We start from the raw sequence: 144,179 nt of genomic DNA on the forward strand, positions 1-144,179 counted from the left end.
ATTCTGGGGAACTCCTAAGAGTGCACTCCTGTGAAGTGTTCTTTCTTAACCTAGCCATGTGAGATATTTCTCTTCAGGACAGGCTTTATATTTCTCATTGTTTTCAAGTTTTCTCTAGAAAATTTCATCTACTGAAGAATTTTGGGGACAAAAAATTCATTTTCTGACTTCTGGAGTCTGTTTTATGGCTCTGGCTGCTATCGCTATTTGTAGACAATTGGTCTTAGCATTTCCAAAAATGCCGTGTTGCTTTCTGAGCTTTGAACCCTTAAAGAAATATTGCTGGTGCTGTGTTTATTGTTGATGTTACTTGGTTTTTGTTTTCATTTTTCCCTGATTTGGCAATATCAGAGATAGACATACCAGAAAAAACATGCATCAACAAAACAATTTATTTGCAATGATAAGTCAAAATGTGCCCTGAAGGAAAGGCAGTTGCAACTCAGTTTGTACTCTCAGAAGCCTTCTGAGTCAGCAAACATTCTCACCCTGTGCTAGAGAATGGGTCCATTAAAGTACCAATCTGGAGGAAACATGGCTTTCTTAGTTCTGTTACTGAAGAACAACTTGTTCTGCAGTGCAAGCTGGAACAGCTTCAAGTTATTAGAAAGAGAAAAGACATAATGTTGAGTTCTTCTTGATGTCATGCTTTAGCTGTTCCCCTGCAGATTTGGAGAAATTTTGTTGAAGGAACTGAATTTGCATAGACATCTTATTTGGCTTGCAGAATCTATGTAAGTGACAATGATACAGAAGGGCAAAAGAATTCAGTTTGCCAGTGACATTTTGGTACAATTTACAGGCCTTTTGGACATACAGAGAATGAATGTTATTTCACCATCTTAAAGTATGTAACTTAATGTATTGTTCTGTTGGAGTTCATTATAAAATGTCCGTGAGACACATTGTGCAACTCCATTATGTTAACAACTGAAACTTAACCTTGAAAGGTTTTGGTAGATATAAGTTGTAGCCTTCGTGCTTAAATTGATGAATGAAAGGAATTATTGTTTACTTGCATTAACATGCAGTAGAGATCAGATATATTGCTTCTGCGTAATTTTTCTGGTTTTGTGTTTGTTTATATTGTTACAGCATGCTATTGTAACTTTTTTTTTAAGGATATGCCTGGAGTTGGGGGTTGACTGAGAAGAGTGTTAATCTATTTAAACAAACTGTGTAGAACCATAGGAGGAGGCCTGCGGGGTTTTTAACGCTTCTTAGCCTGAAAGCACTGCATAACCCTTTTAGGTTGCGTAGCAACGGACTCCTAGCAACAATAATAGACTGAATTTCCAATAGTGACCAGGCCGGATGTAATAATAAAGCAAGAGTACAAACAGTTGTCATGGTTTTCTTTTCATAATAAACCATTCTGAATTTAGGGAGATTCTGTTTCTCAAAGTGGCAAACCTTTTTGCAAAGTCAAGGTACTTTTGAAAAGTTCTGGTACCAAAGCCCTTACAAAGCTGCTTAGAGGGACTGACTTTGAAGTAGTAGTTTGAAACCTAAGAGGAAACAAAGGAACACTGAATGGATTATCAGGTGTAGAGGATACTTAATGCCTGCTTTAAATGGCTTTTAAATCTGAGCATTTTGATATAAATTGATCAGTACAGGAACTTCATAGAAGCCCCTAGCTACTTGGGCAGTTATGTGTTGTGGAAGGAATAGAATGAGTCAGGATTGAATTAATGAAGTTGCAAGGAGGCTTTCCTAACGGAAGTTACACTGTAACTGCCTACTATTTAGATTCTCCCAGTCTGTGTTTGGAGCCTGTGTTATAAGCTACCACTAGAGAGTGGTTGCTAGTCATAGTCGGGCTTTTCTGAAGTTACTATTTGCTGTGTTACCTTTTGATTCAGCTAGCAGAGAGTATGCAGTGGTTCATCTACTTTTTTTTTATTATTATTTATTTTTTTTTCCAGAGATGTATGTATTTAAAAAAAAAAAATTAAGATCTTCCTAGATAAGATGAACAATAAAATATGTTCCTTTGAATCGTTAGAAATCTAACATTATTTATAAAGATTTGGAGATGTTTTGTGAAGATGATATAAAAAGGAATGATGAATAAAACTGTGAGAAACTGACAGTCAAGTTTACTTTATGTCTTTCAGAATATCATGTTTTCAAGGCTTGTGTTGTGTGAGGGGTAAAAATATGAGGGCAAGAAGGAGATTTGGAATGAGAGAGAAATTTTCTCACAAAATAATAGTACATATGTTTCTGGATGGTCACATCTAAGTAAACTTGGCTGAGTTGAATACTGCAATGCTGATTGCTGAGGTGAGATACAGATCTACACTGTACACAAGATAAAAAAAAACTTCATTTCCTGTATCTAATTTAGGGAATGGCTGAACTGCCATTATGAAAAAGTCCAGTTGCTTTAACTGAAAGTCCATGTTAGTTATTTGTTAGCTGTTACATTCCATTAAAATTGAACTCTTTTTTTCCTGAATAACTGAAAGCTGTTCTAAAGATGTAGAGCATCTTCAGCCACTGAAAAAAATAAGTGGCAACAGTCTAGTAACTGCACAGGACAGAATGAGGAAAAAATTAAAGTTTAAACACTGTAATGTTACTGAGTTTTCTTGGGATCTTGTACTGGATTGTGCTATCTCAGTAGATTCCAGTGCTGGTCAAAAGTATTCTTGCTTTTCTCACAAGAATTTCATATATTGAATTCTGAATGGAAAAGCTGGGGTTTATTTGTTTGTTTGTTTGTTTTTGGTGGTGTTAGTGGCAGGTGTTTTTGTTTTTTAAATGGACTTCTTAGATATGACTGTATAGAGTAGCCTTTGACATAACTCTTCATCTCAGAATATTTTTCTTTGATGTCATTTAATACTGGAATTCTCACTGCAAAGGGTATTAATAGAGAGGTATTTTGAGATATATTCAATGAAAAATGATCTCTTGTATGATTGTATTTGATTATATTCAAATACTTAAGTCCCAAATCCAGAAAAATGTGTAAAAAATATTGAGTCATTTATCATTGAACAACTTTCATCTGGTGCTGAATTTAAGTTTTGGGAGTTCTGTTAATTTGAACGTGAGTTAGGTGCAAGTCTCAACAGCATTCCGAGTTAGTACCATGTTTCTAATTTAGAAAATCAATCAATTTAAAGCCTGGCAATGAAATTATAACTAATGTGTATAGAGGGGGGGGAAGAAGAAAAAAAAAAAAAAAAAAAAGAAGCAGAAAACTACCAACGAAAACAAAATAAAACAGGGAACGTATCTTCTGCAATGTTCATAGTCAGAGATAATACTCAATCACTGGTGCTTTTACTTAAATAATAATAAAAAAAGTATTAGTAAAGTGTAGAATTTTTAGAGGTTTGTAGATCAATTTAGGCATTTGTAGACTTTCATCTTCATTAATAAGAGGCAGTATCCACTATGCATTACCATAAATGTGAATTCCCCTAATCATGTGAATTCCTTAATGATACTTCTAGAATTTGTGTAAGTTTCTGTAAGGATGTAAGTTGCTTTCCAGAACTGCAGTCATTTTCTTTGTTCAACTACTCACATGCCTTTTCTCAAGTAGCTAGATTTCTGTATTTTTATATATATTTATTTATTGGTACTTATCTTTGTGCCTAGACCAGAAGGTTTTTCATAGAATCAGTGAGTATGTTATGGCATTACATGATATTCTTACTCGTGATTTTTTTAATCACTGTTGTTGATGTGCAAATTTATTTCCAGAATTTTCTGTCGCGTGTAAGCATATTTTGTTCTCATGTTGATTCAGTGTAAAAATGCTTGAGTTGAAGTTGAAAGTGTTATGTTTTTGTTTAATGTCTGTTTATTGAAAAGCACAGGATAAAATAATCAGCTGGACATCCATTCTGACAACATCTTAGTCTCCATGAAATTTAATTCATGCACTGGAATAGTTCTTATTTCAGTATACTAACCAGAACAGAAATAATAAACAATAATGCTGTTTATGTAGTGCCACTGAAGTGAATTTTAGGATTACAAGGTATTTAAGGGTTAAATTTATTTTAGGAGTAAAGAGTTTCCAGTAGTGAATGTTTTCAAGTGAAAACCAATATTGGTGTTAAATTTACTTGTTTTGTGAATGACTGCAGGATGTAATTAATTTTCTGGGAACCAGCTGCTATTTATGCGCTGCTAGAGCATGTATAGTAGCATTCTTGAATGAATTTGCCCATATACAATTTTCGCTGTGGGATCGTATACTGTATTTATGGCACAATTATCTTCCAAGAAGAGTGAAGAACATAAATGAGCTGTTTTTCTGCTTAATTAAATACTTAAAACCCAAGTTAATGAGCCTAAATCGCATAAACATAGCATTTAATGGGATATAAGTACAGAATGTTCTTTGAACATTGATGCTATATTTGTGTATGTTAGTGTTTCTCTTCCTCAAGTGCCCATAAAGATTTTAAAATTGAAGTGACCTGTGTGGAAAATTTAGGTGTACAGAGGCTACAGTGCAGTTTCTGTGAATCAGTCTTGCTTTTATCTGCACAGGATAAAAGTATACAAAAATAATCTTTACTGTTGACCCGTTGAATTAATGGAGGGAATTGTGAAGTTGATAGATTAATGTCTATTAGTTCAAAAATGATAGATAATGATATACACTATTACAGGAAATGGTCTAGATTAAAATGAATTTCCTTGTTCTTTAGATTCCTCACAAAATTTTCAGAATGCCATTCGAGATTTGTGCTACTAAAAAAAAAAGAAAAATTATTTGTGAAATTATTTTAATTTTATTTTTTAAGTTATAAACAAGAAAGCACATATAAAGTGTGTTCCCGTTCTCTGGAAAACAGTATTTTCAGCTTCTCAATTGCTAAAAAGTGACCACATATTCCAAAGGTTAATGGAGACAAAAAGTTCTGTTGTGTTATGATACTCATAAAAAAAAACTAGCTTAAAGTATAATGTGAATTATGTATTTACCACACTAACCTCAGACGGGGAAAAGAGTTTTCTATGTCACCTCTATATTATCTGAAAAAGGAGCACCATTTATAGCAGTGATTTCATATTTCATTGTGTGCTTCATGGTGTGAGCACCTTGAAGACTCATATCCCAAAGACGTGCTTTTGTTTGGCTTTCCTTTATGCTTGGGAATAATTGTTCAGCTGTCAGTAGCTGTCTCAAAGTTCAGTTGTGAATTCTATTTATTCAGACATTAGAACACATTTTGAAAATAGTGTTAGGTGTATATATTATATATATATATATATATATATATATATATAAAAGCTGTTGAGGATGGGACTGTTATGAATTACTTTGTAAGATATATAGGTGTACAGGAAACAAAACAAAAAAAACCCACTTCTTAATTAAATTAATCGCTACATTTTTCCTGGTCATCAAAAATTGTATGATTCACAGCGCAATATCTTATTGGATGTGCTAACTTTCTTGATGTGCATAGCAGTAGAAGGAAGAAGTTGTACTGGTTTTTGTCATTTAAAGTCCTTGTTTTGGTCGTTAGCAAACAAACAAGAATACCTGCTATAAACCAGTAATTGCTATCTTAACCCATTTCCTTGATTTTTATGCTGAGGAGGGGTATCTGTTTTTATGTACGTGCTTGTTTGTGATTCTTTTTTTCATGCTTTCCCTTCACACGTCCTTCAGGTACGTCTGAGTGCTGCCCTCTATCTACTGCTTATATAATATTCTTGTTGTCTGCTTTTTCTTTCCTTTTCCTTAATTTACTTTCTTTGAAAGGCATAATATTATTCCAATCTGGAAAACAGTTATTTAGAATGTGCTTGTTTTATTTTCATTTTTGAAGTTTTCAATGCTGAAAAAATCTATAATGCGCAACCTATGTAGATTTTCTTTGGGTTTAGAGATTCCTTTATTTCTGGCAGTTGATAATCTCAAGTTTCTTAAGACTTCAGAAAGGAAAATGCTAAGTAAGTTTGGAAACCAAATTGCAAAAGAATACAAACAGTTTTTGCGACTACCTATTTTGTATCAGTTTATGATTGACTGATGAGGAAGTTGTCACTAGGGAGTTCTTTTTAAAGAATTCTCCAGATATTGTGTGTTAGGTGCTGTCTTTCTGAATTTGATTGTGAGGCATACAAGAACGAGAAGATCTGTGTTTAGAACTCGGGTAGTTCTTAGGTCTTTTTAGAGGTAGATTTCCTGTAGTAATGATTAAAGGTGCATACTTCTGTGGCAAATTTTATTCTCATTTTCCCTTAGTTAATCATGAAATGTAAGTACCAAGCCAAAATCAGGATCAGTAGCTCAAGATTATTCATGCCTTCAGAAAATATGGTATGTCGCTGTGTTTGTGAATAGCAGTGATACCACCTTAATGTTACTTACTTAGTTGAAATAGAATGAATTTAACTTGCAATTTTTAGAAGATATTGTATTTAATAGGAATACAAGTAATAAGGACCGTTCTTTCCTTTTCTGTTCAGTGCACGTGTTTTGAACTTGAAGGTTGTGTTATCATGACTAATAATACACTGCAGTCGGTGCAGTTCCTTTCAATAAGTAAATGGGTATCCAGTTCTTAAATAAAAAGCAATGAGCATGAGAAAGTATGTGATGTTATTTAAAAATAATATTAATACCAAAACACATATAAAATAAATGCAGTAATGTAAACTACCCAGCTGAGTTATTAAGTCAAAATTTATTAACATGCAAATTGTGACATCTTTCTGTGGTGTTTATTTTTTTTTCTTTCCCAAGAGGTTCAAGTACTGTTTCAGATTTCTTTGTTATTGCTTGCTTTAATGCCAGAAATGAAACAACTATAGAGTTGAAAAAGTATCTTATACTAGGTAATAATGCCCTAAATGTTAAGCATTTTGTTCCCAAATTGTACTTAGTCACTCTTGTCTTCATGCTGCCATTCTTTTGTATGCTTGTCAGTTTAGTTCTTTTTCTCTACTTAAATTGAATTGTTTAGGTTTGAGCTATATAAGCAAAGTATCACTTGCACTGTAACTGTATGACTGAAACATTCATTATTTCACAAATCTACACACTCCACAATGGCTTTGATCATAAGCAAATAACACATTCTTATGTGGAGTAAGTTACCTTGAGCATACTCTTAAAGAACTGTTTAAATATTTGAAATATGTGGAAAAGAGGGAATGAAATGTTCAGGCAGTAATTGAATATAAGTTCTATGAGTACATTCTGAGAAAGTAGGTCTGGTGGTAAAGAACATGAAGAAACTCAATACATTCTTCACCTTGATATTTTTTTGTGTGTCCTGGTCACAAGAATCAAGAGTGAGTCTAGTGAGACAGCCTGGAGTGAAAAAGACTTGTGGATGAGGATCAGGTTATGACTGTTTACTGATGGACCGTATGAAGGTTGTGATTATACTGTGATGCAATTCAGAACCATCAAATAGACTATGTGTCCCTCAAAGCAATGTTGAAAGGATTAGGATCACAGATGGTGGTGTCCTGTACCTTCCTAGTCAGAAGAAGAGATTCAAAGAGGAGGAGAAGGAGTAAATGCATAGCCAGTGCGATAATTGAGGTTTTATGATCATAGATCTACCTTTGAAAAGCTAGAACTTTTAGGAACTGATGGAATTCATTTGATCAAGTTGGTCAAGAGCATCTTTGACAACTAGTTGGCCAGACATAAAAGAGCTTTTGACTAGATGTAGCAGCTGAATGGAATGGAGTTTCAAGCATAAGAGAAAAGTGAAGAGCTGCTGATGGTACCAACAAGACAATAAGTGTGAAATGCAATGGTGGGCTTGATCCTCTGAAAAGATGACATATTTACTAGTACAATTGGAGTGCTTCTATATCAAAGCACGTATCATTTGTAACAAGCATGAGGAGTTGGAGTGAACTATCTGATCACTGTCACTGAAACTTGGTGGGATGAATCATATGACTGGAGCAAATATTAAAGGAAATGCTGTGTTTTGGCACATCTGGAGAAATAATTACATTCATCAGCATTTGCTGCAGTGACATGCTGGAAAAATGTTTTGCTAAAAATGACTAGAGGTAATTGAATGGGTGTTGTAAGGAATCCCTGGAGATCAACTTGTTAACCCCCCTGCCAAAGTAGTTTCCCTAAAGTAGACGGCATAGAAAAGAGTCCAGGCAAGTTTTGAATCAGAAGAGGGTTGCCAGCAGGAACAGAGAGGTGATTGTTCTCCCTCTATTCTGCTCTTGAGAGGCCCCATCTGGAGTACTGTGTCCAGGTCTGGAGCACCGCGCACATAAAAGACAGAGAGCTGTTGGAGAGGGTCCAGAGGAGAGCCACAAAGATGATCAGGGGGCTGGAACACCTCCCCTACGAAGACAGGCTGAAGAAACTGGGCTTGTTCAGCCTGGAGAAAAGAAGGTTGCGGGGTGACCTCATTGCAGCCTTTCAGTACCTAAAGGGAGCCTACAAACAGGAGGACAATGAATTATTTGGAACGGTAGATAACAGCGGGACAAGGGGAAATGGTTTTAAGCTGAGGGAGGGTAGATTTAGGTTGGATGTCAGGGGGAAGTTCTTTACTATGAGAGTAGTGAGGTGCTGGAACACCTGGATGCTGGATGCCTCATCCCTGGAGGTGTTCAAGGCCAGATTGGATGAGGCCCTGGGCAGCCTGGACTAGTATTAAATGTGGAGGTTGGTGGCCCTGCACGTGGCAGGAAGGGTTGGAGATTCGTGATCCTTGAGGTCCCTTTCAACTCAGGCATTCTGTGATTCTGTGTGACTTAACAACCTCTCTGAGAAGCCTGTTCCAGTGTTCTGTCACCTTCAAAGTAGAAAATTTTTCCTCATGCTTGTATGGAACTTCCTGTGTTCCAGTTTGTGCTCATTGCCCCTTGACGTGTCACTGGGCACCACTGAAAACAGCCTGGACTCATTTACTTAATATCTGCCCTTTAGAAGAGTGGATGAGATCATCTCCAAATCTCCTCCAGGCTGAACTCCAGATCTCCCAGCCCTTAACTTTTCCTCATAAGGGAGGTGCTCCAGGCCCCTGGCCACCTTCTTGGCATTTCGCTGGACTCTCTCTGGAAATTCTCTTTCTTTCTTGAACAGAGGAGTCCAGGCCTGAACACAATATTCTAGATATGGCCTCAACAGGACAGAAATATCAGAACATACATAACCTTGAGCAAGGTATGTTTGTGTTCTTTTGAAAATAAATCATTTCTGCAGCTAGTTCTTTGTCATATAATGCTAAAAGAAGGAGGGTTTTTTTTGTTGTTTGTTTCTGTTTTAGAATAGGAAACTTTAGAAGATTTTTAGTCCTTAATGTGCAGAAAGGTGTTATTATGTGTGCATAGGTAATACATATGTATGCATGTGTATACGTCTGACGTCACTTGTCTTAAAAATATTTTCATTTCTTCAGTTTCCTTCCTTTGAAAGTCTACTAGACTCTCTAAATCCTCCATCGTTTGGCAAATAGTAATGATCCTTGATCCTGCAAAACTGGCAGCACTTCTTGTTGCTTCACTGAATAGAAGAGAGAGTGGAATGTTTTAGCATTTTTCTCTTTCTCAATAAGTGGAGAAGAGAAAAATGTTTTTTTCTAGAACCCTCAAGTTTTTTAGTAAGGTTTCCTGAAAGTAATAGGAATATTAATAGTTTCAGGAACAAACAATTTGTAATAGAAATGCTAATATACTCACGGAAATTTTGTTGAAATCATTGTTGTACAGTGCAGAGCCTGTTGAATGAGCAAAATCATTGTTGAGTTACATGACCCAGAGAGACGTCGTGCTGCCAATCTATGCCATACCAGATTGTCTTTCAATAGTAAAATTTTGTATTAGCTTTTTGACATTTCCATACTGGCCCAGACCTTTTAGAGATGTAATATTAAATGTTTTTACTACTGTTTTTAGTGGTTTTCTTTGCTGGATGTCAGAAATTATTGCATTACAGTTATTGTTTGTAGCCGTAATTTCTTCAAACTACTTCTTGGAGATGAATTTGTGTACTACTGTGAGGCAAATACATTCTTTCAGAGCTGAATTTTTCTGACACTTTTGAAGATAAATTGTTGTGGTTCAGCCCGGGTAGGCAGCTAATTACCATGCACCTGCTTGCTTATCCTCCCCAGGTAGAACGGAGGGGAGGATCGTAAAGGTAAAAGCACGAGAGCACATGGGCTGAGATAAAGACAGTTTAACAGCTAAAGTAAAAGCCGCACCTGCAAGCAAAGCAAAATAAAGAATTCATTCACGACTTCCCATTGCCAGGAAGATACACATCTACTCCAGAACAGCAGAGCTCATCATGCGTAAAAATCTCTTGGGAATATGTCATCATTCCCAGTATATCCGCATTCCTTCTTCTTTAGCTCAGCTGAGCAGGAAATATGATACTGAATATTGCTTTGATCACTTTGCTCCAGCAATCTTGTCTGTATCCCCTTCCAACTTGTACAACCCCAACTGGCAAGGCAGCGTGAGAAGCAGAAAAGTTCACCTTTGTGCAAGCACTGATCTGCAGCTATTACAGACAATGTAATTATAATCAGTGTTAACACACTATTATTAACACACTACTATTTTCATCAGAAGTGCAAAACACAACATCATACAAAAATCTGAAGAAAATGAATGTTGTCTCAACCAGAACCATGACTTACACATTGTACTGAAGAGAAGAGTCAGAAGGAAAACATGTTCTCCTTTGAACATTTCATTTTAGATTTGGTTGAATATTATAATACTGTGTTTCCAGAAGCTTTGGAGGCCTCTTGGAAGTTTAGTAGTCTGAGAGTTGTAAAGAGCTGTTGCTTACCTTTCAGGCTGTTCATAAATATTACTCTGTAGACAACATTCTAAAACAGATTCCATGGATTCCACGTTCCAATTTGAACTGATTCTGTTGAAAACAGGAGCTAAATATTGATTTTTCAGTAGGGACACTTCTGAGGTTTCTGAATGAGTAAATTACATGCAGTTATTTGAAGTAAAAAACTATTAGTTTTACAGTAATTTGTTCTTAGAAATGTTTTGTCTACATCAATTCCAGTGTATCATTCTGCCGAATTGCCTTAAAGTACTTAAATTTTAGTTGGCAAAAAGACTGAAGCAATTTCTCTGCATGAAGTTGTTCATGAGGGCATTTATAGCAATCAAAAATATTATTTAAGTATCTCTTGCATACAACACATTGTCTTGAAAGGTCAGGTTTTTGAGATGGAAGTACAAAGTAGCTCTTGCATTTCTGTTACGGTTTATCCATTGCTAGTAGAGGGCTGATTTAAATAAACAAAGCTGTAGCATTGTCTGCAGTATGTTGATTGTTAAGAATTTGGTAGGTTTTAAAATCTGTTGAGCTAAATCTGGTTAAATGGCTGATCTTTAAAACAGAGCACAGTGGTTGTCAGTATAGAAGTTGTGTGGAATGCTTCCTTGCTTTTCATTTGTACTGTTTTGATGGGGTGAAAAACAAGAAACATACAAAAAAAAAAAAAAAAAAACCAACCAAACAACATCAACTTTTCAACATACTTAAGGCTCTATCATTAGATGTCTTACTAAGCAATCTGCTGTTCAGAAATGAGTCTATTCCTTTTGCTGATTAGACTTTAAAATGGATATTCAAGTGTTAAAGATTATATAATTGTCTGTTTTATCTTTCTAGGAATATTTGAATTTAAATAACATGGTACTTGAGAATTGATTTATCAATCCACAGCATTAACCAAAGCATATTTCAGTAGAAATCTGAGAACAGTCTATTTCATGTTCTGTATACTGTCTTCTTATATTACTGTTATTCTAGAATCTCACCGTATTTCTTCAGACACGTCTCTGAAAGAATTATACTTGTCTTCATTTCAGAGATGAGAAAGTAGAAACACAGGCAGACTAAGTAACATGCTCAAAGTTGTGAAAGGAAGAACATGGAAGATCAGGAGGCTGATTTTAAAGATCCCAAGTCTTCTGGAAGAACCAATGCTCTTGGATTATCTAGTCCAGAGATAACGCAGGGAATGAAATATGCTAGGTACTGGGTGTATTTTTAATTCCCTTTCTGTCTTTAAACCAGTGACATGCATAATGTTACATATTCCATTAAATGACTTATGAAAATAAATACTGGTTGTTATTGTGTATATTATTAAGAATCTAGAGCTGAAAAGTGAAGACTGCCTCCTGATATTAGTTCAGAGCTCAGCACCCAGAAGTGAATATAGTCTCTTCTGTATCATCTACTAGAGAGCTGAATTCTAAACTTTCTGTTACCTAACTTTCTAGAAAGTGATCAGATAAACAAGTTGGTCAGCAGATGAATTGTATTTTAGCTAAGTTGATTAAAATAACCGATATCTTTCTTCATGATTTAGATATTTACTTTTATTATGCTGCAAGTGCACCCATTTTTAAATTATTTTACAGTTCTCTAAATAAGGAATGCTGTTGTAACAGGAAGTAAGCAACCTAAATTGAAGTCAGTAAGCAGACAAAACACAATTTCCAAGGACTAGAACTTCCAGGATTATCTACAGCATGATAGCTTCTTAGTGTATGTCTGTTTAATTCACATGCTGATAAAAGAATTTCAAAAGCGAACATTATTAATGAAATGGTTGAAATTTATATTTGCCTGTGATCCTAACATGTTACAAGAAGAGCTAAATCAATTCACAGTCTTCAGTGATACCGCTGGGGTTGACCTGCTGACATCTTCATTAGAATTGTCAGAAATAACTTTCCCGTGCTTAGCCCTGTGGGTGAGCATGGAGTGTAATATTTTTTCTTGATGGGTAGATAATCAATTTAGCAGTGTGATCAAGTCTTGAGTGAGTTACCTACTCGAAAGCATTTGAAATAAAATTTGAATATGAAAGAGAAACAAGTTTTTTTTAAAGACTAATCTTTAAGCACGTTTTATTATGGAAAACCTGTTCCATGTATTTTAAGTAACTTCTACATGCTGCCACAAGTGAAATCAACAAAACAATACAAATTAAATAAGTATTTGTCATATGATTCCTTGTTCTGTGTAGGTACAAATCTGTGTTTATTAGTAATTATTAGAAGGTGAGAAAGTAGTGAAATGTTGAATAGATTTCATGCAGAATACAGCTGAAACTATTAAAGTGCTAGGTGGATTAAGTGCTTCTAAAAGATGATAGTGTTAGAAACAAGGGGTTTCTAATCTAACCACTTGAGTGTAGGGGAGCCTGTGCAGAGCCTGTTTTCGAGTGAAATCTCTCTATTTAGTCTGTTATATTTTTCGGCACTTCATGTTATGCTTTATGGGAGCATTAAGTTTTCTATCCTTTCTCACCACAATTAGATTATAGATGCTTGTTTGAATAACTGTGCTTCTTCTGTACTTAGATTACTTAGATACTATGAGGATATTGAGTTAATGTGAAGTTTTATGTTAATTCTTGTTTTTTTTCTATCTTCTTTGAAAACAATTAGACTCCAGTCCTGATGATTTTTTGAGGCTGAACTAAATACACTACTGCTGCTACACTAGTACTAGTACTAGAAGTACTAGCACTAGTACTAAATCTATAGAGCTCTCATTGTTTGTAATGAAAAGTATCACAAACTCTAGAGTTTAGGAGTGAGTGCCTTTATTGTAAATGCATCACAAAACACACTTCTTCTAGCAGGTGTACTTACTAAACTACATGTCTGGCTTTCTACTCTGTGCAGAAACTGTACAGGAAGAATTCTTGTATTGTGTTAGTACAATGTATTTCCTAACAATTTTTCCTACGTAAATAATTTGGTACTTTCATTTTTTTTCCCCTCATTTTCCTCTTTTTCAATCTACTACATTAAATGTTACTGAAGCTAGACTTTTTTTTCCTGCAGATATGATTCAGGATTTCTTGGGACTTTTTTCTGTCTCTTTTCTGCCACCCTGTGGACTGATTTTACTTGTAGAATGAGTTCTTTGTTTCTTGAAATAGAAAAAATTATGGTTTGCTGTTGTTTTTTTCTCACACATGGATTGTTCTGCAGTATTTTCTAAACCTATTTTCTGGACTGAGATGTAACAAAACTGCTCCTGGCATTTTAGATCTTGGTTAAGCTTTCCTGCAAAACTGATCAATCCGACTTCATCTGACTTCATCTCAGTTCTTTTGTTTTTGAATTTCTCTAAGCTGATCATCAGGTGGAATAGATACATCTACATCTATTGCTTTTAAAATACACACATCAAGATAGTATAATGTATTCAGTTTAATTAATTTACAATAATAACCTTTAAAATGTTTATTCAGCCTCTACTTTTATAGCAAACCAAACTGAAATCTTTAAATAAGTTAAACAGATTTTACCAGAGTAAAATCTAGATGTAACACAGGAGTTAGTCTGAACTTAGTACTGAAAATATTCAATAGTCATGAAATCATTGCATAAGAAGGAAAACTTTTAATTTGCTGGTTATATTTGACTCTCTTTCGTCCACTGTCAAATGAAAAGTTTTAGTTTATGTCCCTCTTGGTTTCACTGAAAACTAAGTGTTCCAGCAAGAATTAATTTTATCATTTTAAAGTATGTATGTAAACTTAGAAGGTGAAAAAACATGACATTTTAGTCATGCTAGCATCAAGATATTGTCCTGCAGAAGTATTGAAGTCTTATTTCAGCGTAAGATCTAGTTGATCTCCAGACTGTTACATTTGCATTTGATACAAGTTAATCTGTTCCTTATCTGCCAGTGTAGACTAATCTAAATCATATTTAAAAATCACATGGTTGTTAATTTTATGTCTCCCTGATATTCTTTCTCCTCTAGACACATCAGGATTTTAATTAACTTTCTCCATTAATGAAATTCAGCTTAAGAACTTTTCACATACTTGATGTATAAAATAGCTCTGAATTTTGTGTGTAAATGTGCACACCATCAGAAGAGCAGCTGGGAGGTTTGGACTGTTGCTGATGAGATGGCTGAAAAAATACATAGAAATAAATGATGACTATTTTGGCAAATCTGTCAAACAGAAGACCTTGATATGACACTCCTTGACATGAGTACTAGAGAAGCACTCTTTAAAAAGAGGAACTTTACTGCATTTTTAATCGTCTGCTCCATCAGAAATGAAAGTATTGATGGAATTTTAAATAATTTCTGTAGTTTTTTTTTCTTTTCTTTTTTTTCTTAGCTAACATTGTAGCAAATACTGTCAAATTAGAAACAAAATTTAAAAAATAGCAGGAAATTAACTGACAAACTGGCCTATTCATTTGTAATACTGTACTTTGATAGAATCCTGTATTGATCAATATGACAGGGTTTTGATAAGGGAAGATTCTTGTTAGAAAGATGACTTTTGTACAGAGGAATCAATGATGGTGTGTGGAAGCAGTGGTCACAAGGGAAGTTGAAGTCAGTTGGTCAGACCTTAAATACAGCATAGAGAATTGAGAAAGAATATTTGTTGAACTATGTGTTATAGATGAAAGTGGAAAAGGAAAGGGTAATAGGGTCGAGAAATTCCAGATAATGATACTAGAGTGAAAGTTTGAGCACTGACTGTTATAGCTTAGATGGATCCTTACAAAATACAGTCATGTTTTGTTTTTGACAAAAAGTAGGAAAAATTAATGAGGTTTCTCTGGAGCTCTAAATGTGACAATTTCTGTAGCTTAACTTGTTAGAAAAATGAGAAAGAATTAATATAAAATATTGCCCTTTCCCTATTACTTTGTTGGGGTTTTTTTGTTTGTTTCTTATACTTCACTGGGGAAGGGATTTTGATAGAAAAAGACAGTGAAGTACAAAGTCTTAAAAGCTCACATATTGCATGAGTGACCTCAAAACTTTGTAAAAGAAACATTCTACATACATTTTATAGTTAGCAAGACTTCAGGATTTCTTTGAACCTTTGAGGTTTGAATTCAAGTAAAGATTTTAGTATTTTCTATTTTTGTGAGATTCATGGCCTTTCTGATTTAAATATTGAACTGTACCATGTAAAGTATAATTTTGGAAGAAGAACTATTTATGTGACTTTAGTTAATATTTTTACACAGAGGTTCTTTGACAGTTGTAAAATCCTAGGCAAGATAATGGAAAAAGTAAGTATTCTCTTTCAGTGTGCCACATACATCTTTAAAATAACATAGGGAATTATATTTGAAAAACAAATCCTTACAGTTTTTACATTTGATGTACCTCTATTCACTCCTCTATATAAACATATTGTTTAAAAATAAAATCTTACTTTCCAGGAAGGGGAAAAAAAGGAATTCAAATGTGATAAATATTTTAGCTTGTCCAAGGCTAATGTTGATTTAAATAGGTCTAGGTCTTCATGGTTGACAGCTGCAGATAATTAGCTTTTTCTTCCTTAACAAAGAAAACAAATGGAGCTGCAAGTCATTTGTTGCCTTTTATGTCATCATAATAATAATGTATGTATTTAAATTCAGCAGTTTCTTAAATTGATTTAGCGCTAAGCTGCCTACATTACGTGTAATGGGAGTGACAAGTAAAAGCTGCAAAGAATATTTGTATTGCAAGAGAAGGAATGATTGACATTAGCAGTTCCTCTTCACAAGAAAAAGCAATGTTGCAGAGCCTAAAAAATTGTCCAAAATATATAATCCCTAACATTTCAGACTGCAAAACTTAATTTTGAAAAATGATTACCACTTTAGTTGCTTTTAGTATGGGAACAACAATGGCCGGAGTATTTTTTGATAAGTAGTTCCTTTTAGAAATTTGTTAGCATTATCAGTAATGGAAATTACAGATAATAGTGTATGTATTTTTACATTCTAAGATAATATTTTAACCTAATTTGAAAGAAATCAAATAACAATGTCACAACTAATCAAAATATATATCCTGGAATGCAAAAACTGGCATATTAAATTGGCATATTAAAGACATACCATTTTGATAGGAAACAACTTCAGATTTGTGGTTCTATATTGTGAAAGATTGTTAAAATTTACAAATGTAAGTTATAAATTGGATGCTTATTCCTAGTGTGCAATTTTTAGCTGGAAAGATTCAGAAATAAATGTGTTAATCTAGAGATTTAGTCTGTTCTGTGTTGTTGATTGGTGTTGTCCAGGGCAAGCTAGTTAGATTAATCCTTAATTAGATTTTTCAAGTGTTAGTTTAATTATTTGTCTCAAGAGTATGTTTTTGTTGTTGTTTCTGAAGTTTGTCAATGCACTTACATAAATTCATATTTTGATTTAGCCTCCCAGGAATGTTCTTGCATTTGAAAGGAAATAACTAGGAGTTAAGAGAAGTGAGTCTCACTGTCTTCTTCCATCAGTACTTACGCCATGTTATTATTTTTTTTATTAAACTGGAGAAATAATATACTAGTACAAAATTGAGAGCAGCTTAGTTAATAAAGAATAGTTTTAAAATATTTAGCTTAGAATAATGTACAAGAAATATTTTGGAACTCAAACATCTTTATCTAATCCATTTATTTTGCAAACATTGTCCTTTTTGTTAGTCAATACAAGAAAGTAAAAATTCAAAACTCACTCAAAAAGCATATCAGTCTTATCGCATGACTTTCAACTTACCATCTGTAATTCACTTCTACCAGTCTTGTATCAGCTTCAAGATTGCTGAAGGGGCACTCTGTCCTGCTATCTGGGTCATTAATGAAGACATTAAACAATAATGAACCTAGTTTTCAATCCCTGCAAGTACTCAACTGGTAACCAGCCCATGGTTGGACTTTGAGGCACTGGTGACAACCATCTGTTGGTAAAATCTACTCAGCTATTCTCTTAAGGGATGTGTACCAGCAGTTGTGTTATCTTACAAATGTTTCTCAACTACAACTCAGAATTTAGTTTCTTCTTACCATGGGCTTCTTCAGTAACATATCTGTCTAAAATTATTCAGAGATTCTTAGATCTATGCATTCTAGATCTTAATCTGTCTTGCTCTTGATCCAAACAAATTTTTTTAAACTACTCAAGACATTTAGTGAAACGGCATTACAATATTAATTTCAACAAATCTTGTATTTAAACACTTTTTTTTTTTTTTTTTTTAAGTAATGACAGACAGCTGTGCTACTGTATTCCTGATCACAAATAGCAAATTTCAGATGTTGCACTAAAAAGTTTGACTGTGGGGCAGGAAGTGAAAAAGAGGTCCTAAATCTTTGTGAGTTTTTTTGTTGTTGCACAAGACTGATATTATCCAAATCCATTTCCTAACTAGATTAGATGTGTTCCTTTCATTAACTTTCCCTTTCCTTACTTATGTTCTCATCTGCAGTAGTATTCGCACCTTTGCTCTTTGATGTTTTATTTATCTATTAGCTGTTTTTCTTCTTACGTATTTACAAACAAGAAATCTGTCCAAGCATTCTTTCCTCTTTTCTTATTTTGAAGCTCTTACTACCTCACATTAGAGTGAATCACAGCCTCAGGTAGAGTCTAATTTTTGAGAAGTGCCTAGACTCCGTGAATTGCTAGTATTGATAGCACATAATAGAAACTTGATAGAACCATCTACTGTATTTTATTGTACTTTTCTTCTTCCTTTCCAAGCTGGAAGAATCTGAGTAAAATGTGCTTCTCATTGTTTAGAGAAGAAAACAAACTTCAAATGATACAGTTGTGTTGCAAGACAGAGGCATTGCTGTCTGCAGAAGTGGAAATTGTGTACAGAATGCCAACTTTAGAAGAACATGTTAAGGGCTGAGGACAATAAGGAAAAGACTCAGTGGAAATTCTAAAAAAAGATGATGCAAAAACAAAGAACCATCTGATGGGCCTATAAATCAGAAACTTATTTCAGGAAAGTTCCACAGCAAAAGGGCAAGTCCAAATGGGAGCTCCCTTTGCCCACTGTTTTGGGGGAGTCTTACAACTCCTTCTAACACCAGGAAGAAGCATAGGCTTGTGTTACATGTGTTAACTTACCCTTAGGTCAGTGTCATTGTTGAGCCTTTTAAAAAGTTGCAGCTGTCTGACTGAGGAGACAGAAGTCAGATTTGTTCCTATCCAGGACTGCAACAGTGATATAGTGAGCAAAGAGAGGACACTGGCTTTTAAAAAGTAACCTGCATACCTCACCTCCATCATAATCAATTAATGAAGTTTCTTTGTTCAAGAATTAAACCATGTCTGAATGTTCAATTTCTCATATATTTGTAATATCATGTCAGTAGATATTTCCATGCCTCCACATCTGTTCACTTTTCCTTTGCTCGTTAAGAGATGGGAGGTTTTAGGGGTAAAAGTCCAATTTTATTTGACTGTTGATACGGATTAAAGCCAAGGGACAGCTTGGCTTGCTAACTAGAACACCTGGAGTTTATTTAAGCTGCCAAGGAAGTATTTTGAAAGGAACAAGGTAGTTGTGTTGGAAGAGATTCATGCTCAGTATCAACAGACACAGTGCATGTGCGTGATAGCTTTCCAAGTATGACAGTGGTGTTAATTACACTTAAAGTATAGTGATAGGCACATTTTCCAAGCATGCTTCCACCATTAATCTAAAAGGAAAATGGATTTTCAATAGCTGGGATTTTTAAAGGAATTATTTAGCAGAGGTTGTACATGCCAAAAATTACAGACTGATTGGGAAACAAATTTTTAAACCAACCTTTGAAGAAGCTGTTAGAGAAGCATAATGAACAGCATCTACTTATTTGTAAAGAACTAAAAGCTTTCGCTACAAAGTGTTTTAATGGGATGCTTACATTGAGAAATGGAGATATTTTGGTGTGCAGCAGTTCTCACTGAACTTGTGTATTATCAGAGTTTAACCATAGTTTTAGCTGCAGAGCTATCAGTGCCGTGCCTGTGAATATGATCCCTTTAAGCTCTATGAGGTTTGAGAAATCCTGGGACTCATTTAAAGTTAAAGATTATGCACTTTATTCAAAATGGGACAGCATATCACAACGTATATGACAAAAGTCTTTTGACAGAGGTCATCAGCAGCTGTTCATGGATGAGTTTCATACTAACTGAAACTGTGGGAACAGGTACCCATGCACATATGAATTTTAATGAGATATGGTCATGAAACAAGAAGACACTCTACAGGACATTAAAAAGTGAATCTCAGTGAGGACAATCTACAAAATGATTGCTGTGAAAGTTATAAGAAAGAAAAGTAGCCCAAGTCCAGGACATGTAGTTATTAGAGTTCAAGTAGGGTGAAAATAAAGCTGGCAGATGCTACCTCATGCTACCCAGCAAGGCCAGCACCTTTCCCAACAGCATCTGCTTAATCTTCACCATAGACTTGGTGAGGATCCAGGAATCTCTTTGAAATAAATGGTGACACTGCCAAAAATTCAATACCTGCACAGCAGGAATAACATCAGTGAAGACATCACATTTGAAGTAGCAAGGTAGAACATGGCAGGGTAACAGTATAGTTTGAATAAAATGTATGATTACAATTCCTTGTTGTGTTGGTGAAATATAGGAACTGTTTTACTCATGATAGAGTTTCAGCCACTGACTTTCTAACCACAGACCTTGCTTATGTGCCTGACAAAAGGTAAAATGGATAAAAATTCTCACTTTCTTATAATGATTTTCATAAATGTGTAAAAAAAAAAAACAAACATAAAAAACTTGGAATCCATCTGAAAGGTTGTTCGTGTTTTTTACTAGCCCACTATTTATTAATTTTTAAATTTAGTCTTTAGGTATTCTCAATCTTAAAATGCCATGCATCTGAAAGAAAATTCAGACTGAACTGAATAAACTATCTCCTTGATGAAATCTTCTTTGTATACAAATACTGAGGAAGAAATATGGTTTTTTTTCCTGGTTTATGAAGGAGTGCTTATACATTCGTTCTATACCATTGGATGTACATTATTTGACTTCTTAAAGAATGGTGTTAGGGGCCTCCAGAGCCAGGTAGCTTTATCACTTTTGTCTTGTTTTGCTCTAGAAGAGTGAGTTATTTTCCCCTTTCTGATTGTTCTGTTGGCATTTAACATGTGTTTTTGTGGAGCAGCATTAAGCACTTCAGGTTTTTTTATGATACCTGTCTGTTATTTTCTTTAAAATATCTGAGAATGTATTTCATTTTATCATCCAGAGAGTGAGCCACAGAAGCCCTAATGCCTTCCCCAGATAATTGTGGCATCCTACCGTTAATAGTTACATTTGTATTTTGATCAGGGTAAGTAGCCCAGTGAAACCACAGCAGTCCATTTTGGCACCCCGTGTGGCACTGAAAGGATTGAGATGACAGAATATCTGACTAGTGCAAGTTAAAACAAAATTGCTGTAAGTGCTGAATTGTTTTAATAGCTTAATAGTTGTCTTTCACAATGTTGTTTTTTTCCTCATTTGCAGAGGTCTTTTGGAGTTTTTTCATGGAACCATATTATTTAGTTGCTATATGCATTCTTAGTTGTCCTGTTTACAATCTCCAGGGGCTGGATTAAGATTATCATTTTCCTGTGCATTATAACACCAGTCGGAAAACTAATGTGGTATTTATTTTTGACATTGCAGTCATTTTCATACTCATACTCTTTACTTTGTCTCCTTGGGGAGCCAGACTATGGGAGAAATGTCAAACCAATATGTTCCTATTGCTATGTTCCTGAATGTTTTTCAGGTTTATTTTAAAGTTAAACAACTATTTAGGAACATCTCCCAGAGATCTGCTCTGGGCAGGATAGGTATGAGTGGCAGGGAGTGTGGAATAGTGTAGGCAAGTACCTAGAACAGTGAGAAACCCACTGTTTTGGAACTTCACTCTGAAAAAACTTCAGAATTCTGGAAAACTAGTAAAATATTTGGAATATTTCTTTTGCCCTGGCAATTGTAGAGAGACACAAATCGCTGTAATGAGCTGAGGTCTAGCCTACGCCTACCAAGCCCTGTACAAAACTATACAGTATCCTAAAGGGAAAGAGATCTCAGGATCTGACGACAATACAGCAAGCCCTCCAGCTCCTGTGAAGGTCCCTGTGGTTGCTGCAGCCCCTGCAGTACCCTGCTGCTGCTTCAGTCCCTGTGACAGGCCTCGCAGTTTAACCAGTTCAACAGCTGTGTGTGGCTGAGCTGCCTGCCGAGTTGAACAAAAGCAAGAAGCTGTCTAACAGTTAAGTAGCCATCCTGGCCTTCGATATTAGGTGCTAGGAAGGTGTAGTCCTGAAATTTTAGGTCTGTAAACAACCGAATAAACACTGAAAAATGTATGTCCCATTCAGTCTCCTGTTCTCCTTCAGTTTACGTTTCCGTCCCTTCCTCTTCTTCATATGCAAACTGGTGCTACCTTTACAATAAAAGCGTGATATGGGATTTGTGTCCAGCTTCCCTGTCTGCAATTCATATCATAAAAATTATAGCGTTGCCCTTCTTCTGGATCATGAGCATGAAGTATTAGTTTATGTTACAGATTTCTTTGTAACACATTCTGTACTTTAAAACCAGCATTTACACTTACGTTGCTTTCCCATAGAAAAACAATTCACTTTTTTATAGCTGGGGTCTTGTGCTTCTGTAAATATTTTCTACAGCTATCTGCATGGGTACCTTAATCTTTTGCCTGCATTAACTGCACTGTTGGACATAAAATTCACAAATGTGGATATTATTATAAAATGTAGGGTAAGGCTCACAGACATTTGTTGCCCCTATGATGCCTTCCTAATGTCCTTTACATCATAATCGTATTTATCATTTAAAATTAGAAGGCAGGTGTATAGATATCTGAGGCTGTTGTTTGGCTTTTATGCCTTCCAACATTGTTTTCTTCTCAAATAGGAGGATAATGCATATATGTGTGAACATATAAGAGATTCTCAAAGGGCATCCTAGCATTGTCTTTGTGTACACACAAAGTTTCTTTTGTACCCACAATTTCTTTTGTAGCTTTTCCAGCCCTTCATACATCTCTATCTGTCACCTGTAAGTGGTCTCTAAGACTTGCAGCAAAAGAGATGAAAGTCACTGTTGTTTAGGTTGGTTAAATTGTGCAGCTGTTTGTCTATAATTTTAGAATGATAGACTGTGTACCCAACACCCAGTATCTTCTATTAATAATGTTAACCAACTGGAAAGTCTCATAGAAACACAGCTTTTACTTTCTGAAGAGAGTCCTAATGCAGTCTAAAATTTTCTCCGACTGCGTATAACTTATAGTAATACTGTGAAAATACAGTGTTCAGCTTGCTGACAAATTGAAGATGGAGCCAGGCATAATCACAGGGCTCAAGCAAATAACATGAATGGCCAGAAATTTCCTCTGGACTCCAGACAAAAGCTTCATGAATGTCATGTGGTGGTAGCTGATCTCAAATAACAAATTTTTGTTCTTCTGCAAAGCTCCAAGTCCTAGATTTCTGAATCAGAAAAGCTACATGTGGCTTGTATAAGATACTCTGTCCGTCTTTCTACTGTGCTACATCTGAGGACGAGGGGAAAGCTGGACTTCCCAAGGACCTGTTTCTGGGGGATTTGGGGGATTCAAAGAGCTGCCCGTCTCCTCCTGGAGGCATCTGCAGCCATCCTAGATTTGTAGACACAACTTCTTGCTCTGCGGTGGGCTGAAATACAACTAGTAAGTTTCTTTGGGGATCTAGCATAAGACATTCTGCTACTGAATCATTAAGAAAAGAAATGCAGCTTTCATCTATGGGACATTATAATTTCTGTTATTCCTTGCTGACATATATCTGTAGTGATACAAAATTAACTCAGTTTTCCTAATTAATGGTCTTCTTGTAACAAATCAGCCCATTTATAATGGTCTTCTTGTAACAAATCAGCCCATTTATGAGTTCTCCTTCTTACTTGTCTCTCTACAGCACTTGAAAATGGGCATGCTTTTTAGGCTCTGCAGCACCTCCTTGCTGTTTCTGCAGTCGGTGTCATATCTTACATGCATGGGTCTACTGGCTACATTTCAAATGCAACAGCCTAGGTCTTCCTGCTTTCACTGTGACTGTGGTCTAACCAAGACAGTCTTCATCCTCTTATTTTGTATTAATGGTAAGGAAACATATGGTGCCTCTTCATAGTGTTAGAAGGAGCTGTAAGACTCCCCCAAAACAGTGGGGAAAGGGAGCTCCCATTTGGACTTGCCCTTTTGCTATGAAGCTTATCTGGAAGAAGTTTCTGATTCACAGGCCCATCAGATGGTTCTTTGTGTCGTTTTCATTAGGATTCCCACTGTTCCCACTCCCTCAGCACATTCTTCTAAAGTGGGCATTTTGTTCAGGATTTCCACTTCTGCAGACAGCAATGCCTGTGTCTTGAAGCACAGCACAAAGCCCCGAAGCTGTCTCAGCAATAATACATGGCCATCCTAGAAAGCAGTTTGGTGCTGCAATTGGGGATATCTTTTTCCAGGATTGGGCTCTTTGCATGTGGCTACAGATGCACAGGGACCCTGTGTTGAACTGACTCCTAGGATAGGTCCATAGCCCTGAAATGTGTTCCCACTAGGTTGTCTCTGACCTTCTCACAAAACTCCCTGTCATCTGACCCTTCTCTCCTTCACGTATTCACAAGGACTTGTTCATCAGAATTGTGCAAAAGGGGCCAAACCTAATATATCTTCCTATTTGATTACTTTGGATTCAGTTTTAAACCTTAATTGATTAATTTCCCTAGATTATTGTAATGAATGTTTTTGAGCATTTTCTGTTTTTAAGGCTAGAGAAAGATTTAATATATGTAGCTTTACACTATATATGTTTTCTGTATATAGCTTTATACAATCTATAGAGCTATACATATATATGCACATAAAAGTATATAAAAGTATAAATAAAACATATTTCTATGATTTGCTAAGAGATTTACATCAAGATTTCATATGAATACTGAACTGGTATTCATATGGCTGGCCATTCCCACCAACGCTAAATCTGGGAGTTCTCCCAAAGGTGCAGGATGTTGTTTCAAATGTAGTTAATTGTATGTTTTGCCATTATGAGACTTCGTGGATCTAGCAGTAGCTGATTTCACTAATAAAATTGTATATTTGCAAACTTACTTGAATTTTCTTTGTTGCATTCTCCTCATTCAAAGAAGTAAAGTTGGTAGAGCATATAGAACTTGCAGTATACTTGATCTGAACAGGTTACTGTACTATGAGTGTGAGCACTGTTGTCTATGTTGATTTTGTTTTTCATGACTCATTATAAAAGGTGCAATTACACTGCATCATTTTTTTGCAGTCAATCTCTCCTGGCATAATAAACAAAATTTTTGGAATGGTTTATGTTGTGCAAATCCAACTGTTCTCTTTTGAGCTCAGAATAAAACTAGCACACAACTCCCCTTCAGCTTAGTGTTTTCATTTACAGCGTTTTTCCTGATATGTGTGGTCCTAACATTGAAACTGCTTCCATATCTTTGTAAATCTACTATGGAATTAAGAATAGGAATCAATGTCGTATGGTCTTTTTGGTGTTGTAAGTCATTTATTAATAAAATTTTACAGCATAATTGTTCACATCTTTGAGTAAAAATACTGAATAAAATCTCATAGCTGTAGTTTGTGGAATTTCACTGTCTATACTTACTGAATTTTCTTTGTTCTTTTTGGTATTTTATTTTCCTGTTGACCAAAACACCTAGCTTATTGTAGCTACATTTTTCCCTAAAATAGTGATAGAAAGAGGATGGGAAAGAAGAAAGTGCTGACTGTGGTAGGAAATCACAGAGCTACGAGAAGTGTGCTATTGTGACTTTGTCATTTTTGGGAAAAACGTAGTGTTTCTCTTAGTAAATAATTTGAAAGTAAGGAAGAAAAGGTCATTTGTATTTTACAGTGTGTTTTCTTGCAGAGTGTTAAAGCATACAGCTCATTCTAGTGTTCTACATTTGTATAATTTGGACTTCATAAAGAAATTTTGTTTTGCCCGAAGTGCTTAAATACAGTAATTGAAGTGGCAAGTATGACTGGCTGCACCAATTAGCAGCTCTGATATTTCAGTTGTGAAGAAGCCATTTAGACTTGGCTCATCTGTAAACATGTTCATTATGGATATAAAATGGGTGCAACAGAAACCAGAGTATGAATATGTCCATTTTTTAAACTCTTTTAAGTATTCTCATTCTCAACAGTAGTCACTGTTCTACACATCAGTTGATATCACATACTAAGACATAAATACCATATCTGGATTGATATATACACTAGAAGAAGTAACTCTTCAGTAGGCTTTTTTAAAACACATCATTCTGCGGAGTCTGGCTGTTAGGTCAGTTTTCTTTTGCAGTAAAAAAAAATTCTCCATATTGTGGTTGAGTTTTTGCATGTTTGTGTTGAAACTTGGCAGAACTACCTGTAGTATTTATCCATATATGCTAAATGAGTGAGTAGCTGAGAGCACTTGGTGTTTTTAGCAATGGTCAGTTGATTTCCAAGTTCCACTTGCTCTCCAAAAATTGTGATATAAACTTCACATTGATCTGTGTTACAGGCAAAGTAAGAGCTACTTGCTATTTCTAGAAAAGGTAAGTAGTTGGCTCTATGAAATAGTGGTGGAATTGCGTATTTAGTAAGTTAGTTCTGTAAGAATTAAACTGACTTCTGTACTGAGAGTCTGTGCATATTCCTTTATGTCACTTAAGTCAGTTCTAAATGGTGACAGCAGTGTGTTTGCTCTTTCTGTATGAAGAGAAAGTGTAGTATAATTAGTGTCATTTCTACAATTTAAAGAAGACTAAAATTAGTTGTGAAACGTTCTTACAGAACAAAAGCTACAAGACGAAGTCTGTAGAAATCAAAAAGGACAGGAAGGACAGCAGTCATGCTAGTGTAACCGTGCTAGATTCTTAGCAGTGAAAGAACAAGTAATTCCCCGTCTGTTTGCTGGAGATAATAAGGTATCATGATGTAATCCAGTCGTGGTGAATGAACAAGACTGTGGGTTTTGAAATTCATTATTAATAAGGCGAAATTACGTGAAGTGTACTGAGTATGTTATTTCGTACCTCCTACCTTTTTTGAACTAGTTCTCATTATTTCCACCTGTCAGGTGGTGGATAAATTTGAGACATCTTTCTGGTTTTCTCCAAGAGTGTTCTTTTCATCTTTTATTTGTTAAGACAGTGTACAGATCCAAACTGTCTTTTTTCTTCTATCTTCTTCACTGGAAATATTTGTACCTTAAAAACTCACATCTTTGTTTCTGAAGTTTTGTTTCAAACTTAATCTTCAATTCTACTCCCATTATTCTTTTGCATTTATCACACAACATGGTGTATCAAATGCAGAGGAACAGTTTTCACTCTCAGCATCACAGTGGTCAGTACCTTCTTTGTGTTTGATTTTGAATATGTGCTCTCCTTACCCAAACTTGTCATCTGCTGCAGTTCATTAGTATGGTTCTTCACTTTCTCTGTACAGACTCCTCAAACATAAGTAAAGCTTAAGGAAGGAACTTGAACATTCCAGATTTTCTGATGAAGTCGCCTCCCTTTTGATGCCTAGGAAATAGCAATAACTAAGAAGCAAAATGGCTAGTTAACCCAAATGCAGATTAATGTAAACATTGGTTCGGTATGTTTGTCTCCATCCAAGATGTCAGATGAGTTAAGAACACGTATATGAGATATGGAAAGAATACTGACAGAATTTTTTAGGTTGACATACTTTTCTAAATGAAAGTTTATGTTGTTTTAGACCCACAGTGCTGGTGTTTTTTGAGAATTCGAGTAACTGTGCTTCAGGATAAACATCATCTCTACCATTTAGAAGACGTGTCCCTTTAAAGCAAAACCAAAAAACAATAGGATGACAAAGTGAAGGTCTTCTCATGGTTTTATTAATTAGTAATTTTGAATTATGGCATACTGGCTAGCTATGAAATGTGTTAACACAGTTCTTAATCTGTGTTTTAACACCTCTACCCTATCATATCAAGAAATGTATGAAGAAATAGGAAATATTTTAATGCAGTTAATTTTCTTTGGAATGGACTGTGCATGGGATTTTTCTGCCTCTTTGAATCGTAGTGTTGTAAGACTTCTAGAAGGACAGGAAGTTGACTGGAGTGCCATGTAACTTAGAAAAGTCTTGCCTTTCTTCAGTTTCTGAAGGGGGAGAAGACTTGGACAAGCAAGTGTTTCTCCAGTATTATTTACAACTACGTGTAGACAATTTTACAGCTGTCAAGTAGAAAATGCTACTTCTGATTGCTGAGTTTGTGAGAAGTCTGTTCCATAACAAGAAACTCCAGTAACTAGAAAATAATCTTGATTATCACCAGAAGTACTTTGATGCACTTTTTCTGAAGTTATCAAGGTATATCATGGCATTTAGGAGGGAAGTAATTTACCTGTGCGTCTTCTATTCAGGAGGCTGTGTACTTAGTTCAGAGATGGACATGTTAACCTGAGAAATTGAGGGAAAATGTTTAACCCTAGAATTACAAAAGAATGAGAGTTTAGAAAAGGCTAAGATGGTCTAAATGATCTTTAAGCAGGCTAATTTTGTAAACTGACATATCTCCAATCCAATAGCGCTGGAGGCTCTGAAAACCTATAAAGGTCTAAATAACATCAGTTTTTATGTATTTTATATTGCTCAACGTTGCTTTTTATTTCAAAATTAAATTCAATAAAAATGTATTTTAACACTTCTACTCTATTTCTACTACTGGACTACAGTTCTTAGAAATTACATCACAGAATAATGTGGGCTGGATTGGACCTTGGGGACCATCTAGTCAGGCTAAAAGTAGGATTATATAGATCAGATTGGTCAAGACATGTCCAGTTCATTTTTCAGTACTTCCAAGAGTAGGGATGTCAGTTATATCGCCAGCATTGCTTCACTACTTTTCTGGCTAATTTGTTCTTTCCTTGGATAACAGTAAAATTTTTCTGTACACTTCTCAAGTCCAAAGAAATCCATTTTGATTGATGCCTCCACCCTTCCCCCCCCTTCAAATCAGATTTCTCTAGTATCTACAGAGTTACCATACAAATTCTACTCTATTGTTAGCAAAAGCTTGAATGTAAGGAACAATCTTAGGTGAAAAGGACAGAGATGCTCTCTGTGGATCCTTTAGAAATATCAGATTATGGCATAAAAACATACAAAACAGATAGGTAAGAGATACTAAACTCTTGATATCTGTTTGTTTATAATAGATTTATTGAAAATATGGTTTAAAAAAAAATCTCATGTAGATTCCATGCTTTTGGGTCCCATACCTTTTATACCTTTTCAGCTTGGTCAACTTGGTCAGCTGTTTTCATCAGAATATTTTAGTTTTTTTGAAGTAGTTAAACTGTGTTTCAGCTATGGCAGTTCAGAAAATCCATCAATGTGATGTGCTTCAAATAGCACCCTGTAACTGAATCATAGAATGGCTTGGGTTGGAAGGGACATCAGAAATCTAGTTTCATCCTCCCTCCTGCTGGCAGGGTTGCTAGCCACTAAACCAGGCACTAGATCAAGTTTGAAAAGTAGGCCAACGAGAAACTAATGGGGTTCAATAAAGCCAAATGCAAGGTGTTACAAGGCAATCCCAAGATGTAAGTACGGAGTGGGAGAACACACTGAAAGCAGGCATGTCAATTAGGACTTAGGGGTTCAGGTAGATGATAAACTTAATAGGAGCCAACAGTGTGTGCTTGCAGCCCAGAAGGACAACAGTATCCTGGACAGGATCGAAAGAGGGACAGGGAGATGACTGTCCACCTTTGCTCTGCCCTTGTGAGGCCCCGTCTGGAGTACTGCATCCAGGTCTGAGGCTCTCAGCACAAGAAAGATGTGGAAATTTTGGAGTGGGTCCGGAGAAGGCCACGAAAATGATCAAAGGGCTGGAGCACCTTTCCTATGAAGCTTGCAGAGCTTGGCTTGTTGTTGGCTTGTTCAGCCTGAAGAAGAGAAAGCTCAAAGGAACCTTCCAAGAGAGCTATTGCAGCCCTCCTGTGTTTAAAGGGATCTTATAAGCAGGAGGGAAATGTACTTTTTACATGAGTAGATAGTGATAGAATGAGAGAGAACGGTTTTCAACTAAATGAGGAGAGATTTAGATTGGCTATTAAGGTGAAATTTTTCACTTCATGGAAGGTGAGGCATTGCAAAAGATTGCCCTGAGAAGCTGTTCAAGGCCAGGCTGGATGGGAACCTGGGCAGCCTGATCTTGTGGGTGGCAACCTTGCCCATGGCGTGAGCCTGGGACAAGATAATCATTGTTTTCTTCCAACCTAAGCTTCTTAATGTTGCTGTGTTTCCATAAGGTAATCAGTAACTCATCTGCTGTCCTGCTAGACATACATTGTCTCCCAGACTGGGGGAAATGAGCGAGATTTTATCCAATATATTCAACCTGGAATAGTTTGCATAGATTACATAGAATTTTCCTTGTAATAACCTTATAAATAGTACAATATAAAAAAACTGTGTTTTTAACTGAGATTCATAAATTTCAGAGCCGTACTCTATATCCTGGGAAGTCAGGGGGGGCGGGGGGGTTGTGAAAGAGTGATAGAAATGGAGATTAATCACTGGACATAAAGTCTCCAAAGTCTCCAAAAGCTGGAACAGTACTGTCATGATGTGTCCTACTTTTTTTTCTTTAAATGCACTTATAGCTGTCACTGACTTAGTCGGCTGTCATAGTTTTGTCGGCTGCTGCTAACTACTAAAACACCTATTTTCTAGCATATAAAATTTGTATTTACTGTAGTGCAGTTTTTTCAACTAATATGGTAAAGATGAAATATGCATTTCAGTTACTTTCAAGATATTTTATACAAAGGTGACATCACATAGTTATGTACGTAATTATATTCCAAGCACTTCAATTAAATACTGAATGGATTTGAATTATAATATGAAAAAAACCAAGATCAGTGCTGTCTGCTTGAAAATCTTTTGAGCTGTGTGTGAGCCTGTAATATCAGCTCTAATGTTTCCAACTACTTTGACTTCTCAAAAATTTAAACAAAGCATTAGCCATTTCGAATATGTTCTTATGATGTATAGACTTTGAAGCAATCTTTGTGTAGTTCAGAACTAAGGTAAAGGTGCCCCTATTCCTTTTCTTTTCCCATTATACATAAAATTAATTATTAGAACTGGTGTTCTCTAATTTGACATAGAGTAGCAGTAGCATGATGGTTTGTTTTGCTTTCAGCTGTTTAATTTTGTACATATTCCTAAATTTAAAGGGAGTCTTCTAATATTTTTGTCTATTGAATGCTCTTAAAAATACTCATGAAGAGCTCTTATGGCTTTAATTGTTATTTAATCCCTCTAACCTCTCTTTACTATCCAGCGATTTACTATCCACATTCTGAGTTGGCAAGGAAAAGAAGAAAGTTAATAAAGTAATCAGGGTAATAATCCAGGGATGTGAGGTGTTTCGTACTGAAGAAATGGCTAAGTGGAGCATTTGGAAATTATCATAGTTATTATCATTATTATCATTATTATTATTATTATCATTATTATCATTAATAACTTTTAATCCCAAAGTGTTAGGTGGCCTGTAGGGGTAATCACAAAATAAGTAATCATTAATAATAATGGCAGTTTATTTAATAACAGTCACAGTGTATCACAGGTTATTTATGTATGGCCTGAAGCTTATCTGAATCTTTTCAGTGGTGTCCAGTGACAGGACAAGAGGCAAAGACAAGAGTGGGAACTAACTGGAACACAGAATGCTCAGTGTGAACAGTAGGAAGCACTTCTGTGCTGTGTGGGTGACTGGGCATTGGACAGACTGTGGAGTCTCCTCTGTGAAAATGTTCAGAAGGCATCTGAGCGTGCTCCTAGTCAACCTGCTGTAGGTGCCCCTGCTTGACACTTGGACCGGGAGGCCTCCAGAAGTCCCTTCCAGCTTTAATCCTTTCGTGAAAATAACACAGGAAGCATCATGAATGTATACCAAAAAAAAAATGTGTAGCATGGACATAATGCATAGAGAAAAGAAACAATTTCCTGTAAATACTGCTTACTCTGTTAATCTAAGTGACTGTCTCCAGTGACTATAATACTTTAACTTTTCATTTGATATTTTGATCTATTGAGTGATGAAAGAAATGGTGTTCCCCAGAGGTCAATGTTGAGGTCACTCTACTTTAGTATTGTCATTGTTGATCTGGACGAGAGGATTGAATCCACCCTCAGTAAGTTTTGAGATGACACAAGAATGGGAGGAAGTGTTGATATGCTGGTAGGTAAGAAAGCTCTACAGAGAGGTCTGGGTAGGCTGAATCAGTAGGTTGAGATCAATTGTATGAAGTTCAGAAAAAGCAAGTGCTAGGTCCTGCACTTCAGTCACAACCCCATGCATCACTAAAGGCTTAGGGCAGAGTGGCTGGAGAGCTGTGTGGAGAAAAAGGATCTGGGGGTTTTAGTTGACACCAGTCTGAACATGAGCCTGCAGTATGTCCAGGGGGCCCAGAAGGCCAGCAGGATCCTTGCATCAGAAATGGAGTATCCAACAGGACCAAGGAGGTGATTGTCCCTCTGAACTTGGCACTGGTAAGGGTGCAGCTCAAGTACTGTGTTCAGTTTTGAAGACTGAAGTACAAGAAAGACATTGAGGTCCTGGAGCATATCCAAAGAAGGGCAGTGAAGTTGGTAAAGGGTCTGGAGCACAAGTCTTACTAGGAACAGCTGAGAGAACTGGGATTGTTGAGTCTAGAGAAGAGGAGGCTTAGGGGAGACCTTACTGCCCTCTACAACTACCTGAAAGGAGGTGGTACTGAGATGGGGGTTGACATCTTCTTCCACCTAACTAGCCATAGGAGAAGGGGCAATGGCCTCAATAGCCAGGAGCAGTTCAGATTAGATATTAGGAAACATTACTTCTCAGAAAAAGTGGTGCATTGTAACAGGCAGCCCAGGAAACTGGTGGAGTCACTGTCCCTGGAGGTGCTCAAGAATCATGAAGATGTGGCTCTGATGGACATGGTTTATTGGGCACGGTGATGATGGGTTAACAGTTGGTCTAGATGATTTTAGTGATCTTTTCCAACCTTAATGATTCTATTATTCTGTGAAAACAAACAACACTTCTATTTTTATGTGTTGTTTTCCTCTCTTTTGTTAATGTCGGTTTTCACATGCACGCTTTAGACAAAAGAACTGCAATACAGTATCTCATTAGAAAAAATAACAGAACTGACCTTGGAAGCTAAGTCTGAATTTACTTTCAGTACCATATTTGCAGTGCACAATTGAGATAATTTTTTTTTTTTTTTTTTTTTCCAGGTGTTGCACTGCACTTATGCTCTTTCTCAGAAAGCATTAGCTGCTAGGCAAAGTGCCTTGAGTAGTGGTTACCACTGCTTGAAGTATTAGGTTATGTTCACTCTCCAACATACATTTTGTTAAGCATTTTCGAAACTATGAAGAAGTAGTGATAAACTTTATAATTAATTTGACAGTATCGTTGGTGCATCAGAACAGGATCTTGGATCAAGCTAGGAATTCTATCTGATACTAAAGCAGTCATGCTGAATAGAGGTACTTAGCCTAGACTTACCAGTTTTTATTTTCAACACTTTTTTCAGGAGCTATTAATCTTAACAAAAATATCCAATTGCAATTTTTTAACTAAAGCAGTGACTATGTCCTTTGAGAAATGCAAGAACTGAAAAAGAAGCACCATACAAAGAATTCTGTATACTTTGCAATACTGATGATGGCCCTGGAAATGCACACAGATGTCTAGCTTCTGTTCACTGTTTCTCATGCTCTGTGCCTTTGTGTACAACCACTTCAGAGAAGCAGCCTAGCCCAGAAGGGGTGTAGGTGGTTTATCTATACTGATGACTTGTAGGACTTTCTTGTTTACATGTAAATACTTCGGGTCCCACCACTTAAGCCCTTTTTTGTAGATTACATGTTGCCTTTCATTCATCTCACCCCAGGCCCTTTGTTCTGTCCACTATCCCCTTACAAAACTGCTGGTAACTGGACCCACAGCCCAGCTGCTCCTGGTTTAAATCCCTCATTATAAAGTGAGCTTTCCTGATGGCAAAGATAGTTTTAGCCCCACTTAATGAAATGGATGCAATCTCTAGTAAGCAGACAATGATCTTTGGAGTCCAGTTGTCATAGAACCCAGTGTCCTGTTGTCAGCACCAGTTCTATAACCTACTGCTGACACATGGTATCAGCACCTTACTCCTCATACTTTTTCACATTGTTGGCAGGATCATGGAGAACATCACCTGGACTTTTCCACTTACAGAATCTCTGGTTGAAAAATTAGTGTCTGGTAATAGAATTAAAGTAATTGATGAGTTGCTAGATTTGTTTTCTGTAACTGTTGTACTTGCTAATATCATTTCAGTAGAACATCTCTTCAAAAGTTTGTTCTGTTCTGTTGTTTGTGAAGGTAATCTTGTTGTTCGTGTATATTGATTTCTAGGCTGGATGTGTAATATTGATGTATTGCCTACCAAGGGCAAATGCAATTTTGAGGTGTTTGCAGATAAAATTAGTAGGTTGATGAAAATGAAAGGATTATGACATTCATTCAGCTTGAGTGTCAATGTGCTTGTTCTCTGTGACTTTCTGGAAATATGGAATTTCATTATGACAATCTTTGATTAGTATTTCTCTTAGATGCTTAGTAATATGATTGTCCTAACATTTTTTTTTATTTTTATTATTGTGTTTTTGGAGTTGGTAACAGTAACCACTTCCATTGGTCCCTTCCAGCTGTGTATATCTGTGTTTCCTCTTGCTATCACTCTGCTATTGTAGCATTATGCTAATGTAAATTATATGTGAACACACAGTATCACTTTATATACTTTATTCTGTGCCATTCAGTTAATCACTGCTCATCCCATAGATCCTTAAAAAGATTAAAAGATTAATGAAATCCATGTTGTTAACTGAAGTATTAGCAACCCATCCTTATAGCAGCAGTGTTCATCCACTTGCTTTGGTGTAATAATCTTAAGGCAAGCAAGTAATCTGTATTTAGTAAGAAACTGGTGTTAAAACATGGAAATATGTTAATATTCTACAAGTACTTATAATATTACCCTTTGTCACTGTGAATGGCGTGTATAAACTTCCTTCTTTACTGCTAATAACTACAGTTGGCTCCTTGTATTCATTCAGCATTTCTTGTTTGAAGACTGTTATTCATAAAATGTTTATTTACACAAATATTAAAAAGGAATGCTTACCTGAAACTCTAGGGTATTATTAATACTTGTTTCAATATATACTACTGGCCAAGAAACAAGTGTTCTGGATTACCTGTTGAAAGTTAATGTTCTAAGAAGCTTTCCTTTACTGTGATGTGAAAACACACTGCATAGCTAGAAATTCTTCGTAAGTGTACTGATGACTCATCATTATAAATTCTTAATACGTGAAGATTAGCTTTTTATTCTGACCCTTAGAAGCATATTGTTACTGCATGTTATTACAAGATCTTGTTCACTTTACCTTCTGGTTCATTTAATTTAGCCTTCAAGAGAAGAAAAAAGAAATTTCGTACACACTTAAAAGTAAATAACACATTTCTATTTTCTGCCTTGATGAATTATTTTGTGTAGATAATAAAGCATATGTAGCTGATCAAAACTTTTGAAAACTCTAGCAGTTAAAAAAAAGTAAATAAGTTCAGCATAAAATAGTCCAGCAGCAAAATAAACAGTAATCATTAATATGACACATTTTAACAATCTTGTTTGATTAGTAATTGATAAGAGTTAGACTCCTTAACCATTTAGTCTAGATATTTCAAGTCTAAAAAACAGAATGAGGACCTATTGAGTCTGTGTATAAAGAAATTGCTAGGGAACTTAACAGACAACGTGAAATTTTACAGAAGAGTTTTGCTTTAAAGAGCTTTGCTTGTATTCTGTCTGCTAGACTGAAGAACTACTAATCTCACATTCAGCAGCTGGGCTTGGGCAGTATATTTTTCCCACTTGGAGAGGTTAATTAGCTTTCTTTCAAAATGTGCCCTTTGTAGCTTCCATACATGTGATACAGCAGGCTCTAGCTATACAAAGCAAGATCATTAACAGGTGGGTGTGCCCAACTCCTTAATTAGACAGAATGAAAAGAATCTTTATCAAACAAGCATCTGTTACTTGTGATACACCTGACTGCCATTAGGCTAAGATGGTATCTTTTCTGATGAAATATACAGTACTGTTGCTTATATGTAGCAGAAGTGAGAAATGCAGAGACATAATCTAGATAATCAAAATCTGTTCAAGGAACACTGATGCAATGTAAAACAAATATGTTGGCTGACTCAGGAACATAATGTTAGAAAAACTAATAGTGAATAGGAAGACAATAAAAGTTTACTTCCATACTTTCTGTGAGGTACCTGCAAGAGTAAGTCTGTGATGTATAATATGCCACTGTGAAGAACTGCATTTAGGATAAAGACTTAGAGCGGAAAGATGAAAAAAATATGTTTCAATAAATGAATATTAAGTTGTTAGGTATATTTCTGCTTAAGAAAAACTGACAGCAAAGTTTATATTCCCCAGCCATGCAGTAGCCATCCTGGCCTACCTTCTGATAAATCAGTCTATAGAGCTACTAATTAAGCTATCAGATTATTAGTCATAGAATCATAGAATTATTTGAGTTGGAAGGAAGCCTTAGAGGTCATGTCGTCTAAATCCCCCAAATGAACAGGGACACCTGCAGCTAGATCAGGTTGCTCAGAGCCTTGTCGAGCCTGGTCTTGAACATCTCCAAGGACAGGGCTCCCACCATATCTCTGGGCAATCTGTTACGATGCCTCACCACCCTCACTTGTAGGAGACTTTTTCAGGAAAATTCTACTCAAACTAAATCTCCCCTTTTTAAGTTTGAAACCACTTCTCCTTGTCCTATCACAGCAGACTCTGTGAAAGTCTGTCCTCTTCTTTCCTGTAGCTCCTCTTCAGATACTGAAAGGCTGTTATCAGGTCTCCCTAGAGTCTTCTCCAGGCTGCCTAGCTCTCTCAGCCTGTCCTCATAGGGGAGGGGTTCCATCCCTTGAATCATTTTTGTGGCCCTCTTCTGGGTTTGTTCCAACAGGTCTTTGTCTCTCATGGACTGATGATTCCATACCTGGATGCAGGTCTCCAGGTGTGATCTCTCTAGTGCAGAGTAGAGGTGCAGGATCACTACCCTTGCCCTGCTGGCCACACTTCTTTTAGTGTAGCTCAGGATACATTTGGCTTTCTGGGGGGTGAGGGCACACTACTGGCTACTGTCCAGCTTGCCGTCTGCCAGTGCTTCCAGGCCCTTTTTGGTGGGGCTGTGCTCAATCTTTTTGTCTCACTCCAGTTTAAAGGAAAGAGAGGAGGTTCTTTTAATATATGTATACCTGACGGCAAGATTAAGACACAACAGGTCATATGTTAGCTAGACCAGTTTATTACAAATCCTAATTGCTTAAGGATATGGGGAAGGGAAGATGGGAGATAGAAAGGAGATAAGAACAAGGAGTTTTTGCAGAGAGCAAGAGAGAGAGAAGATAGTCACCGTCTTGAGTCCAGCTTGGTTTGTAGTTGTTTGTGGATCTCAGGAACTCATCCAGTCACCGCGGGGGATGAGAGAGAGCCAAGAAGCTTTGCAGCAGGCAGGCCCTGGGGGATCTCTTCTAAACAGGTTTCTCCCCTCTTTGCCAGTTCTTCTTCAAAGTCCTTAGTTTAGTGATAGCCTTTTACCCCCCATTTCTCAGTTACTCAGTTACTCTCTGTTAGTGTGACAGACCTGGCCAAACAGATAAGCCAGCAGGGAGCTGTGCCTTCATTGCCATGCACAAGCATTATCGCCTTTTGCACTGGTCAGATCCTTCAAGCCACAACCCCGAAAAAGACTGCCCCACTTCTGCTTATCTTTATAATCAGAAGTACTGTGGCACAGTGATACCCATCACTCACCCCCCTCTAGATAATCTGAAAGAGTCAGTTAGACTCTTATCACCTTTTCATTCCCCAGTAGAAGTGTACAGTGACTCTGAGGTAGAGCAGCACATCACACTGTATGGGCTTAATGCTTAAATGCATTGCTGGCACCAAACTGGCAGCCAGATGTGAAGATTAAATGAACTCAGTCACCAGTGCACTATGGTCACCACCCCTGGCTCAACTTGAGGCCATTACCTCTTCTCCTATGGCTAGTTAGGTGGAAGAAGATGTCAACCCAGTTCTCTCAGCTGTTCCTAGTAAGACTTGTGCTCCAGACCCTTTACCAACTTCACTGCCCTTCTTTGGATATGCTCCAGAACCTCAATGTCTTTCTTATACTTCAGTCTTCAAAACTGAACACAGTACTTGAGGTGCACCCTTACCAGTGCCAAGTACAGATTGATGAGATGACAAAATTTGAAGTTTGTCAGGTCAGTGTAGCAATGCTGGCTGTACTGTTGTCCGAGGACAGGCCATGGGATTCCCAGAGGTATCTTTCAGTTCTCTGTTGGAGTTCTCTCCCACAAAGATCTGGATTTACTCTCGTGTCCCTTTAATGTCTTATGTATTATTATGTGGACACTGCCACTTGTAGGACTGGGTTCAAAGTACCTGATTCTTGACTACTCCAGCATCCTTCAGCATCCTTCAGTACCTAACAACAGACTGTCATCTAGCACTGACACTTGTGATCTCCCGTCTCACTGCTTCTCCACAGTAATTGATGACTGACTTACAATCAGGGTATCCTCTGTTCTTGTCACAAAGCTGTTATCTTTTTCTGCACTAATGTCAACTAGACACTCTCACTGACAAGTGCTGCAAAGACAGGAATGTATGATATTCACTCTTAGATTGAAGAACTCCAATCTGATATTTCAAGCATCTTGAATTACAGTTGTAGTGATCAAGTACTGTGTCTGAGATGTGGCATGGTAACTAACGTAGATGTGGCAATATGGAACAGATTCTTACAGTCAAAATGATATCTTGCTATAGTCAGCACTCTTCCTCCCTTCCAGTGATTGACATGTTTGTACACTCTAACTGGGAAAACAGCGTGTAATTACATGTAAAGCTAAAGGATGGTAGGAAATAATGCATTTTAGTTCTTTTTGATTGTTCACTTTTTCTTCCTAATGGAGAGGCAAAATAGTATTTTTTTTCTAAATAATTTCAATCAAAAAAAAAAAAAGTTTTTGCTAATAGTCACTTTGCTTTCTATGTAGTAAGAATATTTCTTTACAAAAATCTTTGGCTTTAGGATTTGGAAGATCATCTGCAAGGGGATTAAATGCAACCTGAAACTCATGGTTTCCTGTAACAGCCAGTTTCATTGCTTTCCTTCTTCTAAAAATTTCAAACTCACCCAGTTTTTTATCTTATTCGCAGTGGCTTGATGCTGAGCAAGAACTGAGAAAAACTTGAATTGTTCAATTTAGAAAATGGTTACATTGTATAAGTAAAAGTTCAGCAAAATGTTAAAGCTAAAATGCTCATTCAATTGGGAATGTTGTTATGACATTTTTTTTTGTTTTGTTAACCCCCAAAAACACTCACTATCCCATTGTGCTGTGCTGTGACTCTCTTCAAAAGATATGAAGATCACTGCCATATATGTTATTTCCATAGATAATTGTAAGCATATTTATATAAAATATAAATTCCCTTTTTGCCTTTATTTGCAAAAATAGTTTTCTAACTCTCTAACTCGGTTTATTTACAATGTGGAGAAATTTAGTTTTGTGCACCTACAAGTCACTTTAAAAAATGATTGCATGGGAAAACAGATTTTTTTTCCTGGTCTGTATTACTGGAAGTTGACTGTTCTTGTTAATATTGTTCAGTTAAAATAGACTGATATGTGAATTGTGATGTTGTTCTTCAAATTAAATAATTCTATTTTGGATTTTATGTTGCATTTTCTATAAATGTGCACAAAAAAGGAATGGAATTTGCTCTTTCACAGTAAATGCATTTATCCTGAGAACACTCATTTTTAATCAGGATTTTAAGCTCTTATTTAATTAGGACTTCTAACATTTCAGTAGTCATCTGTGAAGTCTGGTTTCTTTCTGCATTTAACTTTTGCCAGGTGTGCTGTACAGAAGTATAGAGGTCAGACATCATAATAACTTTGAGAGCTTATTGAGTTACTTAAGACAAGTTTGGTCATTAGTTTTCAGTCAGAATATTTCAAAAGCAGTACAGTCTCCGATGTACTATAGGCATGGGTCACAAAGTTTAAGCCAATGTTGTTCGCAGCTGGCAAGGTCCTATCTCAGCTTGTCCCTTACCCATGCCAAATTTATATGCCTATTTCCTGCTCAAATTAATTTGCATGCACAGTCAGGAGGAGGGACTGCAGAAACCTGGCTTTAAATCAGGTTAAACTACTTTGGAACACAGCCTTGAAAGGAAGGTCTGTTATTGCAGCTGGTTCAGTAGTCAAGCAAGGAGAATATTGAAGTTTCTAATGAGCTTTTTAGGTTTAGTTGTGCAATAACAAGTTCTTCCTCCTATGAATTAGTATGCCCGCGAGTCATTACATTTTCAGTAATGGCTTTGTTTCAGAAAGTGTTGTAGGTCTTTTTTTTTTTTTTTTTTTTTTTTTGGCGGGGGTTCTTTGTTTGGAGGAGATTAAATGATACTTTCTTCCCAGCTACCCATCTGTACTTATACAGTTAAGCTAAAAAAAATCACATATTGGTATTCTGAATATTTGCAGACTTTTCATAGGAACTTATTTTAGTGTGGATTATAATACTACTGATCTTTAGTGATACTGGTCCTCAATTTGACAAAATATGCTGGTACTAATATAGATGAATAGGGATTAAGACAAGTCAGATTTTTGGATAGCATTTAGGTTAGAGACTACTATTGTGTTCACTGTAATCCTTCACAGAAGTACACAGGCTTCTGTTTTGAAAGTAGTATGCAATGAAGTAACTGCCTCATCTGGTTCTTATTTATACTGATTAATAACCCACTGCAGTTATTATTATTTTTTTAATCTACCTCCTAATTTTCATTTAATGTTGATTTGCCTTCCAGTCGATTGTATTACTACTTCTGCCACGCAAAATTGAGAAATCCTGTAGTTCCCTGTATATTCCCTGTAGAGCAAAAGTCTTCCTCAGTTGTCTTTTTGATAATGTTTTCTTTTTAGGGCATTTTCTTTGTCTCTCTTAACTTTTTTATGTTGAATCCAGATTCCAGTTGTTCCTTTTCAAATGTCAGTGTCAAAATTCTTGCTGCTCTTCTACTACTTACCTACTTCTGTATGGTTTTGTTGGCAATGAGTTCCTTCTTCTCATAGTTACAACTACACAGGTTGATGTAATGCTTTCTACTGAAGGTTATTTGAGTTCTTTTTCGCTGTGACTCTTTACGTGCTTTTTAGAGTCTTTCCAGATTATATCCCTTCATTCTGTAGTCTGTTGGTTTAACTTTGAATTTCATATAGACTTTTTAATAAAATTTAGGAAGACAGAAAAGGAAAAGATTTGAATGTTGACCGGTTATCTACAAGTGTGGGGAAGACAATGCTTACTGCTGAGTTGTCCCCAAAGTGACAAAATTCAGATACCTAAGTGAGATGTTTTTATGTATGTAAATAAAAGAATGTAAGATTATACTAAGATAAAAAAAAACTAGCATTTGCAGTATGCTAGTATGAGAAAAGCCTTTTAGCGAACACCAACGTTGATACTAGCTGATTTTATGGTCCAAATAGGGTAACAAAACCCCCAAATTGCTGTGCTATAATAAGTGCCAAAATAATCAAATAAACAGATGCACTAATCTTACAATTTTGCTTTTAATTTTACTCAGAGATCACGATGCAGACATCAGAAGCTGGGTCGGATACAGGTTCAACTGTGACTTTACAGACATCTGTGGCTGGCCAGGCAGCAGTGCCCACGCAGGTAGTACAGCAAGTACCAGTTCAGCAACAGGTAGGTGGCTGTGAGCTTTGGGAAGATTGAAAAAAAATCAGGAGGGGTAGTTCTTCACAGTGTAGTGTAGAACATGATATTGTAGGCTGCTAAATGAACTGTTTTGCTCCACTTTAATGATTTTATTTTGCTGAAATTAAAATAGCTACCTAGGAAGGCAAGCTGTTTTCTGAGTCTGTTCTTTATGCTAATGCATCCAAAAAGCACTAGTAATACTCCATGTGATTCTGGCAGTAGATTATTGTATACTTCATGGAGTAACTCACAGAAATTAAATTTATATTACTGAATATTTACACTTATGTCTTTACATAATATATTTATGATACTGCTTCTTGTATGATTTCTTCTTTAATTCTCAGTTCCAAGCAAGTGCAATATAAATGTAAAAAATGCATCTCTAGGCTTGATTCACTGCAGATCTTTACACACTGTTCATACCTCACACCTTGTATCATAAAAAACTGTTTTCTTCTATCCGACCTAAGTCTCCCCTTTTTCAATTTGAAACCATTTCTCTTTGTCTTATCACAACAGACCTTGCAAAAGAATCTGTCCTCCTCTTTCTTGTTGCTCCCCATAGATACTGAAGGGCTATTACCAAGTCTACCTGGAGCCTTCTCCAGGCTGAACAGCCCCAGCTCTCTCAGCCCTGTCCTCTTAGGGTAGGGGTTCCATCCCTTGAATCATTTTTGTGGCCCTCTTCTGGGTGTGTTCCAACAGGTCTTTGTCGCTCATGGACTGATGATTCCACACCTGGATGCAGATCTCCAGGTGTGATCTCACCAGCACAGAATAGAGATAAAGGATCACCTCCCTTGCCCTGCTGGCCATGCTTCTTTTAGTGTAGCTCAAGACACATTTGGCTTTCTGGGGTGTGAGGGCACATTGCTGGCTGGTGTCCAGCATGCCATTCACCAGTGCCCCCAGGCCCTTTTTGGTGGGGCTGTGGTCCATCCTTACATCCCCCAGCTTGTACTGATAGTGGGAGTTGCTGCAACCCAGGTTCAAGACCCTGCACATTGTTGAGCCTCATAAGCTTCACCGGGGCCCACTGCTAAAGCCTATCTAGGTCTGGATGGCATCCCATCTGTCAGACATGTCAACCACACCACACAGTTTGGTATCATCTGCAAACTTGCTGAAGGTACAGTCAATCCCCCTGTCGATGTAATTGATGAATTTAATAAAGGGAATTGGTACTGACTCCTGAGGACACCGCTCTTCAAATAACGCTATATATATCTGTGCTGTTTTAGCAAATATAAAATTGTGGCTCAGAATAAGAGGCAACTGCATAAGGATGGAATAAGAGCATTTCCCCTCTACAGCTGTATTTAAGCCTCATGTCTTTCGAGCAAAAGAGTACCTCCTGATATTTTCAGCTAAAACAAATCCCTAATTTTCATATAGCTAGTACAAATATGGATCTCATAAAACTCTACTATGGAACTCCAAAACAGAAAAAAATACAAATTCAGTTACTGAAAATCTCAGATCTCAGATTTTACTCAATACTGCAGTGGTGGTAGTTGGTTTTGTGCAGCACAGAAACAGTCACTGTTGAAGTATGATGGAGGAGATTGGTGGCAGGACAAAAATGTATACATGGAAGCAAACAGCATCAAGAGAAGACCAAACTGTTGAGAGTGTAATTGAATTGTCTTAATAGTTGGAGGAATTTTCTCAGTTTGCTTCCTCAAATATGGAGATTTTCATTAACATATCACTGCTTTTTCAACACGCACTTCAGCACAGAGCAGCAAACTTCTAAAGATTAAAAGTTAACTGCACTTTGTATTTTATGCCATGAAAAGTAAAAGGAATGGAGAAATAAAACAAAAATTCATATAATCAGTTTTATAAAAGTATATCAATGCATCTAAAGTTGAACAAAGCAGTTATTGTAGTCAACATTCACTGTGGCCATCACCTCATGAAGTAATTGTTTCATTAAACTGGAGATGCAGACTTGTGCTAATCAAAATTAGTCTTAAAGCAAAATCATGCTCAGCATAAAAGAAACATAATCATAGGCTCACATTAAGCATTACATACCTATGAATGTGCTTAGAATATTACAGCATATGCTATTTATATTTTGTTTGCCAAAAGAATTCCAGACTAATGAGAGTACAAAAATTATTTTTATAGCTAAGGATAGAAAATAATGCATATGTAAGTATTTGCACAGGCACTGTGAATATGGTCTCTTTAAAATGAGGTTTAAAATTCTTCACATATTTCACTCTGATTTTCTACTCTCTGTTTACTAGTGCTTTGAACATCTGCACTTTATCAAAATTCTCTCTTGAATTTCCTTTACTCTTAAAAGTATTTTCTGCATTTCAGTATGCTTTTATTCACTTTCATTTGTTGTCAAATTCTTGTCAAATTTGTTGTCAAATGTAGATATTACATAGTCACTCATTTGTTCCTTTCACAGTTAAGAATATAATTTATTTTTCTGCAACTAGTGATTATAATTGCACGTGCATATTGTAATAAGTTTTCTTTTTTTTTCTTTTTTTGTTCTCTTGGACCATTTCAGCTGCTCACTTCTAATCCCATTCCAGTCATTTCAGGCTAGAATCACTGAAGCAAGGGGAATGAAAGATCTGCTGTTTGACCTTATTTAACCCATTATTTCCTATGTCAGGCAGTTAATATTCTCTTCTCTAGCTGGACAGTAACATCAATTCCCATGAGTAGATCACTAGTCTAACCCAAGAACATACAATTATTAAAGTTGCGTATGATACTTGGTAATAAATATTTCACAACTCTTTCATTGTTTTGAATCGCTCTGTCATTCTTGTTTTCTGCACTTAATAAAATGTGCAAGAAAAATGATAAATAGAATTATTTGTTTGTTTATTTATGTATTTAATTATTGCAGTTTATATAAACAGTGATGGTTTTTTTCCTGTGGTGTTTTGTTTCCCCTAGGTCAATTCTTCTAAAATACTTTTATACCCATGGAGAATATATGCATATATATATATATATATATATATATATATATATACAAATATATATATATATACAAATATATATGTATGCACTTGATTTCTTCCCTCCTCAAAGATGAAAGAAAAAATAATAATAATCCAAAGGCAGTTAAATTAATTTAACTTTCCTGGAAACTTTTTTTCTCAAAATGAAGTAAAATAGGAAATAAAAATGGAATTTAAATTATTGTATAACAATGATTTTCAGCTCCATAGAACTTCCATACACAAATTTATTCTAAAGATGACTTACTTGTCGTTCCTTGTCAGAAAAAGTATTTTAAAACCTTAAAAAGGTAGAGAAAGTCATAGGTATATACTCTGCAAAACAGTGTGGTCACTAAAGCTTCCTTTGGCATCAGAGTCAATCCGCTTGAGCAGTACTGAGTTTCAGAGAAACTGAAGCATCCAAGAGTATTACATTCGTATAACAAGAATATAGTAGCTTGTACAGAATGGGAATATGACCTACATTTGCTGACAGGAAGTATGCAGGTTATGGGGAGGAAATAAATTCCTTTTATTAATAAAACACAGTAGTGTTGTGTTGGTTTTTTTCATAGGGAGTAAGCCACTTTCAGTGCTTTATGAGCAGGGAGTGAAGTGCTTTTTGGGAGAGGTTGAATGGAAACATTTTAATAATGGCATAATTTCACGTTTCCCCAGCTTTACTACTGGGACAGAAAATGGAACAAATCCATTACATAACAGGTGACAAATTACTGGCTCTATGAACAAAGCCTGCTTAAAGATATTTTCTCCATATATGGGTTAGGAAGATCAGTTCAGTGCCCTGATCACTCTTCCATTAATTACAGGCTATTGTAGAACTAGAGATACTTTTAGAGTTAGGCTTTGAAACCACTGTGATCTGTGGCACGTATGTTTCGCAGTGAAGCACATAAACATTTTGCCTTAGTATTTAAAAATATTCTTACAGCCCTCTTTTTGAAGTGGAGAATTTGTATTTCATGTTTATATATATGCCAATTATGTAATTATGTAATTATATAATTATATAATGATTTATGTGACAAATCAGAAAGCTGTAACTGCAAATAGATAATTTAAGTATCACACAGTGTGTCAACATTTCTATCATGCTGGTAAAGTTGGTTTCAAAACACTGTTAATTTTCTGAATTCGTATTTTAATACTGAACTAAGAAAAACTTCCTGTGAAAATTTAGGTTTTCCTTTCACAATCTGAGTCAATACTGTAATAGGCTATGAAATTTATGATTATTTTAAAACTCTTTAGATTATTGTGGAGTTAAGATATTAAAATGAAGATATTCTTAATGAGCTTTGGGAGATGATCCATCAAGTGTTTGAGACTCAAATACGTCTGATTATTGCAATTCTCAGGAGCAACTGGGTCATGAAGAAGATGCTACCTAGCAAAACATCTGAGAAAATCAGCAGTCATTTAGTTTACGCTAAATCTAATGCATAAACATGCACACTGTCTCTTGCTTTATTCAGTTCTTACTGCAAGGTTTGCTCGTCTATGAAGTCTTTCAGTCATTTTACTTTCTTTAGATTCTGGACTGCACCTGAGCTAAAATACAGCTTATCTCAATAACAGCTCATGTAAAATATGGATTTCTTAATCTCTGCTATAGCAGAAGACAAAAAATTAAGACTGGACAGGAAATATGCATAACCTGAAGCTGCTTTACATAGCATATGAGTCCAAGGAATTGTCCAATGGTATGTTTTAACAAGGCAGACATGCTATCTTAGCAATATAGATGAAAATAATAATATCTTATTACTTCTTTTTGTTTATCTCATTAACATTAGAAACAGCTTACCTTGGAATGTGTTGTAGCTGCTGATATTCTGGAAGAAGAGTTACTCAGAATGAGGTTTTTGATTCATTGGCGTACCTTTAAGTCAAAACATTAATCGAAAAAGCCTTTTACCACTGTAATTTAACTCCAATTAAACAGATGCGAAAATGTTTTGATCTAAACCTTTATTTCTGAATTTAGTGCAGCACACCATAGCTGTGTGTTTTTGCACGTTAAGCTGTATATTAAAATTTGTATTGTTCAGATTTAAATGGAATAAGGAAAAGCATATGTGTGGACAAAGGATACTTTTTAGTAAATATAATTCCTTGTTGCAAAGCATAATTATGCTTCATTTTATCCTTTTATGTTTTTTAGTTAGTTCTGTCTTTAGCAGTGAAGTATGCGTGTTGCATGAACGTACATTTTCAATGTTAAGATTTTTCTTACTAGATTTAAAATATAAGTATTTTGTAAAAACAATATTCTTCTGCATTATTACTATGTCACCAGCGTTATAATTTCGAGAACAGTGACGTCCCATATTGTTTAGAAGCCAGGAAATTGAGGCTTTGTTCCTTCCTTTGTTCCTTCCTTTTATCACAGTATCTTTATTTCATGATGCTCTTGTTTTCAGGTGCAGCAAGTGCAAACTGTACAGCAAGTACAGCATGTCTACCCAACCCAGGTTCAGTATGTGGAAGGAAGCGACACAGTCTACACTAATGGAGCTATGTAAGTTGGCAAATGATTAGCATTTGAATGTTTACTAAAATGTAAAGTTAAATATATATTGTCAGTGAGATTCTTTCAACATCTGTATTTTAAGCTGGAAAGAAAAATGATTGAGTCAAAATTATCATTATTTGAAAGCTAAATTCAGTTTATTAAGATATAAGTGTTGTGTTTTAGTCGGTCTTAAATGAAATTACCTATCCAGCATGGTGCTGTTTGAAGAAGCACCTTTTAGGTCTATGAGTAAGTTTTGCTATTAACTTTATTATAGCATTACCATCTTCGTAAAAAAAAAGATCTCTTCCCACAGGCTTTCTGTCTTCTTGGGTGCAGTTCTAGTGGTAAATACATAAAATCCTGCAATGGCTGGATTTTTATTAGCAGAAGTAGTAATGTAATTTAATCCCTTTATTTAATAAAACAATAAAAATATTTTTTCCAGAGGAATAGGAGAGGCAGAGGAAGGAGGGTAACACTATTTCGTTTTGCTGATTCTTAAGCCTTTTTTCTGGCTATTACTGTATGTTTCCTTTTCACCTAAACATGCTTTTCCACCATCAAGTTATTTTCACCAACATGCAAGTTCAGATACATAGAATGAATAATCTGTGGGACCATTGGAGGTCATCTAATTTCATCCCTGGCTTGAAGCAGGACAACATGAGACAGCAGTGTGTGCTTGAAGCCCAGAAGGTTAATTTTATCCTGGGTTGCACTGAAAAAGGGGAGGCCAGCAGGATGAGGGAGGTCATTGTCTCCCTCTTCTCTGCCCCATCTGGAGTACTGCACTCAGGCCTGGGGCCTCCAACACAGAAATGATGTGGAGCTGTTTTAATGGTCCAGATAAGGCCCATGAGGATGATCAGAGGGCTGGAGCTCCTCTCCTCGGAAGGAAAGTTGAAGGAAATGGGCTTGTTTAGCATAAAGGAGGCTCAGGGAAGATCTCATTGCTGCCTTCCAGTTCTTAAGAGATGATAATCAGAATCTGACTTTTTACACATTGTGACAGTGATAGAATAAGGAGGAATGGTTTTAAAGAGGAAAGATAAACATCAGTTGTTAAGAAGAAATTTTTCACCCAGTGAATGGTGAGAGATTGGAACAGGTTACCCAAAGAAGCTATAGATGTTCCATCCCTTTAGGTGTTTAAGGCCAGATTGGATGGGACCTGGGCAGCCTGATCTGGTGGGTGGCAAACCTGCTCATGTCAAGGGAGTTAGAACTGGATGATCTTTAAGGTCTCCTCCCACCTAAGCCATTCAAACACATATCTAAGAAAAATACAAGATGAGTTGGTAGCTGGGAAAAATAAGTCTTACAAACTATGAATGGATGAACAGCCCTAACATACTGTTTGCATACAGGAGGCTATATATTTATATTGATGATTCTGATACAGCTGCTAACCATTTCTTCTCTAAACTGTGCTTCAAAAATAGGTAGAAATAGGAATTTGATTCTATAACGTAGCTGCTTATACTTCTTTAGTGAGTGAATTATTTTTAAGTGATGATTGTCATGTTTCTGAAAGTGTTACCATTTGTTTTCCATGAATTAGAGATAGATATTTTCCAACACTAGCAACCTTTCATTAAGTTAATATTTAATGTGGAAAAAGTTTTCTGAAAAAAGAATTGATGCCAACATTTCCTCTTTCCTAGATGACGAAGGGTAATTTGAAAACTAATTATCAATATTATATGGTGAACCCTTTTATGTTATGCTGAATGTCATTGCTTCAGTAAGCATCTTCCCCTGAAATTAATAAACCCTCAGAGGATGAAGTAATTATGGTCCTTCATGAGAATTTTTATAAAGAATGAATCCTCTACATTGTTGTTCCTGTTTAAACAGAAGAGTTCAAACTTCTAGAATATCCAATTCTGGATTTGAAGTAGTCCATGGTCTCCAGCTTGTCCCAGATATAGCACATAGGGGTTGTCAGCATTTGTTGTTCTGTGTGTAGTCTGTAGCTTTCCATTTGCAACTAGTACATGCAAGCTTCTCTTGTCATTTAGCCCTTGTAAGTTCTCACGTGAGCTGATAGCAAGCGCACTTCTCGCAATGTGAGTTGGGTACTACGTGACTGCTTACAGTCCTTAATAAAAAGAGAACCAAATATTACTTGTTACTGTTAGAATAAATCTACAGTAATCCATGGTTTTTTTGTGTTTCTGTATGTGAAAATATTTGTTAGTTTCTGTAGAACCAGTTAATGGGATATAGCACTTAGCTAGTGATCACTTAACAAGTGAGCCTAATCCAGATTGTCTTTTCCTCATATAGAAGGAGAATTTACCAATGATAAAATTTATTTTTCAAAATTTTTAGGAACATTAACCTTTCTGGAGATTTGTTTTTCCATTGAGAATGTAACTGATCTTTGTTTTTACTCAGAATTTATAAAGGCTGTCTTGTGAAATTAATTTTCCTTTATAATTCCATACTTCAGATTAAGAATGGCAAAATTCTTATAGAAAATTGGTTTTCTATTTGCCATCTTTATGATTACCTAAGTTACATGGTTTAAAAAATATATACTTTTTTCTTGTTTTGCCACTGAATTTGTATGTTTAGAGCTACATCAATGTGGGATTGATATTTTAAAACTTCTGAAAGTGAACCAAAATCTCACAACATCCCTAAACAAAGCTGACACAGCTGTGTTAAGTTCTGCTGTGACAGAAAACACAGAGGCCAACCTCTCATGCTAAAAATATTTAGGCAAATGTTTAGACTGCAGTACATCTTTTTCTATCCATCCTACTGAAATGTGTGAACAATAAGCTTTTTGGATTCTGACAAATTCATATAACTATGTTAAAGCCAATTTGTCAACCTACTCCTACTCTGAAATGTCTGTTGCACTTTAAGCAAACAGTTAGGTTTGTAGATGATGTGATTGACAGGAGTGATCACTACTTTGTCTTTTGGGTTGTTTTTCTATGATTATATATTTGATTTATTTTATGACTATGCTAAATCAAAATCTGAATTGTAACTCAAATCAGACAAAGGATATATTGCATAATCTACTCTAGTAATGAAGCTTATGATCTGCAACTCATAGTTAAGGTGAAAACATTAATTAAGTGTACAGTTTTACTGGAATAAAAGTTCCAGTATGTCTGATAAGTTTCCCTTTGTTACAAAATAAAGTACGTATAAACTAGCATGAACCCATATACAGTAGCAACAAAGGATGCACTTTAAATATTTAGGAAGAATGCCTGAATCAGTTACCTGATTCTTTATTCTAATGGAAGGAAGTTTGTTGGGTTTCACTTAACGTTATTTGGTTTTACTGTATTTGTGGGGATAATGATGTTGCAAGGGTTGTACTGTGAAGCTTATCACATACTTGAGAATATTTGATGTTATCTACAGTTGTTTATGGTTAATAACACATTTGCTTGTCATGCACATCACCTTACCTTGAAGCTAAAATGAATTGTTGCATTAATATGTGCAGGTTTGTCTGAGTAGATACGGATAAAAAATACTGTGGTTGCGCCTGTATTAAGAAGCCAAGCAAGGCCCCTGATCTAGACAAGAACTTTTTCTTACTTAAACTGTAGTGTTTAATAATGTACGTAATGTGATTAGTCTCAAAATTGATATTTTTTCTACTAATTCTTGTGTAACAAACTGAGTTTAGTTGTTGAGATTGCCTAAGAATTGATGCTGTTGAATCCAAACTGTAGCCTTTATTCCTCACATTATTCACTAATTTATGGTACTACAATTTGTATAGCTAATGTGGACCAAACACACCTTTGATGCAAAACCACCAATTTACTGTTTCTCTAGTTGAAGTCTTTTATCTGTCTGATAGAAGGGTTATTATGAGTACAATTCAAATTGTTATGTTCCTGGAATCTTTCCAGTACTTGCTAGCATCTTTTCCTTTTTCTCTGATGTTATGCTTACCATTCGACTAACCCTATGCATACTCATGTCAATGGCTTCCATGTAAGGAAAAATTATAGCAAGTTATCACTGTCACAGTTCTATGCCTAGAGAGGTATGATCAATGATGGAGTTTTTCTACTTATACTAGATACTCTTGCAGCAATTCTGTATGTGTTTTCTACAGGAAAGACAGTCATTCTTCTGTGGTTTCCATTTCTGGTTTGCATCTTAATTTACCAGATATTATGTGTTTTACATTTGCTGAATACAGTCATCTCATACACATAGTGCTCATTGCTATATTTTGATTCTACAGTCATGGATTGTTTATTCTACACAGAACAGCTATTTTATGTTACTGCCTATTATTTAGAGAAATGCATCAGTGCTGGCATAACAATAGTTTCTATACCGCATGTTTACTAAGCTAAAATAAAAATGAAATAGGTTACATAGTGTTTCCCAGATTATAAATGTTACAGCTAAGTTAGAACAAAGGTCTAGGCCAGCATAGATACGTCCAGACAGAAGATGTCTGACAAGCCAAAGTCCTGAGTCTAGTAGATTTAGTACAAACCCTGTTCCTAACATTGGCAACACCATATTTCTTGGATTCTAGGACAGTTGTACTTCACCACCAGAACTTTTAGATGACTGCAACTAACAGCCCTTATCTTTCTAAATTACTGATCATGAGAATACCACTTGCAAGAATTCTCCAATGTTTTCACTTACTTCATTCTCTGGTTTATAGATTTTCCTACAGTTGTGCATTGTGTGCACTTTTATGATTTTATTTTCATGCGGAAAAAGATCTTGGACTGACTGTGGTTGATCTCAATAATTGGTAATCAGCGTCTGTCAGTAACATATTTACATTTTGATTGTGACTGCAAAACTATCAGTGAGTAAGAACTAATGTGAAGTTCCTTATGTTGAATAATACAGCTCTATTTTAAGTAAATTTTATAAAGCTGAATCTATCTGATATATTTTAAATTTCCAAATACATAAAAAATATATGTGAAAAGAAAATCAAGTTTTTATCTTTATGGAGCAAATTGCATACTTTAAATTTTTGTTCTCTGGTTACAGATATGATACTTAGAGTTTCACAATCAGTGTTGGTTTTGATGCTTGTAACAGGGAGATTGGTGGAAATAAACTGTACATTTTTAATCAGTACTTCCACCTCTGGCTGTCTTTAGACCCATTGAGGAAGTTTCTGTGGAAGAAGTTTACTACATCATTGCATTTGATCTGTTGTGAAAAACCCTGAATTAATAGTCTGGTTACAGGAGTGTCTTTTTTTGTGAGGAAGCAGAAGGCAGAGTGAAATTGATGACTTAGCCTTCCCCATTATCATTTGATTTCTGTATCATGTTCTGTTGTATAAGGTATTAGGGTGTACAGCACTTTTCCTTCTTCACATGGCATATGGCACATAGCCTTCAGAAGTTGCAGCAATCCATTGGCTTCGTTGAGGCCTTCTCTCTTCTGTTCTCTGTAGTTTTCATGAAACTCACTATCAGCTTTGGGACCACAGGAATATGCTAAAAAGTTAAAGAAAATTCAGGATATTTTTCTCATGGGAAATTGACTTTCTTAGGTTTTGTGCACATTTCTGCTATATTGCTATACCAAAGCACTGATTGTGAGCATTAGCTACTCTGCATTTAAGTAGCAATGTTATGTTTATCTGCTATACAGCTAAAACATTTGAAATCTTAGTTCTCATCTATACTGTTTTTCATATTTAATATATAAGTAAATAATCCCATATTTAACTAAATACCACTAAAGGCTAATATTCGTTACAGAACTGATATAAATGAAATACTTAAATGTCTACCTGCTGCAATGGTTTGGGCAATCCATCCCAAAACTCAACTGAGTACTTCAGAGTTTATTACTAGATTAATAAAACTATTATTATAACATTCATTTATTTAAGGTAGAATTAGGGAAAAATCAAACATTTGACACTGACAGGTTGTACAGCTTCTGTGGAGGCTGCTAACATTTCAAATTGTACAGTATAAAGGTATACATCTTCAGCTAAAAAAGTACATTTTATCCAGTGTTTTTTTGTTTTGTTTTGTTTTGCCAGTTGATGTCTATAGTTGATAATAAGAGAGCACTTCCTAATTACTTATTTTGCAAAACACAAAAGTTACTGGTATACATCAAATTGAAAACTAATTTAATATGCTAAGTATACATGAGTTAACTTATATTCTAACCAAATCCTGGGAAAAGAAATAAGTGTTTGTTGTTTTTGTTTTGTCTTTGTTTTTGTTTTTTTTACTAAGATGAAGAGTAATGGAAAAAAAAATCCTTCAGCAAGGTAGACATTTCTAAGACATAAACTGGCATAATATTATAGGTGATGCTTTCTAAGCAAAAATGTGAAAGGTCTCATCAATTATTTGCTCAAAGAAAAAGTGAAGCTGTGATCAATTCATGTGAATACAGAGACATAATGGGATGTCAGGAGCACAGATTTATAGTAGTAAGGAGATCATAGTCTTGACATATACATAGAATCAAGTAATAGATGCAGCTTGGAAGAAATTTTTTCCCATGTACACATGTACTCTGAAAACTGATAGAGAAGATAGCTAGATTTACTCCTTCACTGTTGTTTTTAATTTCTTTTTTTTTCAAAGTAACAGAATTTCTGAAGGGACAGAATTGTCCTTAAAAGCTAAATTTTATAGTAATATGTCTGTGTCTGAACTAAAATGCAGAACACTTATTTCTAAGGTCAGTGCAGAGACACAATGGATTTAGAAATCAGTCTGCTTTCGTGTCAAAAATACACTTTTAATAACAACATTTTAACACAGCTCCATGTGTTTTATTTCTAGCATTACGTTTTGCAAGTCATGTTAAAGAGGGAGGCCCTCTGCTCTCATGAGACTGCACCTGGAGTACTGCATCCAGTTCTGGGGCCTCCAGCAGAAGAACGACATTGAGCTGTTAGAGCAGGTCCAGAGAAGGCCCACAGAGAGGACCAGAGGGCTGGAGCACCACCCCTGCAGGGGCTGGCAGTGAGAGATAGGGCTTTTCTGCCTGGAGGAGGGAAAGCTCGAGGGGGCTCATATAGCAGCCTTCTAGTACCAGAAAGGGGCCTACAGGAAAGGGGGGGAGGGACTTTTTATAAGGGCATGTAGCAACAGTATGAGGGCAGATTTAGACTGGACAGTAGGAAGAAATTCTTTACTGTGAGAGTGATGAGACTGGAACAGGTTGCCCAGTGAGGTTGTGAATGCCCCCTCCCTGGAGGTGCTTAAGGCCAGACTGGATGGGGCTTTGAGCAGCCTGGTCTAGAAGGAGGTGTCCCTGCCTATAGCCGGGGAGTTGGAACTACGTGATCTTAAAGGTTCCTTCCAACCCAAACCAATCTATGATGCTATAATAAAATCTAAGAAATAATGTATAACAGGTGAATTATAATACCTTGCAATCCTAGTGCAGCTCATGCTAGTCTCAATAACTTCCAGTGTGGAATCTTGACTTTGTGCGACATGCTCTCCAGTTAAACACTGTCTGGGTTGCACAACCTTTTGGAAGCTAGGACATTGTAGCCTAATGTATTTGGAACTCTGATGAACTTTCTAATGCCACATTCTAACAAATACTGAATTCCACAATCTTCCTGTAGGAGTAACTGTTAGATTCTGTTTCCTAATGTATCTCAAGCCATGGTGTATCACCAAAGTAATCCTCATAAACATTCAGAAGATTTTACATCTGCTGAGGTCAAATATGCAACTGTACAGAAAAATAAGAGATGGTGCTGTGACAACATTTGCAATGGGCAAGAAATGACTATATGCCAGACTACTTGAGGATGTATTATATATCCGTGCTGCAAGTGCTGTGGAGAAATAGGATATAACTTCCTTATTTCAGGTTATCCTTTGTGTATATCTAAAGAGTATAACATCATATTTTTCTCTTTGCACAGTTTTGTGTTGAAAGCTCACATTGTATTCAGTGACGTTAAAACCTATGAGTTACTGGTTTCCATAGCATCACCTCATCCGGTTGGTATAGCCTGCATCTTTTGGTTTCCAGATTAATTTGTTTTTATTATAGTTAGTTTAAAAGCTCTTTGCTGAGTTGCAATTATCGTTGCATGTAATAATAACACTTTTATCTCACTTTTAATTACATAATTGATCTCTGTTGCTGAAGGTTTGTTTTATCATCTCCAATAATCAGATGTACATGAAGAACCTGATGTAAACCTGGTTGTTGGAACAAATATGTTTATCTCGAAGTCCAACCCATCTATCTATCCCAAAGATCGCTCTTTGTGCAGTCATAAGAAGTAGTTACAAGCAGATTTAGGTGTTGCAATACAATCAGTCCTTATTTAGGGACTGTACATGATTTGTAGATCAGAACAAGGTAAAAGCAAACAGATATTTCCTTTTCCCTATCCTTTCCACACAGAGTGACTTACTTTTCTTCTGAAACATTGAGCACTTTCTAGACTTTGCATTTGTACAAAGTACTACTTCTTTAATTTCATTTCTACAAGTGTGGTATGTATTGCTTATGTCCTTTGTGGACAGTCTGTTTCTTTTAGCTGTATCTGTTTTTACCATCAACACCTTTGGCCTTTCATTCATTGCCATATTGTACTGGTACCTCATAGGATATTTCTCTTTTGGGAGAAATTACAGTGCTTACTTTCTTCACAAGCATTTTGCTGAACTGTTTATTCTGCACTTCCACTACTACTTTTTCCTAAACTGACCCTTACTGCACTGGGGTAAATTCTGTAAATTCAATAAATTGTATGTTTCCAAGGCAGATGTAACACCATCTCTGCTAGCAGTTGTCTTTTACATCACAAGGGAAGCAATATTTCAATGCTATCACAAGGTTTGACAGTGATACCTTGGCTTGATCAAACAGGTGAATCAGGACTGCATGATGCTTAAATATATGCAAAGGCTATTGCAATGCAAAGAAGAACTGATTTTACTTTTCCAAATAAATAATAGATTAGCTGCCTACTTTAGTGCTGTTTCCCAAATGAACTATTTTGCTTTGTTTTCAGGAGTCTGCAAGGCATTTCTTGTAGATTAACTTCCAAGTTTCGTACTGCTGATTTTGAAGCTTTTGCAATACCCAAAATAAAAAAGAATTTGATTAACTTAAAGAGGGTTGAGAGGAAATAATATAGTGTGAGCTTTGTAAAACTTTCAGGATTTGAAACCTAAAGTTTTGAAATTTCTCTAAGTCTCTGAAGTCTGTGGCGATAGTAAAAATTCTGACTTTGATTGTTGATAAGGTGCCATATGTTCTTCACTTCTCTTAAAAGTAATGATTCTGAAGCAAAAGATCATTATCTCTGAGTCTATTGTTTACTAAGCTTTCATAATTTAAAAAGAAAAACAGAACAACAAGCTGTAATTTTCTACCTTTCTCTGTTTTAATAAGGAACTAATCCTTGTGTAGATAAATGGAAAAAAACACTGACTTCTAAGCCTTGGACAGATGTACTAATGATCTACCAACTGTATAAATACTGAATGCTGCCTCCTCTTGTAATCTTGGATAGAAATGTCAGAAATTTTTTGTCATATTTAGTTGCATGGATTTGCATGATTTTGTGGTTTCTATGATTATAATAAACTGTAGGCTTATGCAGAAATTTGGCAACTCTTGTCTTTTCTCAAAATCCTACTAGATTTAAATTGTATTTATTTGGACAGACTGTATTTCAACATAAGCAAATCCAAGTTAATGAGTGTTGTCACTTGATTACAGGCAACATTACAGATTTTTATGCTTAAGGAATAAAGTTAATGGTTAAATAAACTGATTATTTTCTTTTCTTTGACATTTCTATTGTCCTACTTGCTAAAATACAAAACTTAGCCACTGTGAAACAAGGTGAAATTTTCAGGCAGATTTTTCAAAAATAAGGAATTTTGCTTTGAAGTAATGAATACTATACGGTTAATAATTTTAAAATGTGTTTTGGTGAAGAAAGCTAGTACATATTCAATAATTGGTGAACGAAGGAGTGAGTACTTATTCAATAATTATGAATAGATTATAACCCATACAAGGTAATGATTTAATATGAGTGATTAAGAATTTGAAACATGATAAAAAGTTTCAGACTGAATAAAGAGTATACTCATTAATGGGCCATAAATATTTCATGCTCAAAAATAATTTTTAAAACGTTTTTGCTGCATACGTTCTTTAATCTTTGTAAGCTTTTTACAAATATCATAATTCTCGTTTGGTTTTATTTCTTCAGTGCAGTTTTTCATCATAGTACAAATTCATGTTCAATTTTAAATTCACCCTGTAAAAATAAACATGTTAAAATACCACTAAGTTCTGAATTTCAAGCTTTAACTGAGAGGTATAAAAACATTTAAAATCAATAGTTAACATGGAATTCTTGAACACTGAGCTTTCTTGGCTGAGATTTACATAATTTGTTTGCAATTTTGCATCTTAGTATGGAAAGTACATAGCGTATGATTGAAATTCTGTATTTTATGGTAGGATTGTAAAAAGTTGAAATGGGTGGAGCTTTACAATTTTTGCTCTATATTAATTATTGTATGAACTCTTCCTGTCCATCTTCTTAATTGTTGTCATACTTCCTTTCTTTGATCCTCTTCAGGTAAGGCTGACAAACTCTTCTGCAAGGCTTGGTGAATACTTGTTTTAATATTTTTACTGGATTAGTTACTTGGTACATTTATTTGCAGAAATGTTATTCTCTGAGAAGGGATTGTTTGCCAATCTTTTTTAATTTGGCTATAGCAATTGCAGATATGTACTAGAAATATAACATTTCCCTCAGCTCAATGAACAATACAAATAATTTATTTTCCTTTTGTTTTCTTTTCTTGAAGCCGATCAACAACTTATCCTTACACAGAAACCCAGATGTACAGCCAAAACACTGGGGGAAATTATTTTGATACTCAAGGAAGTTCTGCGCAGGTGACAACAGTGGTCTCCTCTCATAGCATGGTGGGCACTGGAGGGATTCAGATGGGTGTCACAGGAGGACAACTCATTAGCAGCTCAGGAGGGACCTATTTGATTGGCAATTCAATGGAAAATTCTGGTCATTCAGTGACTCATACAACACGGACTTCCCCAGCTACAGTAAGTATTTCAGACTGATGTGAATCTTTGGGACTGAGTCATTAAGATGTTCTTTCTGACTGATACGATGTTTGTTTAAGAAAGTACAACAAAATTATGCTAGTAAAGTACTACACAGTACTTTCTCGTGACACAAGAAATTAATATGTAACAAAAAAAAACAAGACACAAGCATGAAACTTAAAAAAAAAACAACACTATTTCCCAAGATGGGTTGCAAATATTTACATTTTATATTTTTGCACACATGTAATACCTGTGAATATTTTGAGAATGCTTACATGATAGTCTGTCTGAGCTTAATATATTTCTACAAGAACTCAAAAAGCTTTTTTTTTTTTTTTAATTAAAAAAATATTGTTGAGAATATTCATGTTAATAGATGTATATATCAAATAATCTAGCTTGTAAGTAGTTGGTTATAACTTCCTGCATTCTTTATCTTTTGTTTTACTTTAGTGTATGTGTGGTAGCATACTTCAAAATACTCTTGTATTTTCAGAATTTTGGCATATTTTTTCCTTTTAACATTTGTGCTTACTCATACATGGTACTTTTCAAAACCCTGTTGAGGAGGTATCTTATAATGCTGTGGGAAGGTTCATGCTGTTAGAATTATGATAAATACTGTTTTGGACATTTAAGTATGAGCATCAACTCTTCTTTTAAGCACTTACTCAAATTTTCTTATTCCCATTAAGAAAATTGGCTTATACATAGTCTAGCTTTACTGCATGGCCATAATGAATGCAACTTTATTTTTGGGAACCAGTGTAACAAGTAAAATCTAGTATTCTTTTAAATTTTATTTGGAATGATGATGAACATTTACATTAGCACTTAAGTGATTCAGTGATTCAATAAAATATCTTGATATTGATTCTTAAGGTAGTTTTATATATATATATTGTGTATATAATGTATATATATATACATTTGTACAATGTAGATTGTAGAATCATAGAATCACCAAGGTTGGAAAAGACCTAAAAGATCATCCAGTCCAACCGTTCGCCTATTACCAATAGCTCCCACTAAACCATGTCCCTATGTATTATTTCATACAAACTTTCAGACTACCTTAACTGTGTAGTATTATTTTGTGAGAATAAAAATTGCAGAGACTCATTGTGAATGAATTGCATACGTATCAGTAGCATAGCAGGAGCCTTCAGCTGGCAATAGAATATTGTATTTATATTTAACGGTTAAATAAAAAAGAGTGTTTGGTAACATTTACATGTGTTTTAAATAATTTTCATAAGAAAAAAACATGTCTGAATTTTAATTTAAATAAAATCAATACTTTTATTTTTTCTTTAAAATATTAATTATTTGAAAGATATTTCTTGCAGTTTTTGCACATGATTTGTAACTACCAAGCAAGGTAGGACAAGAGTATTATGTGGTCACAAGTAAGAAGCAGATCAAGATCAAATTAATTTTGAAAAGTGATATTACTTAAATATTTAGGTACCAATGATATTTGTATGTTTTTATAGTTGTTTTAAACGCATTGTTCTTTTTTAAAATTTTTAATTTAATTGTATTTAAATGCACTTAAATACAAATATTACCTATTTCATGCTAGTTTTCTCCTTATTCATTTAAGAACGTATGAAGTTTAGTGTTTTGCGTATCATAAGTTCGGTTTTTTGCTATAACAGCAAAAGTCAGTCATAAAATGTTTATTTGAATTTGAAATCAAATGAAATTTAAATATGTCCAGTAAAAGCTGAATATCCTGAAATTACTTGAACAAAACAAAAATCTGTGGTATATTTAACAAATTAAAACAATTCAGTTCTTTTGTGTCAAATTTACAAAATTTAACAAAATCTGAGGTTTGTTCTTTAAGCAACAACTTTGTCTTGCTTCATGTATAAAAAAACCAGCCTCTTTTAGATTGAGTACCTTCTGTACTTCAATATTAACTTACTTTTACGAATATTAAAAATAATGCTAATCGAATCACAATGATTAAATTGCATTTTTAACACTAAAATATTTTCTTCTGTTTGTTTATTCATTTTTTTTAAGGTACTGTTTATTTTGTATAGTTCTATTGTGCAAGACATAAGAATACATCAGAAGTGATTTCTTGCTGTTTTGGTGGGCCACAGGTTTTAGGTTTTATCATTTTAGGATCTGGATACTTATAGTGACCTGAAATTTTCATGGATCAGTTGAAACATAAAAGATTCAGTTTAGACTGCAATATTAAAACATCAGGTCTGTTTGAAATTCACTGTGCAAAATAGACCAATGCAATACTTCATTTGGATTGCCCTTTAGAAAACTGGATCTCATTTCTCTCATGATCCTTATTTGATCCTCACCATTATTCCATTTTTCATTCTTATATAGAGCATTTATTGGAGACATTAAAATAGCATGTATCTAGTCTGGTTTGCTATTAAACATTTTCAGCAAATATTTCCTAATATTGAATTAACTAGGAGAATTTTCACCTAGAGAGAAAGAATATACAAATAAGGGAAGCATTACTTATTGCGGCATATGGCCATCATTAGCTTTGTTTACTCTTGTCACTGAGGTAATAGTTTTGTAACTGCATACAAGAGGGAGCTTCATTTGTTTTGTTGTTATTCACCATCACTGATGAAGTCATTATCTTTTTATAGTAAGTTATGTTAGATTTTTCTAATGTATTTGGCTGCAGTTAAAAAAAAAAAAAAAAGTTTTAAGTTAAAAGTCCAATGTGTGAAATTGGTATGTGTTGTTAACTATGTATTGGATGAATGAAACGTAAAAATTCAATTTTCTTTTGACCACTTAAAAAAAAATTCTTCTATATACTAAGCAAACAAAATACACCTAGTGAGCATGAAGAAAATTTGTAACATTTTCTTCAGTTGTTTTATTTCCACTGATTTACTTGTTTCTTCCCGTGGTGTCCTTGCCTTGTGCATCAAATTAGTCCTCTACTTCCTCAAAATGAATTTTTTTCTCCCAGAGTAGAAAGGCCTTCAGACTATAAGACGTACCTATGTCAGATTTTAGGGAGATAAATAACTAAGCAATTTTGGACAGACAAACAATATAAACAACACATTTGGATGTGAATTTATGTAGAATGAGATTATGTTGAACAAGAGGTGATTCAACTTAGCTGGTTTTCTATCTGAAATTAATTTAGATGTTGCAACTTGATGAAAAGATGAATCCCCTTGCTTTACTGGTAGTTATCATGAATGAATGCAGCTATGGTTAGGAGTCTGACTAGAAAATTGAATTGCATTATTAATAGTGAAATGTAAATCATCTTTCAATCTTTGTTTTTTCTATATATGTCTACAGATCGTTATTGTGATTAAACGGAATGATCTAAACAACATATTGCATACTATCTTAAGTTAATAAAGTTTTTAGTAGTAAAGATATCGTTATGCTTGTCAGCCAGTGAGAGGCTCCTGTTTGTTAGTGCTGATTTCTGTAATATGCTTTAGTACTGACCTGTAATTACAGCTGTCACTTATCAGTCATCACCAGCTATGGGAGGTCTCCACTTACGCTGTTGCAGAAGTTTATCCTCTTTCAGGGCATGTGTAAATATAAAATAAAAGCAGAATTAGTATTGATTGTTTGTATTTGGACAAATTATTACTTCTCTTAGTAAGTACAGCATGCAAAATATGCTAACTTCACAGCAAGAGTGATATCTACACCCAAAATGTGCAATTAATTAAGATAGAAGAATAATAACAGATGAAGTTAGGAAGCCTATTGTAAATGTTGTATCTTGATTGTATAATTTTAGTACAGAGCTATTTTAATTATTTTAAAAACAATAAACAACAAATATTCTAAGCTGACAGGGTTATAATTATGTTAAACCTCACCTGGTTTCTTACTGAGAGCTGGGCAGTAAGAAACCAGATGAGGTTTAACAAAAGCAAGTGAAGAGTCTTGCATCTAGGGAGGAATAATTGCATGCACCGATTCAGGTTGGGGGGATGACCTGCTGGAGGGGAGCTCTGCAGAGAGGGTGTCTTGGTTGGGTGTCCTGGTGGACGACAGGTTGGCCATGAGCCAGCAGTGTGCCCTCGTGGCCAAAAAGGCCAATGGCATCCTGGGGTGTATTAGAAAGAGCGTGGCCAGCAGGTCAAGGGAGGTGATCCTCCCCCTCTACTCTGCCCTGGTGAGGCCTCATCTGGAGTACTGCGTCCAGTTCTGGGCTCCCCAGTACAAAAAAAGACAGGGATCTCTTGGAAGATGTCACGGAGTTCACTAGATCAATTTATGCCCATGACAGCGGGGCAGTAGGCCCCAGCTGTTCCCCCCCCCCACCCCAGCCACACAAAATGGGAAGGAAGGAAGGAAGGAAGGAAGGAAGGAAGGAAGGAAGGAAGGAAGGAAGGAAGGAAGGAAGGAAGGAAGGAAGGAAGGAAGGAAGGAAGGAAGGAAGGAAGGAAGGAAGGAAGAAGGAAGGAAGGAAGGAAGGAAGGAAGGAAGGAAGGAAGGAAGGAAGGAAGGAAGGAAGGAAGGAAGGAAGGAAGGAAGGAAGGAAGGAAGGAAGGAAGGAAGGAAGGAAGGAAGGAAGGAAGGAAGGAAGGAAGGGAGGAAGGGAGGAAGGGAGGAAGGGAGGAAGGGAGGAAGGGAGGAAGGGAGGAAGGGAGGAAGGGAGGAAGGGAGGAAGGGAAGGACGGAGAAGGAAGGAAGGAAGGAAGGAAGGAAGGAAGGAAGGAAGGGAGGAAGGGAGGAAGGGAGGAAGGGAGGAAGGGAGGAAGGGAGGAAGGGAGGAAGGGAGGAAGGGAGGAAGGGAGGAAGGGAGGAAGGGAGGAAGGGAGGGAGGGAGGGAGGGAGGGAAGGGAGGGAGGGAGGAAGGAAGGAAGGGAGGAAGGAAGGGAGGAAGGAAGGGAGGAAGGAAGGGAGGAAGGGAAAGAACAGTGGCAACAATCTATGGAGGAAAACTTATTTTACTATGTTACCGGAATAGAAGATAACACAATATAATACAATTTAATTGAAATTGAGACTAATAACTCGGACAAGATGGGAGAGAGAGAGTTCCTGGGACCGAGTCAAACCTGAAAAGCTTGGAGAGGCTAGGAAAGCACCCTCCAGCACCCACTGCAAGGCAGTAAGAGAGCGCCCCCACCCAGAAAGGTCAGATCCCATGACTTCTGTAATGTACAGGGATAGGTACCTGGAATTGGGGCAGTAACACTTTAATGCCCAGTGCACTACATGATGTTTTGATGTGGAATAGTGAAACACGAAGAAACAAAAACATAAACAACCATGACAAAAAAGCAGAGGGCCACAAAAATGGTGAAGGGCCTGGAACATCTGCCCTATGAAAAAAGGCTGAGTGAACTGGGTCTGTTTAGCCTTCAGAAAAGACAACTGAGAGGGGACCTGATGCAGGTCTATAAATATCTAAGGTGTGGGGTGCAGAGTGGCGAGGCCAGACTCTTTTCAGCAATGTAGACAAGAGGAAACGGCCAGAAACTGCAGCATAGGAAGTTCCACACAAATGTGAGCAAGAACTTCTTTACAGTGAGGTGACGGAGCACTGGAACAGGCTGCCCAGGGAGGTGGTGGAGTCTCCTTCTCTGGAGATGTTCAAGACCTGCTTGGATGCCGACCTGTGCGACCTGCTGTAGGGAACCTGCTGTGGCAGAGGGGGTTGCATTCGATCTCTGGAGGTCCCTTCCAACCCCTACAGTTCTGTGATTCTGTAATAATTTGGAAAATAGTTGAGATTGTATTAATTAATCTCTTTCCCAGTAGAGAAACTCCTTCCAACTCCATTCCTCACTTTTTTCTGATAATCTGTTGCAGAATTTTTTGTTAGCTAGGTCCGCTTTATATTTTTCAGCATAAAACAAACAATTTCTGATAAAATTAAAGATGCATAGACATTTACGCTGCAGAGAAATATTGGATCAAGCAGTCTGACTTCTTGCACTGTAACATGTCTTTTGTGGAAAAAGAAGCATCCATTTCTAGATAGGAGGAGGCAGATAAATTTCTTCTTTTTTCTTCTTTTAAATTAATTGTATTAATGGGTAATCACTACAATTGATAAAGAAATTTAAAAAGTGTAAGTGGTGTGAATTAGTTCGTGGGGAAGAAAATTAGATTTGATGACCTTGTGCCTTTATGAACTCCCTTCTCTAAGACTTTTCTTCTTTGATTTCTCCTTGAGAACTCTGGAGCATCATCACTCTCTTCCAGAACAAGAGCTAGGTTTCAGTGATGTAGTGTGACCATAATAATTGTTATTTCTCTACCGCGTGAGTCCTTTGCTGCTCTGTGGTATTTCTTGAATTGATGCTGTGTCCCTTCTACAAGATCAGGCTAAGGGAGAATGACCTCACAAACCTGTCCTGCATCTGCTTCACCTTGTTTCTTTTCTGAGTCAGTTTAGCTTCAATCTTCAGTCATTGGCTCTTGTGTTTTCTGTCTGAAAAGCCTTGAAGCACCTCATGGTTTGTTTCCACCAGATATTCTGATATTTTTATATTAAAATTGAAGATGGAGTGTTGCTTGAAACAAAATTTTGGCAAGTGTAGCATTCCAATTATTAATTAAAAAAAAAAAAAAAAAAAAAAAAAAAAAAAAAAAAAAAAGGACTGCATAAAATACAACTTTTTATTATTAAATATTTAAAATAGATATCTTTGAATCCATGAAAATAATTTCTATTAATTCATTTTATTTTACTAAAAATGCTTAAACTGGATGGAAGATGACTTGTCAGTGATGTTATTTTAACAGTCATTATCGCTGGAGTTCAGGCATCACCTTTCTGCAGGAGTAGGTTTTTCTGATTTTAATTAAATACTTGTTTGTTCTAAAATAGCCTATATACCTCTCTCTGGCTCTGTCTTGTCATAAATGCTTTCAAATTTGATGTTAATAATAATTGTAATCTGAACTCGATTTTTCTTTTAGCTTCTCACTTTTTTTTTTCTTATGTGAGAAATGCAACAAATATATATGTGACATTTCCAGATATTTTTTAGAGTTAAGTGGAGGACTTTTTTTGTTTTTCATGAGGGCATTTGTATCAAATATGGGGGAAACTGCCAGAAAGAAAACCAGCTTAGAATATATTTGAAGTTATAAATATTTGAGATCATAGATACAAGGAACTGGATGATTCTGGGGAAAGAAAGTGGAATTGGTCAATCATTCTGACCATATATTTGAGAACCATGAGCAGAGAAGATGGATAGCTTTTTTTCATTTGCAGCTTTAGGAAGGAAAATGTCATCTGACCCGAAACCCAAACATTTTGGATTTTCGCTAGCCTGTGGCTGTTCTGAGTGATTTTTCAGATCGGTCAGGTCAGGTCTTAAACTTCTGCTAATTGTCTTCTTTATGTCCTCACCATCTCAGAACAACTTACTGTAAATACTTTGTGTTAATTAGTTGAATCGTGAAAAAGTGCTGCTACTTTTGCCATTGGCTCTTAGAAATTTATTATACATATCTGAAACTATTATGTAAATTATGTTTGTCTATTAACATGTTAATGAAAACTAAGGCATAAACTTAACAAGGATATTTAATAACTTCTGAATCAGTAGATCACATAAAGACTGAACAATGTGGATTTCCAGATGCTTGTATTGGGATCAAAGTATTGAATTTATTATCTCAAGGGAGACACCTTTAATCATTAACAACTGTGTCCAAACAATGTAAGGCAAACAATGTAAGTTAAGGGAGATGTCTCGAATCACAGTTTTCTTGACTATCATGCTTTAATTTATTCCATTCATTCTCCTCTCCCCACCCCCCCACCCCCCATTGCTTATGTTACTATAAAAGGTGATTGTCATGCAATATGTAACATGGTTATATTCAAGTTATTGTGGGAGTGATAGAATTACAGTGTATATCTCAGTTATCAGTCAAAACACTTTAATAAGGAATGTTTTTAGTCTTTTTAAGAGAAGAAAAGGAGAAATCTATGACTGATCACACATTCAAATAAATGAATGTGTAATTCCTTTCTTTCATTAAGCATTTCAAGTGCAAATATTGTTAGCTGTGCCTGGACTCTCTCAATATACATTGCTAGAAACACATAGATATTAGTTTTTTATTTGTATTTATGCAAAAAAAAAGTTGATATTATTTTCATATTCTAAATAATATAACAGTAAAAATGACTACATTACCCATGTAATCAATGTTCATGTATGTTTGAATGCAGTTTTGAATAGAGATGAGAATGATTTAGTGTCTTAAAAATCTTCCTTCAAATTGAAGTAATTTTATGTTCAAAGCTACTGAAGATGTGATTGTATTGCCTACATAAGAAGAAGGTTTCTTTTATTAGAGAGATATCTGTCAGATAAAACTAGAAGTTCGCCTTATGAAAATTTAGACTAGAAATAATGAAAATAATTGGTAGCTAGAACAATTTGTGTTGTGAAACTTGATTCCTTAGAGATAATGATGACTTATTTTAGATATGGAACTGGTATCTTTCTGAGCTTGATGAATTAATTAACATTTTAGAGGTAACATTTTTAGTGGTGACTGTTTGGCTTAGGTTATGCAGAAAAAGTGGACTAGATGATCCTAACACTGTAAAAATCTTGTTTTAAACCTGGGGATCTGCAAAGACAGAGTCATTGTCCTCAGTGGCAATACTGGTGAAAGCTACTTTAAAGAATAAACCTCAGCTACGAATTTTCCCAAATGACCAAAAAGAAGGGCTGTCTTTGGTTAATTGCACTGCATCGCAAGACATTGAAGGAACATAGCAGTGAGAAATGAGTGACATCTGCAATGCCTCTTTTCTTTGTAAGAGCAATTATTGCTACTTTTAACCAACTGATTATCTGAGCAAACAGGACTACACATTGCAGCAGCATAATGGAAGTAATGCAATAGAAGGAATGAGGTGTAACCTTAGTGTTGTAGTACTGTTGTAAAGCAAGCATTGTTGAACAAGTGACTTAAGATTAAGAGTTAGGACGTATATATGTATGTATACTTTGGTTGTGGAATTATGAAGGGAAATTTTTACCATATGTAGCAAATTGATCTTGCTATAATAATGTTTAAACTTGTACTTTTTATCATTCTATGTGCCTTTAAAATTTGAATTTTTCTATGTGATTGAGTACTCTAACCTCATAGTTTCTTCTACTGAAGCAAGAAGAAATCAGATTAAAGAAAGTTGTCGTCGTGTCAGAGTTCATTTTCTTACACAGTAATCATATACTCAATACACTTCTTTGATAGTTTTATGTACCTGATATTAAGCAGTTACAGGAAAGAAAGAAGGAATTACTTATCTCAATTATTGGAATAAAAATACTGACCAGTCATACTATAAAGAAGGGAGAAGCTAATTTATTTTGTGCTATAAATTTTAATATAAACTATTTTTCGGTTTCTGGTATTCAAAGAATGAAGTAGTCTAACACTGATAAATTATAACACTAAAATCTTTTAATAGTACTGTGATATAAGTAGAATGGGGAAGGATAATTTTAAATGGTCTACAGGGAAAATGAAAAGTAGTTTTAAAAATCTAAGTGCATTTCCATTGCATTTTCCATTGCTTTTGTTGTGGCCATTTAATGTAGTTAATTATATGCCTTTTCTTACTGCACATCCCGTTGTCTCTGTCATTTTCAGTGTTGTTCTTGCTTGGCTAAACTACAGTCAGGTTCCAATTTTACTCTTTAATGTTGTTATAGAGCATGAAAAGATCCACTGATATTCAAAGGAAAAGATTGGGAACAAATGTGTGAGTGTTCATACATTTGCACTTCGAAAATGCTGTGTATTTAATAGCTGTGTGTTGTTCTAAAATACAAAGTTAAAATTCTGTTTTAAGTTGTGAAAAGATAAGCTATTTTTCTGAAGGCTGGATCCTGCTGTCTCTGTGACTCCTGACTTTCTATTTACTTTGGCAGCTGGGGATACTTTGATGGTGCTGCAGCAGTCAGTGATGTCTTGTGCCACTGAAACTAATGTCAGAAAACCTATTAAATTATTTGGGATTGAGATTTGCTTGTTATTGCAGAAAGAGGAAGTTTTGTGTCTAACTCAATTGTTTTTTCAGTATGGAAACAGCTCTTCCTGTTATAGTTGAAGGGAGAATGTATGGATGCCTGTCTTAAAATTCTGCTTGGGATAATTTTCTTGGTCATAAGTGATACTTTTATTCAGTCAGGCATTGTTGTCTTTATTTAGGATTATTTTGTTGTGGTTTTTTTTATGTTTCAGTGTAGCTCTTCAGCAAATCTGGAGAGCTCTCATTTCCTGAGCAAGGAGAAAGGTAAATTGAATTGAGAGGCTGTGATCCTGCAGTATGTATGCAAGCAAAATGCTTTCCGATCTCAGTGGAGAGGTTTGTGTTCACTGAGATCCAGAATGACAACATTTAATAGAATATATGTCCTAGCCAGGAAAACAAACTAGGCATTTCTATTGATCTGTAAGTACCTTTCAAAACTTCTCTGATCAGACTTTTTTACTATCTTGTCTTGAGTCCTTTTTTTAATGCCATCTATTATCAGATTGAAATGGCGATTGAGACACTGCAAAAGTCTGATGGTCTGTCCACTCACAGAAGCTCTCTTCTCAACAGTCATGTAAGTTGTCTCTACTTCACATACACTCTCTTTTGCTTGTTCTGCATGCTTAGCCTGCCTCTGAATGTTTGTTTTATTTTATTACTACTTTGTGCTCTTAATCTTTCCATCTTAGTTGCTTGTAATTTTTTATTGCATCTCTCATGGCTTTATTTTGTCAGATTGAATGTCTAGATGGTATCTTGCAGGGTATTATTTGTTTCTGAGGTTTTAAACCTGTGTTAACACAAGTTGACACATCTGTTTGTTTTGCAAACTATAGTGCAAATGGTGAAGTATTGTTCAAAATTATGCTTAATTAGCTGGCTTTCGACATTTTCAGTAAAATTGCCTACGAAGAACAGTCTGTGTACCATATATTAACGTACAAGTATATGAAAAGGAAAAGGCAAACAGCATAACTAAATAATGTCTTCAGATTATTTTTAGATGTTTTTTCATTTATTCTGAGTAGTGAGCTGATTATGAAATAACTTGGGGATCTTAAAGATTCGTATTGCACCGTGGAAAGAAATAGAATATTAGACTAAAATACACATATATATTTCTTAATTAACTATCTTACTTTTTGTTCACATTCTGCAAATCTTAACAGTTAAGAATTTTCCACACAGGAAGCTTGAAGACATGTGTAAGAACATGATCTCCAGATATAGTGATAAAAGCAATAAACATATCTGTGAGATGAAAGGAAAAGGGCACAAAGTTAATTTGAAACTTATTATTTATAAATAATCATATTACTTTGTTTATTTCTAGACCTTCTTGAAATGATTTTTTTTCTGTTGATGTTAGTCGTTTTATATTTGATATTTTTTCCATGTTGATTAGGTTCTATTCACCTTGTCTCTTTATTTTTTTTCAGCTTTACTAAGCTTTACTTATAGGTAGTTACATGCAAATTCTTTTATTGTTTTACAGTAAAAAATTACATTTGGTTTATGGTTTTAATGTAAAAATACAAGGCTGTCACTCAGATATCAAATTAACAATCTATGTAATAATCGGTGTTGGATGTTTTTCTGTATGTGTCTGATAACCTCAAAATCATAGCCAGGATTGTTCTGGGTCATGTGGTTTAGTATGATTGGTTTTGGTTTGTGTGTTTTTTTTCAGTTGTGGCTTTTTTTGTTTATTTTTTAAGAAAATGCCAGTATTTAATGAGGAGAACCATACTACATTGTTATACAAAATATTATACAGAACAGACTTTTACATTGTAATATTTTAGATTTTAATTCTTTTGTGAACATCCAAATGTTCCAGATGTTTATAACATAATCACATTGAAGACAGGACAACTGAACAATAATAAAATAACTTAAATGTCATTGTAAAAGGGACCATTTGTTTGGCCAAGCATTAGAAATTTCTCTTAGCATTTGAACTTATCCACTGGTTGATATGTTTGTGTTTAGTCTACTTCAAGGTTCAAAATTTTGGTATAGAACCAAAAAGAATTATAAAATATCCCTTGCTTCCCGAGCTATTCCACTCACTCCTGGTCCGCTGTACTATTTACAGTGTATAAATTGTATGTCAGAATTACAGAATTATTTGATAGGAATATATCCCTTTGACTCTGAGAAAAAAAAAAATACATATTTTTGTGGCAATCAATTTTTTCCTTCACTTCAGTCGTTTTGGAAGAAGTCGCTGCAATCTAGATGAAACTTACTAAATATGGTACCTTATTTAGAACGCAGTGTTTATTGACATAAAACTCAAGTAAGGACAATATGTAGAGTATTGTTCTTTGTCTCTTAAGCTGTTCTTATATTTGTCATTTAATAGTCTAGTTGACATTTATTAAAATAATTGGCTTTAAAAGTTTTTAAAATAGAATTCTAAATTGTGTATTGAATTAGTATTAATTTCCACTTTGCAAGTCATATCGATTCATGGAAAATACTTGGTTTTTCACTCCATGATATGTATAATAAACTTTCTGGTATTTTTATTTTTTTTTCCTAAATTTGCACTTATTTTAAGGAATTTGCCATTTCTATCATTCTTCTTTTCTATTCTGATTGATTTCTGCAGTGATACTTTACTGTTCTGTAAGCATCGTAGCTTAGTTGGAGTTGGAGTCAATGTAGCATATCTGACTGTGCAAATATTTCATACTTTTAACCATCTTAGCCATGCAGTATGGTCAATATAAAAGCCATGATTTGAACCTGAATAGTTCAGTTTTATGATTATATAATTTAAAAATTGTTTAGAATACTTTTATAGTATTTGTAAATAATGGTCCTTTTAAGATCACACACTAACTTCCCTTTTTCTTCCAGGCTATAATCTAACAAATCATATAAAACCGTTATTATTGAAGCAACTCATGAGGCAAAAAAAATATGAGAATGGACATATCTTTCTGTTAGATATGGTGTTTGTTTTGTTCTTGGTTTTTGTTCAGCTAGGTTATGGTTGCAATAAGATATGTTAAAAATTCATAGAATGAATGAAGTGTGCTTAAATTGAATCATCACAGGTTATAAACCATCTGGAAGAAAATACCTGTGATATTATATAGAGAACTCAACTGGAAAAGGTATTTTTTGTCAATCAGATTTTCCTTTTGGGTAAAGTAATAGCACTTAATATTCCTTATCGGTTCTGATTTAAGTATAGATTTAATAGCATATAACCTATTAAATATGTATGTGTAAATAAATATAAATATGGTGATAGATTTAAAATAGAGATTAATTGCAACCGTTAAAGGAGACAATTATCCCCATTTCTAAGCTCAGGCAGTGGATAGAGGCAGGCTATTGTCAGTGGTGCCCACTGGCAGAACAAGAGGCAGTGAACACAAACTGGAACACAGTAAGTTCCATTTGAAAATAAGCAAATAATTCTTTCCTTTGAGGGTGACAGAGCACAGAAACAGGCTTCCCAGAGAGGTTATGGAGACTCCTTCTCTGGAGAGATTCAAAACCTGCATGGGTGCTTTACTACACAACCTACTGTGGGGTACCTGCTTTAGCAGAAGGGTTGGAGTTGATGATTTGAGAGGTCACCTCCAACCCCTACAATTCTGCTATTCTGTGTAAAATTATGTTACATGAATTCGTTAGTGAAATAATACTTTCAGATTTAAGTTGTTTACAGTTGTATTTTTCTTCATTTTTATTTCGAAATAGTAAATGCTCAATATGGAAAACATCTGTGATTTGCAAGACTTTTTAAGTAGTTACCTATTAGCTAATAAAAAGATGATGGATTACTTTTTCATTTTGTCTATTTGAAATGCAATATTATGTGCAGACATAGCCGTAACATTTTTTGTCTTGGAACCATTTACACAGTTACATTTTTCTAGAGCTTATGCTCAAGAAACATGGACATGGGCAAATATGGAACTGCTGTTTAAATGTTCTAGAGTAAATTCAAAGAAAGTTTTTTCATTTGTTTTGGTAAGTTGCTCAAAGTGATTAAAACAATTGTAAATTCTGTATTCAAAGCAGCGGTCTAGCAAAGCACCAAACAACACATGGACTTCATCAATCTTTTAATGTAGCTTAATAGTTTTTTATTTTAGTTATTCTGTTTGCATATTTGAAAATTAGGGTGGCTGCAAGAAAGAATAGGACAGACTCTTTGGCAAGATCTGTTGTGATAGGACAAGTGGTAATTATTTCCAACAAGAAGAGGGGAGATTTAGAATACATATAAGAATTTTTTTTTTTATTATTACTAGGGTGATGAGGTGCTGGCACAGGTGGCCCAGAGAGGTGGTGGAAGCCCCATTTCTGGGACATTCAAGGTCAGGCTGGATGGGGCTCTGAACAACCAGATCTAGCTGAAGGTGTCCCTGTTCACTACAGGGTAGTTGGACTAAATCACCTTTAAGTATCTCTTCCAATTGAAATGATGCTTTGATAAGATCCAGTGTCCTTGGTTGGGGGTTTCATTGGGGGATCAAATTCAATCCGAGTTCTGATTAGTTCTCTGACCGTAGCAGATTTAAATGTTCATACAGAATTACTTTGATTTAAATAGTTAGGAAAACAAGGAAATAGAATTCAAATAAAAAGTAAATTAATCATCCAAGATAAATCTAAAGAGAATTTCAGGGAACAGAAACCACAGCAATTACTGGAGAAAGATAATGAACATTTTAGCATGCCCAAAAACAAAAGCAGTGGAATTTAAGTGTGTCCTCAAACTCTACTGTTTGTAATTTCTTTTTTTGTTCTCGTGTACTGTTAAATCTAGCACTGCTAAATTGTCATTTTCACTTGTTTTATATATTACTGACAGCTACAGTGTGTTTTGTGTTTGTATACCGTAAAGTCCAGTGATACGACATGAAAACTCTTTTCTTGCAGTTTTCCAAAAATACCTAACTTTGTAGATGAAAATATTCATTTCTATTTTCCAGCATTTCCGATGGAAAGAAGGCCAAGACTTACTATTGTAGCCCTAATGCTATACAGTTGTTGCCATTATTTTCAGTGTTATCTAGATTGTTCCTTGGCTCATATGCAGTAGTTTTTTTTTTTTCCCTGTGTATTTTGAGAGCAAAAAATAATTTAAAAAAAAAACATTAAAAAAAATCCCATTCAGTTTAGTTTTACAATGTCTTTTAGTGTCTGACAAAGAAAAAAGAAAAGCACTAAATTATTACATTTGCTAATGTGTTACCTAACTCTTTTTAATCCAATGAGTTTGTTTTGTGAAACAGTATGAATTACATTCTGTATTATTTTATTTCTTTGCAGTGCTAACAATTTGTTTCCAAAGCATAGTTGGTGTGTGGTAGTGAATCAAAATATTTTTAAGAAGTGGACACTTATCTGAGATCAAAGTGTAATGAGTTCCACTATTTCCTGGTAATTCTGAAGATCCTAAAACAACATGGTATAGCTAGCATTTAGAGGATCTCTGTTCAGTAGGCCTGAAGAATGACTTCTGAACTGTCATAAGTTAATGTTGTAAGGTTAAGATATTTTTAATAAAGTAATAATTAAAATTATTTTTTTCCTTTTTTTTTTTTTTTTCTGTTTTACATGTGAAATAGCTTCAGTGGCTTTTGGACAATTATGAAACTGCAGAAGGAGTGAGCCTCCCTAGAAGTACCCTTTACAACCATTACTTACGACACTGTCAGGAGCACAAGCTGGATCCAGTCAATGCAGCATCCTTTGGAAAACTCATACGGTCAATTTTCATGGGGTTACGGACAAGAAGACTTGGAACTAGGTAAGTGTTAATGACATCTTGAACTATAATAAGAAACACAAGCAATAATAATGAGTAAGAAACTTTTCTGATATTAAAAACTATACATAAAGCTGTATGTAAGCATTACATTGGTTTCCTGGCAGTTATGTTTATTAATTTCAAACATGTTAATGCTCTTCTGATGTTGTTATTATTTTTACTTTTCCCAATTTTTACTGTTCACATTTTGATAAATATTCTGCAACATAAATTAAATGCAGTCTATTGTTTGGAAATTATGAAGGATTGTGTTTCTTCGTGACTTTGATGAGATATGTATGTATAACCTTGTTTTGTTTTGTTTTCATAACAAAGTGTAAAATATTTGGTAATATTTAAGAGAGTGAATTCATTTCCTAAAGGTGCTAAAATGATACCCTGCCTGTAAAAGGCAGGTATGGAAAGAGAGTTAGGGCTTGTTTGTACATAATCTTTTCCAGTCAATGAATATAAAGTGAATGTAATGAATATGCATAAAACTAATGTTATTTTTCTTTCAATGCTTGCTCTTTCATAAAGGGGGAACTCCAAATACCATTACTATGGGATTCGTGTCAAGCCAGATTCTCCTCTTAATCGACTACAGGAGGACATGCAATATATGGCTATGAGACAGCAGCCCATGCAGCAGAAACAGAGGTAAAGTGTGAAATGAAGATGAGTACTTACTTATTAATATTTCTAGTTCATAGGTCTTTACTTTCCTTTCCATTGAAAAGATGAAATTCTAACGTGAACTCTGTTCAGCTTCCCTACTGTGAAAAATAGAAGTTTGCCAAATAAGCAGTTTATGTCACTGAAGTCACATACCTGTCAACATGAAAGAATGTTTACCTAGAAACTTAAATAAGTTTTCAAAAATTAATAATAAAAAGTGAGATGTTGTAAGAACAAACTCTTATGAACTATCTAGAATTATTTTAACACAATCTGAAGAAAAGAAATAGGACCTTTAATTTCAGATGTTGGTGTTTTCATTTCAGTATGGTTTTATGGATAATTTGCTTATAGCAAGCTTATGATTAAGGTCAGTTTGATATTTATTTTCTCTCCTTGAAAGAACTAGCATGACCATAATAGCTTGCCTGTAGGCTGGTTCAAGTATTTGCTCTCAGCATCTGTTTTTGCTGAAGATCTGTGAAATTACAGAAGTATTTGGAAGAAGTGGTATTTTCTGGGAAGAGTGAAGGATATTTTTTTTTCCACAAGAGTGGAAGAGATAACAAAGGCACGTGCTTTTGGTGAAAGAATGTGAGGATATGCGCATAGAAAAAACTACAAAGAACAGACAATTTTAGGGATAAAAAAGGGAAATGGTACACTTACTTGAAATTGCTTTGTACTTGAATTGTATTATTATTATTCTGCCATGTTATACTGAAGAGAAATATCTAAGATTTCTGATTTCATAAAACATTGGTGGAACAGGAGTATATTAAGCAAGACATCTTTAAAGCTGATACAAAAATTAAAGTTCAGTTTTACTGTGAAATCTTTCTCATAATCTATATGTCCATTTCAGACAGCTGGAATAGACATTCTTGTCTACTCCCGAGGGCATTCCTCATTTGTTTTCAGTTTCATTTCCATAAGTAAACGTCCAGCTTGGAAATTAATTTTAATATTAATTTTAAATATCTCAGTTCTTGTACACATCAGCCATGTGTTTTTGTTTTCATTGGTGGGAACTGGACATTTAACTGAAGTATTTTTTAATAAATTCATTAACTGATAACTATACTGTTCTAACCAGAACTCATTAATCATCACTTCCTGTTGATGTTATTTACTGTAAATATTTATTTTGTGTAGAAGATAAGTTGTGTTTTTCTATTCTCGTCAGTTTTCCCAAGTTTCTTGTACGTACTGTTTAGTCAAATATTACCTTTAAACCAAGCCATTGTAATTCGGAAACATCAAGTATTTATTGATTTTTTTAGAGAAGGAAATGCATTAATGGACAGTAGAGAAATTGTGGATTTTTATACTGTTTCTCCATTTGCAGATAGAAATAGATGCATTACAGTTCTGACATACTAGCATCTGTAAAACTGCTGCAATTCTACTGTGATAGTATTCTAAAATGATAATAAGAGAACTTTGTGATGAGCTACTAAAAAAATCCCAAATGGAGTTGTTTAGAAAACATCCATAGCCTTTCTTTAGATCACACACATATCTTTTATGTATAGCATGGTTGGGAAGTTGAGCTTATTGTGGCTTAAAAAACAAGGAAGTTCTACTTCAGCTCCTAGATTAGGGATATCTTAGGCTCCAGTACTTTTATTGAAATATGATCTGTATATTTTGTTTGAAAGTTTGTGATGTATTCATAGCAGTTTACTTGGAAAGGTTTTCAGTTCCTTCAAATACTAGACAGTAACTAGCATCAGCTTGATCTGAATATGAAAAAATGTTGAAGCCTGCCAAATATTTTCATATGTTTCTTTGTTACTTGTAGATTTTGTATGTATAGTACTTTTTTAATATATTTGATTTTTCTGTAGTTAATAGCTTTAGTATTTGTTGCCTGTGATATTGCAAACTGCTTATACTATCTTGATTACTGTTAATTTTTAAACCTGATTTTCCCCCATTGAAGGGAACATGGTATTTGTACACAGTATACATACTTTAGCACATTAGCTCATTCTCACAAAGAGTGAACTAGTGATAAATCACAAAAATAGATTTAAATCTGAGCATATTGTTAGCGCAAGCTTAGTTCTGCTTGTATTTACAATACCTACATTTTTTTTTTCCTTTGGCTAGCCATTCTCATCTAAGGTGCCAAAGGTCCACCTGTACTTCAGCTGCCGATCTTAAGTTGTTAACTACTCTTTGCTTACATTTCATTTGAAGCTCCTGACAATAATATTTTCTTTTCTTTTTCATTCATTGGTTTAAGTGATTTTCTAATGGTGTTGAAAATTATTAATTCCTATAATAAGATACAGAATCACAGAATCATCTGGGTTGGAAAACACCTTCAAGATCATCAAGTCCAACCATCAATCTGGCCTACAGAGTCCCTTCACTAAACTATGTTCCTTAGTGACATATCCATATGTCTCTTAAATTCCTCCAGGAACAGGAATTACCTGGGCAACCCATTCCAGTGCTTTAATTATGTTACATTTTGAGTGAAGATTCTGTCTAGCATGCTAAATTTAACTGAAGTTTAATTGAACATCTGCATTGCTTGGCACTATCCACTTGTACCTGACATAAAAATAAATGAACCTAAATACTGAAAAAGGAATTGCATCTAGCATTTTAAATTCTGCACTTTGTTACTTCAGGATTTTAAACACGAACATTTGTCATGAAGTTACACGATAAATATGATATCATCATTAGACAACATTAACTGTTGATCACTATCCTATGTTAGGAATGGACCTAAATACTTTACTGGAGTGAGAAGTCTCATTTCGAAAATAGAGTTACATATGGCCCTCACTTTATTTCTGAAAAGATTCATCAAAGTTAGGTTTTTATGGCTAAAATACTAAGGAAAGATGTCTGATACAATAATTTAGAAAATGAATTTTGAATGCTTTCGTGATCTGTGCATTATTTTTTATAGCCAGCAATGTCTCTGCTGTGTGGTAAAACTGTACATCAATATGCCAGCTCCATCAGAGGAGCTGGTGATGACATTGACAACTCTTTATTTTTAAAATTGCTGAAGCTTTATTTTCTGGCATAAAAATGAGAGAAGAAAATCACCCCCTTCTGGGTGGTACCAGTTCAAGTGTATAAATCAATCCTGTATTTATAATACACACTAAATTTAGCCCAGATTTAATCATACACTATTTCTTCCCTAGCCAGGTTTAGAGATACTCTGCTGTTGATGCAGAGCAGACTTTATGCTAATAAGAGTAATCTTGAGATAGGAAGGAGAGCCTTTCTTCTCCCCACCTCTTGAATCTGGCTTGTAAGACAAAAGCAAACAAGTGCATTAATTCTTAACAAGAGAAGGGTATCTAATAGCACAGTCTTACCACAACCTGTAACACTAAGACATTGCAGCTATGGTCAACACTGCTGCTTCTCCCATAAATACACAGAAAGTTAGTTATTTCTTCTTAACAGAGAGATTATCTCATACGGGACACTTGTACTCTCTCTAAACACAGGCTAGACTGGGGAATCCAGAATCAGACACTTTAACAATATTCAATATTTTCCTTTCTTTCAAAACCTGTCAGGAACAATTAAGTAAGTGTAGGACCACACCATTTTGCCATAATGCTGCCAATAAGTTTGAGATATGAAGTTGTGGAAAAATACTCATCCCAGTGAAGATTATATGATAATTATGATCCTTAAACTTGGCAAGAGACATCAACCTCTTTTTTTACATGCAGCACAGTTAAAGGCAAGCATGATATAGTTTGATTAAGGAAAAAAAAAACAACTTGCACTAGCAATTACATAATGTACTGTATATGCTATAGTACTTATATTGCATGGAAAGTAATGTCTCCTATACATTTCCATGAAAACTACAACAAGTACAAAGAGCACAATAACACTATTTGATGACATGTTGTTCAGCTTTGGTGCTCCTCTCCTTTTCCACTGACTACAGTTCTGTTTTAAAAGTGCAAAGTAGCCAAATTCTTGCTACTAAGAGCTGAGAGTAAACTCTCAGGTGTTTTGCAAGTCACAGACATGACCTATTGCATGTCAGATGTCTTACAGCATTTGACCATCCAGACTAACACTCCTGTTTGAATAACTGTACTTTTATTTTTTAGACTTTATGAAAGATTTTGAGACCTCAGTATGAAGGATTTAGGTTTTCAAAGTCTTCCATTTTTGTTGTCTTCAGATAGCAGTGTTATTTTTCTTAAAATGGCATAAATTAGGCAGTCTAATGATTATGTTGTTCTTACACTAAACTCCAAAAGAAATTGGTAGTGGTGCTTTTATAAATTCTTCATTAGTAATGTGCTGGCTGCCCTTAGTAATCATATTTCTTCTGTCATTTGCAAAGAAAATAAAAATTTGTAAATTATTTTTGTACTTTTCTGTAAATTTTTGTTTTGAGATGGAGAAATCAGGATAAACATAGCCTGTGCCTGTGTGAGCTCATCTATGAAGAAGCTAACAAAAAGGATAATTTTGAAATTGATATTTTTGTAGGTATAAGCCCATGCAGAAAGTGGATGGAGTTGCAGATGGCTTCACAGGAAGTGGTCAACAGACAGGCACATCTGTTGAACAAACTGTAATTGCCCAAAGTCAACATCATCAGCAGTTTTTAGGTACTAAAACATGGTTTTTTTATTCTACTACAAAAATAGACAAGATGAACTCCGCTGCAAATATCAAGTCACACAAGTACAAAAATTGTTTCTAAAGTTATAATGGCTTTTTAAAATTTCTACTAACAACAGAACAAAAAGGCACTTAAGCTTTATGTTTTATTTATCAGGTTTTATGTAATATTTAATATTCATCATTTAAATATAAAAAGAGGAATATGCAAATTCTTTATTTATGTGATATATTTGACATTCTGTAAATCACAACACAGTTGCTGTGCAAAGTGATATATACACATGTATGTTGATATTCTGGGATGACATTTCCTCCCTACATGTTTGTTACAGTGCATTTTATTGATTAACAACATGGGTTAAACATCTAGTGATCTTTTTTGAGAATGTGCTGTAGTTTTGTAAGTGGAAAGAGACAAATAGTTGCAACTGTTTTTTTGTTTTCCTTTTTTAAGTCAAAAATGCTGTCTGAATTTCTTCACAATTTTAACATAGAATAAGTGTGAAAGAATCTTCACTGTGAGCATATTCTAGAATTTATTTCTTTGTATCATCCTTAAGTCTTTTCCTGATCATAGGAACAATAGGCACTGTTCATAACTGTGTTTTTTCATTGTGTTGTTATGGAAACAGATGCATCTCGAGTACTTCCAGAGTTTGGTGAAGTTGAAATATCTTCCCTACCAGATGGTACAACCTTTGAGGACATCAAATCACTGCAGAGTCTTTATCGAGAGCACTGTGAGGTATTTCCTATAATTCCTACAAATCTTTTTGGGTTTCTTTTAGGTTCGTTATTTCTAGTGAGTGAGAATCAGTGCAAGATAGTAATGTTGGATATGCTACAGCCATTCTACAGCTGGCTTCAGGATATTTTGCTTATTCCACTGGAAGGGCATTATCTTGCTAATTCTACTGGAATGGTCACTAGGAAAAATGCTATTGGGAGGATTTCCTCCATCAGAACAAAAATGTATTCTAAAAAGTAGTATTCTTGAAAATGTAATCATATGTATGTATTCCAAATTTTTTAGAGAAGCCAGACTTAAAATTGTATGTGCAGATCTTTGGCTTTGTCAATAGGAAGTGTAAAAAAGTGTTAAATTGCCATTTAATTGCTTACATTTAAAAAAACTTTTTTTTTCTTGTTTTAAAGAAACATTGGGAAGATTAAAATAAATTTAATATCGAAAAATATATATTTTAAAACTACTTAAAAAGTGTTTTCAAAACTGTACTGAATAAGCGAAATGAATAAAACAGCGAGTCTGGAGTCGTATCAACTATCTTTGGGAAAATTTCTCTGACACATTTACATAATTTATGTTCATTTCTAGAGGCTTCTGTGCATGTACACTTGGTCTTACTCTCTGTGCAAAGCATCTTATGCTGTTGGATAATACATCGATTTTACTATCAATACTTAGCGTACATACTTAGTATACGTACAATTTTACTACTGTAAAAATAGTATTTATCATTTCAGAAATGAAAAGTTTGCCCTTATTCCACTACATTAAAAAAAAAAAAAGCCATTTCTCTATTTGGAGTTGGGTCTAGAGGGAAGCTAGGTAAAAGACAATCTGTATTTGCATTTTATTTTCTCAGGCAATTCTGGATGTGGTAGTGAATCTTCAATTCAGCCTGATAGAAAAGTTGTGGCAAACTTTCTGGCGCTATTCTCCCTCTTCTCCACCTGATGGTACTACTGTTAATGAACCTAGGTCAGTAAATGTATTGTCTTTGTGTACTGGCTTGTTATAATAACATAGTAGAAGTGTCAAACAACGGCATAGACATTACTGGTTTTACTATAAGAGTAAAAATCTTTTCTTGCTATGGTGCATTTTAAAAATAAATTGATATTGTCTGGCATGTTAATATACACAGCTTATATGGCAAATCGCAGTCTTGAAAAAATTGTCTTTTTTTTTAATTATTATTATTTTTATTAGACAACTATCATGAAGGTGTTCTCACAGTATTCTATCCATTTCTTTTAAGCCTACCGGATTCATACTTCTATATAATTCATGGGCTATACCAGATCTGTGCAAGCATTCTAATCCAGTTTCAGGTGACACAAAGTGAAAAGAAGTTCTGTTGACTGTAGTTGAGATATCTGTAACTTATTTATTAAATAATGATTTTAATACCAATTGCTGTTTTTTATCTACTATAAATGCATTTTCATTTATTCATTTGCTGCATTTGTTCATTCCAGCAATCTGAGTGAAATAGAAAGTCGACTTCCAAAAGCAAAACTGATTACTCTGTGCAAACATGAATCTATTCTGAAATGGATGTGTAACTGTGATCACGTGATGTACCAGGCTTTGGTGGAGATTCTCATTCCTGACGTCCTTAGACCTATTCCTAGTAAGTTGAACACAGAACGTTTTGTAAAGAGATTTTTTTTTCATATGTGTGTGGTCTTATGGCACATGGGGAAGTTTTTGGTATTATTTTTAAAGCTAGGGAACTACTGTGTATCTTTTATCCCTAAGTCTTTTGTGTAGAAAGTTGTCCTGAGAGACGATGTGTATATGCCTTATATTTTAAAATATCTGAGGATCTTAGTGCAGTTGAAGGGTCTAATTTTCAAGATCAAGTTTCACATGAAAAGTACTTAAGAGGCACTGTGACCCCTGAACCAGTGTAAGCTAATGTCAGTGAGTATTTCCATTAAATGAAGTTGTTTTTAGCTTACCAACATTACAAATTAATATTTAACCAGTCCAGAAAAAATGTATCTGAGCCTTGTGTTTTCATTTTTTGACATTTCGATTTTTGTTCCTTATTAAAAAGAATCAACTTTAAAGGCTGTTATGGCAATGAAGAATTAATTCTGAATTTTTAATTCTTTTTTAATTTAATTTTTAATTCTGATCTACTGTTTCTTCTTCATATATCCTATAAGAAAGAATCATTAACTATCTGTCCATTCAATCATTACCATAGTTCAATCATTACCTAAGTGCAAGTTTTTACATGGTATCTCTTTAGTTTATGGCATCTTGTCTTTCAATCAGATGCATTGGGCGTTACCAATAAAAGATGTCAAGAAAATGGGTTGCAATCATCTCATATTAGATATCAGGTCTCTCTCAGGCTATTATTTTTTTTTCTTGCTAGAATTAGCTCTCATTTTTTAAAAATGTTACTCTGTTTGAAAGTATCTGTTTTGGGACTGCACATCAGGTTTATTGATACATAGCACACTTCTATTCCCAAGACAAATAATTCCCAACAGATTTCTGCCTTTATTTTCTGATATTCCAGTTTTTTTGCTCAGAAAGCAATCAGAGTTGAAGCCATATAATATTTTACATCTGATGTGAAAGTAATGTCTCCTATTTTATTATCTTGGCCCATGACGTTGGAGGCAGATGTTGCTCAGCAGAGGTTGAATGCTCCCACCAGTATTCCATTACATGTTGTTGCCATGTGATAGATGGCAGCAGAGGGGCAGTCAGACAGAATGACGTCTGATATGGAAGTGTGGGTGAAGCAAAGATTTATCTCTGAATTCCTTCGTGTGAAAAAATGGCCCCCACTGGCATTCACTGATGCTTATTGAACCTTTGCAGATACCAAACAGTGGATGTGAGTACAGTGAGGCCATAATGGTGTATTTCAGGAATAATAGCAGCAACAGTGGGTCATTTCTGCTGGTGCTGGTTCATTGCTGTTGAAAATGGACAGCTAATGGTGGTAACTGTGCTGACAAATAGAGTTTTTTAGCTGGGAATTTGCTCTATCAGTGTTACCTTGCTTTTTGTATCTGTTGTAGTTTCCATGGAAATAAATTGGAGGCTTTACTTTCAGACCAACCTATGTATTTTCTTGGTTTTATCTTCAGGACCAGCTGCTTTTTTAGTCAGCTTTCCTGTAACAATGGTACATAAAAATTCTCTCTTTACTATTTAAAGAATAATTAGTATTGTAACTCCTACTTTTGAATTAGAATATCTTCTAATTCTAATTCTAAACCATTGCAAAAGGCCAAGAGAAAACTTAGAGATTGTACATAATGATTGACTATGACAAGAATGGAGCAGAGCAAAGTATATAAATTGATTATTTTCTGTGGGAAAATACTAGCTTATGGGAAAGTTTGAGAAAGTTTAGAGAAAAGGACTGTAAATGCTTTATCAAAATTAAGTTCATTTCTTTTTTCTAAGTACATGGAAAGGTAACAACAGCAGCTCCTGAAAATGGGAAAAACAAAGCTTAGTGATTAAGTAAGCATGATTCTTCAAGTTACAATTTTTCTAGATTTTTTGTGTTTTTATTCAAGAAAAATTTCTGTGCTATTCACCTGTGTGATAGATATTACTGGAGTAGAAAAGATAATTGAGGAAAATATTGTTGATTTAGCCTTATCCTGTGTTAACTTTGTTAGCTGAAATGTTCAGTACCCACAAAATGAATGAAAAATGCCTGTGCTTAAAATGTTCAAATTCCTTTTCTTAAGAAAAATATAATGCTGTCTGAATAAGGAATAAGTTGAATTATTGTCTAATATCCTTGGCAATAGACTTGAGTTCTGTGTTGTACTGGCAATGGATCTTTTTTTCTGCACGGTAGACTTTTTGCACCTTCACCTGTGCAGAATGGGCAGAAAAGTTGCCTGGGAGTTTCTGTCATAGGAGAAGAATTTATGTTCAATGTATTTTCACACTGTATTACACAAATTCAAGCAGCCAAAAAGTACTGGAGAGACTGTAAAGCTTTCAGAAAAAGACTTTGTTTGTTTGTTTGTTTTTGAGATTTATATGTTAGAGAGCTTTCAGCTGAGATTCAGACTCTGGATTGTTAGGTTCTCATCCAAATCAAATTTTCTGTCAGTAATTCTGATTGCAAAATTATTTTGTGTATGTCTAGTAACATTTGACTTAATTCAAGCCCTTTACTCTGAAGTGAACTCATTGTATAATTCTTTGAAAAGTTTTTGCTCTGTTATTCTTTCATGATAACATGAAGAAAGCATTGAGGATGCAGGTCCATAAGTTCTTGGCAATGAGTGGATGCATGCTTAAAGATTTAGTATAAGATAAATTCTATATTTAATAAGATATCTGAAAAATTCATTAGAAATTCACCATACAATACTGACGTTTATCTGATATAGTTATAAAGAAGAAATGTTTCTTCAAAACTTAGAATTCTTCCACTTCTTCCTCTACTTTCCTCCTAGTTAAAGACTTTTTAAAAGATGTAACTGAGCTGCATTTCCATATTTATTTTTAAGGGAGATTAACTTTGCAATGGTGAAAGTAATTTCATAATAAATAATTAGGTGAAAAAGAATAGTAAATGAATCAGAAGTGATAAGAGTAATACTTTCTTTAGGTTACTAAATATAATTCATAGGGTATTTCTATTATTCCTTCCACTTTGCATTTTCTTGCTCTGTAGGTAAGAAATAAAAGAAATGAAAACATAGTTAATTAGTAAGAGCAGAGAAAGAATTTACAAAGTATCAGAGGTTTGCAGAATAATGGATAGAACTGAAGAAAAGAGCTTGTTCTCTATGTGAAAACTTCAAGGTTAAACAAACGAACATCTGTTACCATAGAATACTTACCTTACTGAGATACTTTGTAAGACCTAGGCATACAAATGTGTGCTCCATTATGTAGGTTGCTAATATGATTTCTGTGCATTAATAGTAAAAATTCAAAGTAGTGTGAAAACGCTAGAATGAAGTACTTATTTTTAATTAATTGATCTTCTAGTAACAGTTTCCATGAATAAAGGGTTTATCAGTAATTCAAACAGTAAAAAGAGTATTTCTCAAAGACATGTTCTGTCAGCCTTAGTCTACCAGAAAGTATTCTGCTCCATAAACATAACCCAGTCTTTACCTCTACAGTTTCTTCTCACATGTAGCTGAAATCATTTGAAAGTAAATGTAGTTTCTTTTTTCTAGTGTTTTTACTTTTCATTTTTGCACCTGCAGTGATTCTCCATTTTTAGAAAACTGCAGTTTTTATTTTTGTCTCTTTTCCCAGCTGTTTGAGTGGACACTATTAGGTCAGTGAGCAAGTGGTAAGTATTAGAAAGCAAAATTTTTACTACTCAAGAGATAAGATTTTCTTTTTTTCCATGTGCAGTTCCTTGTGTAAAAACTTGATTTCCTCCTTCTTTAATAACTACATGGGTTGATCTGAAAGTTATACCTCCTGATTATTTTCATGGATACTTCAACAGCTACGAAGAGCATAGTAATCTCTACTTGGTAGAGAAAATTTTGAGCTACCAGACACTGTTTTTCATACATAGGCACCACCATTAGCTGTGCGTTTTCACCAACGATGAACAAGAGCTTGCATGTTGCACTCATAAACGTTGGCATGACTGGAACATGGCTTGTCTTTCACTCACTGTCACCACTACTGCAATGTACCACCCACCACCTCACATTGCTCACATCCACTGTTTGGTATCCATAACAGTTCAGCAATTATTAGTGAGTGTCAACGGGTGTAATTTTTTTGCGCAGGGAGGAATTCAGAGGCACACTTCATCCACACTTCCATTTAGACTTCATTTTGTCAAACTGCTTCTCTGCTGCCATCTGTCACACGACAACAACATGGAATGGAATACTGACAGGAAAGATCAGCATCTACTGTTATATCTCCAACGTCTGCCTCTGATGTCATGGGCCGTCATAAAATAAAGGCATTACTTTCAGAGTAGCCCTCGTAAAACTTCCTTTTTGACTATGCTACCGATTGCTGCAAAAGCTTCAATTCCCCTCAAAATCCTTGTCATCCAACCAAGCAATTCTGTGGATGCTATAGTAAAGGAAAAAAGATTTTGCAGCTGCTTGAATAATTACTTTCTGTCAGTGGAATTTAGTCTTACATTTTGCTTGTTGATTATATCCTTATTGGATTTTGTTCTTTAAAGTGGAAATAAGCACCATGACATTGATTCACACTGCTTCAGGTCTATTTGAGGAAACTGCAGTATTCCAGTAACAGGAATTTTACAGAGATTTGCTCTTTAAAATATGTACTTAAAGGAAATGGAAAGCTGAGAGTTTGCGATAGAAATTTTCAGTGTATGGGAAATAACTGCTGCAATTACAGATGTTTTTATACAGAAATGCCCAAAACAATACTGTTTGTCATCAGCTTCTTGAAAGATTAGGTGAGGAAGTTCAAACTGTTCATTAAAGCAAAACTAAATCATTGCATAATCTGAATCTGAATTAGGCGTTTTGAACCCTAGTTTGTTTTTTCTTCCAATAAGTAGAAGGGATGGATCTAAATATTGAGCATAAAAGTACTTAAGATGCAAAACATTTCAAAACAGGTACTTTGCTTTCTTTTCATTCGGTTTTTTCTTCTTTAATGTGCAGGTGCCTTGACCCAAGCCATTCGCAATTTTGCAAAAAGCCTTGAAGGTTGGCTTTCAAATGCCATGAACAATATTCCACAGAGGATGATACAAACCAAGGTAGACAAAACTATTGCAGCTTTATTCTTGCATTTGACAAACCCAGTGTGCAGTAGCATATAAAAGCAGTAGTATTTTAACTTTAATGCTAAATTTCATGTTTAGCATATCATCAAATAATGGAAGAGGAAATAAATCAGTTTTGTCAAAAAAATTAAAAAGAAAAAAGAAAATAGTTTTGACCTGTTACATGAATGTAATTCACATTATGGATCGTTAATACAGAGTATTAAAATGAACATAAACAATGACAGGTGCATTAATCTACAGATAGATTAAGATTTAAGGCAGTAGATTTAAGATTAAGATAAGGTGGTACAAGGTTTTGAAATAAATTAATTTCTTCATAGGTTGCCGCTGTAAGTGCCTTTGCCCAGACTCTGCGAAGATACACATCTCTAAACCACCTGGCTCAAGCAGCTCGTGCTGTTCTTCAAAACACTTCTCAGATCAACCAGATGCTCAATGATCTTAACCGTGTTGATTTTGCCAATGTTCAGGTAAAATTTAGCTTCAAGTAACGAGTTTTGAAAAATAATTTTGTTTCAGGCTGTGGGGTGACCTCATTGCAGCCTATCAATACCTGAAGGGAACCTACACCCAGGAGGGGAGTAAACTCTTCAAAAGGGCTGACAATAGCAGGACTAGGGGAAATGGATCCAAGTTGAAGGAGGGAAGATTTAGGTTGGATGTTAGGGGGAAGTTCTTTACAAGGAGAGTGGTTAGGCCCTGGAACGGGCTGCCCAGGGAGGTTGTGGATGCCCCGTCCGTGGACGTGTTCAAGGCCAGGTTGGACGGGGTCCTGGGCAACCTGATCTAAATGTGTATGTTTGGTGGCCCTGCTAGGCAGGGGGGTTGGAACTACATGATCCTTGAGGTCCCTTCCAACCCGGGTGATTCTGTGATTCTGTGTGATTCTGTGATTCCTCCAAATCCAAAGATTTTGAATTTTTGCATTAGCTGTCATTATTCTTTCAGGAAAAAAACATGATAAAGTTTTAATGATTCATAGGTACACTAACTCAGTTCAAATGTATTTCAGGAAAGTAAGAACTTGGAGCCATTATCTATTTCCAAGTACTTATTCATTTCAAGCACTCAAATTATTCCAAATTCTCTGAAAACATGGAACACATACATTTTTTGAATGGGTATATCATGAGTAATGTCTTCTTAATATCATAAATGATACTGCATAATTCAGTCTCAGGAGCACAACTCCTGAATGTCTCTGAAAACAATTAAACGTGTAATGTTGTTTTTAGTAGAGGCTGTTTCATTTGTTCAAATACAATTACATTAGTATGTTTTATCTAAGTATCTGTGCTTAAGCGTATGAGATTTCCAGACTAGTTATTACATTAATAAAGATTAGAATTGGTTTCTACTTAGCCTTCAAAAAAGGTTTCCCACATGATTCTACACCTTCATTGAAGTGTTGTTTTCCTTTTGCCCAACAAAGTGAAATATTCCAGATGACTGGAAGTTCTCTGTTGGGTTGTTTTTGTGAGGAGATAATTTTACATAAAAAACTCAGTTTGCTAGTGACAGTTTTATTCTTTATATTTTTCTTATATACTTTTTAATGAATATATTTTAACACACACAGATTATACAACAATATGTAAACTATGAATGGTATTGAATGATGAATATTGAATATGAATGGTAGCATTAGAATTTTTAAAAGCTTCTTTACAAGGATCCTATGAAGATCAAGTCATGCTGCCTGACTGCTACAGGGCTAATAAGAACTTCAAGTGTATTTTTTAGGGCATTGTCCAAATACATCTTGAACACTGACATACAGAGTGTATCAACCACATCTCCAGGAAGACTGTTCCAATGTTTTGCCACCTCTTGTGGCACAATTTTTTCCCATCCTGTCCATCCTGTCAGTGATGACCAGTGAACAGAACCTTTCTCACAGAATCACAGAATCACAGAATCACAGAATCACAAGGTTGGAAACGACCTGCAAGATCATCCAGTCCAACCACCCTCCCATTCCTATCAGTGCCACAAGCTACTAAACCATCTCTCGTAGCTCCTCATCCAGGCGCCTCTTGAACACTACCAGGGACGGCGACTCCACCACCTCCCTGGGCAGGCCATTCCAGTGCCTGACCACCCTTTGAGAGAAAAAGTTTCTCCTAATATCCAACCTAAACCTCCTTTCCCTCCTCAAGAAGCTGCAGGGAGAGCTAATGTCCTTTTAGCCTCCTCTTCTCCAGGCTGGGCAATCTGAGTGTCCTCAGTCTCTCCTTATAGGACATGCCCTCCAGCCCTGCTACCAGCTGTGTTGACCCCTCCACGTGCATGCATTCAAGTATTTTAATATTCGCTGATCACTTGTTTTTTTCCACCGCTCTTCCCATTACTGGGAGGACTGCAGAAAACACTACCTGTGATTCTGAATCCTTCAGCTGTCTTCGAAGGACCTTTAAATCTATTCTCATTTACCTCAGACGTATTCTTGAAACATCATTGGATGATGTTTCAAGAATGAAAGAACAGATGTGGGTGGTGTACTTGACCAAGGATGCAAAATGTTAATTATGCTAATAATTTAATGTAGACACAGCCTGCTAATGTTGAGGTGTTAACTTGGCACATGATAGCTAAAGTTTAAGGATAGGGCTTGAGTGAGTCTTCACGTTATCTCTCAGTTTTTTAAGTGTCGCACTAGACTCATTTAATCTTGATTATGCTGATCAAAGTGTTCACTGTTATATGCAAGCATGTTTCTCCATTTCTTTGCAGTTAATTTTGTACATGTGTATATGTGTAACATACACCCAGCAAATAAAGCAATTCTTGTTCATGTACAAAACTTCATTTTATAAGATGGTATAACTCAAGTTATCTTGTTCATACTGGAAGGAGCCTTGCACTTCATTTCTTGTTCATTTTTTTATTACTTTAGACCCACCACTTAACTGGTGTTTCTGATTGGCATGTCAGCAGTCCCAACAAAAACTGACAATTCCCAAATATTTCAGTAGAAAAATCATCAACAGAGAAAGTAAAAGATATCTTCTGAAAACAAATGTGGAAAACTAAAACATACTTGTGTCATTTCCATTGTTCTTCTTTATTTCTGCATATGACAACTGATTCTATGTGTTGTGTTTTCCCCACCCACTTTCTTTGAACAAAATTGTGACAGACATAAAAACAAAAACTAGTTTTTAGTTTGTTCTATAAGCATTTTTTGTCCTTCTCCTCCACAGAATTGTTTAACCTTTAAGAATGAATTGCATTCTATGCTTTGGTTCATATACTGTTAATTCAAGTGCTGCTATTTGCTCTAACAGGAGCAGGCTTCCTGGGTGTGCCAGTGTGATGACAACATGGTTCAGAGGCTAGAAACAGATTTCAAAATGACTCTTCAACAGCAAAGCACTCTGGAGCAGTGGGCTGCCTGGCTTGATAATGTTATGATGCAAGCCTTGAAACCATATGAAGGAAGACCCAGCTTTCCTAAAGCAGCACGGCAATTTCTGTTAAAATGGTCTTTCTACAGGTAGTATTTAATACTTGTAAAACATTTTAACTGTTATGTTACTCGCTGAATTGTTCACTGTAGTGAGGTTGACAGATGCAACATCAAACTGTGAGTCACTAAGTTACCAAAAGTATGTGGGTGGCTTTTTTTCCAGAAAATTGCTATTAACATCAAACTCAGAGACACTTACAACTTGGCAAGGACTTAACTGATACTCTTGCTGTTTGGAAGGCCATATGAATGCAGGTAGAATTTTGTTGTGAGTTAGAAACACAATGTGGAATTGTTGAGTTAAATAACTGTACAATTATTAAGCCACTATTTTTAATTTTATTTACTAATACAGTGTGATATGTGTGATTATTAGCTAAGGTAAACTTTTTTTACAGTATAGAAAGTGGATTAAAGCAAGTTAACATTCCATGTTAGCTGCTTATTGAATCAGTTGTGAGTGTAAAGCTGGTTCTTTGAAAATGATTATGTCAGCTACTTGCTGAAGATACCAGAATTTGTCAATCTAAGACATACACAGAAGTCTTTTTCTAATTTTGTTTAAACTTTGAATTATTAAAATCATGGTAAAACCTTTTTACTGGGAAAATAAAACTAATGCCTAAATGCATTAATCTTGGTGGTTATACAGATAGGAAAGCAAAGGAACAAGGAAAACAAAAAAAATCCAGTTTTTTCTTTTCTAACATGGTGGCCAGCAACATCTTCTGCAAAAAGAGAAAATCAAATAATTGCCTTTTCTGAACACCTCTTTCCGAAGACACCATCAGTCAGACATTGTGCATAATGTTGTTTGTAAGAATATTGGCTTTGAGTTGAAATGTTTGTGTGGATAAGCATTAATGTGACGATGACATATAACACAGATATTTTTTTCCATTTTTGAATAGCTCAATGGTGATTCGAGATCTAACCTTGCGCAGTGCTGCTAGTTTTGGCTCTTTTCATCTGATCCGCTTGCTTTATGATGAATACATGTTTTACTTAGTAGAACATCGTGTTGCTCAGGCCACAGGAGAGACACCTATTGCAGTTATGGGAGAGGTAAGATAATATGTAAGAGACTAGATTTGATAGATTTATGATGAATTTGAGTACATACCTTTACAAATTTTATAAACTTTCACATGAATCTGTAGGATGTTCTACAGTGTAAGAATAGATTGGGTTACGAATATATTAACAGTTTCACATTTGTTTCATTGTTTGACTGTCAGAGTTCTGAAATCACACTGAATTCTAACAACAAATTATTTGCAAACAAGCTTGCTCCTTCTCAGATCTGTGCACAGATTAATGTACCTAAGTTTTGGCACAGTTTGAAAAATGTTCATCTCTTTTTTTTTTTTTTCTTTTTCCTGAGAACAGAGTATTTTATGTAAAAATTAAAAAAAAAAAGGAGGGGGGGAGGTAAGGGGGAAATAGGAAACTGTCATTTACATAGATCTATTTATTTACATGTATTTAAACATATATTTAGAATTGCAGTACAAAAATTATCATAAGTGAGCTGTCTATTCCCAGTGACTTCAGAAAGATGTTATCTATTTGGTTCATTTGGTATTGTTCACATTCATGTACAGTTATACCGAAGAGGTCTGTGACACAGTTTATTTTCATACATTTCAAAATTTATAGGCTTAAAAAACACAAAGAGCCTCAGCTGAGGACTATGGCACCTGCAAGGCGAGGTTTATTTCATCACTCTTTTCTCCAGTAATTCATCTAAACTTCTGAGTGAGATACTGAAGAATGAATACATTTTCATCAAAGAAATGTTCTCCCAAAGTGATGGGAAATTTATGTATTTGAAAATAAAGTAGATGTTTTATGGCACGGCTTTATTACATTTTCACACTTGGGAGTCACTGTGCGATTTTTGTTACTGATAACTTGCAAGTAATTTTGCAGGTTGATTTGACATCAGGTTTCATTCTTCCTTCAAATACACCAACAGTATCATTAAATAGTGTATATAGATAGCAGACTTTCAAGAGAGATCAGACATGTCTCACTGTATTTGTGAAATGATTTCCTGCCACGTGGCATGAGGGTTTAGACAAATTGAATTACAATAGTAATTTAATAGTCTATTTCCTTAGTCTGCCCTATATATGCAGTAAGATACTTAGAAGTATACAGTTATTTCATCTTTGCCTTCTTAACACACATCCTATATTTATGGATCAGTTTTTAGGAGTTGTGTAGTTGTTTATTTGATGTAAACTGAAGGTGGAATCCTGGAAAAAAATTAACAACACTGGCTGGTACAGGAGAGAAGGTGCAAATACTCATTAAATGCACACTTGTTAATGATTTTCTATACTCAGTGACTGTGACTGAAATAAAAAGAGGAAATCTAAAACCAGATTTGTGTCAAACGTCACAGGACAGTGTATGCTAGTCTTGCAACTGAGATTAGCATGTTCATTTTCCTGCCTTCCTTTTCTGCCAGCTTTGGACACTTGTCAGCAAAAGTACTGACAAGTGCTGCAGTTAACTGGATCAAATTCATTCAAATAAAAATGCCCTGTGTTCATAAGTGATTAGTTTTCTTTTCAATCAGTTCTGTCTATTGCATAGCTGTGTGAACACTTCATGCACAAAGCCAAAGTAGCGTAAGGCTAAGGCGAGGACATGACATTATGGTATTGGTGCTCATTGCATTAATGTTCCTTAAGTTACTGTTTTGTCTTACTGTATTTCTGAAAAAGGCTGGTATCATTTGCTGTCAGAACTGTATAATTTAAGTAAAACTCTCCTTTCATTTGGGATTCATTGAGGACATTCTACTCTGCTAATTTCTTTCCTTTAAGAGAGTTAGAGAATTCAGGAAAGGAAAGGAAGGAATGTTATACATCTAGAATATGAACAACATTTTTGCAAATACATCTTTTTAATACAAGTAAATTGGTTACCATTTTGTAAACTTTTCCTCAGCAGTGCATTTCATCTGTCTTCCAGGTAAATCTGCAATGCTATAGCTGCATTTAGAGACACACCTTCATTTTTCTTTTAGCTTCTCTGGGAAATTTTAAAAAGACCTTTTGGATAAAATATTGATAGTTCAAAATATCTGTCACAGTTTCTGACACTCACCATGCAAGTAGCTCACTTCAATTGATAAAGGCCCTGATGATGCTATCTTGAAAAAGAATGATATAAGTTTATAGTTCCCCGTTTTAATTTGTGAAAATTTCTTTAGTGATAACTGTCTTACTAAATACAAGATGGAATGGAAAATGAATTGATGCATGATGGATGTGGCTGCAGTGCAGGCCATGTGTTTGCATGCCAATCTCAAACCTGTGGAGCACAGTCTGGCTCCATCACAGGCATTCTACATACTATTTGCATAAGACTGTGCTCAGTTTTTTCCACTGTTTATTTTGCAGTTTGGTGATTTAAATGCTGTGTCCCCTGGAAATATGGATAAAGGTATGCATTTTAATCTTTCCAGTATATAAGTCAGTGTAGAACTAATGTGTCTCTGAGCAAAATAAGTAGAACTCAGAGCTGTATCATGCTATAAAATGCATATGTTTGTTTTTTAGATACATTGATATGCAGCATATAATAATTACTAGAATATCATAGCTATGTTTTCTAACAACAGTTTATTTTAAAGACTTTTAGCATTAACACAGGAAATGTTCCCAGTTGAGCCTGGTGTTTATTTGTACTTGGTAGTACAAAGAAGCAAACAGCTGTGGGAAGAAAGACAGGAGTAGGCTTATGTATCTTTATCACTGCTAAATGAAGATTTAGCATTGCATAATGCTAACTAATGCATAGTTAGAATTGCATACAGTTGCTACATAGCTTGCCAGAGGAGATGGTGGGAAGAAATGAGTTCCTTACGAGCTCTTCATGCCATATTTTGACATAGATTTTATACTGATTGGTTGTACAATTTGATGTCACATCACAACCTCTTTTCACTCATTTCCCTAATATGTAACAATTCTTCAAAAGGTTTATCAGATCTTGAAGATGAAAGGGATTTTACAATATGAAGTTATTGTTGTTTGTTAGATACTGTTTTTGGGATTGGTAATTTCTTCTCCTTCTTTTATCAATAGTGTCTAACTAGTGTGATCAAAACAATGGGAGTCTATTAATCTATTTGATATAATCATTAGCGTTCTCCATTAAAGTTTTAAGTTTTCAGTTTGTGCTTTATCAGATTGCTAGTCATCCCAATATCTTTGTATTTCAAATATTATTTGCAAAACAAAGGCATTTGTATTATTTTTTTTTTTTTCCTTTATGCAGATGAAGGCAGCGAAATTGAAAGTGAAATAGATGAAGAAATGGATGAAAATGGAGAGCCGCAAGCAAAGAGAGAGAAAACAGAGCTAAACCAAGCATTTCAGGTGGGCTGCATGCAGCCAGTGCTTGAGAGTGGAGTACAGCAGAACCTCCTGAACCCAATTCATAATGAGCACATCGTTGCAACTACTCAGACTATCAGACAGTGCAGTGCTACTGGAAATACATATACTGCAGTCTAATGTGAAACTTCTTCCCTCCCCCCATCATTACATTAGCCCTTTGGGTTTAAGAGGAAAAAAAATAAAAGAGAAAAAAAGTCTGAAAATCGACTGTTGTCACATTTTAAGCTGTACTGAGCATTATTTTATTGGAGTCATTAAATGGTATGGGTGTAAACATTTTGCCAGACCTGTTTAAAAAAGATTTTCTTGTGAACAGGATCGTTTTACATTGGCCACTCAATATGAAGAGTTTTCTTATAATCAAATGCAAAAAAGATTTTTGCAAAGCTTGGTGTTAATGTTTTTGTCCTCTTATAATAATTTAATTTTTTTCATAGTTTTTTTAAAATATTTTAATGTTCATTATTGGTTATGGTGATGATTTCATATACATAGGTTTTTAAATAGATGCACTTCTGTGAAATATCAAAAGAACTATTTTCTTTGATTTACACTGGAGGCATACTTATTTGACAACAGATGTATCAAGTTTGTTATAAAAGGTGCTTTTCCGTGGACAACTAGAAGACACTATTTTGATAAAATTGTGAGTATTCAGGGGGATTTTTTGTAATAATGTTGAAGAGTTGAGAAGATATACTAGTTTCTTTCTGTGAGAAAGAAGCGAGTTTAAATGGCAGAATTGTAACAATGTGATAATGTGTACGTACGTAACGAACGTACCTAATTATCTGACCATCATGTTAAGAATGCAAGGTTCATTAAAAATCAACAGTTCCAGGTATTATTTGCATACCAGTTCCTCTGTTTTGAAGACTACTGATACTAAATGTGATGCCACTGAACAGGTACTTTTGGCTGTTGAGTGGTACTGTAGTTGTTAGAAGCTGAAGCTGAAAAAGAAGTGACTTAATTATTACTGTTAAGTGTACATGCTACTTAAGCTGGACTGGACATACAGGAAAATATTCCATTTGGATGACTTTCTTCTATTCCAGGTCTTTTCGTATTAGTGGTTCAATCTGCTGCTCTTAGAAAAGATAATTTATAGAATGCAAGGAATGTAGCAACCTGCATCATTTTCCTTTCACAAAAATATTTCCTTGTTGTTACAGTGGATTTAAACTTCTACAAAAAATTAGGTAAGGCAGTGTAACTGGCACACCTCACTTTTACTTATTCCCAGTTGTGTAGAATTTGAATAGGTGGCTAGATGGACCATTGCCATTTAAGAATGTACATCAGGGATCATTGTACCTCGGCTATTACATGGTGCCTTAAACAGAACTAAAGCTAAGACTTAGTACTTTTTGTTATTCTTAACTCTTAAATTAATTCAACAAGGTGTGCCTGTCATTTTCAAATTCCCTAAGAAGTAAGGACAGGTTACATAGCCTTCAAAATAATAAAATGATTTTTTATTATTAAATGATTTTAATATCCCTCTTAGAATGACAGTAAACCTATTTTTTCTTGTTTCTAGCTGGATTTCACTTTATTACAAATAAAATTTGCTTGGGAATCTGGAAAGCAAAACTAGCTTTAATACCACATTCAGATGTCAAGATAGATTGACTATAGTCCCAAGCATGATTATATATATTTTTAGACCCATGTCTACTTCTAATTTTAAAAGGTAAAAATGAATAAATGAGCAGGTACATAATGCAGTGCATGTTTTCAATTTGTATGTTTTGTGGGGTATCAGCCTGATTTTACATTTTAATGGCTCGATCTCATATTGACAGTTTATATAAAGCATACATTAATTGCCATTTTTATTCTTAAATATTTCATTATGCAGACACATGAATTTGCCACGTTATATAGGGCATTGAGTAAGAAAAAAAGAAAAAAGAAAAAAAAAAAAAAAAGCCAAAAAGTGAAGGAGAGCACAAAAACATCAACTTTATACAAATGACTGTGTAAAAAAATTAGGGGTTCTTTTATTTTGGCTTACCTACAGTGTCTGTGACATGACTTTAAAGTAATATATACCAAATGGGAGAAGAATAGCAAAATTAACAGTGTATTTATAGCAAAGGAGTTTGTTGCTATAGATTACATGTGCTCCAAATACAGCTACATATCAACTAAAATGTCCTAACATTATTGGTGTGCAAAATTAAATTTAACTTCCTTTTAAAGAGTTGGGAGGTAAACCCATCCTGCTTACTCTGTGTAGGCATAATTCCTGCTTGATGTTAATAAATGGCTTTCACCTCAGTAAGAAGTGAAAGTGAGGTTTATATTCATTATTTCTATACTCATAACTGCACTGAATCTCATTATAGATTTTGCTCTCACATATATTGCTCAGTGTGTCCTGATTTATCCTTGGAAATCAGCGTAGATGTACCCTTCACCAAAAATCCTAAAACTAAGCTGTGATAAATATTTACTCCCCTTCATTGTGCATTATAAGATGTTTACAATTAAAATAAAGTGAAATAATTCAATTTTTTTTTTTTCATTTTAAACTTTTTTAATACTGTAGTACTTCATTCAATTCTTGTCTTGGCAAACCCTATAATGTTTTCTTACTGTCTTATTGATTTTAATGTTGTATTTGTTGTTGCTGAGAAAAGAGAATGATTGTAATAGGTAAATTTAGATTGCTGAGAGAGGTGGGACCTGAGTATCTTTAATTATTCCGTTTCCCACTCCCATCCCAGTTGTTCACTGTTCACAAAGTGCAAAAAAAAAAAAAAAGAAAAAAAAAAAAAAAAAAAAAAGGAAAGAAAAAAAATAGAAAAATTAATACAAAGATAGAATGTATTTCATAGCTTCTACACACAATGAGTTATCAAAACAAACTGGAACTATCCCAGATTGAGAAAATTAAATGGCGTCTGTATTTCTATGCTTATCAATTGATTACTTTTTGGAATTTAAATTTTTTTTTTTTCCTCATACTTCTTTTCTTACAAGATTTTTAGAAGAACTAAGTTGCTGTAAGCTAGTTTGTATAGTTGCAGGTTTGGAGGTCTTGTGTTTTTAAATTTAATGAAATTTTAATCAAACACAGGTAAAACATTTTGCACACTTCTGCTATCTTTAATAGTTGGGTTTTAGTAATGATTAAACTACAGAGATATGAATACCTCAGTCCAGATTCTATGATGCGCAGCATGTGGTTGGCACACCAGCTCTGAAGTCTGTTGCCAGTGCTCTGGAGAGGTTTAGCATGTATCCACAGGGTAGACGTTATGAGGGCTGATAGTGATTTATGTGAAATGGAATTCAAAATAATTATTAAAAGGCATTTTCCCTGTCAGCACAAATATCACAGTGAACAGTGTAAGGGAATGGGTATTGTTAAACTACCTTTTCAAAGCACAGGGCCCAATTTTCAAAAGTTTTACATTTATGATGATTTGCTGGTACATTTCCATTTTTTTCATGGTAAATCAGTTTTAAAGCTTTTGTTTTTCTTTTCTGATTTCAGTTGTTATTTTTGTGTTTTACTCATGTACTGTAGCATGCTATAAGCACCTTCTTTTAAAAAGACTTCCCTAGAAAGCTGGAAAATAGATTTTAAATTATTTACCCATACAGTAATGACTTACGGAATTACAGCCTTTAGTTCATAAATAAGAAAATAGGTAATGTTCTGGTGTACTGTCATTCAGGAATGTATAGGCATATATACAAATTTAATTTAAAGCGAGGTATTTTAAAATATCTAAAACCTCTTTTTTCACCTTTCCTTTTTCTCCTAAGAGACATGATATCTTTCTGAATATCACTAATTGATACCTGCACTGTTTAGAAAACCTTTTAGATTTAGAGTCAACTGGATTCAAATCAGAACGGTTTTACAAAACGAAAGTAATCATTTTAGTTATAAAAGTAGGGAAGGAAAAGTAGATTTATCAATGATGTAAGTATGACCTACAAGAGTAATTTTAGAGTTTAAAACATTCATTTGAGAGAACAGCATGAATTTCTGAAAATTGGGCCCTTGTCTCTCTAACGGGACATCCTCTGTGTATATGGTTTAAAATCAGTAACTGGAATTGTAGTATCTCTGCTAATTTGTTTGGTGATTTAAGAGAAACAAACAAACAAAAAAACTGGAATAGGAGCATAAACACACAGTGCTTATTTCTAGTATTATAAAATTAATTTAACGTAATGCCTTGCATTAACCCTTTGAGCATTGTAAGTCATATGATGACAATAAAGCATTTTAGGTCATTTATTCAGTCCATTTATCATACACTTCCAAATAGCTGATTGATGGCATTGTAGATTATTATTACTTTTTTATATAATTCTAAAGTAGATACTTGCTTACTATACAGGAATGGTTTTGTGATAGGTTCCATAGATTTAGCCAAATATTCACTGCCATTGATGTGTATTGACTAATGGAAAATAGTTCTTCATCTCCCTTGTATTCATAAATGCAGAAATACATGAAGAAAATCAAATGTGTTTCTATGGACATTAAGTTGTCTAATATGATGCCTTTAGAAGATGAAGGTTTAGGAAAAAATACTTATCCTTTTTTGAAAATCTCCTTAGGTAGGCTAGCATGGAATACTCCAATAATGTAAAAGAGAATCATTAGAAATTAAAGGCTTAGCGAAAAAGAAAAAAATTACAGAATATTTGGTATGTTTACACTGAAGTTTTCTGCCATCTTTTTCTTAAACCAGAGCCCAATTATACTACTTTTAACATTCAGTCACTGCAATAATAACTAATGCTAAGAGGAAGGTTTTTGAATCAGTTTCATCTGCAGGGGTGCAAGGGATGGCCCTTACTGAACGTGAGAATTTTAACAGCAGCCTAGAAACTGCACCAGCCTTTTAACATGTTAAAAAGCCCCTTAGATCTTACAACTACTGCTTATAAGAGCAAGGGAACGAGTGTAGTAGCAAGTACAGATTCTTTGACATTAAAGAGAGAAATGCCACCTTACTAAGTGAGAGTACTGTAAATTTTCTACTGGTTTCTTGCAGTATCAGTCGCAAACACTATGTGCAGCTGTACTTACTGAAGTCTATCTGAGGGCAAAAAAAACAAAAGGTCTCATTTTAAGTTATTTAATGCAATTACATCAGTAGTATAGTGCAAGTAAGCTGTAGACATTTTTAGTCAGTTATTGCAAATTCATGCAGAATTAATTATCATAAATGCAATACTCAAAGGGTTTTAATTTAACAACTTTTTAATTCATAATTTAATGTAAATGCTTCTGAGTTTGCATGCCTTGATCATTGCTGCTAGTGATTTTATGTGCCGGTAGACCTGAGTTTAATTTACCAGTTTAACTTGAGAAATAGTAAAAGCCACTTACAAAGTGACTGCCTAGTGTTTGTTTGAAGTAAAATATGCCTTAGTTGGAAAACGGTCATGTTTTATTACTTTTCCTTTCCTTTTCCTTTTGAAAAATAAATTAACATTTTGGGATTGGAAGCCCTGAGTAGTTAAATATTTGGTAAGAATTGTTCTTGAAGATTTCTCACTAACGGTAAAATTTACGGTAGAAAATAAGGCCCAGAACAAGACTACTAGCATCAAATGAGCCTCACTTAAATCTAAATCGGGATCTTTCTATCCTTATGCACTTTCTTGATTCGGGTGCAAACATCTTACAAGAGTTTTCAGTTCTGGATGAATTTTACTCTGAAACAACAGATGTCTTTGCTAGAGGAGTTTAGGATTTGGAGGGACAGACAACCTCACGTGGATTGGTATTTACCAGGAACTCACTTCGGTTCTTTTTGACTCGCTGATGTCACCAGGAGCTTTAAGAATACTAAAGGGTTCCCCAAATGGAGTTTTCTTTGATACAATATTAATGTGTTTGCCTTGCATTGAAACATTATATCCATCTTGACACAACCCAATTAAGCAATTAAAAGGATGCCAGAAATATATCACTTTGTACCAAAGCAAGTTGCCCATCTCCACTCATCTTCACTCGAAATTTGGATTTACAGTTAATAACCAATGAGGCTGTTAAAGAAACTTTGAGTGCCTTTCAAAAACTTAGAAAATTGTGCCTGAGGTGGTAAACTTTAATTAGGTTAATTCTAGAGCTACCAATCAGTAATTTTGTCATCGCTCAGGGCTTTCTTACCTTCTAGGAAACTTCCATTGTTGCATTTATTTTATAGTGTATTTTTTTAAGTGCCATCGTTTAAATTTCACTTAGTAAGTGGCAGATTACATTGTTCAGTCCCACAGCACGGAAACATCATAACACTAGGATAGATTCAAACTTTTATTTTCCAGTTGATTGAATATATTATGTAAATGAGGTAAGCGACTTTTTTGTAGATTGTATGTGTGAGATAATGTAATGTTCTTTTCCAGTTTTTGGACTACAGTTGAATATACTTTTTAATTATTTAAAGAAGACATCTTTACAGAATAACGTGATGGTTTTTTTGTATAATGTATTTGATTTTGTAAATACGTATTTCCTGATGTGATTTTTGTGAGAAATGCTAAATCTTTTAGTATATCATGTCCTCTCAAAACTGGCAGGAGCTAAATAATAGTTTGTGGGCAATTTGTATTGTGTACTGTACAATAACTGGGGAACTTTTATAATTATAAAAATATATATTAACTTTTAGTGTGTTGTTTAAAAAAATGACTGGAACATACTAAAGACAGTAGGATTTTTCTGAATATTTCAGACTTGAACTCAGGCTAGCTTTTTGTGTTTTTCAAAACAAAATTGTGTCTTGTCTTTTAAAATCAATAAATTTGTTTTCTTGTTACAAACATATCTGAATTGGTTCTGTTTTTGTATAACCAACTGTTTTGAATTGTGATACCATTGGTTTTGAGGAAGAGAATTATTTGCACTTGTGGATTTTAAATAAGACTGCATATATTTAAAGCAACAGAAGTAAGCAGTGAGTGTGTCCTCCCAGTGAACGCAGGTAGTAAGATTCTTACTAACTGAAATATCAGCAATACTTTCCCACTACCGATTTTTTCAGTTTCACAAATCTTCACTGATCTCATCAGGTTGTGTTTCTCATGGGTCTCAAGCGTGCGTTGCAGGCTCTGTTCCATATAATGTGCAGAATGCTGTTTTAATGAGGACCCACCATGTAATGCACGCTAAAATATCAAAATGATTACTGGATATCAATTTTAAATCAGATATTTCTTGTGTAAATACCGCAAAGATAGAAAAGCTCAAGTTTATTGGTTAGAGAAGTTAAGGTGTAGGCTACTGTCCAGACATGAGTATAATTTCACTACAGTCCTGGTTCCTGCAATGCATCCCAGCAAAACTGACTACGAATTTTCAACAGTATCTATTTTTCAGCCACAGCTATGCTTACAGAATAATCCTAATCGACTGTCAATGAAGACAAAGACTTCATTGTTAGCTGGTGCCTTGCTGACACTGACAAAGTTTTGCCCCAGCACACACGCAGAAGAAAACAATCTTAGAGAAATATTTCTCATATCAAATAACAAATTGATACAGCCAACAGGCTGCAGTTTTCGGTTCATTTCCACTATTAACAGGAAGACCCTGCAGAATTCATCTTCTGCTGCTGTCCGTATCAACTGGCTTCATTAGTGTAATGTTCATCAGTGTAAGTTTACTGCAACATCCCAAAGCACTGCAATCCAGAGCTCAAAGAATGGAGCACAGCAGAAGTGTAGGAGGAATTCAGACACTCTGGGTACCAAAGGAGACACTAGAGTAAGAAGAGTTAAAAATGAAACTACTTCTGTAAAGTAGTTTTCTGTATAGTGTTAATGATTCAGCACAAGAAAGATACATCCCATATCAAGTTATTTAAGTGCTTTTCATTTGACTTATCTACAGCACTAGCTTCAATTCTGTGAAAAGTCATAGAGACTGCAGCTGCAGTTCAGATCCATATCAAGGTCTACACCAAAAATCAACTGAAATATAAACCAGTCATTCCACAGAGACATCTGACCAAGACAGGTCAGAAACCTTGATCTATTTATGGCACATTGACAGTACACCAGAGAGGATTTTTGCTTTTACTTGATGCTGCTGTTGTGATTTCATTCTAAGTTTTGCTAAATCCCACTTCCCTAATACCTGAGTTAAAACAATCAGTAAGACTTTTCTACTTAAAACCAAAAACTACTTGTTCATAACTGCAACATGCTGATTAGGACGGTTTACTCTCAGCAATTTTATAAGCAGTACTGTTCTACTAAGAATCTCTCTGCGTACTGATATTTTTCACTGGCACACTGCACACAAAATCTGCTCTGCTTCCATTATCAGAGTTGAAGGGAGGCACAGTAGGTCAGTGCTCGTTTAGTAATTAGCAGTTAGTAAATCAGACATACTTTCAGAGATGGAAGTGGTATAAAAGCTGCTGCCTCGGGCTGCTTCCTTTGCAGCTGAATTATTGTTGCCCACAGCGGAGCCACACTAATGGATGGTGTCCTGACATAAGAAGAGCTATTGCCTGAAGCAGCCACACCTCTTCCATGGAACACCCTGAACCCCTGATGGAGCTGAAAAGTAGCAATTCTGCTGGTCAGTAACACATCTTTAACCTGGTGCAGCTGCAATCCAGTAAAAATACACAAAAGCAAAAGATATTATTGAGTCTATGTGCACAAGTTAAAACAATTAACCCCTCCAAACTACCCTTCCTACCTTCTTTTCTAGAGCATTATGAAGAGCAGCAACATCCCAGCCCTCACTCCATTGTGTTACTTGTGTGCCATCAACTCAGTGTTCTTCAGGCTCTGGCACTTAGGAGAGGCAGAATTGCTCTGTTAGCACTTCCATGCTTATCACTGATAAGCATGCTCTCACCTTATATTCAAGCTACCTACAGATTCATTTTTCTGTGCTGAGCAAACAGTGTTGAGGCTTCACACAGCAATCAGCACAGCAATCAGCACAGCTTTTCACTTGCTCCACTCCCATCTCAGTGGGATGGTGGAGAAACTTGGCAAAAAAAAAAAAAAAAAGGTAAAACTGTTTCTGGATCAACCTGTATTTGCTAAAACAGAAAAAATCAACCTGTATTTGCTAAAACAGAAAAAGAAGTAAGAGTAATGATAATTAAATATAAGACTGTATATAAATGTGTTTGTACACACATACATATCTATACCTATACATGTATAGATAATCATAGAATGATTTGGGTTGCAAAGGATCTTTAAAATCATCTAGTTCCAACCCTCTGATATAGGCAGGGACACCTCCCTCCTCTGCACAGAGGAGTACGTTTCATCCCTGACTTAGGGATCCATCTGTAATAACAGACTTTTATGGCAGGAGGGATGATGGATGGTACTGGATTCCTGCATGCTGAAGTCAGTTCTGCTTCCATTATAGAATCACATTATAGAATGTTTAGAATTGGAAGGGACCTTCAAGATCATCTAGCTCCAACCCCCTGCTATAGGCAGGGACACCTCCTTCTAAATCGGGCTGATTAAAGCCCCATCCAGCCTGGTCTTGAGTGCTTCCAAGGGGGGGCAGACACAATCTCACTGGGCAATCTGTTCCAGTGTCTCACCACCCTCACAACAATCTCCCCCTATCTAGTCTATCTATATAATATCTAGTCTAAATCTACCCTCTTTCAGTTTAAAATCATTTCTCTCCACCCTGTCACTACATGCCCTTATGAAAAGTCCTTCCCCCAGGTTTCTTGTGGGCCCTCTTCAGGTAATGGAATGCTGCTATAAGGTCTCCCTTGAGCTGCCTTTTCTCCAGGTTGAAGAGCCACAACTCTCTCAGCCTGTTCTCACTGGGGAGGTGCTCCAGCTCTTTGATCCTTTCTGTGGCCTTTCTCTGGACTTGCTCCAACAGCTTCATGTCCTTCCTGTGTTGGGGCCTCAGAACTGGACGCAGTATTCCAGGTGGGGTCTCATGAGTGCAGAGCAGAGGGGCGAATCACCTCCCTTGACCTGCTGGACACATTTCTCTTGATGCAACCAAGCATTTCTGGGCTGAAATCAGTATTGGTTGAATTGGAAGAGATCCTTAAAGCTCATATAGTCCCTCTCCCCTGGAATGAATACCTACAGCTAGATAAGTTTGCTTAGAGCCTGACCTTGAATGTCTCCAGAAATGGGACATCTAGCACCTCTCACAACTTATTCCACTGCTTCACTACTTTTATCACAAAAAAAACATTTTTTTATATCCAATCTAAACATCATCTCTTTCAGTTTTAAGTCATTTCCCCTTGTTCTCTCACAACAGATTCTGATGAAGAGTCTGTTCCCCTCCTTCCTATGATCTCCTTTTAGATACCGAAAGCTTACTATCAGGTCTCTCTGCCTGTCCTTGTAGGACAGATGTTCCATCCCTTGGATCATTTTTGTAGCCCTGCTCTGGGTCATAACAACCAATAGGTCTATATCTCTGACTCCAGGTCAAGCCTCACCAGCAAAGAGTAGAGGTGCAGGATCACCTCCCTTGCCATGCTGGCCACAATTCTTTTAATGCAGCTCAGGATATGATTGCCCTTCTAGGCTGCAACGGCACACTGTTGGCTCAAGTCCCATTGCCATCCATCAGTACCCCCTTTTCAGTAGGGCTGTGCTCTTTAGTTACATCCCTCAGTTTGTACTGATAGTGGGGTCTGCCACAATCCAGATGCAAAGGCCTTGCACTTTGCTTTGTTGAATCTTACACTGTTCTCTGGGGCCCACTGCTTGAGCCAGCCTAGGCCTCTCTGGATAGCATCCTATCCCTCAGGCATGTCAACTGCACCGCACAGCTTGGTGTCATTCGCAAATGTGTTGACAGAGCTCTCAGTCCCACTGTCAATATCACCGATGAAGATATTAAAGGCCACTGGTCCCATTACTGACTCCTGGAGGACACCACTTGTCATCAGTCTCCATCTGGACATTGAGTCACTGACCACTTCCTGAGAATGATCTCACAACCTGTTCCTCATCGATTGAACAGTACACCAAACTCAGTCAAATCCACATCCTCCCAATTTAGAGAGAAGAATGTTATGGAAGAACTGCATCAAAGGCCTTATTGAAGTCCAGACAGACTATGCCAGTGGCTTTTCCCTTGTCCACTGACAATATTACACCATCATAAAAGGCCACTAAGTTGGTCAGGCAGGACCTGCCCTTGGTAAAGACCTCCAGGTTATCCCATATCACTTCTCTCCTTTCCATGTGCTTTAGCAGAGCTTCCAGGAGGATCTGCTTTGTGATATTTCCCAGCACTGAGGTGAAGCTAACAGGTTAGAAGTTCCCTGGATCATCTTTTCTATCCTCCTGAAAAATGGGTGCTGTTATGTCCTTTTTCCAGTCACCAGGACTTCACCTGGCCTTTTCAAATATCAAAGAGAGTCAGCCAGTTCCTCTCAGGATTCTAGAATGCATCTTTTTGGAACCCATAGCCTTACGGATGCTCAGGTTCCTCAAGCAGTTGCAAATCTGATCTCTGCTTACTGCAGAAGGAACGTTACTCTGCCTGTTCTCATCTTCTAATCCATCTGTTCAAGGGCTCTGTGTGAAGAGCAGTCACTAGTGAAGACTGGAGCAAAATAATTGCTGGGTACCTCAGCCTTCTCTTTGTCTGTCATTACCAGACTGCCTGTGTGTTCACCTGGTGGGGAGTATGCCTTCTTGGACTTCCCGTTCTGGTTTGTGTACCTGTATAAACCTGTATCTTCTTTTCCTTCTCAGAAGCAGTAATTAAATCCAGGCTGAGAACTACGCTATTGCTGTGACATAACTGTGCTGCCTTTGACAGGACATCTTAGCCATCAGTGCAAACAAATGCTCAACTGTATGTGCGCTACTTTACTAGTGATTTACTTATTTGCACTTAGTGATTCCCCTTAACATTCATAGAATCACTCAGATTGGAAAAGACCTCTAGGAGCATCGAATCCAACCATCACCTCATCCCCATCATGCACAGACTAGATGTTACACCTACAGATTTCTTGAATCCCTCCAGGGATGGTAACTCCATCATCTCCCTGGGGCAGCCTGTTCCAATGCCTCACTACTCCTGAGAAGAAATTCTTCCTAATATCCAACCTGAACCTTCTCCAGCACAACATAAGGCCATTAACTTTCATCCTATTGCTATTGCATGGGAGAAGAAGCCAACACCCACCTCACTACAACCTCCCTTCAGGCAGTTGTAGAGAGCAATAAGATCTTCCCTGAGCCTCCTCTTCTCCAGACTGAGCAATCCCAGCTCCTGCAGTCACTCCTCGTAAGGCCTGTGCTCCAGACTCTGTAGCTTAAGGGGCTCGATAGAAGGGTATTTAGGAAATGGACCTCTTATAGACCTCAGATCGCAGTCCAGAAGTATAAAAGACATGCCTATTGCACTAATATCTGGAAAATGAGCTGAAGCTCATTTAAACTTTCAACAGCATTTTACAGTCAGAGCACTTCTCAAGCATTCATTAATTAAACCTCAGAGTGTTTCTTCAACACGGAGGCAAACAAATCGAAACTACCTGGCAGCTCTTCCCCCACCGCAGCGCTTCAGAACAAAACAAACTCAAATCCTTTGCCAGAGAAATCATTTATGGGGAAAGAGCGACATCTACTGCTTAACGCTGCGCTCACACCCTTCCGCTCCGAGGAACCAAAGCGAAGGGCGGAGCACCGAGGGGACGAAACGAACCAAACAACAAAAACAAACAAACAAACAAATAAAAACAACAGCCGAACAACCTAAGTAACTAACACCGAGCTTCCTGGGTCTTAGCGAAAATACCCTTAACATCACTGCCGCGCAGCTCGCTCAGACGAGCGGGAGAGCAGCCTGCAGGCACACCGGCCACGCGGCGCTACCCCCGTGCCGGCCGCCGCCAGCCGACCGCGCTGGTTGAGCCGAGCCCGCCGGCGGAGGACGGGGCAACAGAGGCCCTTCCCTCCGCAGAGCCTGCCCCGCGCGGCGGCGGCGGCCAGCGCCCGGAGCTCCCCCGTCCCGACGGCAGCGGCCCGGCCGTGGCGCAGCGGCCGCAAGGTGGCGCTGTGGGACTACGAATGCCGCCGCCGGAGCCCGACTTGGGGGGGAGGGTATGCGAAGCAGCGGCCGATGCCCCTCAGCGTCAGGAGGTGTCTCTGCTGTGCAAAGGAGCGAAGCTGCTTCTGCTCACCGGAGAGCTGCACCCCGTCAGCCCCGTACCCAGCGCCCTGCAGCTGCAGCCGGGAGAGGAGGACGCGCGGCTGGCGGTGACAGACGGGACCCGGTGCCCCTGCGCAGGACGGCTGTCCCCGACCGTCAGCGCTGCCCGGAGTCAGCGCTGGCCTTTCATCTCCTGTGCGCTCGTTCTTGCAGGCACGGGAGTTGATGACCTGCTGGAGGCAACGTGAGGCTGGGCACCCCGTTCTTCTCGTCGGAAGGCTCCGTACCCGCCACACTACGAAGATAGGGATAGGCTGGTGTTGCAGTGCTCAGCCACGCTGGAGATGCGTGGGTAGACTTTGCATGGGCTGCACGAGGGGGACTGCAAACGTGTTTTGAAGCGCAGGCTGTTTTCTTTCATCATCTTCCTTTCCTGTGCAGACTGTGAAGCAGTCTGTCATAACTTGTGTACATATTCTTGGTGATAGCTTGGAGCTTATGAGCAGTGTTGGAATAGTCTGCGCATTAGATGGGAGAAGCAGCCTGCTAGGTTGGAATAGTCCAGTGGTGTGCTTGTCCAGCTCTGGTAGCTGCTCATTAGAGTAATATTGCTATTTTTTGAGTTTATGATGTCTTACAAGGGATAGACAATAATGTTGAGAGGAGGAAAAGCATGGCTAGAGTCAATGGTACTGTGGTGCATTTTGTAGTTGTTGCTAAGGTGCAGGATGTTCAAGCAATAAAAGAAATGGGCAAACTCGAAGAGCTGACTTCCTTCTTTCCTCCGTACTTCATGTTGAGGTGATGATAGTCACTTTCTTTCTGCCACATCTCCCAGAGCTATTACATATTGGGTATCCTGGAAAAGAACAACTTGGTAGTGGTTACTGTGATTCTTTACACACACACTAAAGGGAGATTACTGTTTTTATCCAATTCTTAAGCAAACATTTCTAGTCTAGATTACTAGCTATTTCACTGATAAGGGAATACTTCTCTGTAAAGACTTGTGACGAATGAAGCTTGCAGTTTTTATTTTTATTTTAAAGGGATACAGTATCCCTGGCTAAACCCTCTTAATTTAGAGGTCATATAAAAATTACTCTGACTGTAGAAACATGAACATACAACTGCTGGTGTGTGATTAGACTCTCAAACAGATCTGTATTCTTACCCTTGCAATAGCATATAGTTTATCTGTAGATTTTACACCTCTCCTATCATAGCTGTATTTGTTTGTCTGGACCTGTTCTGTTATTGTCTGTGATGTTTACTCATTATGGGGGTAAATAAGAATGCAGACTATACTGTGCAGCACAGTGTATAGTAAATTGCTAGTAATCAGTGTGATTTTAAAGGCAAATGTATGAATGAACTCTACTGTGTTTGAAAAGCAGCTGAAGTTCATGCCTTTCACTGGCAGTCTCAGTGAGGAGCCTACTAAATCAGGGTCATGAAGCCTAGGGCTTCCTATTCACGTGGGAACGAAGTCAGAAATCCCCAGGAAGGACTTGGAAGTGGTGGAATTTCTCCATCTGTGGAACAAATGATTGAGAGATGCAAAAGCTCTCATAAATACAAGATACATTTGTTCCTATTCATTGCAGGGGAGTTGGGCAAGATGAGCTTTAAAGGTCCCTTCTGACTCCAATGCTGCAATGATTCTGTGTTTCTATGTTAAAACAGGGAAGAATGAATGATTATGCTTTGTTTCCACAGTGTGACAGGAGAAAGAAATTTCGCAACATGGTGCTAATATCAGCAGAGTCTGAAGAAGCACTGGACTTTACTATGAAGTGCAGGCACCAAAGGTATAGGAGGTGAATGCTCATCTGCGTACTGTGTAATGAGGCCAACGCTGATTAGAAACTACAGTCACGTGAAAGAAGTATCTGTCAGGGCTTCTGGTGAGCTGTAAACTCAAGAAGAGCTGGAAACTGATGACTTTCATGAGGGAATGGTATCAGTAAAGCAAGTGATTACCAGGCCCTACTGATGACCTGTGACAGTTCTTAACATCGGATTTAACCCTAAGCCTTGAGTTAAAATATTTTCAAGGGTGTTGAACAGAATAAGAAATCCTGTTATCATTATGTGTTGGTAGGGATGATGGGATATTAAAACTCTAGCCTGAAGCTGGTTAATGAAATGCTTGTAACAGAAGTGCAGAATGCAGGTTATGGCTAACTAGGACTTCTGGGAAGAGAGCAGAAAATTGGCAGCCAGGAAATGCTTCAGAGAGCGAGGGAAAAGCCAAGACTTCAGCCTACTTGGATCAGGGGAAGCTTGAGAGCAGATGACTGAGTGGAATGAGGTGCAAATCACAGAATCACAGAATCACAAATGTAGCAATGTGTGGCATTTCCAGGAGTAGGAGACCTTTTGGATTCCTTCTCCTGTGGTAACGTATGTAAGTAGTGATCTTAAACACTTACCCTCTGGTCTGCTAGATCAGATTAGTTCAACTCTTGTTCCAAATGGAAAACTGTATCCTGCTTAGATAACAGGAGGCAGGTTGACCTGTCTGTTCACATGATGCAGTCCTCTGATTAGTTATGGACTGGCTTACTATCATTTGGGGTCAGAGACCAGCTGGAGTGCATGAAATTCTGCCTGAGGGTCAATGGAGAGCCAACTGCGATTTGATGGGTTAGCATTAAAACGAGAACAGGGACAGGGAACACACCGCTGCGACAAACCACCTGAACATTTTAATACTGGGCTCCAGCAGATAATACAGGGGAGCATATCTCTGTGGCTGTTAACAAGCCTGCCTACATCACAAAATCTTACATCTGTTGGTGGATATATTTATGTGATGATTCACTGGAATGAGCATTACTTTGGGTTGGTGCTGTATGGGATTTGTGGGGTCTTAAACCACACTCAACTACTTCTTCCTTATCCTGTGTATGGCTTTTTTGTTTTGTTCTTTTTTTTTTTTTTTCCTCCTCCCTCCATCAGCCATCCAAGTTTATTACAGGAGATGTTCTTAAAAAAAAAAAAAAAAAAAAAAAAAGGAAGAAAAAAAAAGTTACTCCAGCACTCTTTTCCCTTTGGAGCAGTGACAGACTCCTATCTATTTTGAAATGTGGGTTAATCATTTTAGTATCTTGTGTTTGTTTGTGTATTTTCCGCTGTACATACAAGCATTTTTTAAAGGAAAATCAGTACAACAGTTCAACTTATGTACAGTGCAACCATTTGAGTTTATGTACAGTGCAACCATTAATTGCCAAGTCTAGAGAATGAATATGCCTGCAGAAACTGCTGCAGAGTACTGAGGCTTCTTTCCTTTTTGGGAAGGTAGGAGTGTGAAAGAGCCACTTTGGAAGGATATTCCAGCTATCTTTGGTCACAGTAATCAGTTTTAGCTGGCCTTTATTCAGAATCTATACCACTCACTTTTTAAGCTATTACTGCAGTAATATCTGCAGAAAATCTCTGATAAGTTACCAGGCTTTATAATTTTAATGTCCAACATGTTTAATGTCCAACAGCAAATACCAGGTAGCTGAGATACGTATCTAGTCAAAACTGTATAGTAAAATTCCTCAGCTTTTCAAAAAGAAACAGTTTTCAAGAGAGAGTAAGACTTTAACTGACAATGTCTTCAAAAATCAAGTACCATCTGTACCACTGAATAACAAAAATAGAATTATCCAGTTATCATGAATTAGTTATTCTGCTGTTTTGGTAGTAGGAACAGTTAGGTTATGGCTATACTCCATTTTCTTACAGTTCTGCTCCTTCAGAAGTCCTGTCTTACAAGGCTCACTGGAATAAAGCAGCCCTGAACAAGGCAATATGCAGCACCCATACTGAGGATCTTCATTTAATTGCTTTAATGCAAAGACTAGATCTATTGTGTCTCTGAGCCAAAATGTTTTCAGATGCTGAAAATGGCCAGCACTGCTTCTGTAACAGCAGATTTATCCCACAAGCAAATCAGCATGGATGAGAATGTACTAACAAAAGAAAATGCTGTACAATCTTCTTCAGTCTGTGGCTTTAGAGTAGAACACATATTACTATAGGCAATCTGCTTGTTCTGGCTGACTAAATAAGTGCTTTCTTCTTTTTGCTTTAAAAAGTGCTAGAAACACATTTTCAAGCACATTTCTAAGCATGTTTGTGATAAAGTTGGGAATATCAATTATGTGAGTCAATCACAATTTTAGATGAATGTAAATTTGGATCTTGAAATCAGACTCCTATGAAAGACAGATGCTGATTGTTTCCAAATTATCTTTTACACAAATTGCAAAATCATATCCCTGAATTTTCCTTTTTTTTTTTTTTCATTTAATCATTTTTATCTCCATGAAATCAGAACAGCACCTAAAAGAAGAGATAAAAAGAAATTAAAAGAAGGCATTAGAACATCCCTACCAACTCTGAACATATGTGGGAATCTCCTGACTGGGTTAGGTCAGGAACTATCATGAACTGCAACCCTGTTTTAAGGTACCTGAAGAACTTTAAAGAACTGTAACTATTTTGTAAAAGTGATGGATGTTTGAATGTGTAAACTGACTGACTTGAAGTCTCTGGCTGACACTCAAAACGTTCACTTGCCTTATTCTGTGAGAGGTGTTTGTATTATAGCAATCAAGATAAATGCAGCAATGTATTTTCAGTCTTAATTGTCTTAATTCTTGATAAGAAGCCACTAGAAAGCAGATCACTCAATTGATGTGGAGACCTATGTGTGGGCTTTCAAAGAGAGATGCAGAGCATTTCAAAGCACACACTGTGTGTGACCCTTGGTTTGGGCCAGGCTTCAGACCACGATCTCCATTTTCATGTTATTTTTCTGCACATGCTGTCAGCGTTCCGAGCTGTGGGACAACAGCTGCATAATTCTGTTCTTTTGTTCAGAATTACTTCACACGCTTTCTCAGAAGTATCACCATCACCATCTGCACAGGAAAAAAATAAAAAAATAAAAAAAATCACAGAATCACCAAGGTTAGAGAAGACCTCCAAGATCATCCAGTCCAACCACCCATCCACCACCAGTATTTCCCCACTAAACCACGTGGCACATCAGCCTTAATTCATCAAACAACTTCTCTCAACTCAGCTGAGCGCCTTACGGGAGGCGTTAGGAGGCGCTCTGACTTCCCCTCACAACCACGCACACCGGTGAGATAAGCGCGGCTTTACGGCCACGGACCGCAGCCGGAGGGTCCCTCGAAGAGCCGGGCGCGACCTCGCAAGGCCGGCACAGCTGAGATAACGGCTCCGCCTGCCGTCCTCCCGCACCGCTGCTACCCCTCATCGCCGTGCAGTAGCTTATAGGAGCTCGGTCACGCCGAACACGAGGCGAGCGGGGACGGCACGGATAGGGAGGGCAGAAGGGCGCGCCACGCTTCCGCACGGCGCTTTACGGTCCTGTTACGACACTGTCGCGCGACATCATTCGGGAGAGCTGATGCCGGTGGCGCGCGCCGCCGTAAAGCACGCCGGCGGCAATAGCGAGCGGCACACGCGAAGCGAGTGACCGCGGGCGGGACAGGGAGGAGTCGGAGGAGCCAGGAGGTAAAGCCGTCCTCAGTAGCGGGGCCGCGGCGCCCACCGCCGTCCGGGAGTTGGGTGCCGACACCGGGTCTGGCCGTGGGGATCGGACGCGGGGCTGTGCGGGCCTAGCCAGCCGCGGCCTCACCAGCCGAGCTCGGAGCTGGACTGCGGGCGCCTGCCGCGCTCTGGCGGCGGCAACCGGGGACGGGCTCAGCGCCGTGCCGCCGCCCCGGGTAGGTCAGGGCCGCCGCGGGAAGGGCTCAGGGTCGTGATTCGTTGTGACGTTAGCGGCGTAGAATTGGTGTAACGCTGTTTCTTTCTCCGTTTGCAGTGTTGTCGCGATGAAAGCCTGGAATAACAAGAAGTTTCCAGGAAAGAGCGGGAAAGGACCTCGTGGAAAACAGCTGCATGGAAAAAGAAAGTTTAAGAAAGATGACGGTAAGGAGGCAAAGGCTTGCTCGTGAGAGCTCTGACTAAACGATTGTTGTACGTGTGAACTTTATTTCTGTCTTGACCAAATTGATGAGCTTTTATGATGAAATGGCTGGCCCGGTGAACTTGGAGAAAACAGTGCCCGTATTCTGTTTGGGCTTCAGTAAGGCACCATCTCCCATGACATCCTAAGATAAGCTGATCAAAGTACTGGATGAGCAGTGAGGTGGGTTGAAAACTGGCACAGTGCTGAGAGCTAAAACATGGTGATCAGTAGTGTGAGGTCTGGTTGGAAGCCAGTAATGAGCAGAGCCCTCTAATGTCTGTACTGAGTCCAGGGCTGTTCAACATTTTTGTTAGCGTGGTTGATGGATTAGAGTGCACTCCTAGTAACCTCGTGGGTAAAATAAGCTGGGAGAGTCACTGATTCACTAGTGAGCTGTGCTGTCATCCGAACGGACCTGAACAGACTGGAGGAATCGGCTGACGGTAAGTTGGGTGCAGAGTTCTGCAAATGGGGAGGAACAGCATCAGGACATGCTGTGGCCACCCCAGTGAAAAGCTGTGCTGTATGGAAGAAGTATTGCTGTTCCAGTTGGCAGTAAGTTAAACTATGAGCCAGCTGTGTGCCCTTGCAGCAAAACAAATGAGTGATACCTGAGCTTTGTTAAGCAGTGTTGTCACCACATCAGGAGGCATGCTTCTTCAGCTGCTGTCTTAGAAACACTGAGAGTCCTTTGTCTACTTCTGGCCTCCCAGTAGAAGGAAGATGTAGGCATACTGAAAAGAGACCAGTGAGGGATCACCGTGATGACAAAGAGACTGGAGTACCTCTGCTGTGAAGAGAAGCTTGGAGAGTTGGGACTGTTAAGACTGAAGAGTAGAAGTCTCCGAGGGGGTCTTTTCAGTGCCCATAAATACTGCAAAAGACAGTGCAAAGAAGAAGAGCCATGGTATTTTCAGTAGTGCCTGGACAAGAGGCAGAGGGCAAAACCTAGATCACAGGAGGTTCCATCTGAACACTGGGAAGCAGTTCATTACTGTGCAAGTGACAGATTTACCAGAGAGGGTGTGGGATCTCTTTGTTGGAGACCTTCAGAAACCATCTGGACTTTGCGCAGGTCACCCTGCCCTGGGTCACTCTATGTGAGCAGGGGATGGAGCAGATGGACCCAGAGGCTCCTTCCAAGCTCAGCCATGGTCTGATTCTGTGTCACATTCAAAGCTATAGTAATGGTGAATAATTAAAACAGTTTGGAAAAAAGTAAAGCTAAAGGATTGTAAGCCCTTCAGCTGTATTTGGTTGAGCTAAAATACTCTTGTTAAAAATATGAAGTTGTTGATGTTTTTTTCTTATTCTGGTCTTTGCTTTCCTCCATTTAAAAAGCAAGAATTACTAGACAGTTGAAGCCATGTTGTGCAAAGTGCTATGGATTAGAATTGAGATAATATGTATTCAACTATCTAACATATTCAAATATGGTCGGAACTGATGTCAAAACAGCTCTGACCATAACTGTGAAGAGGCAATTGTGGCACTTGTGATTTTGGTATCTTTAATTCAGATTAATCCTTTTTGTACCTGGGCTTTTATGTTGTAGACTAAAATAGTGCTTGGACAAGGCAAAACTTTCTGGGAAAACTGAGCAGGAGAGGGGGACTCATGGACTGAAGAAAAAAACAAAACAAAACAAAAAACACTGGCTTTGAGAAACAAAAAAAAAATAGTATGGTGTGACAAGGTAGTCTGATTCTTGTTTTAATAATTGTTACTTTGAAGCAACAATGGTTCTAGGGTAATATTTTAATTTGTGGAGTTTTTTTTTTTTTTTTTAATTAGATTCAGTTCCTTCAAAGACTTTTCATAGTAAAAGAGATAAGGAGGAAAAGCCTACATCCATTTCCAAAAAGCCTGTGAAAGGAAATTTAAGACCTGGAAGAGCTAGTGTCAAACAAGTCAAGAATAAACAGCAAACAGAAAAGCTTGCAAAGAAGAGGAAATATGAGGATAGCACAGAGAGAGGTGAGTAGATCAACTTTTTTTTTTTTTTTTCTTAGGGCTGACTTAGATGAAATTGAGATTTTTGGTATGCACTTCATACTGGTTTGTCTTCCTCAGCGCTGATCTTGTAATCACTTTTCCTAATTGACTCAGTGACTCCAAGTTTGGATTTAGTGTCTCCTGTGTAATGGTTTATTTCTCTTGATTAAATGTGGGCCGAAGTCATTAAAACCAGCAGTTAGTTATGAGCTGTCTTGAAGTCAAATATAAAGGTGCAGTATTGAGTTTAAGTAATTCATATGCCATCAGAATATGGAGAAGGACCTGGGGGTCCTGGTGGATGGTAGATTGGCCAGTGTGTGAGCCAGCAGTGTGCCCTGGTGGCCAGAAAGGCCAGTGAGTGACGTGCAGAATCAAACGCTGTAACCCAAGTGAGATTACAAAGCAGATACAGTTTATTCAGTGCTGGGCAGACACCAGGTGCGAGGGGGGATAGATCACCTGACTTGCACACCGTCAGGAAAAGTCATGCTCCAGATATAGGCCAAGCTAACACATAATCAATAGTTTTCACAGAATTCGGATGCACATTCGTTACACCTCCGAGAGTTCATTAGCATGCAGACCCTTTCATCCTGCACGTGCACAGTGGGTTGTGGGATGAAGACTTGTTGTCTTCCTCAGGAAGGCTTCTGACCATTTTTGCTGTAAACTCCTGGCCTTCTGGGGGGGCATCCCCCCAAACTGGTTCCTTCTTGCCCTGTGGACATCTAATCACCTCCCTGCCAAATGTCTTCGGGCTCAGACCCTTATCTTTATGGCCTTCATCCCCCTCACTATCCCAGACCCAGTGTCTGCCATCCCTTATTTTCCAACAAGCTCTACATTCCTGCTTCTATAAACTATCTCTAACTATGCCCCTTCACCCTCCTTATTGTCAGTCACTGTGAAGCTTTCTTGCCTTTTTACTTTCATTTGTGAGGCCTGTCTCACCTCTCAGGGGCGCTGGGGTGCATTAAAAGGAGTGGGCCAGCAGGTCAAGGGAGGTGATCCTTCCCCTCCACTCTGCCCTGGTCAGACCTCACTTGGAGTACTGTATCCAGTTCTGTGCTCCCCAATATAAAAATAAAGAATAATAAAGGAATTTGTTGCTTGGAGTGGTGAGGCCCTAGCTCAGCAAAGCTGTGGATGCCCAATCCCTAGAGATGTTCAGAGCTAGGTTGGATGGGACCCAGGGCAGCCTGATCTAGTGGATGGCAGCCCTGTCCATGGCAGGGGGTTGGAACTGGTTGGTCTTCGAGGTACCTTGTAAAGGGTGTACAGGATTGCATGGAAGAGCTAAAGGGAGAATTCACTGGGTCTGTACAGTCACAGAGTGGTAGGTGCATCTAGGGTCAATGTTGAAGCTGTGAAGATGTTTGCAGTGCATCCTTTGAGCTTTGAGGAGAAGAATCATTGTTTGCCTTGTTCTTCTGCTATTCTAAAACTGGAAACTACCAGCTTAGCATGTTTATGAAATATTTGTGCTGGGAAAATGCAGACAAAGCTTCTGGCACATTAGGAATTGAAGTCAAAGAGTTACTGCAGCTCACACTTAAAGGATTCCCTTGCTCCTCTCTTCTCAACTATAGAAAATAAGTGTTTCTGATGTTTCTGTTTTCAGAGTCAGATTCTAAGAAGCCTAAATGGAATGACTTCAAAAAGAAAAAGAAGGAGTTAAAGCAAAGCAGGCAACTTAATGATAAAAGTAATTATGATATAATTGTAAAATCAAAGCAAATATGGGAGAGCGTGAGAAGGTAATGTTTTTTTTTTTGTCTTTCATTGTCATAAGTTGGAGTACTTCCTTTTGGTAACTTTTGTGAAGCTGTGTTTTCACTGTGGAACTGTCTTGAAATGACACCATTACATGCAAGTCTTCAGAGACTTCAAGTGAAGTGTGATCTTTCATCATTATAGAAATATCTGGATTTTTCATTTGTAGAGTAAGATGTCTGAGGATTTGTCTTGTCTTTTGAACGATCAACCACAGATTTTAGTCTAATCTTGCAGTTAGATCACTGCAAGCTTGTTGAGGTTTTTAGTGTTTTCTGGAGGGTAGTGTTCTTTGGCAAGTGTAATTCAGGACTGTGGCCTTATGATAGAAAGAGGAGTTAATTTTGTTGTGTTGCTCTAATTGTATGTTTTCTACATTTGGCTGTAAGGCACTTAAGGATCTTCTGTATCTTAGTGGCACTAACAGTTCTGATTGCAGAATTGAGTTTCTGGGCTAATTAAAGTTGTTACTAAGAAAATGACTTTGAAGTATGAGTATCTGGTTTGGTACTAAAGCACTTTATTATGTGCACTAAATAAAGTAGTGCACTAAAGCCACTTTATTATGCCTCAGCTTTAATTAATGGCAGTGTAAATGTGGATTAGCAGGAGTTAATCTCATAATATGTTGTAATGCCTTGCTTTTTAACATAGAGATAGAACTGCATCAACCTGTGAAAATGCAGTTTCCTTAAGGTTGCTTTACTTCTCTTCCTGCAGGAAGAAATGTGATAAGGAGAAGCGGGAAAAGCTGATGAATGAGCTACAAAAACTACTTCATGGAAAAATCAAAAATGTAAGGAAAGCTAATGCCATTAACAAATGCTGTATAACCTGCAAAGTTCACAGAAGCTCCTTTTAAAAATGGTGAATTGTTTATATAATTCAGTACCAACCCAGTCTCCCAAATGCTACAGAGAATGTTATTTTAGCTGCAAGTCTTTCCCAAAAAGAAAAAAAATAGGATTGCAAGGCTGATTTGGCTCTTAGATTTGAGGACAGTAGTGCAGGGATGCTTTGCCAAGTCTAAAGAAACTAATTGAAAGTGAAGTTTACAATCAGCCACTCAGAGTTCTGGCTGTTGCTTTATGGTAATGTGCTGCAGAAGTATTGTTTTGATCCTAAGCCAAAAGAATGCTTTGGTACAGTTAATTCACGGAATATGTGAATTTGCCTGGAAATGTATGTTGCTGCATCCTAGAGTGGTTCTTGATATGCCATGCAGAACTGAAACTGTTTGGTAACATTCATTCTGAAATTCCATAGGACACAAGTGAAAATGAGTTTTTATTCGGTACTGAATATTTCATGTATGTAACAGGTGTTCTTAATTGTCACCAATTGCAAACATTCTCTGTGTTGTTTTATAGAATATTTTTAAAGTAATAAAAACACTTTAAAAATTAGTATGCTTTAGCAGGTGATTATTGTAATTGGCATTATGTGCTGCATGTGGCATAAAGCTCTGTTGGAGATAAAATGTAAAATAAATTTGGTGCATAGTATCATACAAATGCTCTAGAGTAATGGAACATTTCTGTCCTGCAGCTAGCATTTGCACATGATTCAACTCGAGTGATCCAGTGCTTTATTCAATATGGTAATGACAAGCAAAGGCAAGAGACATTTGAAGAGTTAAAAGGTATTTTTTCCCATCTGCCTTTTACCTGTATGATTTTGTGCTGTTTTCTCATAAATACTGTTAACTTTATGGTGACATGATGTGTTATTCCCAGTGAGGTCTTGAAAGGCACTACAAAACCCAAAGCCATTACTTACGTGTTGATATAAAGGAAGATCAAAGTGAGCCTATTCTTTTTCCCCTTTTTTCTAGATAGCCTTGTGGAGTTGAGTAAGTCAAAATATTCCAGGAATATTGTGAAAAAGTTTCTTATGTATGGGTGAGTATGAAGTGAATTTGCTTATTTATCTTGCATTTTTGATTTCCAGCATGAGTGTTACTCTTTATCTATTAAAATCATCCATGATGATTTTAAAAAAGCTATGTCTATGGCAATATGTTTGTAAAGTGAGTATTTGATATTTCCTATGGCTATTCTCTTTTTGTCAAGAAGTAAAAGTACAGCAACACATATTACTAAGGAAAACATGCAGGTAAAGCCCTCAAATATGTGCTTTGTGCCTTTTATGGGTAACAGTTAGATTGTAAAGGCAGTGTTCACTGAAGCATAGTGTTTCAGGAAATTATCCTTCTGTAGTTATCCACAGGTTTCTTATGTATCTTTGATCATCCTTTATAACTTTTGTGGATGCCTACCTTTCTGTACTTTTAATGTACTATTTAATATCATAAAGATTATCCTCCCTGTTGCGTATGTTTCTTGGTTTGTTTGCTAATACTTATCACCTACGTAGGTTTCCAGAAATGAAGCTACTGCTAGGTTATATCCTCCCTAATGTTTCAACTACTGCTATCAATCTTTCCCTGTGAAACAGGACAAAACAACAAATTGCTGAAATAATAAAAAGTTTTAAAGGTCACGTGAAAAAAATGCTCCGTCATGCTGAAGCATCTGCTGTAGTGGAATATGCATATAATGACAAAGCCATTCTGGAACAGAGAAATATGCTGACAGAAGAACTATATGGAAATACTTTTCAGGTTTACAAGGTGATTTATTCCTTTTGTTTTAAGGTATTCTGTCATCCAGTGCCCTGTGTTACTGATACCTCCCTTGCGTACAGTATTCTCCAGTAAAATTCCTTTCTATATCCAAATGCATTCTAATTTATCATATGTAAATGCACGAGTAAATTGCACATTTCTGCTATAGGTTAAGATTGTATTCTTCAGCTTGATCTGTGTGAAGTACATTCATGTATGAGCTTTTTCTGAAGTCCAGTGTTTATCATGGAATCATAGAATGGCTTGGGTTGGAAGGGACCTCAGGGGTCATGAAGCTCCAACCCCCCTGACACATGAAGGGCAGCCGGCCTCCATATCTAATTAGACCAGGCTGCCCAGGGCCTCATCCAACCTGGCCTTGAACACCTCCAGGAATGGGACATCCACAACCTCTCTGGGCAGCCTGTGCCTGCACCTCACCGCTCTCTTGGCTTAGCTGGAGTTGTTACAGTGTCTAGCCTGAAATAGTCATCCTTACTGAGATAAGATTGTGATTTAATTCCCCATCACTGCTGTAGATGGCTTCTACATAAAAACTATCTTATACTGTGAGAACTGAGTGTGAGCGAGATGCACTTGTTTCTGTATACAACATGCAATTTTGGTTTATTTTCTTTTTCCAGTGAACATTTGGATTTGAATCCAAATTCTTGAAATCATTTAGATGCATATACATTGCAGATAGTGGCAGATCTTTTTTTTTTAAAAAAAAAAAAAGTACTACCTCCTTTCTTTTGACCTAGTATTTCTTTTTCCCTGCTGACTTACAGATTTTTGTTTCTTGTTAATAGAGAAATAAATATTTCCTACTATGTACAAATTTGTTTTCCCCAATTATTAACTACTTCAGAGTGACTTTTGTACCTCACCTTTTTTTTTTTTTTTTTTTTTTTTTTTTAGAATTTTAGAGGGTTTTAACAACAACGTCTGAACTATATTGTCATTTTTATTTCAGGTTATCTCAAACTTAATTAAAGCATTTAACAGCACTTTAACAGAAAAGGCTTACTTTCTTTGTTCGTGGACTGTAATTTTTCTGGGAGTACACAACCTTTAGAAATTGGGTTTTACAGTGCACGCGTTTAAACTAGATGCCAGTAAACTTTAGTATATAGAAGATTTTTGTAGTATTCCTTTCCCATGCTTTTCTTGGCCTGGAATTTCTTGTACCTCTAACTTAGTTCATTGATGTATTACCCTCTGACATCTATGTATGCTGTCTTGCAAAATTTTTCTTCAGAAACACACTGCCAGTTTAGTGTGATTTTTTTTTTTTTTACCAGGTACCTGCCAGCCTCATGAAGAGCTGGCTGTAATTGCCAGAAAACAGCTCAGGCCATAGAGGTAGCTTTGTTTGCTCATAACAGTTACACAGACCTGTAGATGTATTTTTGTGTATAGTTTGACATACACAATGTAGCTACACTGATAGTTTGCAGACATTTCATTTTCTTTGTGATATTGTTAATGAATTGCTGATTGACAAGGGACTATAACATTTTCTATGAACTCTAACATTGGGAAAGGTATAATTAAAACTCTGAATGGGTGTTCATTTCAGACACCACTTGTCCCAACACTGGATAAAGTGTTAGAAGCTCAGCCTGAGAAGAGAGAGGCCATTCTAGATGAAATGAAGCAGATACTTACACCAATGGCACAAAAGTAAGGACCAAAACTGACTTACAGGTGTCAATCTAGTATGCATCTGTTTGTTTTTGAGATGATGATACTTGTATACACCTGCTGATGTATATAGATGATGTATAAGAATAACACTGCTTCTCTTTCACCTTTAATATTTTTGCATTGGGTAGCAAGAAATGATGATTTTGTCCTTAGTGCTGTGATAATATCTTAATTTTTATGAAGTACCTGCCCAAATCAGTTGGTCAAACTCTAAAGAATGTGGTGTGCCTGAATAAACTTCTTGAGTGGTCGTTAAGATAAAATGTCTTGTTAGGTTTTTGAATCTATTGGTAGAATTTCCCACACATTGTAAATACATCATACATGTCTTATGAGTTTTCTGCACACCATGCTTTTTCTTTTTTTGGAAATACAGAGGAAGTAGTGCTGACATCTGTTAGAACTGTTGCTTTTGGAGGGCTTTTACTTAGTTCTTCTTTCCAAATACAGAGAGGCTGTGATAAAACACTCGCTGGTACATAAAGTATTTTTGGACTTTTTCACTCATGCTCTTCCAAAACAAAGATCTGTAAGTATTCTTTCATTATATTTTGTTTTCTTTTGCTTTTTAATGAAGTAGCTTTAATTATGTTGTGAAAGTGTTGCCTCTAAAAGAAAATACACTGAAATGCCAGCCTTCTACATCTGGTGATTCCAGATGAGTAACTGGGGAATGGTGTTGTATGAAGACTTAGTTACAGTGAGCTTTCACATTAATGCAGTGGTATCTCACCTAGTTTGACCTGTCTCCAACCACTGTCCATTGTCCTCATTCTGCAGCTCAGCACCATCTGAATCCAGGCCATGTGGAGCTTTCCATACTTACTGTGTGTCCCCTGTTTTCACCTAGGCTGAGCTTGTGATGAACAAAGCCAAAGATAAGAGTAGTGAGGTAGATTATTCGTGTCCTAGTCTAAATCGATATTTCACCTAATTCAGGATTTTTGAGTATAGTTTTCTATAGTAATTCAACAGAAAATAGTTGTGAATTAACAATGCTCTTCTACTTCAAGAGGAGTAAGAATGTGTCTCTTCTTTGTTTTTATTTTTGTGCAGTCCTGGTACCACTTGAATAATCTTTTTGTGCAAAGGGTGGTTTGTTGAATTTAATTCTGTTTTTGTGCAAATGTCATCATTTGGAAACTCTTTGTAGAGCTGTCTGTGCCTCTGCACATAACTAGTGATGACAGTTATGTGAATGAGCACTTTCTAGGGACTTTTGATATTTAAATGACTTTTAGTTCTTCATATTCTCTCGCTGATGTCCTTTGTGTATAAATGAACTGTATGCCCTCATGGTTGTTTTTTTCCCTAAATTAATAGTTGTAGTTGTCTCTTCTAATATCTGTCAGTTCTGAGAACCATGCTGAGAATTTTCACTAATGGGACAACAGACAAGCTTCAGTATAGTACTAGTTTAACACAGTAGGTAGTGTAGTTTTGGAGTGGGCAGACTTGTGTCATTTATAGACCTTGATCTTTTGGAGATCTTTTGGAGGCTACTTTTTGTAAATCAAGGCAGTGAGTAGTTCTGTAGGGCTGGTAATATTCTCTGTAGTGTTGTGGGCAGAAATTGTTTCGATGTCTCCACATGAAAAATTCCACAGGTTGTTCTTTTTCCTTTTTATTTAATCACCTTTTCTTCTTCAGGAAATGATAGAAGCTATCAGAGAGGCTGTCATCTACCTGGCACACACTCATGATGGAGCCAGAGTAGCAATGCACTGTTTATGGCATGGTACCCCCAAGGTAATGTTTATTTGCTTTCTATTTGAATTTAGGCCCAATCTGCATTACTGTTCACATAGGTTCTTCTATTTACAAGTAGTCCTGTTTCGCTTACATAGGCAAGTGTAAGTAGTGGAACTTGAGAATTGGGTGCTGTTGTGAGAATTTGTGAAATGGAAGCATCTACTTTTCCTTTCAGCAGTATTTTTTGGCTTAGCACATAAAACTCTTACTAGCCATTCATTCATCCTGCAGACTTCTTAATGCAAGTGGAATTGGCAGTAGGAAAATAATGATAAGAAAGAAACAATACTTGCTTTTAAAATATCAAGACTTTAAAAAAAAAAAAAAAAAGAACTGTTTTTGCTGACATGATCTCTTGAAGTTCTTCAAGGTGTGTACCATCAGTTCTTGAAAATGCTGTAATAACATCTCAATTTTTTTGCTTAGCAAAAAAAGCAAATACTTTTGTAAAAAAGAATTTGCTAGGTACTGGAGATTAGTGATGTATCTAAAAAAGACTGAGCAATGGTCATAATAGGTGAAAGGAGACACCCAGAGGAAGCTTTCTCCAAAAACAAATCTTGCTCTGAGGGGTTTTGCAAGTAGAATCTCTGCTTCAGAGTTTCTGGTCATATTGATTAGGCTTCTTTCCAAACAAAGAGTTGAAGGGCATTCCTATTCTGTAAGTAACTGACAGAAAATAAGTGGTTGTATGTAGATTTTTTGAAGTTGCTTCTTTTTGGGATCTCCCATTCCTGGACTAAACATGTAGATACCTCACAGAATGAGACTGTAGTGAGACTGTAAATTCAGATTTAACCCTTTGCATTGTTTTTTGAGTGCTGCCATAGTACAAATGTTGGACTTCAGTGACTATTTTTAGTTTTAGGAAGCAAAGTGGAAGTTGTCTTTTTGAAGGAGTAAATAAGAGCACACTTGTTCAGAGTTACTGGCATTATGAGCTCACTTGAGTTTCCTTCCTTTTTGGATAGGACAGAAAAGTTATTGTGAAAACTATGAAGACATACATTGAAAAAATAGCTACGGTGAGTGTTCATTAGTTATAAATAAAAATATATCAGAAATAACTATTGTATGATTAAAGGCTGATATTTTTTGTGTGTGTGTACTGCGCAACTGGAAGCAGCTATGAGATCCCAGAATTAGATTTGCAGTAGTGATGGTGTAGTAAATAGTCTGAAATAATCAGCAGCTTATACTAATATATTTGAAGGCACCGAGAAGCTTCATTGTGTGCACTGCATGCAGTATTATTCCTTCAGGCAGCAGAGTAAATTGTAATTCTTTCTCCTGCAGTGCTTTGCTCTTTAATTCATGTATAGGAGAATTAATTGTTTGAGACAGAAAGAAAGCAGGTATGTTCGAGTCTGTCTTTATACTTTGTTTTTATACTACCCCTTGCTCAGATTGTTGTGACTGAAATACTTCCTTTTCTAGATAGAGATTAAAATTTAATACGTGCTGGGGATGTCATTGGTAAGGTTATTACTTAAAAACCATGACACAGATTTTTAAGTGTGGGAGCTTCAAAATGAACTAATCATGAACTGATATACAGTGGAAGAAGTCTGTATTTACTTTGTGTAAGAGTCATAGAATCAGAAAATAGTTTGGGTTGGAAGAGACCTTTGTAGATCATTAGGTTCCAGACCCCTTGTCGTGGACAGGAACACCTTCCACTTGACCAGATTACTCACGGCCCCATCCAGACTGGCCTTGAGCACCTCCAGGAATGGGATTGTGATTGGAGATTGGGGCACAGAGTAGCAGTTGTAGTTTTGGACAGCACTGTTCTTACACCTGCAAAAAAAATAATAATCTCTTTTTAGATTTCTTTCCGTATGGATGCTGTGATGTTCTGTTTACTAATAGCATAGTCAGTAGTCTCCAGGCTTTTTTGATCATGCAACCCTATCCCCACTATGTACATTTATTTCTTAATAATATACAGTATGATGTAGTGATATAACAGATACATAATAACCTACACTTTTTAAAACTAAAAAAGATGAGAAATGCAATTTCAAAAGTATCTCTTACTTTCAAATGGTACAAGAACATTTTTCTCATACCCCAGTGGATTGTCTTGCACACTTGACTTTGAAGACCACTGGCCTTTGTAATGTTATCTGATTTTTGACATACCAAAATATGTGTGCAAAAATCAGAAACAGGTTAAATATCAGTTAAAACAGTTTGGGATTATTGAAGGTTTGACATCACCCTCATATAATCTCACTGACATGCAAATGAATTGGGTTCTGCCTGTGCTGTGTAGATTTGACTTTGCTAGATACGTGCTCTACAGAACTATAGTATCTACTTCATTTCAGTTTTAAGCAAATGCACGGTAGAAGACTTTTCGATCTCTTCCAGGATCTGGTTGTTAGGGCGTAGTGGGATAAAGCCCTGGAGAGATAGGTGTCCCAAAAAACCTGGCTGATACTCAAGGCTCACTTCCTCTGTTCTCGAGAGCTATGTTCCTAACAGTGAGAAAGTTAGACAAAAATGTCAGGATGTTTCTTTTCTCCAAAAGAAAACAAGAGACCTATTTACTTGGCATATAGAGAAAGCTGAAGTACTGAATTACTTTTTTTTGCCTCAGTCTTTACCAGAAAGTGTTCTAGCCACACTCCTCAAATCCCAGCAAACAAAAGCAGGGACTAGGAAGAGGATCAGCTATAGAAGAGGATCAGCTTTGAAACCATTTATGGAACCTAAATGTTCACAAATCCGTGGGACCTGATGATTTGCATCCATGAGTCCTGAGGGAACAGGAGAATAAACTTAGTCAGCTGTATCCATCATATTTGAGAAGCTGAGGCACTCCAGCGAAGTTCCCCGTGACTGGAAACGAGAAACATAACCCTATTTTTAGAAAGGGGAAAGAAGGAATACCTGGGGAACTAAAGGCTCATTAGGCTCAGCCCTGTGCCTCCTGGAAGCTGTGTCACAGCACATAGGATAGGGTGATAATTGGTGACAACCAGCATGGCTTCACGAAGGGCAAAAAAGTTTCCTGAAAATTACCATCCATGGCAGAGCTTACAGTGTTGGCTGATAAGCATATGGTGTCATCTGCTCGTATTTGTGCAAAGCATCCTTGTCTCCAAATTGCAGATACATGAATTTGATGGATAATCCACTGGGTAAATAAGGAATTAGCTAGATGGTCACATTCAAAAGGTGTGGTCATCATCTCAGTGTCCAAGTGGAAACTAGTTGCTAATTGTGTTCACTGCTGGGACCACTACTACATACCATGTTTGATGGCAGCTTTGACAGTGGGATTGAGTGCATTGTCAGCAACTCTGCCAACTCAGCAACTTAGTGCTAAACTGAGAGGTGCAGTTGACATATTGGAGAAGAAGAGGTGCTAACTAGAGGAATCTTCTTGGCTCAACAGATGAGCCTTAGTAAATGTGATTCAGCAACATCAAGTGCAAGCGCATGCATCTGTGCTGGGGCAACCCCAAATGTGAATACAGGCTGGGCAGAGAGCTGCTCTGCAGAAGAGGCCTTGGTGTACAAGTGGATGAAAAGCTTGACAACACCTGGAAGTGTGATGCAGCCTAGAACTTGCAGCCTAGAAAGCCAGTGATGACCTTGACTGAATCAACTTGGGCCAGGATCCTTGAGGCTTTGGGCTTGTTGATCTAAGTAGAGAGTGTCCTTACCTATGACAGGGGTTTGGAGCTTTTCCAACCCAAACCATTTCATATTTCTGTGAAAGAAAATCTGAATACAGCGTGCCAGCAAAGCAAATCCTATGATTTCAGGTGATGATTATACAATTGTATTGGGTTAATATCTAGCATATGATAAAGCAATATAGCAGTGTATAATGACAGATCAAATTTATCTACAGTTTTAGAAACAGGCTTCTCTTAAGCCTGGATTTCAGATTTGTTAGGCTTCTCGTTCTGACGCAGACAGAATTAGCTTGTATGCTCAGGTAATGTTGAACTGTCTTAAGTGTTGGTTCAAAATGAATTATTACAAAATGAATTGTTCACAGAAATTGACTGTGCCACTGAAGTTTTCTGTTCCCATCCTTGCAGGGTGAATTTTCTCATTTGGTTTTGTTGGCAGCATTTGATTGCATCGACGACACTAAACTTGTGAAACAGTTAATTATAACTGTAAGTAATTATTTTTTTCCTGAAACACAGGCATTATCTCATTTTTCATTGTACAAGAGTATGACAGTAAGAATCCATCCACTTTTTAGAAATTATTTAAGCCCTTTCCAACTTTATTTCTTTTTGTGTCACTTTTTTCTTGTCATAAAAGAACTCGGCATTTTCTATTCATTTACTTATTGAATTTGAATTTAAGTTAGATTCATTACTTGCTAACAATTGTACATGTTCATCCGGACTACGGAATGACTTGAATCTCTTTAGATTAAGAAATGTCGTCATAAGTTTAAGCTCTCCTGGTATGTGTGCTGCTTTGAAAGTAATGCCTCCAACTTTATTGTGTTCATCCATGATGTCAGATGGGATCTTGGTGGTATGGCAGAACAGAAATATGGCAACGTGTTTGACTGTAGCATAACAAAACTTTTTACAAAAAATAAGTACTTGGAGACTCTTGGTTGGATGCTAAAGCCATAGGCTTACATTAACTATCAAAGCTTGACATTTTACTCAGTAAGTTGACAGTTAAATGATAACTAATGTTTGGGATAAAAATCCTTGAAATATTCATCTAGTTTCTAAAGTGGATATAGGCATCTGAAACATGAGAGCAGTTCAGCTGTTTTGCAGCAACTGCATGTAATTACACAATAAACAAAAAAAGTAGTATAGTCCTGTCTGCATTTACTTCCTTTTGGAATGTCCCATTTGCCCGCCTTCTTTCCAAAAACGAATTTTCATAAAGTATTTTTACTTAAGTCACATTTACATGCAATTCTTACTATTACTATAAGATGTTTTTACTGTTTTCACACTGAGAAGAAGGGCTTTATAATGCAGAACTAATTCTAACATGAATAAAATAATATTAATGTATATATTATATATGTATATTGTAATGTGCTCATAGCCATACTTATGCAGTGGGTTTCATCACATTAATGATACATGTGAATTGAGAGCCAGTGGCAGGGAGTTAAAAATGAGGGAAATGCTTTGCATGACACTGTCATGAGAAAATGACAAGGCTTGCTTTGTTTTTGCTTGGAACTTTGTCAGGAGATACTGAGTTAGTTTACCCTACCATGGAAATTCTTTTCAGAGTCCCTTTCTCTAGTGTGGTAAAGTGAAAGCATCTCATTGTGGAGGTGACTTGTGATTCTCCATTATACAACCTGCGATTACAGCTGGTTTCCAGAGTCCACTGAATGATTGAACTTTGGGCAAGTTCCAAACAAATAGGCCCTAACAAATCAAAGCTATCTTTCATCAAGATCACTGATGAACTTTTGTAGGGTGTTTCAAGCGCCCTGCTATACAGAGGGTTTATTAAATAAGATACTATGCTTGGTTTTATCTTCCACTATGTCACTTAGCATCTGAATACTCTGTATCTTTTCCACCACCTGAAACTTCCTGATAATACCCCGGATAGCTGAATGTTTGCTGTTTAGTCATCGTACTGGACAGAGAAGTAAAGGAGAGCGTGTGTAGGCAACTTATTCTTGCACAGAAGTAGCTTTTCTGGCCAGGAAAAGGAAAAAGACATCAGGGAAAATGAAAAATTTCTCAAATGAGATCAAAACCAGCTCTTAAGATGGGGGATGAGAGCTAGTGTCTGACGAAGAGGCAGAAGCATGAAGAAATCAAATACTGAAGTATATTCTGTAGAAGAATTGAGAATGCAATATTTTCTTTAAAACAAAATTAGACTCTGAAATACCTTTTAAACTTACCTCTCTGTCCATACTAAAAGCTGAATTAATGTGAAGAAGACAAAGACTTGGGGAAGAAAAAAAGCAACACTTGCCAAGTCTTTCTTTTGTGTGTTTTTATTTTTCTTATGTTATAAAATGCATTGCTCGTTATATTGAAAGAATGGTTGGGAATTTTTTAGGTAGAGGGAGAATGGCAAACTCCTGAAAGCCTCAAAGGAAAGTCTTTTCTTATAATTTCTTAGCTATGTGGCCTTAATCCTGGATCAGATAATTTATGTTGCTTTAAACCCTCATATATGATTGGAATTATATATTGAATGCTTGTCAGAGTTTAGAATTCAGGCAGATTTCAGTGGGTAAGCTCTTGCTGGGAATATTCTGAGCAAGTATCGTTAGGGAGAAGATTCCATTGAAAGGAGTGCAGTTGTGTCATTTAGAGTTTCTGCTGGTACCTTCTATAGCTCTGGCACCTAAAGCAAGTAAATTCTGTGATTAATCAGTCACAAAAATAGTGGGAGAAATGAACTTTTGCAAGATTTAGAGATAAATGTTTTTATTATGTTAATTAACTGTGTTGTAGCTTGATTTCAAAGTCTTTTGTATTTGCTTGTATTAAACTTAAGTATTTTATTTACCTGTTCTAAGTTTTGAAATACTTGAACATCTGTCATCCATGTAAAAATAACTACACACAGATCTAAATCTCAGTGTACACGCCAAGGAGAAGGGGTCTTCCCCTTTAGACACACTTTCTTCTGGGTTGGAATGTGAAGATTGAGTTAAAAACTAAAGAACTACATGAAGTGTTGCATCCAACTGATGCTCGTTACAGTTTATGAAGGTTTTTACCATTTCCTGCCAGCTTCTAGCTACCTGTCCCTTTCTCTTCCGTCACAAAGGAGCTGTGTCAGGGGAGGTTCAGGTCAGATGGTAGGAAACTGTTTCTGATGGAGTTCAAGAAGGGTCTGCAAAATATGGCTAGTCCTGTGTGAGTCACAGGTTGGACTTGATGGTCCTCGTAGGTTCCTTCCAATTCAGGATATTTTATGATATGATATTCATGATATTTTATTTTATTCAAAGGCAACTAACCAGGCCTAGTGTTTATTGGGGGGAAGGGAGGGGGGGGGGGGAGGGCAGAGGAGGGGGGAGTGATTTAAATCATATTATCGTTCAGTTCCTTTTATGAGCTGTTGCCGAAAGAATTTTCAAAATGGTGGGGGTAAAGTGGTGAAGGGGTTTTTAAGGGCAGAGGCGCATAGAATGTGATGGAAGTGCCTAAAGCCATGTACAGTCCTCCTCCAATTTTTAAACTGTTAGCGTTTATATATACTTCCAAAATGAACAAATTGATAGTATACAGAATTCTGAAAGTACTAGTGTAAAGCACTGCTGTCTGAAGGAGTCTTCATCAAGAAGGGGGTAAAAATGCAAATACGTACAGACTAAAACAACACAAGTATTTCTTCTCAAGCCCTCTCACTGTACAAGGGATGAGGTGCTCATTCTGAAGTTTACAAAATGGTTATTGCCAGCCATCAGCTAGTCTTTAGGGAAAGCCCTGTGCTTTCTTCTAATGCTTGCATAAACTCCAAGTAATGCTGATGGTGCTGCCATCAGAAGTTGGATTTGTTCTTTCAATGGAATCTTTTTTGCTGTTGGGTCTTCCCTGATCCCCTGATCACTTTAGGATATCCGTTCTCAAGGACTGTCTATACAGCTGTTTGAAAGTCGGCATGGTATCAGTGATCACTGTTGGGTAATGTGATAGATGATCTTTTGTATGTTTGGTCTACTGAGGTTATTATTTCTACTCAAATCATGTCTGTACACAATTATGATGTACCAGAATATGTGTTGCTGTTTGTACTTGTACGTATTAATAAACTTGATTCATAGTGTTTTCTAATCAGTGACGTTGATGAACCTGTCTTAAACATTAACGTTTCTTCCATTTCTTTAGCTTCTGCAAACATGATTATTTTTTTTTTTTTTTTAATTTCTCAAGTAGATATGAATCTTATGGTATGTAGTTTTCCTTTTCTAAGCTTTGCATTTGAAAAAATACGTAACTACTGGTGGCTCAAAAACTACTACTTCATTAATGTTTTATTGCTGTTTATTCACTTCTACAGGAATTAAATGCTTCTCTGGCCAGTTTAATTTCCAACAAACATGGAAAAAAAGTCTTGCTGTACTTGCTAAGTCCTAGAGACCCTGCACATTTTGTTCCAGAAATCATCACACTTCTGCAGCAGGGTGATGGAAATGCCTATAGGTAACTGAGATATGACGTTCTTTTTCCTAGAGTCCAGAAATGTTCGTGCAACTTTCCCTAATGATAAATTTAATTTTATTGAAATATATGCGATAATACATTATTTACAGTGTATAAGTATTATTATTATATATCAATCTGAAGTCCTTGCTTTTCTGTTTTTTGTTTAAAGTTTGTATGCGATGATTGTTTGCGTTAGGTTGTCTGCTAGACCTTTAGATATAGCAATAAAAATTTAAAATTAATGTTTTTTAAGCCACTTATCTTGTACTGATATTGATGCTTGTCAGGTTTTGAAGCTGCTAGAGTTTTAAAGTGAATTGTTTAAGCAGTCTCTCTCAGTAGTTGCAATTACAAAATGAATAGCCAGCAGATGGAGGTTAAATTACCATTGTTAATGAAAAACTTACTCTTGTGAAATTTAATGACAATTTTAGGCTACATACATTCTTACTCTGTTTTCTTAAAATGTGTGCAACATTTAACTGAATGAGGAACAAGGAAGAATAATTATTTTGATCTTTAACCATTTTTTAGCTGTCTCAAAGAACGTGTATGTTCTGATTTGATGTGCGTACAGAGCAAATCTTCTGCATTAATTTGCTTTCTCTTTCATCAGTAAGAAGAATACTGAAATCCGCCACCAAGAACTCCTGGAAGCCATTTCCCCACCTTTGCTAGAGTATTTGCAAGAACATACCCAAGAAGTAGTAATGGACAAAGCTGCCTTTGTCTTGGTTGCTGACATCTTAAGAACAGCTACTGGTGACATTCAGCCCACACTAAATGCAATTGCTAATTTAGCAGCAGAAGAGCTGGTTCCAGGTGGCCGTGATGGGCAGGTAATGTAACAGGACATAAGACCTTGACATCTTGCAGTGCATTTGCTTACTAACATGAAGTCTGCGTATTTTTTCCTTAATGTAAGAAGCCAATGGACTTCTACAATAAACTTGTACGCTAGAAGTTTTCTCACTTTGTTTTCTGATATGTTCCTTTAATAACTTATTGTGTATGTAATAATGAAGGCTTGAGCTAGAATTTCATCTGAATTGAGAAGCAAGATACTTCCTGGTCTTGAATTTTCCAGAACTAATTTAAATATTCTGTGGGAAAGTAGCTGACAGTCATGTAACACAGGCAGTTAGTAACTTCTTATAGTTCATTTAGCTATTAACACTGAGAATGACAGGGCCTCTTAGCTTTCAGGAACGAATATATTCATGCAAGGGAAGATCGTAGCTAACAGCTGTTCCTGCAGTATGACTGTCTCTTCAAAACATATATGGGAACCTTTCCACTGTTTTGCTGAGTTAAAGTCAGTGACAAAAGTCTCTGTAGACTAGAAAATGGAAAATGTTATGTAAATAAGATGCCCTCCAGATTTCTGTAGTTTTGCTGAATTGTCTCAGCCTCCCTGAATTTTGTAGTGCCCCTCCCTCCATAGTGCCTATGGAAAATGGCAATAGAGGTACTTCAGGTATGAACAGAACTATCAAGACAGTTTATAGATGGAGGAAGAATGTTAAAAATATCACCCATTCTTAACAAATTAACTAGATTTCTTGCTTCTTTGCCACCACCGTGAAATGTGGGCTTTACACCCGGACATACTAGAAGAAGCACCTGTCTTCAAGCTCTTGTTTCCAAAACCACTTACCTCTGCTTCTTAAAATACACATTTGTTATAATTATGGTATAATGAACTAATGCTTTCTCTGATTTTCTGTGAGCTGTACTGTGGCGACTTTTGGAGTCTATGAAAATAATGAAAGCGTAGATCTTCTTGTAGAAGAACTAGAGATTCTACTAAATAAGCATTAAGTGCTGAGAGTGGTGGATATTAGCTGATGAAGAGCAGAAAATACAGTTAATACTAATGAAAGTTAGATGCTGCAAGGCAGAATAAAAACAAACTGCTAACTTTCAAAAAATATTCAGATATTTGCAAAGGAAGAAATAAGTAAAGCGTGCAGGCATTATAATATAACTGGATTTTGAAATGTCACTGAATAATTTATTTGTGGGTTTTTTTCCCCTTTTAAAGCTTCACATTGCAGAGCATCCAGCAGGTCATTTAGTGCTGAAATGGTTAATAGAGCAAGATGAAAAAATGAGAGAGAGTGGGAAAGAAGGTATGTTAGAAATTTAGCCTTATTTGATCAAATTTGTACTTTTATGTTATCTGTAATATAGCCTAAATAAGATTGCTCTGTTTATTTCTGTAAACATATTTAATGAAAATTTTATCTTTTAAGATCATTGATTTTGTCTTTTTTGCTGTTGTGAATTGTGTTTCATGGACAGAACATAAAAGGCACATTTTTCTCCTACAAAGCAAGTACTGATGTGTAGTTTGCAGATTTGAGTTTACTGCGTATTTGGGCAGTGTTAGTTTCTGTGCTTAAAATATTTTTCTTTGCTCAGACTCACAGCAATTTAAAGGATAATAATAGAGATGGTAAAGCTTTTCTGACAGAAAGACTTCTTTCATTACTGCTTGTGAGCCAAGCTGTAATCCATACTGTGTTCATTAGTGCTGCTGAGGTACCACTGTATGACTGTTCCTACAGTAATTCAGGCACAAAAATAGGACATCTTTGCTGTTTTATATCCCAGAAGGCAGAGATTGGGCACAGATGTTCTCATCTTAATTTAGCCTTTTTGGAACTCATTTTATTATATAACTGCAAAATCTTTGTGTGTGTATCACCATATACTAATAGAGATTACTTTTTCTCCTATATAAAAAACTTGAAAAATGAATGGAGGTGGCTGGCGTAGGGTAAACAAGAGAGAACTTCTCTTGTGCGTAGAGGGCTTTTTCTTGTGGAATTATCAGACCTGAAATACCTATTAATAATTACTGTGTTCAGCCTTCTGCTGTTTCTTTGAAAAATGAGAGATCACTGGGCCTTATTAAATGTTTCTGAAAGGAGGCTGTTTTGCTACTTCTTTTTGTAAGTGAATTATTGGATACGTTCAAAGATATGTTTTATCTGAACATCTCTTGGAGACTACACTAATTGATATTATGATGGTTACGTGACTTAATTTATGTTTGCAGTATATAGCTTCCACTTTAAACACAAGTTTTTTACTTTTTGTTTCTTTGTCTTTCACTGAATTATGTGTCGTTAAGTACTGTTGGTGTGATTGTATGGCATCAGCATTAAAAAACAACCAAATTATTGTAACGTGTGGAACAGTGGAATAAAAACTAACCTGTTCTTCATTTGGAATTCTAATCTGAAGTGATACTGAGAAACAGCATCAGTGTTTGAGTGCTGAAGTTTGGGGTACCTTTGGTTACTTCCTCTTAAGTTTGCCCAGCTTACAAATTGTAAGATAATTCACTCTCAAGTTCAGTTCTTCAAATATAGCTGTGTACCTGTGGTGTTCTTACTTTGGAGTGTATGCCTTAAGATATAGATAGCCTTTGAAATCATTTGAAAAAATTGAAAAGTAGATAATACTTTACACTAGTAAGCTGTCACCCAGTGTTGCAATTGGCTAAATTTTAAGCAATACTTCTAGTATTAGAAGTATTAGAAACTATTCAAAAACCTATCATTGCACTGAATTATTTTAAGGGATAATAACTTCATGAACACATAGAGGCTAAAAACTGTTTGCTCGAATTGCAGTTGGAGAAAATTTTTAACTTGCTTCTTTATATAAGGGTACTATCTTAATTTTTTTTTTCTCCCCCTGCCCCTCTTCTGTGTTTTAAAGGCTGCTTTGGAAGAGCATTGATAGAATGTGTTGGTATTGAGAATTTGAAGACCTGGGCAGAAGTAAACCGAGGTGCCATTGTTCTTTGTTGGTATGTAAGGCTCGTGACTATTTCTTATTAGGTCTAAGTATAATTTCTTCAGCAATTATCAGTTGGCACTATGCTGGCAGAGATTTCGTTTTTTTTGCCAATGGTAAATCTGCAGTGGAAGAAGATACTGCAAAAATTCAAAGCTGCATTTCCAAGGTTTCCAAGGGTTTTTCTTTGAGCTTGGGCATCTACAGTTCTAGGAAGCCACTCAATATTGGAAAAATAATAAGATTAAAAAATTAATTTTAAGTGTACCTACCATGTATTTACAAACACAAAAGGCTTAAAGGAGGATTCCACAAATAGCTACATTAAAATAGCTTACCCTGAAGTACCTGTGACTGGGGTCAGCTTGCACAAAATGCAGATTTTTATTTTATGTAACTTATTACTGTGTCGTGATGCCTTAATCATGGAGCCCAGGTATGTTTTCATAAAAAGATAAGTATTCAGAATAGATCATTATAAATGATGAGCTGACTGGCTTGCAACTTGGAATTATTTAATGATGCAGCTCTAGAGATCAAAAAGAGCACAAAAGAATCAGATTACTATCACTTTATCATATGCCAACAGTGGTACTAATCGTTGCTGTTTTCACACTGTAACTAAACATTAGTCATGGAAACTGAAGGTTTTGCCTTAAGACCTACTCATATAGGCTTAGTCTGAGGCAGAATTGGCAAACAATTCAAACAGACAAAATGGTTCTGAAAATGAAAACACCATCTCCCCTTTTCCACAGCTACTCCCTCTCCTACTGTTACTGTAGGTTCCTTGATGTTTGCTTTCCATCTTTCTTATTATCTTTGAGTGAGGATACTTTGACATTCCCACACTTTTGCAAGATGAATCAAAAGGTGTTTAACTAATACGAGTCTTACTGCTGAAATCTGAGTTTTATACTAAGTTTATTCAGTCATTGCCATTCAGATTATTTCTGAGAAGAAATGGTATTAGAACAGTAGTTGCAATCCAGATTAAAAAACAGTTTACACAACATCACAGTAGTCTTATAGATCTGGCTGTAAAGATAGTTCTGTTCATAAAATTGTAATGCTTTCTTTGCCTCTTGCAAGTTCAATACATGCATCTAAAGCCTATAAGTAATCTAATCCTCTGCACAGATGTTCAGTAGAGATTTTTATAAGGCCTGTGCAGTGACAGTGTATTAATGCTTGGACTTTTTTCTCTAACTTAAGACTGAGGAGAGTCATTTAACACATATTGTTGCTGGTTTATGTACTAATATATTTTGTTTGTCCAAATAACATTTTGAAGTAAGTTGTGGAATTTTTTCCATTAATCATACTTGAAGAGCTGTTCAGCTGTCTGTGTGAGAAGAGCTTTTCAATAGCTTTTGAACACTTCTGCAAATATGTAAATACTTTTTTTGTGTTTATTATAGAAGACAGCACAAAACATGTGTTCATGTATGTTAATTTATGCAAATTTATTTATCTTAGGAATGTGAACTTTTACCCCTCTCTGGTATGACACATGTCACTATAGGGTAAAGATTTGACAGGTGCTCTGTTACCAAGTAGGGGAACTCATCCCCTAGACTATCAGTCAGACACTTTTCAGAAAAATTGAACCTCGCCTAACTGGATGAAGAGAAAGCAGTTGTGAGGTGTGGTTTTGTTTTGGTGTATGGTGTTTTTATTCTATTTTGGAATTTTATTTTCATCTGAATCCTTTGTAGTTTGAAGTTCTTTTTTTTTTTTTACTCTATGTATTAAAGTAAAGAGGAGTTATCTAAATCATACTACAATGATAAATCTAATTTAGTCAGTATTCTTAATAAAATCATTGCTTTCTAATATAAAAAAAAATACTGAGGTCCTTTTATCATGAAGGAACTCACATCTCTCTTATAGAGGTAATTTACAGATGCTGCATGTTCTCAAAACTGTAGTTAATTTTTGCTCTGTCATTGCCTTTTTTGCATATCAAAATTTCAGAACTGCCCATTCAGTCCATATGAAGCTTATGGCTTCCTGGTCATTTAAGCACACTGACCAATTAACGTGCAGCTCGTTGAGTGCAGTGACCTGCTTAGATACCTGGTACATTTCAGACACCAGCCTTCCACTGCCTTATTGTTTTTGACTTTTGTAAAAGATTTCGGCACCTGTTTCTGGCCGAGGACAAGCACAAAACATGGGAAGCATCATAAGATTGTAAGAGAGCTCTGCAGATGTTACAGAAGGGCTTACTGTAAATCAGGTTTTGTACACAAAATGTCATAGGTGCTGTTTTCCTTATATTTCTGTTATCTCTGCTCAGTATTTTTTGAATTTGTGAGTTATATGTTTCAGTGCAGGTACACAAAACTATTTATTCATTCTCACGTCACTTTTTTTTTTTTTTTTTTAATTGTAGAATTTTCTGTCCATACATAGACATCTGCTTACCAGAAGAACTTTAAGGGAAAATAAGACTATACTGTCTTCTGGCAGTACTGTGAGACATGCAGATGTTTCATATTAAAAACAGTGTCTTGAAATATCTATAGATACTAGCAGTTTGAAAGCAGCTTTACATATATTCGTACAGATGTTATCAGATGAAATTCAAGTGACTTTGCTAAGGAGACAAAACAAATCTCTCCTTAAGCACCAGTAATTTGTTGTCTGCTTTACTCAGTTCAGCTTGATGTGTCTACTGCTTAGAATCATAGAAGGATGTGGGTTGGGTAGGACCTTAAAGATCATCTAGTTCCAATCCACCTGTCATGGGCAGGGACGCCTTCCCCTTGAGCAAGTTCCCAGAGCACCATCCAGCCTGGCTTTGAACATCTCCAGAGCTGGGCCGTTCACAGTTTCTCTGGGCAGCCTGTTTCAGTGCCTCATTGCCCTCTAAGTAAAGAATTTCTTCCTCATGTCTAATTTAAATCTACTCTTTTAGTTTAAAGCCATTACCCCTGTCCTGTGCCTGCTTTCCCTGACAAAATGTCTCCTGCTTTGTTGGAGGCCTCCTTTAGGTACAGAAGGGCCGCTAAAGTCGTGTTTATAGAGTATGAAGGAAACATGGTTTTAAGTATCTGTATATTTAAGTCAAATAGAATAATTGTGAGGCTTGTAAAGACTAATAGCATCATGCAGCCTATTTGGTACCAGTACATGTGTGTTTCAGTTTGCTTCCAATCTTAGTTTAGTTCATACATGTTCAACATAATGGATTGTCTGAGCCACACTGAGTGAACAAGAATTGATTGTTTTGGGCTGTATATACTTAGGCTGCTCTTAAAGTAATGCCTCCTGCTTACTTTCTGGAAGTAAGCAGTACTAAACTGCTTACTTTCAAGGAAGCTACAACGGACACAGTGAGCACAATAACTGTTTGGTAGAGCAAATTTTCAGCAGCAAAACACTTTTTTTCAACATAGTCACCACCATTAGCTATACTTTTTTTTTTTTTTTTTCTGCAATGGTGTGAGGTAGAAAGTAGGCTGCAGGTTGGACATACCTGGTTTATTTGGTTGCAACTTCTAATGCTGTTTTGGATTGTATATATGGATTGTATAAAATAGTAAACTTTTTAGGCAGTGTTTACTCAACATTTTGAATTGGCAAACTATGTGTACCATTCTTTGGTATACATAGTACCAAAACTGCAGCATAGGAAGTTCCACACAAATGTGCGCAAGAACTTCTTTACAGTGAGGGTGACGGAGCACTGGAACAGGCTGCCCAGGGAGGTGGTGGAGTCTCCTTCTCTGGAGATGTTCAAGACCTGCCTGGACGCCTACCTGTGCGACCTGCTGTAGGGAACCTGCTTTGGCAGGGGGGTTGGACTCGATGATCTCTGGAGGTCCCTTCCAACCCCTACGATTCTGTGATTCTGTAATTCTTTCTACTACTTTATATTGTAATAAAACATTTCACTACTATATTTAAACACTACTACCTTGAAAGAAGGGGAGAGAAGGACAACTGAGGTGGAAACACAGAATATTATGCTGTATATTATGCTACGTTCTATGGTTTATTATGGATTTCTTCATTTCTTATGAGGAAAAGTTAGCTAGGAAAGATTATCTTTTTTTCCCTGTAGGTAATGTCTAGTAAAGAACAGACCTACTGAGTTTCTGAGTCTTGCAATAAAGGAAACGCATAATTAGAATATTAAAAGTACTTTGTATGTATTAAATGTATTTGACTACATCCATTTTTACTATCAGCATTGCAAGAAAGACAGCAATAATGGAAGTGAGCTTGATACCGGCTGACCTAGACGTGGGCTGACACTCTTGCCTGGCAAGGCTGTACAGAGGAGGGCTGGTTCAGCTGAGAAAAGAAGTCATTATGTTCATACTTTTTGAAAGTTTTACATCTTTCTCTAATAGGTCAGGGTGAACTGTTATATTCTATTGTCTCTTAAAGTAGTTAGTCTCCGCATGTGGACAATTTTTCATAGGAACTACATATTGACTTTTGTCATCTTGTTATTTTCCCCATTGCCTCTTCTTGTAGCCTTCTCCGAAGCACTGATCAAAAAGTGACAAATGCAGTCAAAAAAGGACTGAAAAAAATTGTTCCAAAGTTGAAGCTGAATAAAAATACAAAAGGAATAGAAGCATTGCTGGAGAAATTGACTTCTTAGTGTACACAAAGCTAAAAAGATCGGTTACAACTATGCAATTAGCTGCCATTTGGTAAGATTTTTGGTCCATGTCTGTGTTCTAAGCTTTTGTGAATTAAATCATTTTGGAAGCAGTTTGTCTCTTGAGCTCATTGTGCTTTGTGTGAATGGTTGCTCTTAGAAATAGAAATCTCAAGATGTGAGTGTTTGTGAAAACTTCTTGACATCATGATGAAGTTAAATTCTAGTAACTTACACAGAATTGTTTTGATACCTGTTAAAATCTGTGTGCCTATTATGTCCTAGTTACCATAAAAATGGAAGCATCTGTTCTGGAGCTGCTGTTGCATACAAGGTAAATACACGTGTTCGTAATACCCTTCCCTCTTTTTTCCATAAACAAATTCTTAGGAAAAACAATTCTTAGCCTGTGAAGGAGTGATGGAAGTTTTCATCCTTCAAGAACTGACAAGAACAGAAAGAAAATGTTGTTGTCTTATCTTTTTTAAACAAGGTCTAAAATGAGAGGCTTGCTCCCACTGGATCATAGTTCAGTTCTTTTTTTAGTTCAGTCTTCTGAAAAGTAAAGACTTCTAAGCCCTACTAAGCCAGTCTGTATTTTTGTTACCTTCTTTGTAGTAAGAAGGATGAGTTTACTTCTGTGGAATATCAAGTGTTTGCTGTACTTTCTTTAGAAAAATGTAATCTTAGGCAACTTTCCTGATAAGGCATTCATGTAGCAACTTGTTGGTGTTTAATGCCATACTGCTAGATTGATCCAGACAGAAAATAAAATAATTCCTAATACTAGGAGTCACTCGCTCCTGACACTTATCCTGGTAAGGCACCTCAGTTTTTAGTACTGCATTGGCTGCCATTATTTCTCCTAAATACAGCTTCCTTAGCATAAAATACATTGCAACTAATTGGAAGTGGCTAGTGATACGCTAATATACAAGAATGTTTTTTCATATCCTCAGACAAGATTATTTCCCTAAAAAGCATCAGAAACTTGGTAGATAAAATTGGAAAACTTCAAGTCCCGTGTGTATTCATGACTGGCTTCTGGTCTGCAAGCATTTTTATTCTTCAGCAGAGCTTTCTTAGAATCATTTAGGAAAATAGTAAGGAAACGATCCCGGAATCATAATTGGAAAAGACTTTCAGATCATAAAATCCAACCAGGTTGTAACACTAAACCCCAATTCCTTCAGCCAGTCCTTGTATCTTTTGTTTTCTAGTCCTTCCGCCATTTTCATGCTCTTCTCTGAATACATTTCAGCAGCTCAATATCCTTCTTACAGTAAGGGGCATGAACATGATACTCAAGGTTCACTCTCACCAGTACTATGCACAAAGGGAAAATCACTTCTCCAAGTGCTGTTGGTTATGCATTTCTGGTAGAAACCAGTAATGCTATTGGTCTCCTCAGCTTCCAAGGCACATTTCTGGACCCTGTTCAACTAGCTGTCAACCAGCACCCTCAGGTTCTATTTAGCCACACAACTTCCCCACTTCTGCAAGCATGTATCACTGGATGAATTTGTTATAACCCAAGTAAACATCTAGCATTAAGCCTTGTAGAGCACCATGGAAGTGGATGCAGCTCTGCAGTCCTCTGCAGAGCCTTCTTACTCTCAGACAAATTAACACTCCTGCCTAACGTGGGGTCGTCTGTGAACTTAGTGTGGGTACAGATGATTCCTTCATCAAGATCAGTGGTTAGAAAGCTAAAACTGGCCCCAGTTCTGAGTTGTGGAGAATATGTTATGGGTACTTAGGAGAGCATTGCTCAGCTAAAATATACCAATAATGGTAGTATCAATTTAATTATGTTACGCATTCTTCTGACAAAACATTAGCATTTCTGGATTTCAGAATGAATGTCTAGACAGAAATGAAACATTGCGGTGTTTCTGATGCTGTGTGTTATAAGGACCATTCATTTGGAAGACATCCAAGACTTTGCTATCTATTGTCAATATGTCAGTAGTACTAGCATAATTCCTGTGTTTTACATTTACAAAGTCTGTTTCCTAAATTACCACAATTGCTTTACAGACCATAAGGAACTGCAGTGCTCAGCACCCAAGAAAATCAGATTATCTGTTTTGAGTCTCAGACTTGCATGCTTAGCATGTGGTACAGTATTTTGCTTCCCTAGAAATACCTATTTACAAGTTTTGGAATTGTCAAGTGTATTTTCAAGGTTGTATGTATAATTATAAGTAGTTTATACGAAACAAAGAAATACATTGTTTCATCTTAATAAGTAACCTCCTGCTGCCCATTGGTCCTGCGCTGTAGTCCTGTTTCCATGGGGAGAATGTTTTTCAGAGTGAGAAATGCCACGCTGAGTAAGCAGATTTTTAGAAATAGTACAGTTAATTTTAATTACTTAATGTTAGACTAAACTAATTAATACGTGAGCATTACAGTTTGAAGTAGTTCCATCATTTGTTTCTGTGTGCATCTGTTCATTTACTGATACTTTGCTGACTGTGCTTCCATCTAATTCCACCTAAGCTTTTGAGTAATAGTGAGTATCTAAAAGTTAATCCCAATTAGACCTGACTGGCAATGGTGTAAAACCTTCATGTTTGTAAGCAGATATCCTCTCCAGGATCAATTACTGAAGGTTACAGCTCATTAGTTTCTGTAACAGGATTTTCTCCTGTGACAATGAAACAGATAAGTTTAATTAGCAACAGATAAGGAATTTAAGATACAGTAAACTGCTTCTAAATAAGTCTTATTTACAGCCCAAAAAAACAAACTGAAAGAAATATAGAACAAATGTGTGACTGAATAATTAGTGCCAGTGTAAAACAGATATCTAGGAAGAAGTATGATATATCCCTCTCCAATTTTCAGGTTACTGAGAAGAATAAGCTAATGCCTGAAATCTAGCACGGACATATTTCCAATTCAGAGAATTAAACATAGCAGTGAAACTAAGTCATGCTTAAAGACTATTTCAATAAACAGAACAGCAAAAAGCTCTATGAGAGCATCTACTTAGGTGAATCTGATTGATGTTTTGTGTTCCTTCTCTGAATTTTTAAATTATGTAATTATTTGGAGTGACTGCTAATTTCTCTTAGCAAAATTTGAGAAATACCACTTTTGATTAAGTAAACATTAGTTACAGTTATGCTAAAGATTACACTATCTTTTTGCCAGAGAAAACTTTTCTGCAGAGATAGAACTTAAATACATAGTTTGTGCTGGAAGCAATGCCTTTATTTATTTCCATGGAAACCACAGAAGAAAAGCACAATAACGCTATCTGGTTAATTTTCAGCCACGAAACACTGTTTTTCAATGTAGGGGCCACTATTATTTCTGCATTTTTACCAGCAATAAACAAGAATCCACGTGCCACACTTGTAAACATCTGCACCAGTGAAGGTGCAGCTGGCAGGATGGCATAGTTGCTATGGATGATGTTGCCTACGCAGTCCTTCTTTCACTGGCCCAAACAGATGGAAGTCAGAAGGCTCCAAGTCTGTGCTACAGGGTGTGGTAGGACAGTCCAGCCAAGACGGGCAGTATGCTTCATGGTCTTCAAACTGCTGTGGGGCCTGGCCTTGTTGTGTTGCAAGAAAAAGGTGCCTTCTTCTCTAGCCTGACTCTGGAAGTTCAAGCCTTCAGCTTAGTCAGCGTTGTCATGTAGTGGTCAGAAGTGATGGTTTGTCTGGGCTCCAGGAAATCTGGAAGGACCGTCTCTTTCCTAT

At 36.3% G+C, this 144,179-nt stretch overlaps 2 protein-coding genes across 3 annotated transcripts; both read left to right on the plus strand.

Moving 5' to 3' along the window:
* Window positions 1-41,663: 41,663 nt before the first annotated feature.
* Window positions 41,664-95,022, plus strand: RFX3 (regulatory factor X3; the record flags this gene model as incomplete). 2 transcript variants are annotated; one of them, XM_079548573.1, is made up of 16 exons in its annotated part: window positions 41,664-41,780; window positions 47,224-47,321; window positions 58,136-58,394; window positions 68,915-68,989; window positions 74,019-74,200; window positions 74,741-74,860; window positions 79,379-79,500; window positions 80,149-80,261; window positions 81,124-81,239; window positions 81,740-81,894; window positions 86,891-86,988; window positions 87,339-87,488; window positions 90,306-90,514; window positions 91,399-91,552; window positions 93,904-93,946; window positions 94,748-95,022. In XM_079548573.1, the coding sequence occupies 16 exons, from the start codon at window positions 41,664-41,666 to the stop codon at window positions 95,020-95,022; spliced, it is 2,286 nt and encodes a 761-aa protein (XP_079404699.1). The 2 variants fall into 2 exon arrangements, with proteins under 2 accessions (XP_079404699.1, XP_079404700.1); XM_079548574.1 differs by having other exon boundaries at window positions 94,784-95,022.
* An 18,873-nt stretch (window positions 95,023-113,895) lies between these two features.
* Window positions 113,896-140,463, plus strand: PUM3 (pumilio RNA binding family member 3; the record flags this gene model as incomplete). Its single annotated transcript, XM_079548736.1, has 17 exons — window positions 113,896-113,992; window positions 115,827-116,009; window positions 117,652-117,787; window positions 118,524-118,599; window positions 119,352-119,445; window positions 119,638-119,704; window positions 120,261-120,435; window positions 122,012-122,115; window positions 122,590-122,668; window positions 123,790-123,888; window positions 124,863-124,916; window positions 127,953-128,033; window positions 131,887-132,029; window positions 132,649-132,871; window positions 134,077-134,164; window positions 135,765-135,855; window positions 140,334-140,463. The coding sequence occupies 17 exons, from the start codon at window positions 113,896-113,898 to the stop codon at window positions 140,461-140,463; spliced, it is 1,920 nt and encodes a 639-aa protein (XP_079404862.1).
* Between the last annotated feature and the right edge of the window lie 3,716 nt (window positions 140,464-144,179).

Source organism: Tetrao urogallus, assembly GCF_951394365.1.
Source record: "Tetrao urogallus genome assembly, chromosome: Z".
NCBI classification, from domain to species: Eukaryota; Metazoa; Chordata; class Aves; order Galliformes; family Phasianidae; genus Tetrao; species Tetrao urogallus.